The sequence below is a fragment of the Nuphar pumila genome, chromosome 3, assembly GCF_984573655.1.
Source record: "Nuphar pumila chromosome 3, dmNupPumi1.hap1.1, whole genome shotgun sequence".
Lineage (NCBI taxonomy): Eukaryota > Viridiplantae > Streptophyta > Magnoliopsida > Nymphaeales > Nymphaeaceae > Nuphar > Nuphar pumila.
Window position 1 is genome coordinate 74,074,736 of NC_143251.1, and position 144,179 is coordinate 74,218,914.

Genomic DNA, 144,179 nt, shown 5'->3' on the forward strand with positions numbered 1-144,179 from the left:
TACGAACGAAGGTGTACACCCGTGCACCTATGACGGTCGATGAGGCTTTAGAGACGGCCTCCTTGCTTGAGCTTGACTGGAGCGAATCGCAGAAGACTCCCGCACAGTGTCAACAGCAGCAGAATTATGGCCATAGGAGTTGGCCAAGGAAAAGGCATTTTCAGAAGAACCAGGGTGGAGGGAAGTTTCGTCCTCAGTCGAAGAAGCAGCGCAACAACAACAACAGTGACAGTCGCCAGATACAGTATCAGAACCATAGACCCAGTACCAGCAACGCCAACAGCCGTAGCAGAAGCAGCTTACCGCGGCCAGTTGTCCGAAGTGTACCACAGATCATCCGGGACGGCCGTGCCCACGGGACACAGGCGGATGTCTATATTGCGGAAAGATGGGTCACTATATCTGGGATTGCAGAAAGAAACAAGCGGACGACCAACGCAGGAATACGCCAAGCACTTCACAGCCGACGCCACAGCGACAGACTGCTACGCAGTAGCAGCCACCACCGAAGCCAGCAAACCAGAAAGTCATTGCCGGACGAGCATACGCGGCGATGGTTGACCAAGTAACCAAAGCAGAGTTGGTCCAAGGTACGATCTCGGTAGCCAAACATGAAGCATTTACTTTGTTTGATTGTGGAGCTACTCATTCATTTATAGCAGCTAGATTTGCTCGTACCTTGCCTTTGTCAGTCGAGTCTTTGAATTATCCATTGGAGGTTCACACTCCAACTGGAGAGCAGTCTTTTTGTGACTCGTATATCCCGAACATTGTGGTGTCAGTGGCAGGACAAAACCTGTCAGCTGACGTTATCCTGTTAAATATGACAGAGTATGGCATGATTTTGGGCATGGATTGGCTTTTCGAGTACCATGCTCAAGTCTTTTGTCGGGAAGGCAATATCGTTCTTTCTCAGCCTAATCGTCCTGTTCTGGAGATCAAGCTCCCTCAATCCTTACGCGAGAGCTGCATGATTTCTTCTTTCAAAGCTTAGAAGTATCTGCGGAACGGGGGTACTGCTTTCTTAGTCAGTATTTCCCCCGTGGAACCTGAGATGGTTCTGATCTACGACTTGGACGTGGTCTGAGAATTTGCTGATGTCTTTCCCGAAGAACTCCCTGGGTTACCACCGAGGTGAGAGATCGAATTTGGTATCGAGTTGATGCCAGGAATGACACCAATTTCCAAGGCACCATACCGTATGGCCCCAGCAGAACTGGAAGAGTTGAAGCGTCAGTTGGAAGAACTTCTCGATCAGGGTTTTATTCGACCTAGTGCTTCACCATGGGGAGCACCAGTGCTGTTTGTACGGAAAAAGGATGGATTCCTGAGGTTGTGCATCAATTATCGGATGCTCAACCAAGCGACAATTAAGAACAAGTACCCGTTGCCCAAGATCGAAGATCTCTTCGATCAGTTGCAGAGAGAGAAGGTTTTCTCGAAGATTGATCTTAGATCAGGCTACCATCAGCTTTGTATCCGAGAGGATGACATTGCGAAGATGGCTTTCAGGACGCGTTATGGGTTGTATGAGTTCGTGGTGATGCCTTTTGGCCTCACAAATGCTCAAGCAGCGTTCATGGATTTGATGAACCGGATCTTTCGTCCATTTGTAGACTCGTTCGTGATAGTATTTATCGACGACATCTTAGTCTATTCGGAAAGTCCGGAGCAGCATCGAGAGCATTTACGAATTGTTTTAAGTACTCTCCGTGAGCATCAGTTGTTCGCCAAGTTCTCTAAGTGTGAGTTTTGGCTCGAGCGTGTCATGTTTCTTGGCCACGTGATCTCGAAAGAGGGAGTATCAGTCGATCCAGCGAAAGTCGAAGCAGTTCTGGGCTGGAAGCAGCCTCAGAATGTGTCTGAAATTCGTAGTTTCCTTGGATTGGCCGGTTATTATTGATGTTTTATCCAAGACTTTTCGAGGATCGCATTACCTTTGACTAAGCTGTTACGTAAGGGTGTTAAGTTCGTGTGGAGCAGTGCCTGTGAGGACAGTTTCCGGATCCTAAAGACAAAGTTGACGACCTCGCCGGTGTTGGTTTTACCCTCTGGCAGAGGTGGCTTTGTTGTATACACAGACGCCTCTGGCACCGGTTTAGGTTGCGTGCTTATGCAGCATGGACGAGTGATTGCCTATGCTTCCAGACAGTTGAAGACTCACGAGCGGAATTATCTGATGCACGACCTAGAATTGGCAGCAGTTGTGTTCGCTTTGAAATCATGGCGACATTACCTGTATGGGGAATCATTTGAGGTCTTTTCAGACCACAAGAGCCTCAAGTATTTGTTCTCTCAGAAGGAGCTGAATATGAGGCAGCGACGATGGCTTGAGTTTATCAAAGACTACGATTTTACGTTGTCTTACCATCCTGGGAAGGCAAACGTCGTGGCGGATGCACTTAGCCGCAAATCGAGTAGTGTTCTGGCTAGTCTGGTGTGGAGACAAAAGCTTATTGAAGACTTTATAGTCTGGAAACCTTTTTCGGTTGGTGGTGGTTCGATCAGGTTGTCTGGTCTAACCATTCGATCCGAGTTTCTGCCGAAGATAGTAGAAGCTCAGAAGCTTGACGGTCAGTACACCAAGTTCCTAGCCTTGACAGAGCAAGCAGATTCTTCTTTTAGAGTATCTACAGATGACAGCATTCATATGAAAGATCGTCTTTGGGTACCTAGCGACCCTGAGCTGAAGAGAGATATTCTTGACGAAGCTCATATGTCGAAGTACACGATTCATCCGGGAGGAACGAAGATGTTCAAGGACTTACAGCGGAAGTATTGGTGGCAAGGTATGAAACGAGAGACAGAGGCTTACGTTGCAAAGTGTTTGACTTGTTAGCAAGTCAAAGCGGAACATCAACATCCTGGTGGTACCTTGCAGAAGATTGAGATTCCTCAATGGAAATGGGAGGATGTTACGATGGATTTTGTGGTAGGGTTACCACTGTCTAAGCGTAAACGCGATGTGATTTGGGTAGTTGTGGACAGACTCACCGAGTTTGCCCACTTCTTGCCAATCAGAATCAGCCAATCGCTTGAGAGCCTGGCCGATTTATACGTTAGAGAGATCGTTCAGTTGCATGGTGTGCCGAGATCTATCATTTCTGATCGTGATCCCCGATTTACTTCGCGACTATGGGGTCAGTTGCAATCTGCTCTAGGGACGAGATTGAAGTTTAGTACAACCTTTCATCCTCAGACAGATGGGCAGTTTGAGCGGACGATCCAAACATTGGAAGATATGTTGCGAGCCTGTATGCTTGATTGGAGAGGTGAATGGGATTCACACCTATGTTTGGTAGAGTTTGCGTATAACAACAGTTACCACACTAGTATCGGGATAGCCCCGTACGAAGCGTTGTATGGTAGACCTTGTCGATCGCCATCTTTTTGAGACGACATCAGTGATAGAGCAAGCGAAGCGTCGATTGTTCTTCAGCACTACACGCAGCAAGTGCAGAAGATTCGTGAACAATTGAAGGCAGCGCAAGATAGGCAGAAGAGCTATGTCGATAAGAGACGTCGCGAATTGTTTTTTGATGTTGGAGACATGGTTTTTGTCAGAGTTTCGCCGACGAAGAGCGTGTTTCGATTTGGAAAGAAAGGGAAGTTGAGTCCGAGGTATGTTGGACCGTTTAAGATCGCGACGAGGATTGGTGAAGTGGCATATCGTGTCGAGTTGCCCCCACAATATGCCCACATTCATAGTGTTTTCCACGTATCGATGCTCAGGAAGTATATTCCTGACCCATCACATGTCATTCGTTACGAAGATGTGGACGTGCAAGAAGATCTGACCTTGTCAGAAAGGCCCATAGAGATTGTTGATCGACGAGATCAAGTCTTACGTACCAAGACTATCCCGTTAGTCAAGGTACGGTGGCAGCACCATGGCATCGAAGAATGCACATGGGAACCAGAAGCGAGTATGAGAGAGACTTATCCAGAACTTTTTGTAACCTCCTAAGAGAGATTTCGCGGACGAAATCCTTTTTTTAGGAGGGGAGGATGTAAGATCCATGATTCTAATTTTCGATGATTATGGTGTAATTATATGGAAATCAATGAATTTTTATGTCTTGGTAATTTTTGAGGATTTGCTTATTTTGAGAATTGGGTAAATCGTGTAATATTATATAGATAAAGCAATTTTGGGAAATCTAGAACAGATCAACACCTGAATCCTTTATGATAAGTTTGGAATAGGATGGTGGTGATACACCCCGAAATTTAGATCCAAACAACAAGGAAACCTTGTCAGTGCATGTGAATTACGAGTATTGACTTAAGTTTGGACCCGAATCTTAGAACGCTTAATTTTAACGAACAAGTGGTGATTTCCTTAAAAGGCTTCGACCATTCTACATTAATTAGGGTTATTAAGAGAATGAAACGACTTGTTGGGATTAAACTATTATTTTGTTTCAGTAAAAATGCGTTTTCTTATGACCTACATTTTTGGCGGGTTTTGGGTTTTGACCCAGAACACTTAGTGGATCCAAGACCCATGGGCGACCCTATTAGTGGACATCCCTAGCCATGGTTGACCAGCTGGTCAAGGGTGGACCAGCTGGGTGGCATTTTTGCAAGAAGGTTGCATGGTTTAAAAAAAAAAAGGAGAAAAGAGGGCCTCTATTGGCCATGTATCTTTTCAAAAACCTCATGATGGAGCCCAAAGTCCATCATGAGGGGCGTCTTTTCAAAAAGAGAGCATGGGGCTGGCGCCCCATGGCAATTTTGAAACAAAAGTAAAAATTTTGAAATACACAAAACCGGTTGGGCCTAAGGAGCGGCTAGCCTTGGGCAGCCCATGTAATTTTTCAAAACATTAATGGCTTTTCAAAATGGTATTTTTGTAAGTCTTTCTAAAAAGTTTAGAAAGCTTGACATGCATTGGCTATGGGGGGCGTGGAGCACCCCAGCCTTCCATCTTGGAAGGGTAAATCCTAGCCGTCCAACCTAGAGAACATCCTATAAAAACTCTTAGAAAAAAACGGGTCTCTCTCTCTCTCTCTCTCTCTCTCTCTCTCTCTCTCTCTCTCTCTCTCTCTCTCTCTCTCACTTGTTCCCCCTCTCCAACCGTGGGAACCTCTTGACGTGTAGCTGCAACATCACCTTCCTCTTTTTCCACTAGCTAAGGTGAAGATTCACCCTTCTTGTTTACTATTTCGTATGAAAAGGAAGCCGGTGGGGCTTTGCATCTTTGCATGCAAGTCCATACGTGGATTAGCTCCAAGATTTGTAGTTGCTATCTTGTATCACCATGGATTTACATTATTATTTTGTAGCATGCATTTACGACCCTTGCTTTGTTCTTCCTCTCGATTTCAATTCAGTTTTAATCACCTTCTATGCTTGTTGTGGTCTTTCTTCTCAAAAAAAAAAGGGGAGAGGTTATTACATTTTCTTTCCCGTTGTATTCATGGTAGGGTCACAACTATAGCAATTTTTTTTCGGGTGGCTGGACCGAGCTGGGCTTGTCCAGCCCACCCCCATTTTTTTTGTTTGGTATGATCTCGGAATGCTGGAACGCCTGTTGGTGCATTTCGGCCATCAACATGCTTTTGTTTTCATTTGGATGTTTCTTGTAGTGGTGTTTGGGCTCAATCCAGTCCCCACGCGCTGGGACTGGTATTGCAGCAACGACCTGGGCTTGGGTCACGACGTGACCAGCCCTGCTTGAGCGTGGAACCCTATTTTTTTTTTAGCAGCAAGGTAATGCTTGCTTTGTTTTTTTTCTATTGTTTATTTCTTTATTTTCGACATGTTGGTTCTCGGGTTGGTGCACCCGGTTGGTGCACCAGGGCGTCGAGTGTTCTGACCGACCTGGGAGAAACCGGTCGTTCGATGCCATACCTCCTTGGGTTGGCTGCTCGACCGCCCCTTTTGAGTTCTTGCACATGCTGCTGGGAAGAGCGTCCGACTTGGTCCAGTGGACCAGACCTCTTGGCCATCCAGTTTTTGCCCTAGCTGGAGCTGGACGCCATGCGGGTAGTCCGCGCGCCCAGCATAAGCTCTCGATGAGCTTTCTTCTTCTTCTTTCGGGGGTAAGTGTTGTTGTATCATTTTCTTTTTTTTTCTTGTCTTGGACTGTTGCCGGTCTGAACCATGGGTTCAGACCAGCACTACAGTCCATCTTGGTTCGGTTGGGTGCAAGTTTGGGCCCAGCCCGAGTTACCCTCTTGGTTGGGGTTGGGTGCGCACCGTTTGGGTGTTGTGCACCCATGGCATTCGGTTAATCTTTGGGGGGGGGGGGGGATGCAGGTCTTAACCGAGATTTCAGACCTAAACCTCTTGTCACCCGGGGTTAGTTGAGGCTCACCCAGGTTGGAGCAGTGTGCCAGCTACTAGGTGTTGGGCACCCCGAGTTTCCCTTTTCGGCTGAGCCACTTTGGGCTCAGGTCTGAACGGAGAAGTCCAGACCCTGCCCTGTCTTAGCAGTCGTTTGGTCCTAAGGACCAGACATCCCCTTATTCAGCCTTAGTGCCTCTTTTCACTAGAATAGGCATTGACCTTTGTCGGGGTTGGATTTAGCCCCAACCAAAGCATATGGTCGATCTGGCCCGAACTATGGATCGGACCCGACCATGTTGGTAGGCGTGGCAGTTAGGCCCGGAAAGGCCAGACCATTATTCAGGACCAAAACTCTCTTTCCTTGACCGCAAGTGTGCAAACTTTTCGTTGGTACCCTGGCAAACCCAAAATCCAACTATTCTGGCTGTCAAACCCTTTTCTCTCAAACCAGCTTGTCTCCATTTCAAGATTGAACCATAGTAGACCAAATGTCGGATTTAGTTAGCCTACACTTTTTTTTCACACCTCGGTTAAGCTTTGGCATAGTGTACATGCTTTGGGTTGCATCGAGTTTGATATATATATATATATATATATATATATATATATATATATATATATATACATATATAAGTGCGAATGTGTATATACTTACGTGTATATAAGTATAGGTATGTGGAACCTTGAGTATCTTTGTAACGTGAATGTATGTATGTATATGCACACATGTTGGTTAACAACACTTAAACAGTTGTTTCGGTATATCCGGATGGACATGTGGCACTCTTGTGTTCCGTCCAAATATTTCTTATGATAATGTTACACTTCGAGTCAATTAGTGTTAATCTAATGTTCTTCTTGACAAACGGTTCATTTCGGGACCGCAGGCGCGGTTCCCCATACCGTGGAAATAGCCAATGTTATTCCCATTAGACAGGATGATTGGTTAAATTTGATTTCAAACTCTTGAGTATGAAAATGTAGATGAATGCAATCATAACACTGAAGTATGTAATATAGTGCAGTTTAATAGCATGTGATGCCTCTGTTGTTTATATTTGTGCAAAAGATAAAAACTTGAGGCATTGGGTAGTGCATTAGGCGCACTTACCTCTTGAGATAAAAAGATAGAAATTGAACACCATGGGGTATGAATGTTGAAATGATTCATTGCGGGCTCAGTTAGAGTCTTCGGGCAATGGCCCCTATGTGAAATGGACTCTTGTGTGTTATACCCAAAACCAAAAATGAGATAATATGGTGTTTTGACTATTTTCATGAGCAGTGTGCTCCGTTGGCCGTGTGAGGCTGAGCACGTGGATGGGCAGGCCAAGTCCTCATTTTGCGTACCCCGCGGGGACCACGAGGCAGATTCCTCGTAGTGAGGAATGATTGAACTTGAGCCTTAAGAAAGATAAACCTGCTTCTCCCCATTCACAAAATGGTTCACCTTGGGAGAGGGTGGATGGTACAACCCTGAGTGACTCGTTGTTACTACGACACGTGTTTGATAGGAACTGTAGCGTTCCTTTGGCCTCCAGTCACTCAGAGTCAGGGAGGTCGAGGTGCCTTCTTAGGGCCTCACTACTGCAGTAGTACGGATTGCAATCCTTTGCCTATGCGAGTGTTTTTTCCTAGCTGTGTGCTGCTCACATATGGTTGACTCGGTCTGTAGCTTCCCCGGTTACCACACCACAAGTTGAATAACAGAGGCCGGGTGCATGTCTCATAGAATGCGAGGTTCCTTCGCGTACCCGAAGGAGTAATTAGAAGAACTTAAAGACTAACCAATCAGCTGACATACTATAGTTGTTACTTTATGTGTTTTGTAGATGCTACTTCAGTTACTTTACTTGTTTCAGTTGTCACTTGGTTACCTTACTTACACGACTCTGGTTACAGTTAGTTACTGCGTGAGTACTTGCTCTGCTGTTTCCTTGGTGTTATTTAGTAGTTGACTAGTACTTGCCTCTTTACACTTACCACTTGTTAGCTTACTTTCAGTTCCTTGTGAGTTGATTATATATCTGCTTGTGGTTGCTTCTTCACCACCTCGCAAGAAGACTGACCCCGTTTTATGGGGATATAGGTGACGAACAGGCATAGTGCGGATGTGATGACACATGGTGGAGGCTCGAGGGACCCACACACTTGACCTGCAATTCCTATACCTGGTGGTCTCTTTTTCTTGGGGTTTTGGTTATATATTGGGATGTACTCCCTGTTTTGTACTTTTGTATTTACACTCTGTAAACTCTTTAGACCATTGGGATGTTTTTCCTTCTTGTTTACTTACAGCCACACTTTTTGTACACACCGTTGGTTACACTGTTTTCACTTGTTGCACCAATCTGTAGCGGTCGCCCAGACTTGCGGCTTTGTCGCTTTCCCCACAATTGCTTTCCGCTAATTCTCTACTTAAACCCTTGAAACTCTTCAAAAAAAAATTTACTGAAAATTCCAAGGTTTTCCAAGGTCGGGGTTTGGAGCATCACACTTTGACCCCCTTTAGGTCTCCTATTTATAGTTTTTTTTTTTATTTGTTTAGGAAGAGTTTTTATTTTTTTGAAGAATTCTAACCTAAATTGACTCTAATTAATCCCTAATTAACACCTAATTAAACCCTAGAAAGTCCAAAGGTGGCACCACCTAGTATGGACCCACATTTGGTTTTTAAAACTTGAATTTAAAACCTTTAAAAACCAATGGTTTAAAACTTAAATAAAATGGATTTTTAAAATTGATTTTGACTCACCTAGACATCTGACCTAGGTAAGACATTGACTAATCCTAGTCTAACCCTGACTTTTACAAATGTGGCGCCACCTTGAGTGGGCCCCACTTGAATTTTCAAAAACGATTTTAAAGCTTGAAATTGAGAGAATTTTCAAAAGATTTTTAAAAGTAAACTTGAAATCAAAAGTTTTGAAATGGCATAGAGTTCCAACTGGGTCAGAACTCTTCTGGATATGGAGCCAACTGAGTGGACCCCACATTAGAGTTTTGAAATTTTGAAATAAATACTGAAAATGGCTTTGAAAAGGGGTTAAAATCAATAATTGAAATTCAAAGTTTTGAATGTAGAGTCTTAAGCGAACTGGAACTTCGGGTTAGAGTCTTGGATTTTTAGGACTTTGTGAATTTGGTTTTAAAAGCCAAATAAAGGAATTTTTGAAAAGATTTCATCGAAAATGGTGAAACAAGTCAGAAAATACAGTCAGGGTTAGACTCCTAACTCGATCAGAACTCTGAAATAGAGTCTTGGATTAACTGGACTCTACAAAATGACCTAAATTTTGAAAATAAATAGAAATAAATGAAAAATGGAAATGACAACGGACTTCAAAACAGACTCCTGACTAGACTAGGACTTCGGAATAGAGTCCTGATCGGACTGAAACTCTAGATTTTTTTTGGTATTTTCTAAAAAATAGACGAAAGAACAATGTAAACAATGACAAGTATTGAAATAGAACAGAGTTCTGATTCAACTGAGACTCTGAGAACAAAGTCCTGATTGAACTAGGACTCTCATATTTTTTGATTTTCTGAGAAAACAAATGAGAGGATTTTGAAAAACAGTTAAAAACAGGATGAAATTGAAGTTTTGGTTCAGAGTCCTGATCAGGACTCTGATTAGGACTCTGAGAAAGAGTTCTGATTCGATCAGAACTCTAAGAATTTTGGTTTTTCTGGTAAGCAAATGATGAATTTTAAGCAAAGCTTTTGAAAATCAGTGAAAATGAAGTGACAAAATGAACTTTGGATAGAGTCCTATTTCGATCAGGACTGGGGTAGAATCCTGATTTGATCAGGACTCTGAGATAAAACCTCAGAATTTTGAAATTCTTTGATAAAAGTGTAATAGTTTTGGTAGATTGAAAGATTCTCTCAAAATTGAAATCAGGATCAGAGTCCTGATCCAACTAGGACTCTCTGAACAAAGTCTTGTTTTAACTGAAACTCTGAGTTTCTGACTCATTTTGAAAGATTTGATTAAAAATGAATAAAATTGCTCTAAAAGATTAGAGTCCCAATCCAATTGAAACTCTGAAGAAGAGTCCTGATCCGACTGGACTCTTGAAGAAGAGTCCTGATCCAACTAGGACTCTAAAATTTTGGCCAAAATAGAAGATTTTAAAAGGTTTTCTCCGAAAACAGGTAAAAAGGTAGTGAAAAGTAGAGTTTTGATCCGACTGGACTCTGGAAAAAGAGTTCTGATCCAACAAGGACTCTGAAATTTTTGGAGATTTTTGACAAGTAAAGGAATCCAAAAGTGACAACACCTAAATGGGTCTCATTTGAGAATTGAAATCAATTGAAATTGAGTTTGAAATGAATCCAGATTGTTTTCTGAGAAAATATTTCAAAATATAAAGTCCTGGGGTTGGAAAATGACAGAATATTGAATAAAAACCCAGGTTTTGAAATTGATTTTTGAAAGAAAAGCTTTAAAACTCAATTCTGGATTGAATATTTTGAAAACAAGAATGCTGGATCTCGAGAATGAGATATAATGACATGCAATGCTATGCAATGCACTACAATGGTATGTCGAATTCATGCAGTGATATGCAATGACACAGGAAATGTAGACACTGAATGAGGATGAAAATTTGGGGTGTTTACACTGGCGTTGCTGATGTTGAGGCCTACGGTTCTGGTACTGTATCTGGCGGGTGTTGTTGTTGTTGTTGTTGTTGTTGTTGTTGCGCTGCTTCTTTGCCTGAGGATGGAACTTCCTTCCACCCTGATTCTTTTGGAATTGTTTGTTCCTCGACCAACTCTTTTGGCCAGGATGCTGTTGCTGCTGACGTGGTGTGGGAGTCTTTTGCAATTCCATCCAGTCATGCTCCAATAAGGAGGTCGTCTCTAAAGCTTCGTCTACCGTCATTGGTGCACGGGTGTATACCTTTGTCCGTAAGACTGGCTTCAGATCCCGAGCAAATTTAAGTGCTCGCTCCTTTTTTGTCGTGTACAGGTTCAGACAAAACCTCTCCAAGCTGCGAAAACGTGTAATGTATTCCGCAAGAGAAGCGCTACCCTACTGAAGGTCAAGAAACTCCTGCATTTTCTGGCTCCTCTCGTGAGTTGGAAAGTAAGCCACGTAGAACGCTTCTACGAACTGCTCCCAATCCACTGGCTGGTTGTCAAATTTTATTTCCCAGGTGGTCGTCCACCACCTTTCTGCATCTTTTCTGAGACGGTAAGTCCCAAAATCAACTTTACGATCATCTCCGACTTGCAGTATACGGAATATACACTACATTTCATTGATCCAATCTTCAACAGCTTCATGCGACGCTTTCCCGTCAAACAAGGGCGGATTCAGACTCATAAATTGTTTGTATGACACTGCTGCAACGGGAACTTGAGCAGGTGCTCCCTATCCCTGGGCAGCCTGCTGGATTGTTCGCCCATGTTCCTCATGGTTTCTGCTTGTCGTCCTACAACCTCTGTAAGGTTGTTCAAAGTCTCCATAAGGTCATCACACCTTGCACGCCACGCCATCTAAATACGAAAAATCTAGACGTAAGCAACTGGCAAGTACATAGAGATAGGAAATTTCATTTTCATTAAAAAGAAATTGCAACATTACAGAAATACCCTTCATCAAGATAGGGTTAAAAAAGCACTGCGAACAACTCAATCAAGACAAAACCAAAAACGAAACACTGACTCAGTGTTTCTAACATCAATCATCACATCACAATACAACTTCACGACTTGCTGGTGTAGAAGTCCTTGTAGTCCTTCCGACTACCATAGTGCCTCGACCTAACACGTAGAGGAGAAACAGCATTCCTCAACGGCGTGTCAGATATCTCCTAAACTTCCATCTAGATCGGCGGCACGTACTCCGAGGAAACCGCATATGGATAAGACTCGAAGGAATATTGGGGAGAATCGATCGCTCCACGCCTTTCTCCATCCTGGCTATCCACTTCCACAACCAATGGTCCAGTGACCGAAGATACATCGTCGATGTCTTCCGCGTTGCTCCTCCAGAGCTCATCCCTCTGCTTCGTCTGGCATTCCTCTTCGACATGCCCACGAAGACTACAATAGAGGCACTCAGCCAACTCACGGGGACAGATTTGTCCCCCGTGATCTTCCAAACACCTGGCACAGGGAGGTGCCAAATGTCGCACAGCTCCACTCAAGGCATCTTCGCCTCGGGTCAGGTTTTGGAGATCTTCCAAAATCTTACCATAGCTTGGGTTCGCTGACATCTATTACATACACAGAACCACATGCACAAAACTATCTATAAACACCCCAAATTTTTACTCTTATCCAGTGCTTACATTTCATGTGTCATTGCATATCATTGCATGCATTCAGCATGCCATTTCATTGCATTGCATAGCATTGCATGTTATTGCATCTCATTTTCGAGATCCAGCACTTCTGTTTTTAAACTATTTAATCCAGATTCGAGTTTTAAAACTTTTCTTTCAAAATCAATTTTAAAACCTGGGTTTTTAATCAACATTCTGTCATTTGCCAACCCCCAGGACCTTATATTTTGAAATGTTTTTCTCATAAAACAATCTGGATTCGTTTTAAACTCAATTTTCAATTGATTTCAATTCTCAGATGAGACCCATTTAGGTGGTGCTGCTTCTGGATGCCTTCATTTATCAAATTTCTCAAAAATTTCAGAGTCCTAGTTGGATCAGGACTCTATCTTTTTATCTTTTTAAAACATTTTCAAAACATTTTCAAAACTCCAATTTGATTTTAAACCGGGTAGAGTCATATCCCTTGTCCATTTCCTCCATTTTGGCCAAAATCTTAGAGTCCTAGTTGGATCAGGACTCTTTTTTTAGAGTTCCAGTCGGATCAGAACTCTACTTTTTACTACCTTTTCTACCTGTTTTGGAAAAAACCTTTCAAAATCTTCCGTTTTGGCCAAAATCCCAGAGTCCTAGCTGGATTAGGATTCTTCTTCAAGAATCCCAGTCGAATTAGGACTCTTCTTCAGAGTTCCAGTCGGACTAGGACTCTGTCTTTTGTCACTATTTTTACCTGTTTTTAACCAAATCTTTCAAAATGAGTCAAAACTCAGAGTTTCAGTCAAAACAGGACTTTGTTCAGAGAGTCCTAGTTGGATCAGGACTCTGATCCTGATTTCAATTTTGAGAGAATCTTTCAAAAAATCTTTCCATCTATCAAAACTATTACACTTTTATCAAAGAATTTCAAAATTTTGGGATTTTATCCTAGAGTCCTGATAGAATCAGGACTCTGCCCCAGAGTCCTGATCAAATCAGGACTCTATCCAAAGTTTGTTTTCTCACTCCATTTTCACTGATTTTCAAAATTTCTGCTTAAATTTTATCATTTGCTTATCAGAAGACCAAAAATTCTTAGAGTTCTGATCGAATCAGGACTCTTTCTCAGAGTCCTAATCAGATCAGGACTCTGAACCAAAACTTTAATTTTATCCTGTTTTTAACTGTTTTTCAAAATTCTCTCATTTGTTTTCTCAAAAAATCCAAAAATCTGAGAGTCCTAGTTCAATTAGGACTATGTCCCCAGAGTCTCAGTTGAATTAGAACTCTGATTTATTTCAATGTTTGTTATTGTTTTCACTATTTTCACAAGTTCTTTCATCTGTTTTTCAGAAAATACCAAAAAAATCTAGAGTTTCAGTCCGATCAGGACTCTGTCCCAGAGTCCTAATCCAGTCAGAAGTCTGTTTTTACTTCAATTTTCATTTATTTTTATTTGTTTTTCAAAAATTAGGTCATTTTGTAGAGTCCAGTTAATTCAGAACTATTTCAGAGTTCTGATTGAGTTAGGAGTCTAACCCTGACTGTGTTTTCTAACTCATTTTTTTATCAGTTTTGATAAAATCTTTCAAAAACTTCTTCATTTGGATTTTAAAATCTAAAATGTCAGAGTCCTAAAATGTCAGGACTCTAGTCCAGAGTTCCAGTTCGCTTGGGACACAATAAAAGATAAGATTCGGAACAAGGAGATACTTAAGAAGGTAGGCGTTGCACCCATTGAAAATAAGATGAGAGAGAATCATTTATGATGGTTTGGACATATTCGACGAAGGCCTAATGATGCTCCAATTAGAAGGATGGAGAAATGGGAAAATATATTAGTTAAAAGAGGTCGGGGTAGGCCTAAGAAGACTGGATGGAGATGATAGGAAAGGATATGAATGCTTTGAACCTCACCGAGGACATGGCATTGGATAGAAATGATTGGAGGAGAAGGATTCATGTGGAAGATCCAGAATGATTTTCTTTTTTGGTTCATATCGCCGACTCCAATTGTTTTGGGATGAAGGCGTAGTTGTTGTTGCCCTCTGGAGAACAAATATTTGAGGTCCTTTTTCAATTCTTTTTCTTAATCTTCCATCGCTACAACAGCGGGCAAGGTTGCTCCAGTGACCTCTGGGCAGCTTCAACGCCCCTTCGGTATCAGGGCGCCATCGTCGGTTTTCTTTTTTTCAGTGAACGAACTGACAGCGATTGTTTTTTTTTCTTGCTGACTGAATAAAAACAAAAAAAGAAATAAGCAGAAGCTTCATTGAGAAGCGTCTGATTTTTTTCGAGAAAGATCGGGTTTTATACGATTTACCAGGTTAAAATATGTTTTAGCCAATGGTTTTTTTATCAAGTCTCTTTTAGGTAAAATTACTAATTTACCCCTATTTTTTCAGTATTGCCAGTCAAGTTCCTAACCGATTGAATTATGTTTTATCCTTGCACATTTACGTTAATGTCTATTCGGTCCTGTTGAAGTTTATTTGCAGTATTCTCCCTGCTTTTAATTTAATTGTAGATTATATCTCTCTGTTATAAAATTACAGTACCATACACTTTATTTTTTATTACTTTTGTGTACCTAAATTACAACAAAAGTCCTAGTTTTTGCTGGTAATTCCAGACTAAGACTCAAAAAAAAATTGAAATAGGGTCAGTTTTCTGATTTTTTGCAGAAAACCTCCTACTTCCTTTTAAGTCTAATTTTTTGGGGATTATTATTATAGTGTTGGCCTCTGACTTTTCTGAAATTACTATTAAAAGTGCTCAGAGTTTGCAAATTGGCACAATTTTAGTAAAAATCAAAGAACTTGATTGTAATACATTTTTTTTGTATTTGCATGATATAGTAAGATTGATATCATGAATTTTTTTATTATGTACATGATATTTTATGCATTCATGTCTAATATTCTCTTATCTATATACTTGTTGAATGTTACACTTATACTTATCATATTTTGTCAGCTTAAAATAACCAACAACAGAAAAATAACAAGTAGGGTTTGTGCCACTGAATTAGCCAAAACCGATAAGCTTAATGACATAAATTTTCAAATTTGGAAGAGGAGGATTTCTCTTGTTTTAACTTTGGAGGGCATCGAGAATTCCCTCACTACTGAAATGAGGGACCCTAATGATGAAGCTACCTAAGAGATCAAAGCAGCTTTCTTAAAATACAAAAGGGACATGTTGGCTATAACCATCATGTTAACTTATATGGACGATGATCTAATTAGGGTATTTGAAGATTACCCTATAGCAAAATCAATGTTTCAAGCCATCTCTAAGAAATATGATACAACCTTTGAAACTCATATTCAACTTCTATTAGAACAATACAATTCATGTTGTATGCAAGAAAATGACAATGGTGTTGACCATGTCAACAAAATGTTTGTTATGGCCAAGGACCTGACAATTGTCAGGAATGTGATTCCTGGCCGAATGCAGACATCCACCATTCTATATAGTTTATCATCCTCTTGGAAGATGGTACAAACAACACTTAGGTTGAATTCAAAAAACTAAACCTTAGAAGAACTTCCTACTCAATTGAAAATTGAGTAACAACACATGTAATAAGAACAAAAGAGCGAATTACACTTCACTAAAGATGGTCCTTTTTGAGGCTATAGCCCTTCTAGATGCCCACACTTTAAGAAGAAATACTTTAACAAAAATGACAAATTTGATAAGAAAGGTCCAACATTCTGCAAGCTGCAGGCAGCCACCTCACATGTGAAGTGCTTTAAGTGTGAAAAATCTGGACACTTTAAGAGAGATTGCAAGAGCCGATCAAACAACACTACTGGCAAAAACAACAAAATAGCCAGCAAAATGATAGGTGAGATATAATATATGTGATATCGGAATGCTCCTATATGGACCAAGCTTTTTCTGGTTGGTGGGTGGACTCTAGGGCAACACGACATATAGCCATGACCAAGGAAGGGATGGTGGAAATGATCGACTATAAACCTAGTAAACATCGAGTGTACATGGGCAACAATACATATTCTGATGTTATAGGTGTTGGGACTTACTAAATTGAAACCTCTAAAAACAATATTTTATTGTCCAATGTCTTGTTTGTACCGTCCATGACACATAATCTAGTGTCTATCCCAGCCTTGGTTGCCAACAGTTTTGAAGTTCGTTTTCTATCAAGGAGGTCACTATAAGAAAACATGGTCGAGTCTTGTTTGATGAGATCCTTGATCAAAATCAGGGTTTGTTCAAAATTTATGACTCAGATATAAATAAAATTCCTTCAACTTCTGCTTATATTGATATTGTCTTTAATGTGGATGTAAATTATGTAAATGTTTGGCACCAAAGACTCAGACACATTAACTTAAAAAAGATAAAAAAAACTTTCTGAATTAAAATTAATACCTGACTTTAATGAATCATCATTTCATAGATATGAACCTTGTAATTATGAAAAAATGACAAAGAAACCATTTTCATAAAATGTTATTAGAGCATCAAAACTATTAGAAATCATTCACACTGATATTTGTGATCCTTTCAGAACTAAAACTCATAAAGGAATGCAATATTTTATGTCATTTATTGATAATTTTCTAGATACAGTTATGTGTATCTTATAACTTATAAGTATAAAGCATTCAATAAATTTAAGGAATATCGTTAAGAAGTCGAAAATCAACTTGGTAGGAAGATTAAAGTTTTACGGTCTAATCGGAGAGGAGAATATACCTCCAATGAATTCTCTGAATATTACAAAGTCAATGGGATCAGACCGCAAACTACTAATTCAGGCACACTTCAACAAAATGGTGTGGCAGAAAGATTTAATAGGACTCTTCTTGATATGGTTAGATGTATGTTATCTAACACTTCATTACCCAAAGTATTTTGGAGAGAAGTAATACATACAACAACTTATGTTTTAAACAGGGTTCCATGTAAAGCCAACCCCTTATGAGTCATGAACAGGAAGAAAACCTAGTCTAAGTCACCTTCGTACATGGGGTTCTGTAACTCATATAAAAGTTATAGAGCGATCAAGGAATAAACTCAATACCAGATCTATAAGGTGTATCTTTATTGGATATTCCAAGGGATATAGATTCTACCACCCAATTAAGGGTGTAATCAAAAGTAGAGATACAATCTTCTTAGAAGATCAAAATATGGAAGAAGTTATTCCAAAAATAAATAGAGACGATCCTCTTGATCTATAGTATGATTCTGATGACATGCAAGAACCTATAAGTAATAGAGAACCTTCTGAAATCTCTCATTCTTCTTCTCAATAGTCTCAGGTTGGGCGCAAAAGGTTTAGAGTTCCTCCATCTTACTTAGATGACTATTATTTCTATCTATCAGAGAAACTATTTTATGTTTTAGACATGGATGACATAGAAGATAATATGTCATATGGTGAGGCAATAAACTTACTTGAGTTAACAGACTGGATAAAAGTCATGGACGAGAAAATTGAGTCTATTGAGAAAAACCAGGTCTGAAAATTGACTGATTTACCTAAGAAAAGAAAAGTCATTGGATGTAAATGAAATTTAAAGAAAAAATTCAAGTCTGATGGTAGAATTGATAAATTTAAAGCAAGAATAGTCACTAAGGGTTTTTCTTATAAACAAGGATTAAATTATGTTGACACATATTCACCTATTGCAAAATTTGCCTTGATAAGGATAATTCTTGTGATAGTAACTTAGTATAACCTAGATCTATATCAAATGGATGTCAAAACCGCTTTATTTAATGGTGAGCTTAAGAAAACCATTTTTATGGAGCAACCTGAAGGTTATATAATAAAAGGCAAAGAAGATAAAGTATATAGGTTAAAAATTTTCTTATACAAACTCAAGCAATCATCATGTCAGTGGTACTTAAAGTTTCATAAGACTATTATGTCATTAGAGCTTGTGGCAAATAAGTTTGACCACTATATCTAGAAAAGTATAAATAAATTTGTTATTCTCTTACTATAAGTAGATGATATTCTTCTGACTGAAAACGATAATGATATGATTGTCAAAACCAAGTCATGGTTAAATTCATAGTTCAAAATGAAAGACATGGGAGAAGCATCATATGTTCTTGGAATTAAAATCATTCGAGAAAGAAGTTCCAAACTTTTAAGCTTAAGTCAAGAAAGATATTTAAATCATATACTTAAAAAATTTAAAATGAGTGAATGTAAGACAGTTAGAATATCGCTGGTTAAAGGTGTCAAATAGAGTAAAAATGATAGTCCAAGTGATGGAGAAGAAAGATTAAATGTCTCTTATGCTCAAGCTATTGGAAGCTTGATATATGTTATGCTATGTACTAGGTCGGATATTAGCTTTGTTGTTGGCCTTGTTAGTTGCTATCAGAGTAATCCTGGTTGGCCACACTGGCAAGCGGTAAAAAGAATATTTTGATATTTAAAAGGGATTATAAACTTGAAATTATGTTTTCAATGTGATTCTTTATAATTAACTGGATATTCTGATGTTGACTTTGCAAGAAATAGGGATGATAGTAAATCCACCTCTGGATATGTTTTCCTCTTGGAAGGAGGAGCAACTTTCTAGTCTTGTAAAAAACAAGGCTACGTAACTCAACATACTCATGAAGCTGAATATATTGTATGTAATGCAACTGCAACTTTCATCATTTGAATAGACCACTCCATTAATGATTTGAAGTAGGAAATAACCAGCAGGTCAGTTCAGATTTATTATGATAATAAGGCTATCATCTCTCTTATAAAAAGTGGAGTTGATAATTAAAAAAGTAAACATATAATGGTAAAATATTATTACATTCATGATATGATTGAAAGAAATGAAATCAAAGTCAGTTACTTACCTACATCTGATATGATTGTTGATCATTTAACAAAGAGCATATCTGAGAAAATGTTCTCAAAACATGTATCTTGTATGGGATTAAGATATGTTTAATAAGGACATATGTCTGGATGAGAAACTTAAAATATAGCTCATTCCAGGAATATTGATGCAAGGAAAATACTCCAATAGAGGAAGGTTAAATCATGCATCTAGTTTTTGGTTCACATGGCCAAGTGGAAGATGTTGATGACCTTGGCCATGTTTCACGGAGAATCTCATCTGTTAAAGAGAGAGGAGGGCCCACTCTCTCCTTAACAGGTGAAACTGCCCTGGTTGAGGGCCTTATCCAGAATGATCTCTTTATTCTGTATAAGCTTCAAGTGAAACAACGTATCTAATGGCTGGGGTAAACGGCTACCCAAAGGAAGGTAAATTTTCAGCAGCTCTTCTTATATAAATAGGAGGAGGTCTTACTCACCTGGTGCATCGTGCGTGAGGTAAACCCCCTTTGAAGAAGGCCATATACAGTCAAACTCATCTCAAATCATCTATCAACTCTTTGATATCGATCCTTCAAAAAAGATGGGTTTTGCTTATTATTTGTGGGATTAGCTAATTAATAAAAAAAAGACAAGTTTACATGGTAGTAAGAGACATGGTGCATGTTAAAAAAGATGGATTATATTTGTTAAGGATAATGGCTTGACTTGATTGGTGAAGACTATTAACATTTTATGCTTTTTGTTTAGCCAAAGTGAAGCACAAAAATGGCCCAGTTTGAGAGGCAATGGCAATTAATTTTTTAATGTTAAATACTTTCACATTTCAAAAAATGGGGCATTCACACATCACATTTCAATGGTAATATGCCACATGTTACATGCTAGAAAATTAGATTTTTTTTATCATTTGTGGTATTAGCTAATTCATGCAAACAAGACACAATGTACATGGCAGTAAAACACATGGAAGAGATTGTATTTTTGAAAAATGATCATATTGTACAACAAACATGATGCGCTTTTTTCAAAAAACCCTACAATTCTTTAAAATTTGCCGATGTCCAAAATCACAAGTATTAAACTTCGCATGTGCAGACCTCTGAGAATATGTGGACTTCCTCTATGACAAACTTTACTACTCATTTTTTACCTAAAAATTGAAGGATGAAGAAATCCTCCTATATTTTATGATAAAAAAAAGTACTTATATTGCAAGTTCTTATGCTTATTATTGTAGTACTGCTATTAAGCACGACAAATTGCATATACTCACACTCAGTTATTCAATAAAATAATTCAGGTTAATCTACTAAAATAGGAAAATATGACATTAGTTGAAGCAAAAATATGTAGTTTTATAATAGAAGAGGCCAAAATAATGCAAACTTTAGCATATCCTTCAAAAAATGCGCTAAAAACAATTGTTAAAAAGCATATTAAAAAATTGAACTATAATAAAAATTGAAATAAAACAACACATAACATGAAAAAATAAAGAAAATATATACTCACAAAATTGCATACCATTCACATATAGAATAAATAAATATAAGGCAGAGGGACCGACTTTTTAGAAAAAATCGTAAAGACCAAGGGCTTCTTAAATATATTTGAGGGAGCTAAATTTCCATGGAAACCTAAAAGAAAGGACTATTTAGGCAAAGACCCATAGTTCTTATTGCCAGAAAACAAATTGAAAATTGTGTTTCAAAATCCTTTCGCAATTAATTTTTGGATTTTTTGTCCACACATGATCTGTTAAGATATTTGCTCAATAGTTGGTAGTGCACACTTTTATTTGTGTATCTAGCCATCGAATGTCATATAACCATGCAGATGCGTTTAGTGTGGTTTATATGTATTAGGTTAGAAGGTTTTGTCATGTCTAATACATCACAAGATTCCATTTTTTAGATTGTGGAAAATCAACAGTGATCTAAATTTTCATAAATATTGAAGCTTAAAATTTCATGCGTTTTTCATCAGAAAAATACAATTCAAGTGTCCTTTTTTAACATATCAACTATGTTAGAAACATCTGCAGGGCAAGATTTACGAAAAACACCCTAAAAACACTGTTCGCTCACAACATACCTACTCCTCAATATATATATATATATATATATATATATATATATATATATATATATATATATATATATATATATATATATATATATATATATAGAGAGAGAGAGAGAGAGAGAGAGAGAGAGAGAGAGAGAGAGAGAGAAATGAAAACCTACAAAATGCAAAACCTACTAAATGAAACATGATAGTGGATTTTTGGTTTTTTGGTTTTGAAATTCCGACCTCATAGATGTGTTCAGCACGATTGATTTACTATACATCAATACTTGGATCATACATTTTGGATGAAAAAATGGTATTTGGAACCTTAAAAAATTTATGAAAATTACAGGTTGTTGATTTTTAAAACCTTATAAAAACCTATCCATGCATCAAAATCAAATGTTCCAATAAGTGATTCCTATAAAACAAGCATATAAATCACATCTGCACAGTCAGAATTTTGACAAAATATATGAAGTTCATGAAAATCCAATAGCATGTTTTATTTAGTAAGTTTTCATTTTCCTATATATATACTCGCAAAATTTTTGTTCAATATTCATATTAAGCATTAATTATCACTAAGTTTTCTGATGGAGTTGAACCTTTTAGCCTGCTTTGAACTAAATCTGATTGGCAACCTGCCTATTTTGTTCCCAAATCAAACCAAATTTTACATGTTTATGCCCCAACTTATTTATACACCAACTTTTGCCCACCAATTAGTGATCAGACACATTCATACTGAACCCGAACCTGACTTAACCAAATTCACATCCATCATCCATGCAGAACACAAGTTGGCCTGTAAAATGTTTGAACCAATTATCTGCCCAGCTCAATAAATATCCAAACCCCATAGTTCATTTGAGTCTAAAATAAAAATGTATTCGGGTCTGAAGTCGAATCTAGTTCAAATCCAGGTTTGAGTCTAATATTCAGACCATAATGAAATTCTGTTCTGGCAAATCTTGAGTACTCCAGCCAACCCATGGAAAATGGAAATATGCTATTTTTGTGGTCTTTTTAGAATAGTTTGTTTTGGAGTGATTTCTGGTTTTCTACATAAATGGAATCTTGGCCATATATAGTGATGAGCGGGTGCAAGAAGAGACACCTGAGGGTGAGGTAAGTATTTTTTATATTTATAAAGGTAAAACCCTAGGTGGTGCGGCTTGGGAGAGGTTAACACTCTGTTGTATGGCTCATTGGAAGTGCTTAAAACCCCTTAACCTTGCTCGCCAAAGAGCCGATTGCTTTGGCCATAAGACAAAGAATGCATAACCTCGGGGGTGTCGAACTCGCATCCTTCATCCTGAATGCTTTGAGCCGACCCACCTAGCCAAATGTGCGGAACAAGTGTTTAAAAAGTGATTAAGCACATGAAGTATAGCATAAAAGGAAAATGAGAAAGAAATCATATCTAGGAAAATAAAAAGGGTAGTTTGGATGCAAGAAAAAATTTCATAGGAAAAGAAAAGTTTGCCTGAGAAATTTTGATATGATAAAAGTTTCAAATGAAAATTTTTTATTTGTTTGTGTGGGCATGAGAATAACAAAGTGAAAAAATGTGAAAAAAATGTGTGTAACAAACTCCAACGACCTAATTTCTCGACTCTCCCATGAACACCTTAAAAGATTGAGCGAAGCAACACAAAACTTCCACAGAAACTAAAGCACACACACATTCACTGGTGATGGAGCTACTTTGAGTTACTCTCGGGCCACCGTCTGCATGAGGCCTGGTTACAGGGATCTATGAAGCACGTTTACAGGGATGCCATGAGTGGGAATGAGGTTGTGCATCTCGAACATGAAATGGAAGGGAGAGAGAGAGAGGGAAAGGTATGTGGTTCGGCCAAGGAGAGGCCTAAGATCAAGAAACCTTTCATTTATGCTTACTGCGTACAACACTGCCCCTTTTATAGATGTGGGAAGGCAGGATAGGCCTTCCCTAGGTGATACACCCAATCCCCAAGAGATCACTACAGGAGAAGGAAGGTGAGATTTGTTTCCATCCTTGGAGTGAGTGAATAGAGGGAAGGATACAGATGAGATGGCGGTCAAGAGAGGTTCCCAAGCTGATGCCTTAATTTTTGGGATCTTAACACTGCCCCTCAAGTTGTATTTTTGGGATCTTAACACTCCCCCTCAAGTTGTTGCTGACATATTGTGGGAACCCAACTTGCCGAAAATTTCTTGAAGTCGAGGGAACTGACTTGATGAAGATGTCTGCGTGTTCATCCGAACTTTTTGTATGAGGTGTGCATATCTTTTTGTTTAGAATTTTTTTTTTTTGAAATTAATGACAATCAATTTCTATGTGTTTTGTTCTCTTATGAAAGACTGAGTTTGCAACTACTCTAATAGTTGTCTGACCTTAAAGCCCATTCTCAATATGAGAGCCCTTGTCCATGTTAGTTCACAAGATGTGGTGGTCATGGCTTGATACTCAGCCTTTGCGCTGGATCGTGATACGATGAGAGGGTGGTGTATGTTCGCCCCCGATGATTCACTGAATCCCACGCCTGTCTTCGGGGGGCGAATGAGTGTGCGTATTTATGCACATGGGGCTCGTATTCTCGTGTATGATGACATAACTTTGCATCGGACTCTGGTGCTGTTGCAAATACTTAATCACCCTTACTTGCTTTTCTTGCCCTGAAATGACGGTTCAAAGAAATGACAAAAATATCCTCCATTCAAAAGTTGTGAAACTACGGTTTGAGAAAAGGACAAAAAAGTCCTCCATCCAGAAAGTTTGATGTTAACTATTTAAGCTGTGGACGTTCTCTATTTATTAAACTCTTGCACCATCTGCTGTAACAGTAGCTCCCATTGTCAACGCAAGCTTTGCCTTCGTCTCCAGTCAAGGTTTCCGCCTTGTTTTGTATCATGTTTTACAACACATTGTCGCCTTCTCGTGCCTGCGTTGTGTTACAAAACATTCTTGTGTCTTCTCTTCATTTTCGTTGTCGTTAGGCATTATGAAATAAATCAATGATGCACAAACATTCCAACCAGTGTCATTAATGCGTCGTGAGTAGCTTTTCATCTCGTCATGCTATGATTAAGAACGTGTGTCGTCTTGTGTGCCATTAAGGCATTGTTTTGTTAGTGCAGGTAGATCTTGTTCTTACGATGGTTGAAAACTTATCGATATTTGTAAGACGCTGGGACCTGTTGACAAGAATGCTTGTTTGCAAATGCTAGGAAGGGCCTCCAACCCATCAGGTATCCTACATTTACTCATTATATGCTTTGTATCTCAAACCGTTGTATTAGTAACATACTACCGATTTGTGAGATATTGTTTTGTTAGTTAATATCGATTTGTTTGCTATTATGCCCAATTTCTTTTGTATCGATTTGTAATTTAGTGTGTGATATATTTATCGACCTTTTAGATATTATGGTTTTGTATTGTCGATTTGTAAGTTATTATGCTTAACTGCCGTATCGATTTTCAATATATTATTTGATATGTGTATCGATTTGTAAGATATTATATGTTTTGTAATATGTATTCATAAGATATTTGTACACAGACTTTGAAAACGTGTGCATGCAAAAACACATCGTTACACGCATTCAAATCGCTGCTTTGTCAGCGATTTGTATTGAACTCGTTTCACAGCCTCTTGGATCTACTGACAGCGTTATCGTCAACACACATGTATGACATTTCGTGTCTTTTATTGGCATGGTAAGTGACAAGTCGATGCTCAGTATAAGCAGATATCAAACCGCAGTTGCTTTTATGTTGTCATTCTTTAAATCGATTCTTTGACTTGCTAACCCTTATCGGTATCCGTTGTTATATGCATCCTGATTAAATCGTAGTAAACGTATGCTCTTGCTAACACAACATGATATATTGCTTACAAAACATTCCTGTGTTTTCTCTTCTTTTGCGTTGTCGTTAGGCATTACAGAAGAAAGCAATGATGCACAAACATTACTACCAGTGCCATTAAAGCGTCGTGAGTAGCTTTTCATCTCATCATGCTGTCGATGAAGGATGCATGTCGTCTTGTGTGTCATTAAGGCATTGTTTTGTTACTGCAGGTAGATCTTGTTCTTACGATGGTTGGAAACTTATCGATATTTGTAAGACGCTGGGACCTGTTGACAAGAATGCTTGTTTGCAAATACTAGGAAGGGCCTCCAACCCATCAGGTATCCTACAATCACTCATTATATGCTTTGTATCTCAAACCGTTGTATTAGTAACAAACTACTGATTTGTGAGATATTGTTTTGTTAGTTAATATCAATTTGTTTGCTATTTTGCTGGCAACACAAACTGATATATTGCTTATAACATTGTTGAGCTTATCATCAGGTTGTAATGAAGATGATGTAGCTCAAACAATTGAAAGTTATGGAGAATGGAACATCTATAGTAATGATGCAACTGAAGAATTGAACATCTGCACTAATGATGCACATGATAAGAAGAGTGCAGGCATTAGACCCACTCTTGACTTGAATGTTCCAGTAGAAGAAATGCAATTCAATAATGAGGTAGATTATCATGACAGTATACATAATAAAAGTGTAGGCACTGCGAATGAACATGGAAGTACACCTGACTATGTTCCGGTAGAAGGAATGCAGTTTAATAGTGAGGAAGCTACATATAAATTTTACAATGATTATGCCCTAAAAGTTGGCTTTAGTGTGAGAAGGTTTTTTTGGTCAAAAAATCCACAGGGTGTTGTGGTGAGAAAGACATATGTTTGTTCCAAGCAAGGTTGGAAGAAATCAATGGGAAATCCAATGAGGAGCATGCCAGAATCAAGATGTGAATGTCAAGCTAGAATGGTTTTGAGAAAACATCTGAATGAGAATTTTCTAGTTCGTACTTTAATCAGTGATCATAATCATGATTTATCTACATCATTTATGACTCCTATGTTAAGGTCACATCGTAAAGTAACTGTAGTGCATGCTGCAATGGCTGAAATAGCCGATAGCGCCGGCATTGCACCAAGGAAGACATACAATTTGTTTGCCCACATAGACGGTGGTCGCGATAATGTGTCATTCATACCTTTGGATCTAAGAAACCACTTGAGAAGGAAGAGGAATGATAACATGAAGAATGGAGAAATATGTTCTTTGGTTGATTACTTACAGAAGAAATCAAGCAATGACCCTGGTTTCTTTAGTGCAATTCAACTGGATGAAGATGGATATGTTGTGAATATGTTTTGGGCTGATTCAAAGTCAAGAGTAGATTATGAATGTTTCAATGATGTGCTTGTATTTGATACTACAGTAAAGATTAATACTGAACAATGGCCATTTAAGCAGTTTGTCGGAGTGAACCATCACTCACAGAGTTGTATATTAGGCGGCGCATTTTTGTATGACCAAACCAAGGAAAGCTTTGAGTGGTTGTTCAGAGTATTTACACAGGCAATGAACAAGAAGCAACCTGGAGTTGTACTTACAGATGGTGATCACGCAATTGCGGCTGCAATGCTTCTTGTGTGGCCAGATGCACATCATCGGCTATGTTTGTGGCATATCTTTCAAAATGCAGCAAAGAACATAGGACACATATTCAATCAGAAAATAGGGTTTGATAAAAAGTTTACTAGGTGTGTGCTTGAGAGTGTAGACGAGATCACCTTTATGTCTGATTGGGAGGAAATGATTCAGACATACGACCTTGAAGATTGTCTGTGGTTACAAAATTTATATGCAGAAAAAGAGAAGTGGGCATTGGCATATGGAAGACAATACTTTTGTGCTGGTATGATAAGCACACAGAGAGTTGAATCTATGCATGCCACTTTGAAGAAAACCTTGTATTCATGCTTAACAATGTTTCGCTTCATGGAACAATATGAATTATTTATAGACAGTCTAAGACAGAATGAGCTTGAACAAGACGTGAAATGCTTCAATACACAACCTCTAACTTTTGGCATGAAAATATTGATGCGACCTGCAGATCTATATACACTAATTGTATTTGAATGGATCAAGAAAGAGGTGTTTCATGTCATGAATTGCAATATTGAAGGACCCGTGCAAAGCGAGAATACGCGCAAATATTGTATTTTATGGGAGGGCAAAAAGCATCACAAAAGGCAAGAAACACATGTCACGTACAATGTGGACAATGGACGAGTTGAATGTTCGTGCAAAATGTATGAATTCAAAGGTATTTTATGTTGTCATGCATTAAAGGCACTTAATCAAGAGAAGATACAAGAAATACCGGAGTCTTATGTAATGCAAAGATGGAGAAGACAAGCAAAGATTGAAATGCTTGATATGGACAATGTGAGTAAATCTGGTGTCGACGAGAAGTGCCACATAGCCTTCTGTTACCAACAACTGTGTAGGTCATTTATGCATGTTGCTGATTTGGCATCGAGAAGTGAAGAAGGCTATGTATGCATGAGAAAAACGTCAAGGGAGTTACTTGAAAATGTGCAGTTAATTAACCTTCAGTCTGTTGCAGCGAATGAATACCAGTCGAAGATAATAGGATCGAACAACGTAGGTGAAAATCATGCTTCGCTCGACACTCCTGAGAAGTTGCGGCGTAGCCTAAACATCATCTTCAACAAGTCGGTAGTGAACGTTGTTGATTATGATGGACATATTCATGAAGCGAAGGGTATCAAAAGAAAATCTGCCTCTGATCGCAGTTGTCGGAGGAAAAATGGTGCACTAGAATTGGTTGGCAAGAAAAGGTCTAAGAAACAGCCAACCTCTAATCAAAAGCAACAAAACCCTTCTCATGAACAGGTATGTAAGACATTATATTGCTTCCCATTACGTGAAGCTTGTCAATATCTAACTCGTGTAATGTCCAACATGCAACAATACCCTAAAGACGTAATACCCAACGTGCTAACCTTCATTCCTCCCGACCAGATTTCCGGCAACGATAGCTTCAGTTTTACAAGTCTTTTGGTATGTAATCAATGTTGGGATGAGGTTTGCATTTCTTGTGAAACTTAAGGTAGTGTTTTATATTTTGTGTTTCATGACAGGCTCTGATGAATTCGCAAGAGAAAACTGGTACACAGGAATCTTGTTTGGGCTATTAATGAAGTGGTCATGCCTCTTTGCATGACCCGATTTCCACATTATCGTATTTGTTAAGAGTTTAGGGTTTCCAGCAGAGGTCGTTTACTGAGAAATTGTTGTGTTTCTCTTCTTATTCGGACCACAGCAGAACTCCTAGGACGTCCACTGATCTTGCCGAGGAAGTCTTTCGTAATCGCTGGATTTTGATTTGTCGGTGACGATTTGTGGTCTGTGGTTGGTGGTGCGTGAATCGATCTCGTATTCGCTGTATAGCGATTTGTGCAGTCATCCGGCTGTGATTTGTATGAGTAATCTATAACAGTCATTCATATATGGTTAATACATATTTACAATGATTCGTATTACAAATCATGTGCATCGATTTTATGAGAAATTTATAACAAAGTAACGATTTCAACACATAAATCGATTTACGTACAGCATAATACAGTACAAATGGAGATGAAAATTGAACATGAAGCCTATAACATAAACCCTATACCCTAAACTGAGTGAACAACGGAGAACACATTTGCGATTTATGCGGTCAACACAGGCATGTAATCGACGTTCGAAAATGATAAAAGTAAAGATCTATATGAAATGATTGACGTTCACAAATCACTGTAATTCTCTACCTCCTATACTGAAAATCGCAAAATAAGTTTGGGTTGTATGCTGTCAAAAAAAACATGGTAATGTTCCCCGTTGAATGATAATAGTCAGCAGCGATAAGGTAACTAAACCGTTTATAAATCACAATTTTCCTCGTCGTCATTGAAAGTAAATCGCAATACACATATGCGATTCCTACGGACAGCAAAGTGAAATTCCACTAGAGGGGGGTGAATAGTGAAATAGTATATAGATCGATAGATTAAAAATATAATGCAATAAAGGCACAACACATAAACACAAAATGTATACTGGTTCAGTCAAAACCCTGACCTACATCCAGTCCCCAAGCAAACCACTTGAGCTTTCCACTATAACATCTGAGTCACCGGATAAATAGTACAACACCCTCTTCCTCAGAGGTCTTCTTCTCTCAACAGAGAAGGGGCACACCCTCTTCCACAGAGGTCTTCTTCTCTCAACAGAGAAGGGCAACACCCTCTTTCACAGAGGTCTTCTTCTCTCAATAGAGAAGGGCAACACCCTCTTTCTCAGAGGTCTACTTCTTTCAATAAAGAAGGAATATAGTGAATAACAGAAAGTTACAATACTTCCTATAGAACCTTCAAAATGATATGAATGCACGAATGAAGGATTCTCAGAATGTTTTGTTATTTTCACTCAGAAGATACTCTTTGTCAAAGAGCTATTCTTGATTTTTTCTTTTTCTTTTCTCTTTCTTTTTCTAGGTTCTCTTTCAAATATTGAATAGGAATTTTTCTCGTTGTAAGCTCACATATCCATTCCCTGTCTGAATAGTTTATTTGAGTGTGTTTATATAGCTTTAAAAAAGTAGTCGTTACCTTTTTGAAATCATAGTCTTTTTGAGATGTGAAATGTCATGTCATTTCAAAAAACATCTTTAGAGAATTTCGAGAAAGTTTTCTTTCCATAAAAGTAAAATATGGGGTACAATAGTCGTTGTAATATTTTAGGTATTATATATTTTATGTAAAAAGTCTACTTCTTACAATAGTACATTGAACGTTGGATTGTAGGTTGTCATGTAGTTTTGTCTTTATCCTAATTAATGATTTGTGGTACATAAGTACTTCTTTACTTTAAATGAGTGTAAGTACAATAAATGCTTTGAAATATTTATTTGTACATAGTCATATCAAGAGTTTTCTTTATGATGTGTTTTTCAATGTCTACAGAGAGAATGAAGAATTTAAACAAGTTGACATTCTTGAGATGGATATTAACAAGGATTTCTTGCAGGAGGTATTTAATGTTATACAAAGAGAATGATGACTTCAAGTAAGTCGACATTCTATGGGTTTGTAAAAAGGTAACTAAAGTCTTTTCAACAAGTATTATATTTGTTTTTCTTTGTGTAGCCGATTTCCATGTTTTGTCTTTTTCCTACTTTTAAAATCATTACTTTTCAAGTTGTCTTGTATATGATAGAAGGTACAATTATTGCTTTTTGAAATCATGAATTATATCATGTCAAAATACATTTTCCATAAAGGTTTGTAAGAAGGTACAATTATTGGTTTTCAAAAAAGGTGCTTTTTGAAACTATCGTATACTTTTATGAAATAACTTTTATGAATGAGTATGTAATATGCAATATGCATGCTTCTGAAGGTTCTGTTACATATGACTCTAAAGAAGAAAAAAATCTTCAACTTGAGGTAGCCGATCTCTTTAGATGGTCTTTAGGAATGCATGGCTCATCAAGCTTTTTCTTCAAGGAGTATGATTGCACCATAGTTGTACTTGAACAGGAGGTCTCCATCCTTTTTGGGTGAGATATCCTTGCATCAAATACTCGTTAGATATATGGCAAAACATATCCAGTCATAATATAACATTTTTCAAGAAGACATATTATCATATCATATGAAATCAAATAAGACAGTGTATCATATTATGTGACATCAAAACAGAGTTTCTCAACACAAAGGATGTATTAAAAATTTTTTGATTGATCGTACATTATTCATTGATCACGGTGGTTGAGCAGTAGATCTTTTGGCTCATAAATAGTCGCACAAGTATTGGACGGTGTTATTATCTTCTACTTCGTGAACCAACAACAGTCAAACTGGCGGTTCCTTTATAGACCTGGAGTTTCTCCCTCGAACATGTAACCAACTATATAGCAAATTATGGTCGATAAGGCAGACGAAGACAGCTACACGACCAACAATGGTGAATCATGTGTATATTGTCTACACATCGTCTCCATTTTCATCAAAAACCGTCTCTTTCATGCCATTTTTGCGATTTGTGTTGTGTACTCTATAATGTAATTTTAATATCGTTCATTGCAAAGTCCTTATTCATTTCAGTAGAATATCCACCGACGAAGTTGGGCGAAAACTTAGTCAATCACTCTTGAAGGACATCAAACGAATGCACAATGAATTCGCACAATGCAACATGATCAGTAATTTTGTTTGTATGAAACTAGTAGGAGTTGTCTATATACGTAAGTCATGTGTACGTACGTTAACAACATCATATTTGCTGCAAACAGACTATATCTGATTTCGTCAGTTATATTAAAAGCAACGCACCAAGCAAAACTATAAGCATCGTCAGCTCGTATTTCATGGTATATCGGTTGTATTTTATGTTGCTTTTGGTTATTGATTTAGTCCAGTTGATTCGTATTTTAACATTGTTGTTAACAATGTTTTGGTTTGCAGACTATCTTACGTCGTTTTCCATACTCCAGTGGATTTAAAGACTGCCTACCTTACTGGGTTAATGGTAATCATTGCATAGACCTTTTGTCAAGAGAAAAAGTAAGTAAACAAACGTAGAGTGCAAGGTTACCACATAACAGTGCTAACAACGTTTTTACGATCCATTTGCAGATATTGATTCTTACACTCTGGCAATCTGAAAAGCATTGAGTCTTATACGTGATGGATTTACATGAAAAATAACTATGGTGTTATAATTCGTTGGAAGTTGACAGTGGTTTACGGCTTGACATTTCCCATCTCGTAAGATTTCATCTATATGAGTATTGTGTCGTGTACTGGGGTCATGAATTTACTTTCGGCCGCATTATTCTCAGATCGGTTTCGTCAAAGGCATTTTGGGAGTTGACGTTAGCGAGTGGATCTATCGCACGGCATACCATTCTCCTTTACAAAATAATGGCGTTGATTGCGGCGTATTTGTAATGAAGTACATTGAAGCGATATACAATGGTGCAGAACCCTGTTTCGACGTTGTATGCCATTTCTTGGCCTATGTTATTGGAGATTAAATGCATGTCTATTGGTTCCACATTACAATTTGTTTTTGCAGGTTGATATACCTGGATTCCGCAAAGAACTTTGCAAAAAATTGATGACCTTTCTAATTGCGGAGGAGAAACTAACGGAGCTGCCACGAGGATCTAAAAGGCAACGAACAACGGTGCCCACCACGCCAGAGTAATTTCATGTTCGTCTATTTCATGTAGATTTTGGAGACGGTAAAACCTACTTGTGTGTAATCTATCATATTTCGACTGAATATTAGAAGTCGTTGTTGACTGCATGAATCGCAATCCTTTTTCGCGGTTTGCATTTAAAGTGTCTCAGCAAAAGAGTGATTCTTGATCAGCAAACAAATCTTACCGCTATTCCCATCTAGTAAGATTTCATCTATATGAGTATTGTGTCGTGTATTGGGGTCATGAATTTACTTTCGGCCGCATTATTCTCATATCGGTTTCGTCAAAGTTATTTTGGGAGTTGACGTTAGCGAGTGGATCTATCGCACGGCATACCATGCTCCTTTACAAAATAATGGCGTTGATTGCGGCGTATTTGTAATGAAGTACATTGAAGCGATATACAATGGTGCAGAACCCTGTTTCGACGTTGTATGCCATTTCTTGGCCTATGTTATTGGAGATTAAATGCATGTCTATTGGTTCCATATTACAATTTGTTTTTGCAGGTTGATATACCTGGATTCCGCGAAGAACTTTGCAAAAAATTGATGACCTTTCTAATTGTAGAGGAGAAACTAACGAAGCTGTCACGAGGATCTAAAAGGCAACGAACAACGGTGCCCACCACGCCAGAGTAATTTCATGTTCGTCTATTTCATGTAGATTTTGGAGACGGTAAAACCTACTTGTGTGTAATCTATCATATTTCGACCGAATATTAGAAGTCGTTGTTGACTGCATGAATCGCAATCCTTTTTCGCGGTTTGCATTTAAAGTGTCTCAGCAAAAGAGTGATTCTTGATCAGCAAACAAATCTTACCGCTATTGACCTTTATCATGGGCGCATATCTTACAGCAAACATGATTTATGCATGCTCTAAAAAAACATGTATATGTTCGCCCAAAAATAATAATACTCAACAACGATAAGGAACGGTTGCTGTTCTGAAATCGTAATATTCTTCGTCGTCATTGAATGCAAATCGCAAGGAAAACATAGAATTTATACGATAAGCATGCACAAATAATGAAAGCTTATAATTGATAAAAGATGTGCGCTCAACCCGCATGATTGACAGTCGCAGAATTAGATTGTGATGTATGCAATCAACAAAGTCTTTTAATGTTCGAAATGATAATAGTCAACATCGATAGGAAATGTTTGATGTTTAAACATCGTTTTATTGCTGACACACACAAAATGAAAAACGCAGAAGAGATTCGCGATGAATGCGGTGAACAAGATCCATTAATGTCGCTTTCGTAATTAGAAATAGTACACAGCGATAAGACAGGTTTGATGTTCAGAAATGGTGGTCTAACGTCAGCTTCACTGCTACTACCATGAAATTTTGTGTAATAATTTGAAAATTTTTGGACTGTGAAACGACGTTTCCTTTAATTATGATATTGCAGACATATGAAAAAAGTCTAGATGGATACCTCAATTGCGTTGAAGCTGCCTATACACTCGATTCAAGAACAAGTCGTTTATGCAGGAATTGACGGTCTTATTCACGAAGCAAAGTGGAACACATCCTTAACCTGTGTGATGTGTCATTTATATATTAATGAAACGTCCTATCACCCTCCGTCAGTTTTCGAATAAATACGATAGTTTTAATAAACATAGAGCAAATCTTAAATAAAATACACTCTGCATTAATTAAATTGAACAATGTCATGTCAGAGAGTTATTACCAAAACTAATCAATGTGATTGGACATAGTAGTTCAAATCACGGTAGCACGTAGCGTGTGAGCTTGATTTTAGAAATATTTTTTTGTCTTATATAAATCTACAACTTTGTCCACCCGCGTCCCAACAAATCGCCTTAGGTGTAGATTATGGACTTACACCTCGACATTGGGTCGACCCGAGTCACTCTCATCTAGCTATGCACTATATTCGCTCACGATGGGGCATATATATTATGATTTTCATTCTCGTAAGTTCAGTAATACAGCGATTTCTGAGGAACAAATCTTTCTTATCGATAAATACTTCGTCATTTGTTCAGGGCGAACATTACGTGCCTTTGTGGACCATAAATCGTGGAAATCTATTTCCGCACTTTTCGGTCACGGAGTGCGAGTTATACAAAGATTTCGGAACAACAACAAAATATCTTTCACTGTGCAGTATTTTTAATTACTGAAGAGCAACATTACTAGCATTGGTTAAGCGCATACAACATAAAACTATTTCTCGATACGATTTAATTTTCATAGATGAAACAGTACAACGATTTACAAGCGTGTTTTGTAATGTTCAAATTATATTTCAACGAAGACAGATTTACAAAATTTGTAGTCTTACAAAATTTGCCTACCGGAAGTTCTTCTCCTACATATCTCTAGTCTCTCTCTCTCTCTCTCTCTCTGTCTCTGTCTCTCTTATTGTGTTGATACCAGAAACCAGACGATTCAGATTCCGACGAGATGAACCCCCGTCACTGGAACGATCGCTCCTCTGAAACCTACTCCTCGCGAGGGAGAGGAAGAGGATGCGGTGGATCTCCTGCTGGCCACTCTCAGCGCGCCGACCGCATCCTCGCCATGCAGTCCCGCCTCCTCCCTCCCAGCACCACCCCATCCCTCCGCCAACCCACGCTCCCTCGCCACCGCCGACGATCGCTCCTCACCAGCCCGCGACTGCACCGCCGGCAGCTCCACGTCAGCCAACTCCACCGCCGACCGCTCCTCACCATCCTGCGACTGCACCGCCGGAGTTGGTGTCGAGGAAAAGGGCGAGAACGGTGATGGCGGAGCTCGTTAGGTTGTACAGACAGAGCAATCGATAGGTTTCACATTATATATTTTGTCTGTCGACTTTTTAAACTCAATCAAATTTCGATATATTTCCTTGCGTACTTTCGGTATATCTTCCTGCAACAAAATATGTAATGTGAAACCAATATATAACAAGAATCCCCAATAACAACGGATACAAAACTAATACAGCGTCGAAACAAGGTTCTTCTCCATTGTATATTGCTTCAATATGCTTCATTATGAATATGCCACAATCGACCCCATTACTTTGTAAAGGAGCATCGTCAGCACAGAGCAACATCCACTCAGCAATGTCGACACCCACAAAGTCGTTTAGGAATCCCGCATGTGATAAAGGGATAATATAGTACAGTCTGGTCCACCTCAAATAGCTATGATTCACCTATGAACAGAAGCTTACCAAATGCATAGTGTCACGTTCTACACCACTGTGGCAGTCCAATGAGTTGTAGCACTATAGTTGTTTTTCCTGTAAATTCATCTCGTATAAGACCCAATGTTCGAGATTTTGCCAGAGTATAGGAAGTAAAATCTGCAAATCGATACAATAATTTATAAATCCATAGACATATCGTGATGGGGATGTTACGACTAAACCGTGGAGAAGAGGTTTGTTCACTTACCTTTTCAAAATTCGAAAAGTCTACGTACTCATCATCGCTATTCTAACAAGATAGTGCATCTATGAATCCACTGGTGTATGGCTTTCGTCGGACGTACATCTGTTGCACGAAATAGTAAGGTTTAACCACCAAGAAATGTGAGTAAGTCATAAAAGCAAATAAAACAATAGCAGACCAGACATACCATGAAATAAGGGGTGATGATGCGTATTGTATTGCTCGTTGTGTTGCTTTGAATATAATTGACAAAATCACACATTGTCTGGTTGCAAAAATTTACGAACTTCAAAACATACAAACCGATGACCTAGAAAATGATAGTGGTTACATACGTACAAAATTACTGATAGTGTTCCCGTCTGCAAATTCATCTTGCATCTGCTCGATGTCATATACGAACTCTTTAGGGCGTTGTCGCCCACCCTTGTCTGTGGATGTTGCATTGAGTGCACCATGAGCGTAGTATTAAGAATTCAACATTGAAATTATTTTTTACAGTAAACAACACAAATCGAAATATGATATGAAAAGGCAAATGTTGACTAAACCGGTCAGGAGGTTCAAAAAATATACGTCTTAAGCGTTAGTGCTGGTTCTGTGGATGTGGTTGTCTTCTTCTTCGGCGCCATGCCTGTTTGTATTGCTCCCATCGTCCTCTCTTTTGGCACCATGCCTGGTCGTATTGCTTCCATCGTCCTCTTCTTCGGCGCCATGCCTGGTCGTATTGCTCCCATCGTCCTCTTCTACGGCGTCATGCCTGGACGAAGATATCGATGTCACCTTTGCAACGCAGCTACGGAATCGACGTCGTCAGTCAAATATAAAGGAAACATCCTTTAACATGCCGCCATTTTTCGAAAACCACCCACAAATTAAATGATTGCGTTTTAAATAAATAAAAATACATCATTTTACATGCCGCCCTTTTTCAAAAACTGCCCGCAAATTAAATGATTGCGTTTTAAATAATTAAAAAACCATCGTTTCACATGCCTCCCTTTTTTGAAAACCACTCGCAAATTAAATGATTTCTTTTAAATAATTAAAAAATCGTCGTTTCGACTGCATATTATAACAATAGTTGAGTGAGAGATTGACCCGACCCGACCAAACCCGTTTTTCAACTATGTATAATCTTTGACGATTATTGTATTGATTATCATATATGGATACATCGATATATTCATGCCATATATTTTCCTTATCGAATTTTTTACAACAAACGTTCATTATCACTTTATACTAGTATCATTTAACACCGCAAATCGATGTTGACTTACATCGTTTACAAAGGCTGATTATTACAAGTCATTGGTGTTTGCGTTGTTGACCTCATGAATTGCAATCCTATTTCGCGCTTTGCATTAAAGGTGTCTCTGCAAATGAGCGATTTCTGACCGGGAACCATATCGTATCGATTTTGGCTGGCCGGCATCCTATTGCACGATTTCAATTTACTGATGATCATCAATAGCGATTTCTAAGCATCAAACTTTTCTTATCGCTGTTGACTGTTATCATTTACGACGTCAGAACTCGTTCAATTATTGTTCACGGCATACATCGCAAATCTTTTTTGCGATTTTCTATCAAGGCGGAGACAAATACAACGATTGCTGAGCAGAAATGCTCTATCATAACGATGGCAACCTTAATCATTTCCTAGCATCGATTACGGGACCATGTTGACCGCATAAATCGCATGTTTTCTGCGATTTTCATTAAAAAACGATGAGTTATATTGTGATTTGTGAACAATATTACTCGTGCCAATTAGACATCTATTGCGATTGTCATTCAAAAACGACGAGTTATATTGTGACTTATATTATGAATTTTCAATCAATCAAGGAGGTTAGGCAATGCCACGATTTTTGAACAACAGACATCTATTTTCGATTAAAGTTTATTTATTTACGAGATTCACAGACGAAACGTGTCTGTTAGATGTAATAATAAAGAATTAAATAATAAAAGAATGTCACGTTACGATAAATACTTATACAATTATAACAAATACCTATCGTGATAAAAAAGAATACCTAGGGTTTATTCCGTGGCACTTGAAAAATCAGATGAAATATGATAGACTCGTCTCTTTCTTTTTATTGGTGGACTGTCTATCCTGGGTGGCCTCTTAGTTGTGTCCATCTTATTAAAAAAACTGGTCATCATCTCTACCACTGAGTTCAATTGTATCCCCATATTTCTTACTTCTGTCCTTAATTTCTTATTCTTCCTCTCCATCACTTCGAACCTTGCGGCAGAGACAATGTTTTCTTTTGTTGCAAGTGTTCGCCCTTCATCGCGCTTTGTTACTGAGGGAATTGTTGTTATAACCGGAGAGAGATGACATTTTCGTTGTAGAGGCTCGATTGCAACATAAGAGGGGGCAGTTGGGAGGCATGGGTTCCCAATTTTCTGAATCTTCAGATTTCGCCGCATTGGTTCCCAATGCCTTTCGAAATAGAAGGGATCAAATTGACGTCCTTTATAATCATACGATACGGCACGGACACCACCTGAGTTCCAAATTAATAATTCGTCCCTGTAGTGATCGCGCCAATTCATGTTCCTACCCCCACCACTATTCATTTTCCTTCTCACTTTCAAAGGCTTATTTGGGATACACTGCCCCAAGCCAGATTGTAGGAGAACTCGACTACCATGCTGCAACTCAGCTTCATAATTGCAAAACAGCCACAAATCACGGTCAGACAATCTAGCAGCCTCTGCAACAACGTCTTGGTCATCGTCCTCCCCATCTCCATACGGTCTCCACAAAACCTGTACATTGGTAATTCTTTTTAATAACGAGTGACAAATATATTACAATTTACTTAAGCATGATATGGCGACAATGATATGTACTACGAAAGACAATCCTGCAGCGATGATTACTTAAGAATGCTAAACATTGCAACGATTTATAATACTCAATGATCAATGATGACACAATTGTAAACAATTTTAGAATGTTTACCTCATTTAGTTGCAGTCCATCTAAAATGGACTTAGCATTATGAACTGTGACGTTTATTCTAGCCCAGCGACCGATCTTTGGAAAACCACAAATCGTAGGGCAACAACGTGGACGCAATGGGATAATATGTTCTTATTCCCAAGCCTAAGAAAAATAATATATTAGTAACACTACAACCTTTAATGAGCTTAGTCTACAATTACTAAGTATGTAATAAACAAATACCTGAACAAATGGCCAAAATCCCCCAACTGTTTTTGTACCATTACTCGCACGGTAGAGTTGACTGTATAAGTGTGCGAGCATAGCGACACCCCAGGCATAGTTGTCGACTTCGTCTAAGTCTGCCAGGTACTGCAGCCACATGGAACTTATTTTTGAACCAGAACAATCGGAAAATAATGTAAGACCAAAAAAATAAAGAAGGAAGCCGCGTAACTCTTGGTCAGCTGTTTCAGATGCACAAGTAGCGGAGCAGCCTTTCCATTTATTACGAAAAAATGAGACTTTCATTGATGTGAATTGATTCCACCAGAAATACATTGACTTTATTCGTCCATCGACATTCCTAAAAGTGTCATGCATTTTTTCCTTGCGTTATAGTTTGAATGTCGTAATAGGACAACACTGCCATCACACTTAAGGCCAGTGATCCTCGCCACATCTTCTAAAGTCATGGTGATCTCAAAAGAATCAAACTGGAATGTGTTTGTCTTATCATTCCACTTATTTACTAGGTAGGTCATGGTATTCTAACAAGTTTCAAAATATTGCTGGTCCAAAAGGCCACCAAAGTGCATATTTCGGAATCGGTCCTTCTGATATGCACTCAGTTGACCATACCACGACAGAACTACAAGCCATTGACACCAACCTCTGAGCTTTTCACCTGGTGCTCTACTTCTTCTGTGACCTCTCTGTAACACAAAATAACATATTATTCCTACCAATTGTAAATTAGTATCATTTGTACTTATAAATAATATTCTACTAATCGCTATAAATAATATTGGTTGCACACAAACTATCACAGTAATCGCTATACATATTAATACCTAACGCAGTAATCACTATACCAAAATCGTTAAACAAATTATTAAATCTTCACAGATAGGATGAACTTATTTACCTTGGTCGCTCTTTTCTCATGTTCTCCCTTCAACCTAGGCCTTTCTGGTTAGTCCACTGCCTTTCTCTTTCCTTCTCTTCCGGCTCCACCTTCTTCTTCCTTTCTCTCTCCTTTTTCTCGCTCTTCTTCTCCTTCATTTCTCTCTCCTTTTTCTTGTCCTCCTTCTCCTTCCTTTCTCTCTCCTTTTTCTCGTCCTCCTTCTCCTTTCTTTCTCTCTCCTTTTTCTCGTCCTCTTCCTTCCGCCGCATTTCTTTCTCTTCCAAATCTTGTTTTCTTCTTTCCTGCACTTCCTCTTCCTGCTTCTTCCTTTCTCTTTACTTTTGTTCCTCCTCCTCCTTTTATTGCCTTTCCTTCTTTTCCTCATCCTTCTTCTTCTGCCTTTGCATTTCCTTACCTTCCTCAAACTCCTTCTCTCGCCTTCGCCTTTCCTTTTCTTCCTCATCCTGAGGCTTATTCTGTTCCTTCTCTTCTTCCTCCTTATTCATTTGTCTTCGCCTCTCCTTTGCCTCCTTCAGTAGCTTTACCCTGTTTCGCATTGCTTTAAGCTCCAGGTACATCTTCTCTGTTTCCGCCTTAGCATCCTTCATTAGATTGTTAAATTCCCTTTCCCTCTCCTCCTCATTCTTTTTTTGCCTTTCCCTCTGCTCTGCCTTCTTCCTTTTCCTTTCTTTTCATTCTCCTTCTTATTTATTTGCTTTGCCTTCTCTTAGTCATCCTTCTTCTGCATCTTTAGTTCTTCAGCATTCTTCCTTTAGTCTGCAGCCTCGATATCTAATGGATAATTCTCTGAATAATACAATTCCAAGGTTTTTTCCCTATCTTTATCGTTCTCAATCTTAAGTATATTTTGGTACCTTTCAAAAACCTTAGATAGATGAGACTGGCGAATGACTTCTCTAATACACAATCCATAGAACGACGGAGTATCTCTTCTCTGATGAGACGCATACATTGCTAACCTGCACAACACATTAAACGATCATCATGATTACAAATCATCGCAAGATTTGGGTTCATAAGTACACATTGTTGTAAGATTTATCAAACTTACAAATCGTTGTATAAGAAGCAACCTTCAGATTGAATAACAAAACCTTACACGAAACTCACCGAAACGATAGGATTTTGGATATTCCAACTGTGGAGTAAGAAACAGTAACAACGTACATGCAATAGACGGTGGCAACAATGTTGCGACTGTGCGTAAGACGAAAACGAATGCTCTGGTGGTAGCAGAACAAAGGAAAGCATGCTCTGGTGACAACAGATGAAAGCAAAGTATGATCTGGTAGAGTTTTCTGCTTAGGGCGAGAATGGATTATTTTGAATTGTTTAAATCCTATAACATTCAGCTTGCTACATACGCAAACTTTGCTGAACATTTTGGCGTGATAACGATGGAGGGCAGTTTTGTCCTTTTTACGAACCATCGACTCAGTTTTCGAGATGGAGGGCATTTATGTTCGTTCGAGGAAGAGGAAGAGAATGGCGGTAAAGGGTACTTAAGTTTTTGCGACGACACCAAATTACGATGCAATGTGATGCGGACACACATGGGGATACATGCCGGTCTGCATCTTATACGTGACGCTCTTTGGGAACACCCGAACATGAGATGGAGCTACCAGCCCTGTTCAGGGGGGGGGGGGCATATAACCTGCTTCGTGATAAGATGCTTTGTTTTTTGCTTTTTCAAGGGGCCAAATTACCTCCTAGGAATACATAAAATCCAGTGGTGGGTTTTCTATTAGATGAACTGCCTCCCCAGTCGGCGTCTGGGTACCTAATTATGTCCACATGTCTGTTCCTCTTCATCCATATGCCTTGCCCAAGAGAGTTTTTTATGCATTATAGAATTTTGTTTACCGCATTCTAGTGGTCTTGTTTTGGTGAGTGCATGAATTGGCTGACCATACTTACAATATATGCTATGTCTGGCCAGGTGGTCGTTAGGTATATTAGTTTCCCTACAAGACATTGATACCTATCCATGTCTCACGTCTGTATTCGGGGCTTTGAATGAGCACCACGTATACAAGCACATGGGGCTCGTATTCCCGTGTATGTTGACATAACTTTGCATCGGACTCTGGTGTTGTTGCAAAGATTTAAGTACCCTTTCTTGCTATTCTTCTCATAAAGTGATGGTTTGAGAAAATGACAAAAATGTCCTTCATTCAAAAAAGAAAAAACAAACAGACAGTCCTACATTGCTCAATCGCCATTTTTGAATGGAGAAAGTCTTCTTCTTCTTTCTCCGTTCAAGAAAAGGACAAACATGTCCTCCATCCAGAAAGTCGAGGATGATGTTGACTCTTCAAAGTCTTCTTCTTCCTTCTCCGTAAAACACTGTAAAACCTTCTCTCTCTACTTCTGTGCACATCCAACAGACGATCCTACATTGCTCCATCGCCATCTTCTTCTTCTTCCTTTTCCATAAAACATTGTAAAACCCTCTCTCTCTCTAGAGAAGAAATCAAGGGAGGTAAAGAGTTCCCCCTGGAGAAGGCCATGAACATCAACCCTTTCACACTCTCTTCCTTCTCTCTCTACTTCTGTGCCTGATTTAGAGTTTTTGCCCTTACAGAAGGGGGGTCTGGGGGCTCCCCCCCCCGGCGCGGATCTCCCTCCGGACCAAATTTTTTTTGGGCCTTCCAACAACGATTTGTAGTATTATCGAGCTTTCCTACAACAATTTATAGTATTTTCGGGTCTCCAACGAAACGCTATAGTGATTTGTAGATTATTCCGCAAATTGTTATAGCGATTTGTAGTGTCTTTCGCAAATCACTATAGCGATTTGTAGTGTTATTCAGTAAGCAAATCGCTGTAAATTGCTATCTGAATTAGGACAAACTTGTCAGGGCCATATCTCCTGTTATCATCGCGAAATTTTTCCCCCGTCTTCCCTTCCTTGCGGAAGAGAAAAAGAGAGAAACGCTTTCGCGCTTCAAACTTTGACCGGATTTTGGAAATTGTTTTGAAATACTCGCCTCCGTTTTTGAAAATTGCGGGAAAATCCATGGGATGGGGCTCGACCTGTCGGTACGAGGTTCGACCGTTCCTGCCGCCTTTAACAGGGGTAATCGAACCAAGGACCAAAACTATGCTTGACTTAGTTAAATTATCGAAGTTATGTTCTATCCTAAATGCACAGAGAATTCAGGCATGTGCTATGAGATTTTGGAAAACATGGTGTATGCTTAGAAAAACATTTGGAGTTGGAAAGAATCTATCAGGAAAAAGGTCAATTTCTCAGGAAACTCAGATAAAAAAGGGGTTTTTGAAAACATGAGAAAGCTTATAAAGATGTGGAAAATTCAGAAATAGTTGAAAATCTTGGGAAAATGGAAGTGATTCTTGAGAAAAGATGGACTTTTTGAAAAGGGAAGCACTTCTTAGGTAAACTTGGACTTTGAGAGTTTTCTTAGGAAAATGATGGAAATTCATGGGAAAGCTCATTGGAGAAGGGAATTCAAAACTTGGGGAATCGAAATCCTGGGAATTTTACCTTTTTGAAATACTCGGAAATCGATTTTGGATCTTGAAGAAAGATTGGAAAACTCTTTTGAATATCTTAAGAAAATATCATTTTCCTGGGAAAACTGTGGAAAAGCTTGTCTTTGGAAAACCGATTTTTGAAAAATCCTTAGAATTTCTTGAGAAATCGATTTCTTGAGAATGAAGTTTTCTTGAGAAAATCTTGAGAAAATCAATGATTCTATGATGCAAATGACATAAGTGAATGAATGCACTTTGAAAAGATTTTCTAAGAGATTTGTTGGAAAAATATGCATTAAGTCAAGATAAATCCTTCACATATCCTGACTGTGGCCATGAATATGTTCAGAATTTAGTTGATTTGATGCATATGATTTTGAAAACTTTGGAAATATGATGTGCATTTTAAGATAGCCTAAGAGTGTAGGCTCAATGTGACTAGTAGAAAGATGACGGATCTGGGTCTCGTCCATATTCCGACTAGGGCCGTAAATATGGATCCCACCGAGTCCATCAACTCCCTAAGAGTTGGTGCACGTGCCATTCGTGAACATCCATAGTGCTTTTGAAATAAAATGCATGAATCATATAAGCAGGATATTGCATAAGTTCAAACTATATGATATGCATCCTAGTCTAAGCAGGAAATTAAATCTCTTATTCCAAAATTTACATTATTACATCACTAATCAAATGAAATAAATGGAAATTGCAGACTTCAGCCCCTTCTTTGGAATGTCCCTGCCAAACTTGAAATAAGGTTAGCTCAAATATGTGGGTTTTTTCAAGATTTTCCAATAATATTGTGAAATTATTGGATTTAATTGGATATAAACCCTAACCTCATGCTTCCTTGATATTTTGAAATGATGAAAATGTAAGAAATTCAGTAGAAAACGATTTGAAATTCGGAATTGGGGTCAAAATGACCAAAATACCCCTAAAATTAAAGTTACACCTTTAAAATCAGGGTTTTTTGAAGGAAAACATGGTAAAATTGATATTTTGAAATTCAAATTGAATCAAATGATGATAAAATGCAGTAAGAGATATGATGACATGCTGCTAGACACATTAAGACTGTAAAATCAGAATTTGGTATTTTGCAATTTATCCAAAATAACGAATTTCGCTTGTTTTTCGCTTGGATCTGGGTCCTGCGGGACCCTGTTTTGGTATTATGGATGATCCGAACCTCAAATGGATTCCAAATTGCACCAAATTCGGTATGAAGCATCTAAACACTTTGATAAACAACCTAGAATGCTAAAAGTCACGAAATGATATGATTTGAATGCTAAAATTTAAAGAAAATCCTAAAATGGTGGATTTTGCCTATGGATCCGAACCAAATGCAATGCCTAATATGATAATGCAAGATTTACACCATGGAAACTTCTGATATTTTGCAGACTGCTAAAAGACCCGAAATGGAACATTTTTGGTTTTTACAGCCTCGGGATTTGAGCCATGGTGAGTTCAATAACAGGGATTTAGTTCAGACAGAGGTAAAAATCACACTAATCTGATGTAAAATGCTAAAAAAATATAAAACGGACATGGAAATTTATGAAATTAATCAGAGTTATGCAAGACACCTACATGAACAACTTTCATGTTTATGACTTTGGCATTTGATCAACAGAAACACAGATAAAAATATAACTATTTCTGCCTAAACTAACAGAACAGACAGATGTAGCAAAACAGGGGGCTGACAAAAAAAATCCGAAGCAGGGGTCAACACTGTTCTAAAAATTACAGTCTTTTAGATGCAAACAGAAGACACCACGGACATAACTTTCACTTTTTACAGTTTCGGATTTGGAGCAACACACAAAGAGAAACCATAGCCCTAAGTCGATCCAAGATCTCAAGGGCCCAAATTAGGCTCTGACACGTGTACCGACATCTCGGATTTTTGTCAGACATTAAAAAAAATCAAAAAAATCTGATAAAATCATATTAAAAACTAGACATTTTCCCGAGTTCAAAACATCTTTCGGATCGGAAATCGGATCTCCCATGAGGGATATCTCGATTTTACAAGTCGGAAAATGATTTTCAAAACGTATCCCGGGTAAAAAAACCCGACTTGCCATTTTGAATGTTTACCGCAGTAAACAAATTCAAATGCCTCCGAATTTTTGGCAAAATTTCAGGGACACATAAGGGCGCATTCCGTGATTTTTTTGGGATTTTTAATAAAAAACAAATGCATGAAATGACGTGTGGACTGACTGACAAAAACAGAGACCTACTGAAAATAAGCAGAATTGAAATAAAGGCTAAATTAATCCTAATTAATTCATGAAATGTACTAAAATGCAAATTAAACCTAGCTAACTATATGAATGTTAAAAATCATCAAGGGAGCATAATGAAACATTTTTATGTATGTCGTTTTATGAGAATAGCTCAATCCATCCCTCGGATGAGCTCTTTCTTCAAACGACTCCCGATTCGGATTATAGAATCACATCAAGGGGAAAAGAAGTGCACCTTGTTTCGTTACGCAGCGTAGGAGCTCTTGAAATGGGCAGCTATCACGAGCTTCCTTCGTCCTTCGCTCCAAGCTTCGGATGGTTCACAAAAATCGACCTCTGTTGGAATCGAATTCGCCACAACACGAGCTCTACTCCTCTTTTCTTCAATGAGCCAAAGGGGGCACGATTTCCAAAGTTCAAAATCGGATTTTAGGAAGGCTAGGTCGGATTTTGCAGATTCACAAGAGCTAAAAAAAATCCTCTCTTAGGCTGGGCGTGAACCCTTGTTTTTATAACTTTTCTGAAAAATTTTGAAATTCAAACAGGTTCAATCTGAGCCCTCCATGTGGCGCCATCTCAGGGGTGCCATCTGGGGGTTTGAAATTCGAATTTGGCTTTTGCAGGGAGCCCTCAGGTGGCGCCACCTCAAAAGGCTATTTTGATTTTTTTGAGAAAATAAAAAAAATGGAAATTTTGTGGGTGAGACACCTCAGCAGGGGGAATTTGGAAATTTTCAAAAGTTAGCTTGATTCTCTCTGCAGGGAGCTCCCAGAAGGCGCCACCTCAGAGGGTGCTCTCTTGGAATTTGAAATTCAAACTCACCTTTTGTAGGGAGTCCTCAGGTGGCGCCACCTCATGGTGGGCTACCTTTATTAAAAATAAAATAAAAAATAAAAATGGAGCCAAGTGGAGTCCTGGAATGGTGCCACCTCAAAAGGTGTTCTGAGGTGTAAAGTTGGAACAGTAGGGGCATGCCATGTGGCGCCACCTCTGGGGAGTTCAAATGTTTGAAATTTTGCTTTTCTACAGGAAAGGAGGGGCTGACATGTGGCATTTCCTCAGAGTGGCTCCTACGATACCATGTGGCAGGAGAACATGAAAGGGGGAAAAGGAGGGAAAGGGACACATGGCACCATCTCAGACAAAATAGAAAAGGTGAAGTTCAGGATTTGCGCCACCTCAGTCTGGAGTTTGAATATTTGAATTCTAGCTTTCTCTAAAGGAGGCAGAAAGTGACATGTGTCACTTGCTTTTTCTGAAGAAAGCAGAGAATGACACGTGTCCCTTGCTTTTTCTGAGAAGAGCAGAGGGTGACATGTGTCACTTGCTTTTTCTGAGAAAAGCAGGGAGTGACATGTGTCTTCTACTTTTTCTAAAGGAAGCTGGAGATGACATGTGTCATCTATTTTTCTGAAAGAAGTAGGGAGAAGACATGTGTCCTCTACTTTTTCTGAAGGAGGTAGAAGGGGACATGTGTCACCTGCTTTTTCTAAAAGAAGCAGAGAATGACACGTGGCAGAGGGGAGAGAAGGAGGGCCAAGCCATGTGGCGCCATCTCAGACAACATGAAAAAGGTAGAAGTTCAGGATCTGCGCCACCTATGAGGAGATTTGAATATTTGAATTCTAGTTTTTCTGAAGAGGGCAGGAGATGACACATGGCACTTGCTTTTTTTTGAGGAAATGAGAGCTTGACATGTGTCCCCTGCAGGAGACACACCCCAAATGGCGCCACCTCAGAGGAGACAAGCCTACCTTTTTTGTAGGAATTTAGGAGTGACACATGTTTCCTACTTTTCTGAAAAAAATAGGGAGAGGACATGTGTCAGGCTACTTTTCTAGAAGGAAGGAGGGGTTGCCACGTGTCCCCTGCAGGAGACACACTTCAAGTGGCGCCACCTTAGAGGAGACAAACTCCACTTTTTCTAGACAGGACAACCTATGACACTTGGCATCTTCTGGTAGTCTTTGAAATGACACATGGCGCAGGATGGATACTGACACATGGCAGACATGTGGCGGCTTCTTAAGGTAGCCCCACACTGACACTTGGCAGAAGAGGGAGGGTGACATGTGGCACCGACTCTAGGTGAACCCTATGCTGACACATGGCATGTAAATGGGAGGAGAGAGAAAAGACAAGTGGCACCAATCCAGGGGACAAGGCTCCTATATTTTTGGGTTTTTCAAAATTCAAATTTTCAAAAGGAAAGCTTGTGTGACACCACCTCAGTGTGGGTCCCACATTGCTTCTTTATTGAAATAAGGATAAAACCACAACTTCTTTTTGGAATTTTCATAAAATCTGGACTAATGGGCAAAACAGGAATTTTGGAAAGAGTTGGCCCTTGTAGGGCGATTTTGTAAAAGAAAGATATTTGAAATTGTCAAAAAGGGCAAAATCTGAGGTGAAGTGACTGAAATCCATATTGAAAACTATCCAGATCGTTTTCCTGAGAAAATATTTTGAAATTCAGAGCCCTAGGGGTAAAATGGGAAGAATTGATAATTTTGAAGACCCAGGGTTTTGAAATCAATTTTGAAAAGAGTTGAAATTCTAATCTGGATTGAAAATTTTGAAATCAAGAGTTCTGGACCTCGAAATGACATGCTGTGCAGTGCAGTGATTTGAAATGCTCATGCAATGATATGCAATGTCATGTCTTATGAAATGCAATCTTGAATCAAGACTTGGAGATGTCTGTCTCCTGTCAGGAGTAAAATTTTGAACATCTGAGCTAAAATTAGAGAAATTTTGAGAGTTGCAGATGAAATTTGGACTTTTGCAAGGTCCGGCTCAGAAAATGACCATTTTGCCCTCCAGCGATTTCAAAGGCTGGATGTTGATGCTTGGTGGAAATGTTGGGGAGGTGAGTGAAAATTTGGGGTGTTTACATCTCCCTAACCAAAGGTCATATTCCAAATCCGTAAAAAGTGGTGTCTTTGTTATTGAGTCTAGTTTATTTCTGTAAATTTTCAGTGATTTCTATTGTTATTTCATTCCTCATTTTAACTAAAAACTAGACCCCTATTATTTTGTGTTATTTGAGTTGCACAACACCATTCTCGCTTGACATCCACATCTTGATTCTGGCATGCTCCTTGTTGGATTTTCCATTGATTTCTTCTAATCAGGCTCCACAACAGTCAATGTGCAGGTCAGCCGGTGCTTGATGGAGCAATGTAAGATCTTCTGTTGGATGTGCATAGAAGCAGAAAGAGAAGGGAGAGAGAGAGAGAGTGAGAGGGTTGATGTTCATGGCCTCCTCCAGGGGAGATTTCTTTCTCAGATAATCCTGCAGTGCAGAGGCTGGGTCTTAAATAATCATCTTTGGGGCACTTAAGTCTTTACAACCACTCATTTTCAAGAATCGTCATTTTTTTTTTGCACCAATGGAGGAGAGGGTACTTAAGTATTTGCAATCGCATCAAACTCCAATGCCAATTAATGCTGACAAACATGGGGATACGAGACGCACATGCTTACATATGTGGTGCTCTTTGGGACCTCCGAACATGAGATGTAGCTAACTGCCCTGTTCGGGGGGGAACATATAACCTGCTTTGGTCTGAGTGGGTTTCTCCCATGGCTTCATTGAGTATATATGTGATTGACTTCAGTAGGAGTGTTTGCGAGCTTGGACCCCAGCTTTCCGGTTTCCTTTAATAAATTTAAGGCATGCTTCTTTTATGATAAAAAGATAACTTTCTTAGACTGGGCAATCCCAATGCCAAAGAAGTACCTTAGTTTTCCAAGATTCTTCGTGTCAATGACCTTTCCAAGGTATTTTTTGATGTTTGAGATTTCTTGGGCATTGTTGCCTATGATAACAATATCTTCTATGTAGATGAGTACCATAGTTTGGTTGTGCCATCTTTATTGATGAATTGAGCTGTCAAAGACAATCCGTTGAAAATGTTTCTTGGTGAGTGTTGAACTCAATTTGGAGTACCATGCTCTTGGGGATTTTTAACCTGTATATAGCCTTTTTAAGCATGCAAACTAGCTTTTTGTTTTTCGTTAGGGTGTCCCGAGAGAAGGTGCATATAGACTTCTTCCTCTAGATCACCTTGAAGGGAGGTATTCTTTACGTCTAGTTGAGAAAAGTTCTCAGTTAAAGTTACATGCAATGGAAAGTAATGCCCATAGAGTGTTCATTTTCGCAATGGGAGCAAAGGTCTCCTTCTAGTTGATGCCTTCAGTTTGAGTGTATTCTTTGATGACAAGGCGAGCTTTGTATCTCTCAATAGTACCATCACTTTTGTATTTGATCTTATATGTTCATTTGCATCTGACTATTTGCTTTCCTCTTGAGTGTTGGATGATCCTAGAGTGTGCTTTTCTTGAGGGTGACGAGATATACACTGAATGATCAAGAATGAGGTGGGAGGGAATGAGAAAAAAAAATCAGGAAACCCACCTCGTTCTCCGCCCCCTCCTTATTTGCTTATGCATAGTGGAACATGGAGAGCATGATGGGATGGAGCTCGTGGAAGGCCGGCAATGGCAGTGGCGGTGATGAGAAGGGGGTGGTGGCAACTGTGGGGAGGAGAGGCCTGAGAGAGAAAGAACTTTTGATAAGAAAAGTTCCTCCACCAGCGGAGGAATTTTTTTTTATAAAAAATTGTACTTTAGAAAAAAAAATTGAAAAATTTTCTCATTTAAAATGGTTAAAAAAAATTTATAAAATGGATGGTGATCAGAATTCACATCTATCAAAGATTTTGGATACAGAATTGCTCTAGGTTTAATGATAGTTAATTTCAACATTTTCCAGTTTTTTTGACATGAAATAGCTTTTTTCAAATAATTAAATCAATGACTTTGAACAACCAAGAGACTGACCCACTATTTCAGTAATTTAACATGTCAACATAGCCCACAAGGGCTCTAAAGACTTGGTTCGATAGGTCAGCTTTAATTCATATATCTTCCAATGCACTTGATAAGCTTCACCTAAAGATTAAGGGTCTGATTGGGAGGTACTATTCGAAATGACTTGGAGAGAACCACGACCAACAAGGCTCAACTAGAACCTACTAGGACTAATGTTATTAGTATCAGTGTAAATTGGCATGAATCGAACGATTTGTATCGTATCGGTCAGAAATTGATGCAGTACAAGACTGATTCAGCTTGTTTTTTTTTTATTTTCAAAAAATAGTGAAAAAATATTTTAATTAATTTTCTAATACTATTTCAATATATTTGTTGCACGTGTCATTTTCTGGTTAAAAGTTGGCTGATTCAGTTCGATTCAGCTCCAAATCGAAATCATTCACCTGAATCATTTTCAAGACGATTCAGGGTCTGATACAACTAGGGCCCATTACAAAATCACAACTCGCGCTCACTTGAAACTGCATCATCCCCCTTTAGGATCTGATTTACACTGATTTGAAATAGCTGGATTAAGGGAATGCTAAACACAGAACCAAATATATTTAGGATTAATTCTTTTCATTGGAATTTCTTCTTGTCCTCCTATCTTACAAAAACAGAAACTTAGACAAGTGCTTTATAAAACAAGAACTTATCTCATTTCTTTCATGCTTACTAAAGCTAGTTATTTACCCAGTTTTCTGACAGGAGCAGTTAGTGCACGTTACCTTGTGTTGGGACGTTGCAAGAACCCCAAAATGGTATGGTTGTATAACTGGTAGAGGTCTGCCTAACCCCGGCTTTCTTTGTCAAAAAAAAAGATACCTCTTTACCAACTGTGCTCCGCTTGTCTGGCAGGATCTGTTAGTGCACGTCACCTTGTGTTGGGACGTTGCAAGTTTGAATCCCAATGGTATGGTTGTATAACTGGTAAAGGTCCGCCTTACCCCAGCTTTATGTGTTGAAAAGATAAAAAAAGATACTTGCTTGAAATTGATCGATGATACAAGAGAATACTAAACAACAAGACTAAGTGCTGAGATACTGCCCCAAAGGGGTTTGGCATAGTGGGGTGGGGGCTTGGCTGATAGACGGGCAGTCAAGGTTCTATTTTCATGGGCATGGTCCCTCTGCGCAAGCCTATGCGTAACATAAAGCCCCAGGGGCAGGGGTCCTAGTCTTGGGGTTTTACGCTGTCATATCGATGACCGTGTCTTCGTGCCAGGGGTGGTTTTTTGGGTTATAAATCCAAAAAAAAAAAATGCTTACTTTGGATTGTGTTATAAATGTCTCAGCCAAACCTATTGATCAGTTAGCCTAATTTGGAGAAAGAACCACATTTTCTTTTGCATGTGGCAGCATTACGTGTTTGGGTCTTATTTTTAAACTAAATATCAATCTTGAACTCGTTGCCTTTGTAAGAGTTGATAAACAAGGAAAAATGATTGCAAGGCCATTAAATGGTGGGTCTAGTACCAGCACATCAATCCATCCCATTGATGCCCCTGGGATAGAAAACTGCACACAGCTGAGGGACAGCTATTCAATAGAAAGATACCATGCCTATCCCGGAAGTAGGGCTGGTAAATTATGTTATTTATACATAGAATATATAGTTTTACACTTATATATACATAGAAACACTCAGTGTTGAGGCTCAGCTCGTCAGCTATAGAACTGATGATTAAACCGCGCCAAGTCAAGAGTTGCTCAGTTCCTTTCCCAGACCTACATGGAAGGAATCCAAAGTTCACTCGTTTAAGGAAAATGATTGCAAGGCCACATTGTTGCTTTTTTTAGATCACGCCCTCTCAGTTTGACACCATGCGTAAATGTGACACAACGCTTGCCCTTTTTTTCGTTAAATTCCAAAAAAAAAAAAAAAACTGGACTTTTTATTCTGTTTGCAGGATCGATGGCCGATGGCTTGTTCTTTAAGTTCAATTCATAGTCACTTATATACTGAACCAGAAATTGAACTGTAAATTGCAGAACCATAACTGGACTGGTGACCAAACTGGTTTGGATGTCAGAATTTTCCAATTTGAAATAATGAGATCATATTTAACTTGGATAAGAAGAGAACTTACCAGATACAGGTATGCTTAATTAGCATTTAAATCATAATCATATCTGACTTTATATGTAAAAAGATTTTGATCTTAATCAGACCCAGATCCCGATTTTTAGCAGGATCCAGGCCAGTCGAAAGAAGACTTTCCTCTACGATATGAAATCCCCAAACAGATACAGCCATTAAGCTGATCAGAACTAGGTTAGACCATACCTTTACTTTATCTGATCAGGATAAACACTTAGCCATACCTAGTGAGTTAGATCTAACTGGATTCAGATCCAAAGCAAGATTAGGCTAGAATCATCCACCCAAACCCGGTATGACCCACAATCGCCTAACTTCGATAACAAGTGCATGTAGAATGAAAAGGTCTTTCGTGGTGCATGGGCCCTGTATATTCAGAACAAACCCGGTATAAAGAGATGGGTCCAGTTGGATCCAGGCCCAAGAAACAGGTTAAATTTAGTAATTAGTTGACTGTGTATGTGTCTTCACAGGTTTAAGATGGATCTAACCCTATAAGTGGGGCCCAATTTCATATCCCTTTAGAGGCATGATGTGAGGTCTTGATTGGCTGGGTGCAGAAATTTTCCTCAAAATTGACCCACATGCTAGTCTGCTTTCATGTGGCCCATTTGCCATCCACAGCTCAAACCTACTCCTTCAGTTTGGGGGAAATGGTGTGTCCTCTGACCCCAATTAGCCCATCATCTGGGTCACCACTTTCTCACAAACAAAGACAGCAGAGTTGTCACTTGATACCCCATACGAGCATAGCAAGATTGTGGGCCTCACCTATAGGAAAACCTGTATCTTCGAAAGGGTTTTCTTTCGAATACAGTTCGGACGTACGACGTAATGCCGCACATTTCTTTTTTTCAAAAAATGGAGGATTTAGCTGCGGTTTTGAACCGCCGCTAAAAGCTCTGAGCATGAAAAAAATGGCAAAGTTTCGCGGTTGATCTGCGATCAACGGTGACGCTTGTGCTTAACTGTGGCATTTTTTCTTTTTTGGGGCAGAACAAGGGAAAAGACTCACCCCCCCTCCCCCCCAAATACTGAACCACACATTAGAAGGCTAGTGATTGGTAAAGCCCTTGAGGTTTTCTCTCTATCCACTAGGGGTACACCCAGCTTCTGTCTTGTAGCATGGGATGCCCCCTTGGGTTTCGAACTGTCGTTGTCCAATGTAGTGATAAACCACAGTTGCTTCTAATGAGAATGACAGAGTCCTCATGAGCCATTGTAACATCTATGATTTTTTAAAATTATTAGATAATAAAAAATATTTTTTTAATATTTAATTCACTACAAGAAAACACGTTGTTAGCGACGGACAGTAGCAACGGAAATATTCTGTCGCTAGTTAGCGACGGATTAACGAGCGACAAACATCCGTCGCTATAATCCATGAAGCATACGAAACCAGCGACGGAATATAGTTCGTCGCTATTTAGCGACGAATTTTGCGACATACTATTTTGTCGTTACGGTCGCACGATTTACCGACGACTCTTGCGACAAACTCTAGTCCGTCGCTACTTAGCGACGGACTTGGCGACGGCGTATAGTCCGTTGCTGGTTTCATAAATTTGATTTACGTGGGCTTAGCGACGGATTAAATCCGTCGCTAAGTTTCGAATAACCCTAATCCCAGACAACTTTTTCTTTTCTTCTTCCGCTGCTCCCGCCGTTTGTCGGTCCCACTTCCGCCGTTCGCCGGCCCCACCGTCCGCAGGCCCCGCCGCCCAGAGAAAGGTAAAGGACGCCCCCCCCCCCCCCCCCCCTGCCGAAAAGGCAGGGGGTTAACCCCCTGCCCGAAAACGCGGGGGTTAACCCCCTGCATTTTCCGGCAGGGGGTTTAACCCCCGCCTGTTACAGCAGGGGGTCGACCCCGGCAGGGGGTTAACCCCCTGCCTTTCCGGCAGAGGGTTTAACCACCTGCCGGAAGATGCAGGGGGTCAACCCTCTGCCTGCACAGGCTGGGGGGCGACCCCCTGCTGTTCCCGTAGGGGGTCGATTCACTCGCGGAAAGGCTGAGGGTTGACCCCCTACCCGAATAGGGGGTCAGTTAACTCCCTACGTTCCGTAAGGGGGTTAACCCCCTATGTTCCGTAAGGGGGTCGACCCCCTGCCGGAATAGCAGGGGAGTCGACCCCTTGCCAGAACAGCTTTTTTTTTTTCGTGGTAACTTCATTTTAAAACAGTGTTTTTTTGTGCAGATTTTTCAACGGAACCAGCTCGTGCTCAGCCACATGTGGTAAGTAAGTGTCAAAAACAATGCAAATCGGGTAAATACCCGTGGTGAGTAAGTGATGCAAGCGTATCACATGTTATTTAATTTATTAGATATAACACTTTATTGTTCACACACTCACTTAGTTGTTGATATTTAGGGTTGCTTTGTTGGAGTTTGGAGATCATGCTGAGCATGATTTTAATGTATGAATATTGAAGTGTTCTTATTTTTGGAGTATGGAGTCCATGCTAGGCATGGTAGTAGTTAGTGAGATATTGAAGTGTGTTTGTTGCAGGTACATGTTTGCCATTTGTTTGATATGAATGATTACGATATATTGCAATGTTTGATGTAATTGTATCCATGCTTGCATGTAGTTACTTTCAATTTGATTATGACTTCAATGTGAAATTGTATAATGAATGCATGTTTAAAATGATTGTATCGTGTCATTAATAGTTTGCACATGAAAATATTAAGTTATCAATGCATGCATCAAAATTCTTGTTATTGTATAACATCATATATTGCATGATAAATTTGATATGTTCTTCATCGTAGCATTCTGATTGTTCTCTTTTAATTCGTTAGGCTATTATTCGTAACATCATAAGAAAATGACTGCAAACCGTGAATGGATGTATCGTAGGATAGTGGACAATGAGTTATCGCATGAATATTTGGATGGTGTTGACAGTTTTATTGAATTTACAACGGCAAGTGTCAGTACAGTGGATCCCACAGGTCAGATTAGATGTCCCTATAAGATTTGTAAGATTAATCGATTTGTAGAACCTCATAGCGTTAGACATCACCTATACAAGAAGGGTTTTATGAGTGATTATCAGAATTGGATATTTCATGGAGAAGAATTTAGAAACGATTTTGATGCATGGGTGAATGTGGTGCACGATAATCCATATACGGATTTGATATTTGATGTCACAGGAACAAAACTAGGTTCTGCTATGAGTTCTAGTGATGTAAGAACTGCCATAGATGAAGAATCACCAAACGATGCAGCTAGTAGATTTTATGATTTACTTAGAGATGCTGATGAGCCACTTTGAAACGGTTGTGAGAGTCACACTATCTTGTCTGCAGTTCTTCAACTAATGAATTTGAAGTCCGAGTATAATTTGAGTCAATCATGTTTTGACCATTTGTGCATGATTGTAAAGAGTATGTTGCCCAAAGATGAGAAATTGCCACAAAATTTCTATCGTGCGAAAGTTATGGTCAACGCTCTAGGTATGGGTTACAAAAAGATTGATGCTTGTCCAAATCACTGCATGTTGTATTTCAAGGAGCAGGAAAACAACATATCATGCATGTCATGTGGGCATCCTCGGTTCAAGCCAAAGACAAGAGGCAATGGTAGCACGAGATCAAAGGAAGTTTCATACAAGTCGCTCCGCTACTTTCCTATCACTCCTAGATTGTAGCGATTGTATATGTCTTCAAAGACAGCTAAACACATGAGATGGCATACAAATAAAGTTCGACACAATGAAAACAAGATCACGCATCTTGTTGACGCTGAAGCTTGGAAGCACTTTGATCGTACTCATCAGAACTTCGCGATGGAAGTGCGAAATGTTAGACTCGGTCTATGTACAGATGAATTTAATCCATTTGGGGGTAGATCAACTCCATACTCATGTTGGTCAGTATTTGTAACTCCATACAACCTTCCACCAAGCTTGTGTATGAAACGTCCAAATCTTTTCTTGTCTCTGTTGATCCCTGATCCGACCTCACCTAGCCAAAATATTGATGTATATTTAAGGTCATTGATTGATGAACTAAAAGTATTGTGGGATGACGGTGTTACCACGTATGATGCCCATAAAAAACAAAATTTCAACATGAGAGTCGTTTTTCTATGGACAATCAGTGACTTCCCTGCATATGATATGCTATCTGGTTGGAGCACACATGGGAGGTTGGCTTGTCCGTACTGCATGGAGGATTCCAAAACTTTTAGATTGAGACATGGAAGGAAGTCTTGCTGGTTTGAGTGTCATCGTCGATTTCTACCCAGCGACCATCCATTCCGACGACAAAAGAATGCGTTTAAAGCAGGCACAACTGAAACGGAAGGTTCATCCTCAAGATTGTCTGGCATAGAGATTCTAAGAAGATTACGCTACTTTCTAGATGTATTAACAGATGCACGCAGTCCTACACCCTTTCGTGGATTTGGGAAGAATCACATTTGGACGAAGAAATCTATTTTTTGGGAACTATCGTATTGGCCGACCCTATTGATACGACATAATTTGGATGTGATGCATATGGAGAAAAATGTGTTTGATAATGTGTTCAATACAGTAATAAATGTTAAAGGAAAAACGAAGGATAATCCGAAGGCCCGTATGGATTTAAAATTAATATGTAAAAGACTAGAATTGGAACTCAAAGAGTATAATGGCAAAGTACTGAAACCAAAGGCAAAGTACGTGCTCGGACCTGATCAAATAAAACATGTATGTCAATGGTTGAGACAACTGAGATTTCCAGATGGATATGTCTCTAACATTGCTCGGGCTATGAAGATTGACGATGGACAGTTATATGGGTTGAAGAGCCATGATTGTCATATCTTTATGCAACGATTGATACCCCTAGCATTCCATGATATGTTAGACAAACCTATATGGGGGGTATTGTCTGAGTTGAGCAGATTTTCCAGAACATTGTGCGCATCGGAGGTCGTAGTATCAGATGTAAAGAATCTCGAGGACTCTGTCATCACCACTGTTTGTCTGCTAGAAAAGATATTTCCGCCAGCATTTTTCGATGTTATGGAACATTTGATCATACATCTGCCATATGAACTAAGGGTTGGTGGCCCTGTGCAATATCTATGGATGTACCCATTTGAAAGGTATATGTTTTTTTATATTTGTCTCTTTAATGACAGATATTTAAAATTTGAAATGTATATTCTTGTCAGATGCATGTTCTACCTAAAAAAAAAGTTCGTAATAAAGCAAGAGTAGAAGGCTCTATTTGTGAGGCGTACACTTTAGAAGAGATTTCAAATTTCTCATCTATGTACTTCGAACCTCATATTCCAACACGTTACACATGTCTGCCCTGTAACGATGATGGAGAACAAGTAATTGTAGTTGACAAGTTGTCGATATTTCAACCACTTGGGCATGCATTTGGTAGTTGTCGATCAAGGCTATTGACAGATTGAGAGCAAGACACAACACACATCTATATTCTTTTTAATTGCTCAGCGATCGACCCATACATCGAGTAAGTATATGTAGATACAACATAATTATAAATCCGTTTATGTTCTATATGTGGATACATGGCTCGGCAATATAAGTATTTGTGGTTTGCAAACGATTTGATCTAGAGTTGCAAAGAGAAGTTTCACATCTCACTGATGCAGAAGTACAAAAAGAACATGAAACTAAGTTTGTGGAGTGGTTAAAACAGTTGGTAAAAAAGCTAACATAAATTTTGTACTTATAAACAACACTAAGTTACTTAATTGATCGTGATCACAATCATTGTTTATGTCTGTGCGTAGGTCCGCCATGGTGATGTTAAAGATCAAGGAATATGTGATTTAGAAAATGGTCCGACCAAAGTTGTGCAATGCTACAACGGGTACATCGTAAATGGTTATCGATTTCATACAAAAGATTACGGTATAAACAAATCAACAATAAATAGTGGCGTGTGTGTCAAGGGTAGCAGCTACGGTGAAAATGAACATGATTACTACGGTGTTATAGAAGAAATAATGGAGTTGACTTACTTAGGCATAAATAACAAGGTAACTTTATTCAAGTGTCATTGGTTTGATCCAACTGCAACAAGACTCGACAAAGCTTCAGGCATTGTGGAAGTGAATCATAAATCCAGGTTTGGAACATATGAACCATTCATATTAGCCTCGCAAGCTCAACAAGTTTATTATACTTCATATCCTAGTATAAAAAAGTCAGATAGAAATGAATGGTAGGCAGTTTGCAAGGTGAAGTCCAAACTATACCCTGAGTATGATCAGTTACAGGAAGATGAGTTAGCTGAAGACAGTGATTACTATCAATCAGATGATGTCTATGACTTCGCTTATGGTCACGATGTTGCGCATGATATGCATGTCATATCTCTATTGGACGATAAAACATTTATAGAGGAATGTGATCCAAATGATGTACCAAGTGGATGGGCAAACAATGAAGAAGAAGAAGAAAGTCAAACTAGTAGCGAGGAAGAATTCTCAAGCTAGTGAGCAAAATCTTGTACTACAAACCTCTATTTAAATGCATTGCAGTACTTGATGTGAATGATTTGAATTATTTGAATGTATTGTAATACTTGATGCGAATGAATGAGTTGTATTGCAATACTTGGTGTGAATGATTAAAAATTTTATTTGAATGTATTGTAATACTTGATACAAATTATTCGAATGCATTGCAATACTTGATGTGAATGATTTGAATTATTTGAATGTATTGTAATACTTGATGCGAATACATGAGTTGTATTGCAACACTTGATGTGAATGATTAAAAATTTTATTTGAATGTATTGTAATACTTGATACAAATTATTTGAATGCATTGTAATACTTGATGTGAATGATTTGAATTATTTGAATGTATTGTAATACTTGATACGAATGATTCGAATGCATTGCAATACTTGATGTGAATGATTTGAATTATTTGAATGTATTGTAATACTTGATGTGAATGCATGAGTTGTATTGCAACACTTGATGTGAATGATTAAAATTTTATTTGAATGTATTGTAATACTTGATACGAATTATTTGAATGCATTGTAATACTTGATGTGAATGATTTGAATTATTTGAATGTATTGTAATACTTGATACGAATGATTTGAATGCATTGCAATACTTGATGTGAATGATTTAAATTATTTGAATGTATTGTAATTTATGCAACGAATGATTTGAATTATTGCAATACTTGATGTGAATGATTTGAATTATTTGAATGCATTGTAATACTTGATGCGAATGATTTGAATGCATTGCAATGCTTGATGTGAATGACTTGAATGCATTGCAGTACTTGATATGAATGATTTGAATTATTGTAATACTTGATGATTTTGGGTTTTTTTATTGTGTAGGCTGCTAGCGATAATCAGCGTAGCGGAGCTGAATGGATAGATAAAGGCAATGAACAAGAAGACGCACAAAATCTTGGCGATGATTAGAGAACTGTGTTGATGAAGTTCTATTTTTTTATGTTTCCTAATTGTAATTGTTGAATTGTAAATAATTAAACTTGTTAATTTTAAGGTGGAACGATTAATTGTTGTAGATTTCTTTTATATGGAATTTTTTAGTGTAGTTTGTTTTTTATTTACAGGAAATATAAATTGTACAGAAAATATAAATTGTATCGTTCTCGGTATTTAATTTTCAAATAAAATTTTTTTTTTTCGTGTTTGCGACGGATTAGCGACGGAAACATCCGGCGGTATGTATATAAATCTAGCAATGTCTTAGCGACGGACGTAAATCCGTCGCCAAGCCGAGGTCGCCGTTTAGTACCGGCGGATTGGCGACGGAATACAGTGCTTGTTAGTCCATCGCAATTAGCGACGGACCTGGCGACGAATTTATTCCGTCGTCAGTTAGCGTTGAAAAATCCGCGACGTAAGCATATCGTCGCCTCGTCGTCGCTACACCTGTTAGCGACGGATTAGCGACGAAATGTGGTCGTCGCTAATCTACTGCTTTGTTGTGGTGATTTGAGTGAAATTGAGATTTTATTTAATGTCAACTTGAAATTGAATTTACATGTTAAATTAAATCACAAGAAGTAGGATTTGAAATTTGATTTAGATTAGAATTTAATTTGGGCTTAATTCAGATTTAGAATTTTAAATGCAATTTAATGTTAATTTAGATTTGGGTTTTGGTAATTCAGTTCGGATATATTCATAAGTTGATTCGGGTTTCTTAAATGGGTTTGAATCCTAACTGGATTTGAAATCCAAAAGATGAACCTATATTAGAAAATAATTGATGTTAATTAATTTTTATAGAATAAAATTAAAGATTTAACCAAAATTGATAGGATTGTAGGAGTCCATCCCCCTATGTCTGACTAACCCAAGGTGTCTCCTACCTTTCTAAATATATATATATATATATAGAGAGAGAGAGAGAGAGAGAACTAAGATATGAAAATTTTTGTTAAAGAGATTTTTCTTAAACCTAAGCTTATAAAATTCAAAAGTTTCTCATTTGACAACTAGGAAAAACTTATCTTTTAGTTAGACTTCGATTTTTTCTAAGTCAAGGTTTTAGGCATGAAACCACCGTAGGGTGGGACGTCCCACCCTAGTAGGACTCATTTACATAGCTAAAACCTCTTTAAGAGTCAAGCCACTATAAAAAAGATATTTAATGATATACCCAATAATATATAGATATATATATATATATATATATATATATATATATATATATTAAATAAAATTTAAAAGCTAGATAAATAATATGTATCTTAATAGAAAACTAAGAACGATAATTGAAATAACTTTGGAAGGTTTAGATTGAAAAAAAAATAGCAAAAGAAACGTTCTCAAATCATGTTTTCAGAAAAAAAACTATATAGGTAGAGAAGGGGTTCACCCCTCCCTCTCTTTCCCTTTATTATTTCTCTCTCCTATTCTCTCTCTTTCTCTTTTCTTTCTCTCTTCCTTCACACAATTTTTGATGGATCGGTTTGAAGGAGGTGACATCATGGTCGACATACGTAGCAGTGTTCATGGTTTTCGGTTTCAGCTTATTCTTTTCGGCATATTCAAGATAGGGGTTCTAACCAGATACCCATAGGCTAAGGCTTGTATGTGTGAGCATATTTCAGGTGCATACAAATTTAAACCTAAATACCAATCCCAATTTATAACGAGATCCATATTGGTTCAGATCCACTAAACACCTGAATCAGTCATGCATATATGCATGTCAAACCACTCAGATCAGTCCCTGGTCGTGCTGGGCCTGATCAATGAACTGTGATATAAAAAAAAAAGTTGAGTCTTCGCATACAGGGTACGTGAGTTCATTTTTCTCCATCCTAGGTTAATGCAAACTAATTAACAAATTGGATAGCTAGGTACTGTACTCGTGTATTGTGAATGAATCCTTACAATAATCAATTTTTGCTCAATGGAAGAAGGTTCTGATATCTTTTTTGGACTTCTGATCATATTTGAAGGTTTTAAGGTGGTGAAGGCTATCATAGCCGCTATCATGAACCTTTTGAACTTATTTTTATAATTCTGAGATCCATCGTATCTCTGGCTCTATATGTGAAGGTGTATGTTAGATGCATTTTCAGGTACATGCACTTATTTCAGCATGTACATGATGCTGAAGTTTGGGTAATCAACTTATGAGAGGATGACAAGATTTTTAGATGATCACTTCAAGCATGCTTTTTGTGAGTTTGATGATATTGTGTTTCTAGAATGGTGGAAGTTGATGGCCATCAGAAGTTTGTTGTTATCAAAGCATTTTGAGACCTTCCATTAATTAATCATGGATCTCATAATATATATAGAGAGAGATGGCAGTGGGGCGGGGGACAAGGTTTCCACCCCCGCCCCACCTCAAGATTTTATCCTCCACCCCCGCCTTCATCCCCGTTTCATGTCCTCCATCCCCGGTTCAACCGGGGATGAGGTGGGGCGGGGATATTGCGGGGAAAAGTAGTTGGGGCGGGGATGAGGCAGGGATCGTGGCGGGGCGGGTAAAAGTGCACGTCCATCCCCGCCTCCACCCCCAGACGGGGATGGATTTTAACCTTCGTCCCCGCCTCCATCCCTGTTTCATACCCTTCATCCCCGGTCCAAACGGGGTGGGGCCCCACTTTCCCCCGGTCCACTGCCATCCCTATATATATATATATATATATATATATATATATATATATATATATATATATATATATATATATATATATATATATATATATATATATATTCCCATTAGGTAAATGCCTAGGATAGAGTTTGTCATTTTCATTCTTCTTGCATTTGCACATCTCTGTAATTTCTCAAAATATCTATTTTGTTTTGTCTCTTAGAGATGCAGATGCATTAGTCATTTGCTTTGTGACAGCGTGAGAAATATTCCTATGCCTTAGTTCAGACAACTCTTTTAAGTACATGTATTTGTTCTTTAGGAAATATGGCTGTGATGCTGAATATGGATGACTGAATGGAGTTTGTAACTGCATTCGAGTCTTTGCATCTGGGAGGACGTGGGCTTATTTATTTTTTAAAACTAAGTAGCATGGTGGTTCAACAAACTGATCCTAATAGGGATCAGTTCCAAATTCTTTTTGAAACAGGTCAGGCCAGCTCTTACAAGGGTTGGGCCTGTTTGGTTTCAAGTAGAAAGAACTGATCCACAAGTCAAGCTCTGTTTAAGCCTGACTTGTGTGCGTCGGGTATCCAAAAGAGATGAGCATGTACGAGAGGCACAGGCTCAGGTATCCACCTTCTCGGTCTATTTAAGTTTGCCTAGGTTCGAGCTCGTATGAGCTTGCTCGAACCGGGCTGAACCCGGATTTACCTGTTGAACCCAGATCCGGTAAAACCTGGCACTGCTGAACTGTTGATCTCATAAAGATTAATGGTTCAGAAAATTTTAAAAAAAAGGGAAAAGGTTTCGTAAAATCTTTGTAACTTCATTTGAATTTTGTAATGCCTATGTGATCAAGCGGTGAGCACGGCCGATGACTTTCCGTGTGGAAGTAAATAGGCAGTCTTGTTACATGTTTAAGCAAGCCATGTTTTGTGATTCAACTAAGTGGCTTATATAAAATGAAGTCTCAATCCAAGTGCAGACCTGATTAGTTATGTATAGTATGAATCTCGGATGATCATTCATTCTTTTGAATGAAAATTGTGCATGTGATTATAACTTGAAGTATGGTGTAAATGCATATTTTAAGTTTTTGAATAGGCATGACATCGGGTGAATTGACTTTTCATGCCACTGAACGAATGTTTGTACTGAATTTTAAATGTATGTACACTAGAGTGTGTGACATATAATGATGTACAGACATTTAATATAAATAGTATTTGATGCCACCAAATAATGCTCCACATGTAGTGCGATGCACTAACAACGATACTTGCCTACCTTGTTGCAGGCTACCACCGCACGTCAGCGATCAAGCCAACGCATACCGCATGCTCCTACACTTTATGCATTTTTTACTTAGCAGAAGTTCACACTGCACGTGCCCTATTCTGAATGCTCGATCTGAAAAAATTTTACGCACTCAAATCATTGTCGTCCTCGATAATGCCGATGCAGGTAAGAATACAGTCTTAGTGCTAGTTTTTCTTTGTACTTATCTTTGGTCTATATGGGGCACGTGCAGTGCAAACTTTTACTGAGTAGAAAATGCATTGATTGTAGGAATGTGTGGTATGCATTGGCATGATCGATGACGTGCAGTGGTAGCATGACATACGATAAACAATGGTATCATTGTTTTGGTATAAAGTGGCTAAAAGGATAAAGAAGTGGACGAACAAGTATTATCGTCCTATTGGGTTCCATGTTGGAGACCAGGTGTTGGTGAAACTCTACCTGAGCCATACAAGCATCTTCCACAGATGGCACCGCGGACTGATCAGGAAGTACGAGGGACCATTCATCATCACCAAAAAAGTGGACAACTTAGCATACAAGCTGGACCTGCCCCCAAACTTCAAAGTGTACCCTGTGTTCCACTTGTGCAACCTGAAATCATTACATGCAGACGAGGGAGATCCGGAGCATAGCGTGCTACAATGCGTTTCTATCCTGCTGAGGGCCCCGGCAACACAACGGGTCGAGAAGTGTCTCAACAAAATCCTTCGCAATAAAGTCAATTACTTGAGCGAAGAGAAAAAAATTTTGGTGCAGTGGGAGGAGACAGTGAATCCAATGTGGGAGCCAGCATTCTGGATGAAGAGCCACTATCCAGCCGAAGTCAGGACCTACCACAAAACAAATGATGTTGAGGGTGGCGCATGATTTGAAGGGAGAATCTTGTTTTCCTACGACCTATAGTTATGTCTAGAGTTTGTTTTGCTTTGGTTATCGAGTCACTTATAACTTTCTCAGGGCCGCCCATGTACTTTAGTTAAGGTTAATAAATACCCTGAAGGGTCAGTCCGTAGTTCTAAACTGTAATGCACCCTTGAGCAAAAATTTGAATGAATGCAAATAAGAAGAGCTCTTTTTTATACACCCTCGTTGTAATTGCTTTCGAGTGATTGTGATTTCTCTCTTTTATTTTCTTGCTCTCTTGTACTTTCAGTTATCAAATCTTTTGCATTGGCAAGCGAGCGATCGAAAGACTTGCGACAGACCGTCATGCCGCACTGGCCTATTAAAGAAGTAGGCGCGTGACCGTTGCAAACAACACAACAATGCCAACCAAATCAACCTTCAAGCTCATTTTGTGGGCTACGATTGCAGTGGCTTCACTGATCATCCAAGGTCTGGAGAACTCTCCATCTCTGTGTAAATTCTTTCTGTATACTCATTTGCTGAACATCCAAGGTCTGTGGTGTAGTTCTTTCACTGATAATTGAGGTGGATGTGTTCCTTTTCTTTGACCAACCATGTTGTCTGCTCTCTCTTTGCTTCTATAGCAGTAACCATCCATGTTTTAAGCCGATCATGGCATGGGTTACCCGTTGCACCAACTTGACCAGAATGGTTGCAAGGGTTTGCATGTGACTCATAAACCTAATGCAAACCAGAGAGGGCTGCCTTAGTGTATGCTGACCCAGTTACACCAAAAGCAGGCACCAGACCCCACATAGCAGAAAAAGCCCAGGCAAGCATATACCTCCCTCTCATGGTCTTCCCAATCGAACCACCCAAAAGTCCCAACGGCAATGAATGGTTTTTTATGCCTTGTCAAATAAAGAAAACCCATCTCTTATGCCTTCAGATATAGATATCGCTTGCAAGGGTAACTGAAATATGTAAACCAGAAAAATATGTAACCTAGTATTTTTCATAGGTTTTTTATTTTGTTTTTTCTAAAATTTTAAAGTACCTATGCGATCTAGATGTTTGGCTTTATAAAAACAGACTCTCTTAGTTCATCTGATTACGATGTATAAGATATTAAGGTTTTTCAAGGCTTGAAAATCAAAGGTTCAGAATTTTAATAAATATTCAAGCATACAAAATCATATTTCTTGATCCTATTACATGATTCAATAATCGATTTCATGCAAATGGGCCATGCCAATTACATCTGCGGGGTTAAATTTATAAAAACACCTATGAAAATTTTTGTTCATACTAGTTTTCCTTGCTTGCAATGTTTTTTAGGCTCTGTTTAGGAGCTACAAATGTTCTCATGCTCTGTGCTGCTTGGGAGCAGTGGTGTTGCCAAAACACGTTATTGAGAAGGTAGTTGACAGTCTCAACACCATTAGGAAGAGACCAAATATTGGCAAAACCATACTTTGGCAATACAGCACATCTGGTACTCAGCCAAGTAGGTACTTGGCCCAATGAACAGATGCCACCCATTTTCATGGGACCCACCTCCCCAATGAATGGATGCATGGCCTCCCGTAATTAGAGAGAGTACCTTGCATGTACTCGGTCCGATCACTGGATCTAATATCCATGAAAATGGTGCTTCCAAGTTCCATCCCAATTCAAGACTCCTAACCGGAGCCTTAAAAGCAGTGGGCATTTTGAATTTTGTATCTTTTATCATCACTTTTCTGCCACCTTCCTCCCTCATTCATAAACACTGTACACGCAGAGACACACACACAACTGCAATATTTACCTTTTCCTTGTGAGGATAAACGAGTATTTTTTAATTTTAAAGGATAACAGAGGCAACAAAAAAATCATGTTTTTCAAGATGGTGGATTTTCACTAGTCCTTATTTGACAGTTTTCAAGCAACCTATACCCCATTTCAAGAATTTCATAAAAAGTAAAGCCCAGTTTTTAAATTAAGGGCAGGAGGTTGTCCCCTAAAAGGAATTTTCCCAAAAAACATATACATCCTCTTATTATAAAAGGAAAAATATGTGATTTTTTCCGTACCATGATACCATACGGTGGTAAGTACTCTTGTCTAGATACATCTAGCCATCAAATGGTGGATCTAACGGTACAGACATATTTAACATGGTTTATTAAATACGTTGGAAGGTTTATCATGTCTAACATATCACAAGATTTTATTTTTGAGACAATAAAGAACCAACGACTCACAATTCATGTAAATAAGAGTGGTTTAAAAATGATATAACAATGTAAACTTTGAGCCAATTTTAACACATGAAAATAGTAAATACAACATGCTAAACATGATCGACCGGAGCTTAGACCTATGTAAATCAAGGGTGTACCATAAGTTACGGTAGTATAGTACCACCATAGAAGAAGCACCCCCATACATGATAGCTTCTTGTGAACATATTAGTAGGTAACGTACCGGCAGGGTGACTAAAATACAGGAGATACTTCGAGCATCTTAAATTTTTACTTTTTGAAGAGCGAGTATTTTTAAAATTTCAAAGGTTACATTGGAACCCACCTACATTTTTCATAGTGTTTTAAGTGATATTTTTACTCACAATTGTCAAAAAACATTACTTCATTATATGAGAAGTGAAATGTTATTTGCAAGTAATCGGATATAAGTGCGCGGCCAACAGTCCTTCAGTTTGTCAGGTTCAGCTGGGCTTCGGGAACCCACCACAGTTCATGGTGGAAATAAAGAACAACTGACCCATGTATCCTGTTACAGACGTTCATGTAAAGTGTGGAAGCTTCACACCGAATTTAGTTGATGGCTGTGCTGTCAATGGAGGACTACCTCTAGCAGCAAGGAAGACGCTATCCTTTAACTACTCTCATCCAAGGTTCCAGATTACGCCGAAGTAGTGGTATTTTTAGTGAGTGATGATCTCTCAGTTCAGAAGCCATATAAAACCCAGTTTCTTCAGAATATCTGTAATGATAGTCCCAACATGAATGCTTGGACATAGTCCTCCATAAAATCCTGATAATTTGCAAACTTTTTTTGCACTAAAATGTATCCTGGAATTGATGGATGAATAAGATAAGTGGTTGTGCAGTGCATGGCGTTTCTGCAGATTTTCGTTTTGTCAAGACAGTTGAGCATGGACACAAATTACTACACATTTTTATTCAACAGATAAATTAACAAAATGAATCAAGCTGCAGAAACCAGCCAAATTTAACGAATCAAATTAAGAAGAATGATGATTAGAAATAGTATTAAGGAGAATGTTGGTGAATATAGGTTACAGGCTAAAGAAATGTTATGGGCCCCCACAGAATAAACGGCTCCAGTCTTAGAATCCTTGACTTTGATGCTTGATGAACCTGAAAAAGAGAAAAAAAAAACTCTGAAAACCATAAAACGATTAAAAGTAATTTGTGACAAATATAAAATAATAGCATAGCCAGAAACGACTAAACAAATTACTCCTTGTTATGCCAACAAAATTAACACCTTTACAAGAGGTGTACTGTTTCCCCTCTGTAGCCATTCCAAAATGTACAAGGGTGATATCCAAATGCCACGCACCATAGAATAATGCAAGGGTTTTGAGAGGGAGAACAAGTTCAACTAAACGAAGGGATGGTGACAAAAAGATTTGTGTCTATTAGTGCTTTTGCATGTTTTTCAAATTACAATTTTTTTTTGGCATAGAAAGCTGGGGTTAGGCAGATCCCTACCAGTTATACAACCATACCATTTGGGGTTTGAACTTGCACGTCCCAACACAAGATGACGTGCACTAACTGCTCCTGCCAGACATGCGGAGCCCCCCGTTGGTTCAAATTACAAATTTGCAAGTAGTTAAAATTAGCCCTTCCAAAGCAAGTTTCCTACAGGAAAACACTGCATTCTAATTTAGATGAGGATCACCCTGTATACATCACCAAATATTCTGATAGAGTACAGGTATGTTCATAGTTCCGGCTTATTTAAGATATGGAAAGGGGGGGAGTTGTGAGTGCTTCTAAGGGGGGGAGAGGCAAGGCGTCAGATGAGATATACTACAAACTACAGAAGCTGCTTTGCATGTTTCAAGATAAGCGATACCCAGCAATATGTTGAAAAATCATATGACAGAATTGCTAGTGCACATGTGAAATTGAACAATAGTAATGGCATCTAACTGTCTAAGTGTTGAAATGGAGTTCTTTTCTATTCAAACATCTAAAAGGATGAGGGGGGAAGAAAGGAGGGAGCTTGTTCAACATCATGCAAGTCTTCACATACAAACTGGAGATGATAAGAACCGTAAGACCAAGTGACGAAGACCAGATGTCAATATTATGGTCAGCTAAGCTGTTGAAAAACAGAAATCTAGAACGGCCTACAAGCAACAAGAGAAAGCACCAGATGTTCCATTACAACTGGATATGATGTATATAGTCATATTTTTAAAGAATAAAAAACAGGATTCAAGCATTAATGATTCAAAATTGGAAGACGAACAACAAAATGTACATGTGGGATATAAAAAACCTAAAACTAAATATAATGAGTATTTATCAACTCAAGATTAAACAAGATCCAATATAAGAAATAAAAAAAGGCACAAGCAAATGTGACACACACACATATGTACTCATAAATTGCAGTAACCAATAATTCTAAAAATTAAAGTAATTAAAATTAGAGGAATTCACATAAACACAATTTTTGGCATATTTACAAAACAGGCCCAAGTTTTCAAATATTACATTTAACCATCCAGAACAACCAACTTATTCTCAAACAGACTCTCAGACGATGGGAAAAGTTATGATGCGTGTAATGGTACCATTATACCCTTGCTAAATGACATACTGTGGTTGGTTCTGGAATCTTTCCAGCAGGACAACTGTTGCACCACCAGAAATCCAATGGACGGATGGCAGTGAGCTCTCTCTTGTTGCCCACAGACTGGGAAAGTCTGTATATGCTTAAATCACTTGAACACTGATAACCATTCCAATCAGAGAGTAGTTGCCTACACTTTATCGAGCAAACACGAAAGGGCACACAGGTGTGCGCCCGTGCATCTGTCAAGACACCATTTAGCAGCGGTCATCAATGTTGTTAAGTACCTACGCTTCGAGGCATGAAGCTCGCGCCTCAGGTGCAAGGCAAGCCTTCATGCCTCGAGGCGTTGTTGTTTATGAGGTGTGCGCCTTAGTGTTTGAGGTGCACGCATTGCTCAAGGTATATGCATTGAGGAGCGCACGCCTCATATTCTAAAAAGGTATTCACGTAAAAAGGTAATGTTTCACGTATTCACGTAACGTGAATTACATTGGCAAGTGTGTGTATTAAGGGCAACACGCTTTTTCATTTTTCTAAAAGTTGTTTAGTCTCTCTCTCTCTCTCTCTCTCTCTCTCTCTCTCTCTCTCTCTCTCTCTCTCTCTCTCTCTATATATATATATATATATATATATATATATATATATATATATATATATATATATATATATATATATATATATATCGATTCTCAGAATTTTGTGAGTTTGGAAGATTCTTTTTTCGAGCAAACGAACCCTAATTCCTAGTTGTTTGGTTCAAACGTCCCTCGTTGTTAATTAAAAGGTCTGATTTGGGGTCTTTCTTCTCGTGTTGCATATCTTTCTCTTTCAATTTGAGGTCCGAATGGATGTTATTTCTCTTGTTTCATTGTTTTGGGCTTTTTTTTGCATTGTTTGGCCAACAAGGCATTGCATTCCAAATGGTGATTGTGAATCTACTACGTGCATAACTTTCTCTAATATTACAATAACTTGACTAAATATATATGCAAAAGTGAAACACAAAACACTATAACCCAAACCATGACATGTTCATCTACTTCATGTGATTTTTTTTCTCGACCAGTTCTTTGAAAGATCAACATGAGTCACGCATATTTTCAATTTACTTATGAATTGAGATTTGAATAAAAACTCATGATACTATTTTAATTAGGTGAGATATGTTATGTTAGTTTTTTCTTAATCTTACTTTAAAATTGTAAAAACTATAAATTTTTAAGGGAAAATAAATAAAGAAATTGTCTTCTTTTGAGTTAAAAATTTGTGTTTTTATCTTTTATTGTAAATTTTGTGTGTTTACATGCTCAATTTTATTTTCCTGACATAGAAGGGTAAAATGGTCATTTGACTCATTTACGTAAATAAAATACTATTAAAATATTCAATTTAATCATTTTAAGGAGTCACAAAACCATTTAGGCATGTTTGAGCTGTTTCAAACTTAACAAGATACATTTTAATGGTTCTCGAAATATTTTCGTAAAAAGGGTATTTTAGTCATAAGATTAATCTTGAAAAATATTTTAATTGAATAAAGTATTATCTTTAAAAACCAAATTTTTGTCTAAAATAGGAATATTAGCCACCAAATAGTTTAATTCTAGTGTTATTTTATTTTATTTTATTTTTATTTACTTTTCCCATTTCATTATAGAAATTCTTAATTTTATTCTTTTCAAATCGTTTTTTTTTTGTTTTCCTTTTTTTTACTTACCTATTTATCTTCCTTGGTTCGGGCCCGAACCGGACCTGAACTGGGTCCGGTCCGGACTCGATAACACCCCCGTAAAACCCTAAACCCCCTTCTCTCATTCCCTCTTCTCCATTTTTCCAAAATCGTCGTTGACCCCTCTCCCCTCACCTTCTCCTTCTCCCCTTCCCCGTCCGAATGTCGGCCTACAGCCGACCTCCCCGCGCTGTCGTTGTGACCACCACTGCCTCCTCCTCCTTTTCTTCTTCCCCTTCCTTTTTTTTTCCCTCTTTCCTTTTTCTCTTGCATTTCCCCGCGCTGTCGTTGTGACCACCATTGGAAATCGTGTCGAGACGCTGCCGGCACTGCTGTCAGCCAGGGCAGCAAGTGTGTTCTTTGCATCGCTAGCTTTCTTTACATGCTTTTCTATTTGGTGTCGTTTAGCAAATATATATATATATATATATATATATATATATATATATATATATATATATATATATATATATATATATTCTTCTTTTCTCTTGACAACGGGTACCTCGATTTCCATGCCATCACATGGAGTGATGCTCTAGATTGTGTGCCGCCGTGGGGCTACTCAACACGACTATCCAATTTTGTTTGGACTTGTTAGCGCATTACTTCTTGATTTTCACAAATCGGGTTACCGAATGTCGTGTGGATTTTTATCGCTCGTAAGCGAAAGCATATTTAGAATTTATCATTTGTGTGTGCAGCAATAGCGCTCTCTCTCTCTGAGAGGGACGAGTAGATCGTGTTGTGTGACGGTTGCACTGGACTTTCATGACCCCGAGTTTCGTTTTACCTTTCGTCGCATCCAAAAGGTAGGGTTCCTAAACTAAAATTTTAGAATGTTATTCATATTGTATGATAGAAATCTAAAAGTTAACTTTTACGTACACCAGCAGAATCACATTGCTAGAAATAGTTTAGAATTTTATTGCATTGTATATAGAATTATGCGTTACAGGTCCGTAGTTGAGCAAATTGTGTGATACTTAATGTTAAGCGCTGCATGCGGCTAAAAATGTCATGCAAAAAGAAATAAGAAAAATACAAAAGCAAAAGCATGCAAATCAAGTAAATACCCGTGGCAAGTAAGTGATGCAAGCGCACTACAGGTTAATTACTTCCTTGAATGCAACTCTCATGCTCACACACTCACTTAGTTGTAGATATTTAGGATTGTTGACAATTGTAGTTCGGAGACCATGCTGAACATGGTTGTAGTTAGTGAGATATTTGAGTATGTTTGATATTATTGTAAAATGAATGGTTGATTGTAGTGTTGTACTTGAATTGGCTGCATCAAATGCTTGCATGATATTATTTTTTTATTGAGCTCACCATGCATGTGAAATTTGTATCATGAAAATATGCCTAAATGAATGTATTATGCTCGTGACAATGATTACATTTTTTGTATATCATGTTAATGTGTGCAAATATGATGTGATGTGTTTTGCGCATGAAATAGTAGAATTATTTATGCATGCAAAATAGCTGAATCATGACATAATAGGAGCATGCATGAAAGTGAATACAAATTTGTTATGAACATGCATGAAACCATATAAATTTGAATTATGCAAGTGACATAGATTTTTATATCATACATGAGTGCATGTAAATTTAAATTATGCAAGTGGCATAGATTTTTATATCAGGCATGAGAGCATATAAATTTAAGTTATGCAAGTGGCATAGACTTGTGAATTCATGCTTGAGGGCATGAGAAGGTTATCTTGTGAGAATATAATGTTTGGCTCTAACCTATAACTTAATAATAAAGATAACCCTGGACCATAGGTCTAATTGAGGTGTCGGTAAGGTCGGGCTCTCTGAGATGGCTGGATCCGTTCCGATCCCGTGTCCTCCCGAGAGAGGAAAGGGCGTTACAAGCCTCGTGGGACATGTGTTTCGAGGGCTGAAAGCCTCTTGTCCTCATCCCACGGAAGTTAGGGGACAGGTCTACCAATAAGTCCTAGGTGGTAGGACCACAACTCTGTAAAGTTAGGGATGCATGCCCGATTTTTCGCAAGCAATTTTGGTTTGACGTAGGCCAAGACCTGGGACCATGAGTTTGTTCTTCCAACTGTTGCACTACAGGATTGAATCGCTCAAGAAAGAATCAATTAAGCCATAGAAGGGCAATAAAAAATACATAGAATAATGAATACTCCTATGGTTGTTTCTGGATGTTTATACCCTCTTTTATACCAGATGGGTTTGAATAAGCAAGAAAAACAATTAATTAGATTTTTAGGATAACTGCTTCCATATGCATAATAAGTATTGTGAGCATGTACAGACTTATAAGGTTTTGCATGATTATTGCATATGAATTATTACATGTGAATAAAAAAAACATGTTTATGATTGGTCATGTGATTTTGACATGTTGTTACAAGCCAAGGGGCTGGTTGATGCACGTGAGGTGTGTGTGGGGGGGGGAGAGGGGGGGGGTATACAGGAAGGGTCGAGATAGGATATGTTTCATTATTATATTTGAATGCAAAGTGCATAAATATTCTGATAAATGACATGTGAATTTATAATTGAAATAATGCATGCCTTAGTCATAAGTTGGACATGAGCATGTTTTCGCTTGAGCATAAAGAAAGTGAATGATGGCATTACATGATAGATTACATTTTTGCTTCACTTTGGAATATGCTATAAATTTTTAGTTTCATACATTTATGCAAATGATCATTTTGTATATGAATGGTTATGAAATTGAATTCCGTGAATTAACATGATAATGATTTTGAGTTTTCATGCATACAAGTGATGTAATTATGAATGCCATGAAATGAATGATGTTTTATGTGATTGAATATCATGTTCTTATTATGATGTGGATTCCCTTGACTCTCATTTCTAAAATGATGAAAATTACACTTGATTGCATCATTTCAACTTGAATTGCATTCTTCAAGTTTAGTTTTGGTTTCCTATAGGCATGTGGTTGATGCCCTACAATATTTAAAGATAACCTAAAGGAGGATTAAAGCGAAGCGCGGGTTGCTGCGTGGTTGAAGGCCTCACTCTTACCTACTACGATTCCTGGAGAGATCAGTTAAAAGTTTTGAGATAGTTAAAAACTTGTGTACATTTTACTTTTTGTTTGAATCTTTACATTTAAAGAAGTGTAATATTTTGGAATAAGAACATTTTTTAAATTCTGTCATTTCATTCCTATTATGTTCTTGCATATGGTTTAGAACTTTAAATTTTTATGTAACTCCTTAATTATCTTAAATTTTGATACATTTTATCTTCTGCATTTCCTTTTTTACATGTGAGAACCCCTTAGAGTAATAGTCTCAATCAAGTTTTGTCTATGAATGATTTTATACTGGATCTGATACTGGGAGGCTAATATACACTCGCGCTTGCGCTCATGTGGGTCGTCTAGTAATTAAAACGGTTGGAATGTGGCCATAGATGAACTTGTTGGCATATTACTTTCGAGAACCATGCAAATTGTTTATATAAATAAAAAGTTTTAAATTTTTCTCAAAATTTGGGGTTTAGAAAAGTTTTAAAATGGTTGAATTTTTTAGGGACATTACAAAAACAAAGTTAGATCCCTTTAGTTCTTAATCTTTCCATATACATACGTGTTTAAGGCACACACCTCGCTCAAGGTATGTGCATTGAGGAGGAGTGCATGCCTCATATTCTAAAAAGGTATTCACGTAAAAAGGTAATATTTCATGTATTCACGTAACGTGAATTACGTTGGCAAGTGTGTGTATTAAGGGCAACATGCCCTTTCATTTTTTCTAAAAGTGGTTTAGTCTCTCTCTCTCTCTCTCTCTCTCTCTCTCTCTCTCTCTCTCTCTCTCTCTCTCTCTATATATATATATATATATATATATATATCGATTCTCAAAATTTTGTGAGTTTGGGAGATTCTTTTTTCGAGCAAACGAACCCTAATTTCTTGTTGTTTGGTTCAAACATCCCTCGTTGTTCATTAAAAGGAAGTTTGATTTCGGGTTTTTCTTCTCGTGTTGCATATCTTACTCTTTCAATTTGAGGTACGAATGGATGTTATTTCTCTTGTTTCTTATTAAAGTTGTAGATGGCTATCAGATTGAGCTTTTTTTTTTCATTGTTTGGCCTATAAGGCATTGCATTCCAAATGGTGATTGCAAATCTACTACGTGCTTAAGTTTCTCTAATATTACAATAACTTGACCAAATATATATCACAAGTGAAATACAAAACAATATAACCCAAACCATGACATATTCATCTACTTCATGTGTGATTTTTTTCCTCAACCAGATCTTTGAAAGCTCAACATGAGTCATGCATATTTTCAATTTACTTATGAATTGAGATTTGAATAAAAACTTATGATACTATTTTAATTAGGTGAGATATGTTATGTTAGTTTTGTTCTTAATCTTACTTTAAAACTAAGCTGGATCCTTTTAGTTCTTAATCTTTCAATATGCCTATGTGTTTGAATGTACTTTTTGTGTGCGTAAGAATGTGATCCTTTTTTATATGAAAATTTATATGTTCTTACGGGTTATTGTTAGTAAAATACATAATTATTTATTTTTTTTATTATATAGTTTCATGTTTTCTTATCTTGTGCTACTCATTGTTGTGATATTTGTGATTTAACGCTTTGATACTTACACCTCGCTTCGTTGAGGCTGTTACGCTTTGCCTCACCTCAACGCTTTTAACAACTTTGGCGGTCACTGACCGCTGCTAAAAACTCAAAATTCTTAAGTGGTGGTCATGAACACCGCTAAAGTCGGCTTTAGCATTCACTTTGCACAAGCATCCATTGGTTGTTCATCAGTTCGGATATAGGCAGCCACACCCCCACTCCCATTCAAAATACCCAAAAGGGCATAAAAATGTTACCAAGAAGGCTGTAAAAATTTGGTTTAGGCAGATCCTTCAGTGACTGCAATACCTTCATGTGCATAGCTCATTCATTATTCATAGATATTAGAATATGATGGTACATTCATTGACGGTAACCATGCCAAGTAAAGATGGAGATCTTGGATTGGGCCTATTGGCAACTATTATGCAGAAGGCGAGTGCCTTCATAAAATTGGTGACGAATCGCTTGAAATGTTTATGGGTAGATGCCATGATTTAGGATATGGGCTTTATCAATCTCTATCTTTCCAATAGGGATTCCCGAGTTCATGATTCCAGAGCTTCAAAAGGAAAGCTTCGTCTAATCCATCTCATTTTCAGGAAATCAAACCAGTCTGGTAGATGGTAAACCTCATCCAATTTGTAGGTGAGATATGCTGGAAGATGAAAACCAACTGAAAAGAGGACTTACACACGACAATGATCCCAAGGGTAGGAAGTTCCTTTTCCAACATTAACCAACGTTAAACTTTATAATCTTTGCAGAAGAGAAGAAGAAGATGAGCCTGACAAGTGACAAGTTGATATCAAACCCAATTAATCCCGAATGAACCAAGTTGATACATGCTCAATACAGGTTCAAAATATAGACCAATTTACTTTTTCCGGGTTAAGTTTGATCTAGGTAAGATGGTCTCAAAACCGACCCAAATCTGACCCAAGCATGAAACCAAACCAGCACGACCGAGTAGCTAATATGTGAAGATATATTATTTTTTAACTATGCCATATATAAAAAACAAATGAAATATAAGGCCACTAGGTTAAACTTCATTATGTATTAGGATGAGAAAAAATATGTTGGTCAAACCAAGGTTGTAAGTATCGTATTGTTACCCATATCGGTCGGGCCCAAAGTAGCACCGTATTGTATCGTATCATAAAATATCATAAATTTTTAATTAAAAAATTCAAAAATCAAAAAAAAAATAAAATTATCAGAAAAAATAAAAAAAAAATAATCCAAAAAAACATATCACATGAAACAATGATAAATTGCATAAAATACAACCATAAAATCACATATAAAGCATGTATGTCTCTATGAGCTGCATAAGACATCATCAAACATCAACTATCTCAAAAGAATAATGCAAAATATTAAATATATTTCAATTAAGAACATGCCACAAGACTCATACTTTAATATTACATAAATAAAAATATTTTCAATTGGTTTCTACTCATTACTTGAGTGCCCCATTGCCATGCTGAATCATCTTATGTCATCTTTGTTGGAGGAGTGTGGAGCCTGATTTCTACCTTGATATAAATCTTTAATTTTCGGTAAGTTGGTGGGGTGTTGTAGGAGGTAGCCCCCTCCCCCCCCCTCCCCCCCCCCCCGAATTTCTTTTGGAGAGTAACTTTGTAATTTTTCTCATAATAAAGATTTTTTACCTTAACCCTTGAGTGAAAAAATGGTGAAAATGTTTTTTTTTACCTTGACTCACTTCTTTGGGTAAAAAAACTGGTGAAAATGCACTTCTAATGGCCTCTAGACAAATGAAGAAGTCGGCTCTCAAAAGGTATTTAAAACCAAAAATGAAAAAAATAACTTTTGGCCTTTTTTAAAGTGTGTTGAAGGTGTATATACACCCCATACGGGTAGGATACACACTTGTATCAGTATCGCAAAACCCAAAAGTAACAATATGTACTGTATGATATGGTACAATATGTAAACACTAGGTCAAACTATACAAATTCAATAACAAATTAAATGCTATGCATTTATTTAACTATTTAAATTATGTAAATGAAAGGTTTTTATACTTATCAGCGGCAAAAATAACAAGACTTAACCCCAAGACACTATGGGCTAACAACTGAAACCGAAACCAGGTTCAACCCTAGCCAACTTGTACCCAGCTGTACCACTTATGGGTGTAGCTTTTAGAAGCCTGTTAAAAAGCCAACCTGGCCCAAAGCATGTTGGGCTAACCTCAAACCAGCATGAACCCAACATAACAGTTGTAGTGTATTAACTCCCTCTCCTAGCTACTTGATAGAACCCATTCACATAGGCAAAATTTGTTGCATTTAACGAAAACAAACAATTAACAAGACGACCAAAGCACTAGGTTGACTTATTCACGTCTTGAATAAGAAACAAATAAACCACTAGTCATTGGGTTCTTAAACAATGTTGCTAACAATCTAAGGGGAATTAGAAAGGCCATATTTAGCAAGATGAGTCATGGTTGGCATTCTCTGAACACGGTATTGGATCGGCCAAACCTAACTCGGTGACTTGGGAGTCACAGTTTTTTATTTAATTTAATAAAAAATTAATAACAAAACCATTTTTTAAAGAGTATATTCATTTGAAATATGAAATTCACACACACACACACACACACACACACACACACACACACATATATATATATATATATATATATATATATTATATTTAGCACGCCTATAATATGTATATATATATATATATATATTAAAAAATCTTTACAAATATTTTAGTATCTTATATGATTTTTAGATACTTTTCTTTTTCTTAAATATAATCAAAATATTGAATATCTCCTTAAATATAAACAAACATTTGATCATTTCAATATCATAATAGTTTTTGGTTGATGGTTCTATGTTTTTTCAAGTTAAATATCTTGTTGTGGTTATATTATACTTAATATAAGTTTTTCAATATTCTTTTTACTAGTTAGAAGAAGCTAGCATTGTTGCCTAGTGCACCGCCCCTTGGTGATAACACTCTTGTCATGTGTATGTGCAAAAAAATAGTCCCATATCAATGGGAAGGGGCGGAAGGCCCATTTAACATGTATTATAAATAGGCCTTCCATCCACCCAATTCTACACATCCTACTTTCAGTAAGGGCCTTCAGTGTAGCATTGAAGGCTATGCCCTCAATTTACCATTTTTACCATTCAAAAGTAAATAGTGCTTTAATTTAAACTTTTGAGTTTTTTTTGCTATGACTTGGCCAAGTCAATGCTAAAACTCGTTGACTCAACTGAATTTGTTTTAAACCGAGTTCACCTAGTTTCTTGACTCGGTTTGTTGCCAATACGAGTTAACTCGGCCGAGTCATGAGTTGAAATGCCGAGTTTTCCAACTATGAGATGAGTGATCACTATTTGAAAATTTTCACAAACGAAACAATGCAACAACTTCATGAGCACCAAAGGTGCCATTAGATACGGCATGTGAGAATCTCATTAATGTCTCACCAAACCCACAATTTTCTTGTTTGGATAAAGTGAGAAGGGAAATGCACTAAAGTCAAGTGTCCTACTTTTTCCCAAAATGAGGACAATCATGACTTACATCACATAGCGGTAAAGGTGGATAATATTTTCTACCCTCGTGGGTAAGGAACCCCCTTGTGAAAAAATGTAACATTTTCATTTTTTTTATTTTTTTTGCACATCTGACCCTCCAGATGTGATCTACATATTAAGTTTAGTAGAAATTGACCTTTGGATCATGTTTTTCTGTCGTATATATCAGATTTTATGGGCATTGAAAAATCAATGGCCTACAATATAACAAATGATCCAAGGGTCAATTCCCAATATTTTGACCACGCCGAACATGTCCATGAGGTCAGATTTGGTCAAAACAATCTCCCCCTATGAGTTCCAATTAGGGGGTTCCTTACCCACAAAAGTAACAAATGCTATATATATATGTGGTTAATATTTGGTGATTCAAGGCACCAAATTATATGGAACTATTGAGCTGAAAATCATAGGCTATATTTTTTTTTGTAATTAAATCTTATGGATGTGATCTACGATGTTTGCTTAGTGGGAAATGAGTTTTAATTCTTTGAATCATATGATTGTGACACATAAGCATATTTTTTAAGGGCTTAAAAAATGAAAAGTCTACAATGCACCAAAACTTCATGACTCAAAAATTATATTTTTGGATCGAAATAACACAATCCAAGGATTGATCCTTAGCAAACAAACCTTTCTGAACACATCTATGTAGTCAGATTGAGTTGATAAAGCATGAACCTATGATTTTTAGCTCAATAGTTACATATAATTTGGTGTCTTCAAAGGCACCAAATACTAACCCATATATATATATATATGGTACTAATGAAGGTAAGGAACTATTGAGCTAGAAATCATAGATGCAAGGTGTATCGGCTCAATCTGACCACATAGATGCATTCAACATGGTTTGTTTACTAAGAATTGGACCTTGGATCGTGTTTTCGATGTGAAGATGTGATTTCTTGAGTTGTGAAATTTTGGCACAATCACATGATTCAAAACCCATTTCCTACTAAACAAATATGGTAGATGATCTATACCAAAAAAATACAAAAAAGTTTGAAATAAAAGTGATTTCTACTCAATAGTTCCTTACCTTCATTAGGACCAAATATTTACCATATATATATAATCTAAAACTAAAGATAAAACCACAAACCACTACACGAGACAATTTTTTTTATAAGCACTACACGAGGAAATAATTATATAAAACATAATTGATTACAATACCACAAGACGACAAGAGAAAAGCTTAAAAAAGAAAAGAGACTTGTACTTGTGAATCCAACAAGCAAATGATAAAGAATACAATAGAAAGTTCAAGACATAATTTTTTTGGTTGACAAGTAAAACAAAAGGATTGACAAGCTAAAGTAATAGTCCATATTTAACAAGATAAAGAATAATTGTCTAAAAAATAAAAAATTTGTAATGTTGATATATAAAGCATGTTACTCACAATCATAATCAGTCCATCCAATGGTATGGTTCTTAAGATCATAAAACACCAACTTATTGGCCAAAACCAAATCTGCATAAACAACAAAGTAAAATAATCAGAGGCTATGTCACATGGGTACGGGTGCAGGTATGCAGGGTACGACACCGGCGATTTCAAAATTTGCGGATATGGGGAGACGGCTATATATATATATATATATATATATATATATATATATATATATATATATATATATATATATATATATATATATATATATATATATATATATATATATATATATATATAAAAGAAGATGATATTTAGGAAAGATTGGGGGGTGGAGGAAATTTTTTTAAAAGGGAGGGGGCAGTTTGATATATTTTTTTATAAAAAGAAAAGCAAAAGGGGTCTCTCTCTCTCTCTCTCTCTCTCTCTCTCTCTCTCTCTCTCTCTCTCTCTCTCTGATTTTCATGAAAACAAAAAACCAACTATGATTAAAAAAAACCTATGGCCTAAGAGATAGGTTCTACCTAGGTCAGGTTCAATGTAAACTAAATTTATTAGAAATTTTGACACTTTATAAAAATATCATAAATACATTTACCATGGCTAGGAAGTCATCAAGATCAAGAAATCAAACAGCAGCAGTCAACAAATATTGGCATGCAATTTAAAACTAAGAATTATCTCATTTTTATGCAAGGGAAAAAGGTTATCAAATCATACCCCCCAATACAGTCCAACCTTTGGACTCCCTGCTTTGACTGCCGCTATTTTGAAAACCAATGCACCAGTCCAAATCCTGCAAAAGCATATTAATAAACAATCCAAAACATGTTATTCAAAATTGCAAGAAAGAGAGCAAAATACCAGTGGGTAATAACATCAACTTAAAGCTTCAGCAGGTTTTAACCATATAACCATAACTTAACATGGATTATTACCACCATGATTTACAATATACAAATGGATGCTAGAAGATTGTTACAAAACTTGAGTAGAATTTCAGTCCCTACCAGATTCATGACAATTAAGGTTATTTTTATATCAAATTTGAAACTTTTGAACAATCCTAAAAGGACAGCCCTTATGCAAATCGTAGGTATCACATACATGCATAGGCACGCAAACAAAAGCAATGGTTCTGCATCTTATTCACGAACCTAGGCATTTGTGTCAACTTTAGCACCTTGGTTTTCTCACAAGTTCATCAAAAGTAATAGCATACCATATGTTATAATACACATATACTTTAGTCATAGATGAAGTAACATCCTCTATTACAGATGAGGCCTTTTGGTATATGCTATTTGCAGCTGATATAATGCAGGTTTAGTTAAAACAGAGAAGCTCAACAAAAAGAAACTAAAACTTTGGAAGAGTACATTAAAAAAAAATGGTTTGACAGTTAGTAGAACAAAAACATCATGGATGAAGCACAGTCTTATGAGAAAGCTAGTGAGGAAAATGTTATAATTAAGATACAACTACACAAGGATGCCAGAATAGAACAAAACACCATGCATGAATTGCAGAAAGCTAGTGAGGAAAATGTTATAATTAAGACACAACTACACAACAATGACCAGAATATTCAATATTAAGGCTCTATTAGATAACAAGATAGCAGGTTTGAGAAAGGTGCTACTAGTAGGATTGTACTAGTTAAGTAGCACGTTGAGTATCATGTGATAAAAGATGCCATTACAATTAAAAGAAGATTTCTATATGACTATTATAAAACCAACACTCTCTATGGTCTTAATCAATTAAAAGAGCAAAAGGAAAAAATAGTGCATGTCTAAAAGGTGTATATGATGAGATGAAGGTATAAAATAACAGAAAAAAATTCTTACAAATAAATATACTAAAAACTATTTACAAGTTTTTGCAGACAAAATAAGACAAGTGTCATATGAGATGGAGACCTGTGAGAAAGGTTGATGCAATACAAGTGAAAGTAATCAAGAAAAGAGGAAAACCAATCAAGACTTGGAGGAAGGTTGGAAAAGAAGTCATGAAAAGTTGTAGGGTGATTGAGGTTGTAATTCTAAATAAGAAAAAATGGAGAACAAGACTTCCACTTATATTAATGAGAAATTAGAAAAGGTAAAAATAATCTTAAATGTTCCATAAGAATCCTTGCACAAATATGTCCTCAATGGCAAAACCTGCACCAGGCATAAAACACAACTATGCTTGCAGTTTGTTACTAGATTCAAACTATGGGCAGTGAAATTATTAGAAATATAGTGCTCAAATATGTTTCAAAACTAATATAAGCATTGGATCAAAAGAGAGAAGCCCTAACCCTAACCTCAACCCTTTTCTCTATGGTTTTCCTTCTCCTCCATGTGAGTTGAACCAGAGGAGAATCTTTAACCCTTTCCCTTCATTTGCATTGAGAGACAAGTTAAGCCCTTATTCCTATCTATAAGGAGGAGGAGGAGAGATAGCTCTGGCTTTTGACGAGTTCGGGAGGCCGTTCCTGATAATCAAAGTCCAGGATCGGAAGAACCGGTTGAGGGGCCTCAAGGCTGAGAAGGCAAACATTGTTGCAGACAAGGTGGTCGCCCGCATCCTCCGGACGTCGCTCGGCCCCAAGGGGATGGACAAAATGCTCCAGTCCCCCGACGGAGACGTTACCATCAGTAATGCTTCCCTCCCTCTTCCATGTCTCCTTTAAAAAAAATCCAAAAAAATGGACCGAAATGACCCTGGGTGCGGTCAACGCACCCAGGGTCGGGTTGACCGCACCCGCGTCAAGTCGTGTCAACGCAGGTGCGGCACCCTGCTAGCCGAATCCCTGTGACATAGCTTTTCTTTATTTATATTATCTGATCTATATGTTTTTTATAACATAGATCGATATATTTTCTCACCTACATCTTCACTGAGTTGGAGCCTATGCTATTTAGAAGTTGAGGAACAACTAATGATAGGTATTCAGTTTTCGCAATTGTCACACAAATGTATACAAATAAATAATTGAATGACTAGCAATATAGAGACACAGTGACAGATATTAGTGGAGAGGCTATGGAGTGTTGAAGAGAATGAACCCAAGTATAATAAATGAAAAGTGAGAAAGAATAATACTTACGTCTATTTGATAAAGATACTGATGAGGATAAACCTTTATGGTAACAGAATTTTCAAAATAGAAAGTCACATAAGGAAAGGCATCATCCACACTGCCAATAAGAATAAAGAAGGTATGCATTAGGATATAAATTCATGCCTAAGCCACGCATCTTTCAAATGGAAAAGATCACTCAAAGCTTCACCCATACAAGAAAAGAAAAAATACAATAACAAAACATCCAGCAACAAGTGGAACAAAATAAATCTACAGTACCATATGCTCAAATTCTTTCATGCTAGCTTGGTATGGTTCTTTGAAAGGTAAACAACATGCAACTATAAACATGTAACATAATCTCGAATACAGGAGCAAATAGTTATAGAGTTCAATGCAGTGCAGCCCCTTAAGAACATTCCTGAACCTTATCATCTCAGTTGGGAAACTGATATTCTTGTACTGAAGAACAACCAATAGAACCTCTGAGTCATTCTATTGAAATTGGTGATGTCACTAACGATATCTACAATAAAGTTAATACTACAAAAATGATACTGGAGCAATTTGAAGAACAAGAATAATCAACATGAATAACCTGCAGTAATCAAATAAAGGACAATAAACCACTGCATGTAAAAAGTTATCTGAAAGCACCATCTTACGAATGATAATACACTCTGACAAACTGACCCGACAAAATAGATTAAAGAGGAAATTCCCTTCAAACTACAAGAAGCAAACTTATTACATATAACTTTGAAAATTTATAGATTAGGATCAAGATAGGCCAAATTTCTTCCATAGATCATAATTAGCTAATCCAATCAAATCTATTGTAATACCCATGAATTTTATCATATAAATAAACTTGAAATTTATGTTCTTAAGTTGGTACAAGGATATTTTTTATTGTTCTATGTGTTTATTCATATTGGATCTTGGATGTACTGGTTGGATCTTTAATGACGGATCCGTAATATCCTATTCGAATCTTCAATATTTCATTCGGATCTTAGATGTTCGGATCCAAAATATCGCATTTGGACCTTGGACATCGGAGATTTAAATATGGCAATGATCCAATTAAATTTGTTGTGTTTGGATCCATAATAGTGGTCTAGACTCTAGATCCATGTATGTTAATTCGAATCCATAGTGAGAAGAAAACTTCGGATCCTTAGATGCGTATTTCTTAAAGGGGTTTTATGAGCACGATAGATCTTGGACCCATAATAAGTTGTTGAGATCCATAATAATGTACTTGGGACCAAAGAAATCTAGTTGGGTTTATATTCCAAAATTTAAATATTATACTTCAAAAAAAAATTTAAATAAGATCCGGATCCGTGGATGAATCCGAATTAGCTCAAAAATTTGGAACGCAAAAAAAAAAAAGGGTCGCGGGTCACGACCAATCCAAATTCACACGTACTGGTGTGTTAAAAGAAAAGTAAATATACATATATATATATGGTTCACGTTAAAAACAATGTAGTTAAGGTTAAGAGGTGAAGTGGGAAAAAAAATGTTAAAGTTGAGGAGAACACGCAAACCCTAAAAAGGGTTTACGTTTGAGATAAGAAAGAGTGGGGTTGCGTGTTTTCATGCAGCCGGAAATGGATGAGGAAGAGTGGGTAACCGACCCCAACGATCTCCTCTGATTCTCTCTCCCTCGTCTCTTCAAAACCTTCTCTCTTTCCCTCCCGTTACTTCTCTCTCTCCCTCTCTCTTTTACACAGTCCAACGTGAAGGTTTCTTGGATTCACTGTGGCTGAAAGAGGAAAATCGAAAAAAAAATTGAGGATCTGCAATTTCTGAGGTGGGGTCTTATGATCTTGCTGTGTACTTTGTTCAAGGATTTGCAATGGCACATTGCATTCTTTCTCCGTATGTTGCGGTTGAGCTATAGATCGATTAATGATTCTAATTTTTTTTCCTCTATTCAACTGTATGCGAATAGTACATACCCTCATGTATGTGCATTAACCCTAATAGGAGCATCAGGAAATTGTTCAGGTAGCTAATGAGGATTGGGACTTCCTTTTCTAAATATTGATTCAGATCCATTTCGATATTCATTTTTAGCATGTCTTCTTTGTTGCAGCGTAGAACTTGAGTATTGCTATATTATATACCCGTTCCGATTTAGCCTGTCGTGATATGCTTTGAATTATTTGAATAATTATGTTATTCAATCGCTGGATATTAACTGAGCATCTGAATTTTTGGTTGGATATTCGACTTATTAGCCTGGATAAGGTAAGTCTCTGAAAAAAAATTGATGGTCTCCGTTATGAAACAACATTTATCTATTTGATCGATCTTTGGTTGGGGTCTGGTTCATCACTAGCAAAATTGATTCTTTCATTTATATCTTTTCATTCCTGTTACTGCTAAATTTTATTAAATCAGCCTTCATTTGCTTTGTCGAGCCTTGTCAAGATTTTTTTTTTTTACCTTGGTAATTGCAGGTTACACTAGATTCCTGTTTCTAAATTTCTTGCATTGCAATGTTTTGAGGACTCAGTAACATGAAAAAAAAATGAATGAAACCTATGCTACATTTGGTCACAGAGGGACCTGGTATGTGAGTGAATATACATATGATTTGGGGCATTGGTTCTTACTCAAGTTATTTAAGTAAAGTTAGATATACAACTTGATATTTACATTGGTTAATCATCACAACTGTTGTGTGATAAAATCCAAGCACACTGATATTGGGTAAGAGGTTACTGTGTGCTGAATCCAGGCATACAGGGACTTGTGAAAATTTGTATGGTGTGCTGAATGCACACAGGGATTTGTTTAGAATTCGTCGAGTGGACACTGTTTCACGTATAAAAAAAATGTTTTACTATATATGTGTGGGCTGAATCTAAAGTACGGTAAAATCATGTAAGTCTTGCGTCTAGGCTGGATTCCAGTACACGGCAACCACAAAAAAAAAAGTTAAATTATATGTATATAAATATAAATATCTATACCCTTTTTATGCCTATGATAGTGCTGGATGTGGTGTGAAATAAATTTGTTTCAAGTACTTGCATATGAATGATCGATGCATGTTAATATTAAGTGTGTGACACAGGTGTGACCTACAGTTTCTAACATGTTCTGAAAGTTGTTATGTTCCCTGTTTGTGAGTAATAACTACAATACATAGGTGACCTGCGGTTTTAACTTTTTGTGTTTCCTGCATATCAAAATCATCATCGTATGCAGGGTCTTATAGTTTTGATGTGATTTGTAAACTTCAAACTCATGCAATGAATGCCATGATTTTAAAATGATATCCTTTTTTCTGCGTATCCATATAAACTTCTCGAGTTTGGATTCGGCATTTTAATATACTTCATTTTCATACCAAAGTCATGTTATTACCATTGGTGCTTATGTACGCATACGTGTGTATGGCTATGGAGGGTTGTGACCTCTGAAGGTTTCCTGATTAATACAAGCATTCACTGAGCGCCTGCATACGTCCTTCATCTCCTGACAGTATTATGTATAATTCTGAAGATTTTAACATGTACTGGTCTGATAAATTTTAAGAATAGTAGTGTACAAGGTTGCCCAGATTTTGGCTCGGTGTTGAATTACAACAACAAGGTGCCGCAAGTACACCTAAACTAAGAAAGTTAAAGTACATGCACAAATAAAGCCGAACTGGTTTAATGGTACTGGGGCAACTGTGCTTATCCGGTTTAAAGGTACCAAAGCATTCTGGGTGGGATTGCACAATTAAAGGGATAAAATTGGTAACATACATATTTAAAGTATGAATGATTGAAAAAATATTACTATTGTGGTATGATTCATAATTTTTGTGAATCCCAGTGTCTATGAGTTACTGAGTTCATATCAGGGAAAAACTTGAAAAGTCAGGTAACGAAATTATTAAGATAAGCAACCCACTCAGACTCGGGCTTACCTTTGAGAGGGTAGGTGGTACACAACTTCGGGGACAAGTATTTTTATGCTTCGAGTGGCAATGGCTCGATGGTTCCTAGTCATCGGAGTTAGGAGACCCAGACTACCAACTTGTCCTAGGCGGTAACACCAAGTTTTTCTGCAGAAATTAGGGATGCATCCTGTTGTTTGGGCCTTTAGGAGGTTTTTTCGGTTATTCAACCGCTCGCTTAAGATTTCAGTTTCAATTAGACGTTCAGGTTAATAAAACACCAAGCATAATAAACCCCTAAATGTTCTCTTCTGTTACGGATGCCTTGACCTACAAGTATTCACGAGATAATTCAAGAAAAACTTAATTTAAATATTTGGTGTGTATTACTTAGACAAAATATTGTGAAATTTCGTAACTGCACATGTGATTAGTTATTTAACCATGTTATTAGTTACTTGAGCATGTTATTGCTACTTGGGCAGGTGATTAGTGATTTAAACATGTGATTATTTATCTGATTAAGTGATGATTCATGATATGTTTTTTCGTAAGTTAAAATTGTGGTAGGCAATAAATTAGATTTCTGTTACTTATTCCTTCATGCCATGCTGAGTATCATACTTTACTGTCCATCGTTATTCATTTTCATTGCATACTTGTTACACAGTACCTTTGCAAAATCATAGTATTCTCCTACGCAGACTGGTTGTAGTCTGACATAAATTATTTTATTATTTTTTAGAAGAAGAGTAAAAGATAAACAGCGGTTGCGGGATGGTATGCAGATCAGGATATATGATCTATTGTGTTCCCGAGATGTTAAACATTAAGTTGGTTATTGTAATTATGTCTTTCAGTTCTTTTGAACCCTGATCTTATGTTTTAAACTTTTATTAGAAATGAAATGAATGTTAGTTGCTTTGACGATTCCTGTAATGTGCCTAAAATGTTTAACCCGATTAATTTGAATATTTTCGTTGTCATAAAAAAAACTCAAAAAAAATTGAGTTAAATTTTGGAGTGTTACATCTATAATCCACTTCAGACCATTAAACCTGGGTTGTCAGAATTTGGGCAGATCCTGGTTGATGTACACAGAAGTAGTGCATTGGAGGGTAAGGAACAGTATAGGCATAGCTACATAAGGATGTGGTCAGGTAGTTCCAGTTTGACATTGAACCTCCTGAAAGAAATACAACAGACTGCAGATGATTGAGCACAAAATAAAACAATCTTGCTTGTGCTTGAATATATAAACTAAAAAACTGTGAAGATAAAAGAACATCAGATAAAATTATTCAAGAAATGAACACAACCAATGATCTGGGATAAACTAATAGGTAAAATGAAACCATTACATCAAGTAACACTAATGTTTTAGATTTCATAATTTTCAGAATCACAATTAGCATCAAACAATAATAACTTAACCAAATATCAAGGCAACTGCTACTTGCAGGTCACATCAATAACTTTGATTGGCAGAAAAAAAAAACATCACATTAACAATATCATCTGTACAACTAATATATGAACACAATATCATATTTAATGGCCATATGAATTCAGACTCATGTCCAGAAAATTCGGAAAAAGCTAAAAATTGCTAAATTATGATTTTCTCTTTTGTTAACATTATACATTAAAAAATAATATTTATAATTGGTGTCTATGAGCCTAATGTAATGAAATACGCAGAAAAACAAATACAAAATGCACAAAGCACTATTACAAGTCCAATAAAAAACAAAAACACTAAGGCACTACACAAGCACAAAATGCACATACAAGACTTCAAAGCATAGTCTAAGATATCGCCGATATTTTGAAAACATCGTGATATTAACACTGTAAATTGGAAAAATGATATTAAAGGTAAAATATTGCGATATTTTCAATATATATATATATATATATATAATTGTGATATCATCACAAACACAGCACAACAATGGTGTTTTCTTAAACAGTTGGTGTAAGGGTATTTTAGGATTTTTTTTAAAAAGGGGATACGTATGTCTTTACTAATTTTTTAATAGGTTAGTTTGGGTATAAAGTTTATACCTTTTTAACTTTTGTTAGGGATTACGTGTCACCTTTTAAAAAAAGAAAGAAAAAGAAGTTGCTTTGTCTCCTCAAGTTCCAGTCAACGTGAGCAGGGAAAGAAAGAAAGAAGAGAAAGAGGAAGGGAAGGAAGGAAGAAAGAGGAAGGGAAGGAAGAAAAAAAGAAAGAAAAGGGAAGAAAGAAAGAAAAAAAGATGAAGAGAGAAAGGAGGCTTTACATTTATTTTTTTCTTATTTTTTCCTATTTTTTTATTTATTTTTTATTTTATTTTTTAAATTCTGAGATTTTCCCGAGATTTATTAGAAAACCGATAATATCCCGATATTATACCTCGCTGAGATATAGCCGATACCAATATTTGTGACTATGCTTCAAAGAGTCAAAACATAAAAAATATCATCTTTATTGAGTAGAATGCTTAGGAAAAACTTTAGAAACAAATGGGGTTTTTTACCCTTATTTATACACAATAGGTAGTCTTAAAAGAACTGTTAGAGCATTCCAACAGCTAGAAATAGATGTTGGACTGTTCCAACAGCTCTATTGACTAGTCAACTCTAATGTTGACTAGTCCAAAAAGAACCTAACTAAAAGAGCCCCTCAAAGCCAAGGCAATTACAAAAAATATAAAAAAACAAAAATAAATACAAAACTGTCCCCATAGGACAAACCTATATGCAAAAAGTAAAAAAGACTAAAATACCCCTGATGGGCATTACTTATTATAACAAAAATTATATATATATATATATATATATATATATATATATATATATATATATATATATATATATATATATATATATATATATATATATTAACACCTACCTAGAACAAACAGTTTGTTGGCTAGGCGTTCCGAGTGCTAAATTTGTGTAGGTCACTTAGTAAGTGCCTAGGCAACTTAACTACATAGCAACAGAATCAAGGAAGCCAATAGTTCTTTATAAATAGTTACCTTCCGCTGAACCGAAAGCAATTTGAACCTTCCATTGTATAATATTTTACACGTGGCCCATAAGACAAAATCTAGAAAACCAGATAGAAACAAGTGAGCAATTATCCAATAAAAGACAGCAGCTACATGAACGGTCTTAACTAGTTCTCCTCACCGCCTTCATCAAAGGATTAAAAGCTTCTTCTGCAATATAAGTCAATGTTGTTCCACTGTCAATGATTGTTCCTAGCCTGTCTTGAGCCGTATCTCCAGAATCGAACACATTTGAAGGAAGTTGCAGCATCACCCCACCAACATCAATTGCCTTCATGTATACATTGTAATGAGACCTATCAGAAAAACAGAAAAGTCACAACCAACCAGATTAAAGCCTTAAAGGATGATAAGGTTTAATTTTTATGATGAATAAAAGTTTTACTGGAGTATGTGTGAACATACAATGCCCCATAAGTACCTCACAAATACATAAAAATACGAGCATCTCACATGGAAGAAACTTTGTGACTGCTAAGAGAGCCACACAAGGCAGTCAAGAGCGTGAGATATGTATTCCTTTGCTAAGGCCCAAGATCATATCAAATTATTTAGATTTCAAAAACTGGAACAAGTACCTAATTTGACATCAAGGAATTAACCAGATTGTCATAATATTTGTTCCAAACAAGTAAGCAGTGTATCTATAATTTATTGTGTGAATGCATGTTAAATCTAGTTTTTTTTAAGTATGCTTAGATTTTAGGATTTTGTATTTTAATCCATATTTTTATAATTTTTTGAGTGAGCGCATGCTAAATCTGATTTTTTTTTTGGTATGCTTAAATTTTAGGGGTTTTGTTTTTAATTCATATTTTTGAAATTTTTTAATTGAATGCATAAATACAAAAAAAATTTAAGTATATTTAGATTTTAGGGGTTTTGTATTTTAATCCATATTTTTACAATTTTTTGAGTCAATGCATGCCAAATCTGAAATTTTTTTTGGGTATCCTTAGATTTTAAGGGTTTTATATTTTAATCCCTATTTTTTCAATATTTTGAGTGAATGCATGCAAATCCAATTTTTTCGGGAATGCTTTAGATTTTAAGGGTTTTGTATTTTAATCCCTATTTTTGCAATTTATTGATGAATGCATGATAAATCCGAATGTTTTTTTTTGGTATGCTTAAATTTTAGGAGTTTTGTATTTTAAACCATATTTTTGCAATTTTTTGAGTGAATGCATGCTAAATCCATCTTTTTTCCCGGCTATGCTTAGATTTTAGAGGCTTTGTATTTTAATCCCTATTTTTAAAATTTATTGAGTGTATTCATGTTAAATTATATATGTGTCCAAGTTGTCCATGATGATGAATCAAACGCAAGATACATGGACAGTAGCATTCTAACATGGCTGACACAAATGCTAGACAAGGACACCTTGTAATGTCCTGGACTGCGTAAGGACAGGACTGAACAGAACATGGTGTCCTTGTCCAGCGTTGTCCGTGAATCAAGCACCTCCTTTTAGTGCACCATGGAACACCATGCCTCTTCGTCTTCTACTAGGCATTGATGCATTAGGTCTGCTCTTCCCCTAAGGAGGTCTCAAGAAACATCCAGGTGACCATATTCAACTTGTGTTATGTTGTTTGAAGCCTGTCATACTTATGCTATTCATGTAGATGGTGCAATCACCTGAATCCTGGCAGTTGTAATTGGCCCAGATTCAGATTGCACTGTAAACCTACAAACTGAAAAACAACAGTCTGAAAAAAGTAAAAAGAACACAGAAAAACAGGAAAAACAAAAAACAAAAAGAAAGAAGCTTGGCTTAAAAAATATATGGATATGCATAGATCAATTTTCAGAGTTCAAATTATATAACCTTAATATAAGGGTGCACATAGGCAAGCTCCGACCAAGACAGGTTATATCCAAATTAAAGCTTGTTGTAAACAAACATGAAAACCCAGTGAAAGCAGCTTCTTGGACAAGAAAGGCATGTTCTAAGCAGAGACTTGAGATACTTTTCATTTGACTGGGCATGATAGTACATCAGGTTAAACTCAAATTTGAAACACCCTTAATTCCCAGTACTGCTCCAAGGTGTCACCAATTCAGTAAACAGCTCCACGGATTGCCCAAACCAATGGATCAAAATGTCAAGGCCAAACTCCACTCTATGAAGGGCCTAACTTTCTTGCTCATCATGCTGGTTTGAAACATTTGGCATTTTACATTTTCATTGTTACCCATTAAAGAAAATAAGATGTAAATACACTTGAAAAAACTGCATAAAATAATAAAATGTACAAAACAAGTTCTACAAGGCATAACTGCTAACAAAAAATCTGAAATTTCAAGTCTTTATCATTATCCTGTATCAGACTGACTGGTTTTGATATGCACAGGCACAGAATTCCGAAATTCACCAGACAAAGATACGACCACATTTCACAACAAACATTTTTTTTTATAAACCACTCACCGACAGTTTATAACTACTTCACTGCCACCATCTAGTTTAAGAGTAGCATGCTTAGAATTTGAACAAGGACAGAAACCATAAGAAGGTAGACAATATTATACATCAACATCATGATAGACAATCATAGAAAAGTATTGTAAATATTCAGTAACTACAAGACTCAATTTCCATTAATTCCCTCAAAATGGTTCTACTATAAAATCCAATATAAAATAGTTAAATACCTTACTTTAGATGATTATCAATTATTACCAAACAAATAGTATTATCAATTATAACCAAAATAATAGTCTAGTATTTCCATGTTTCACACACAATTAGCAACAAGTAACATACTGATTAGCTATCAAAGGGGTTGTCAGTGTCAATTATAACCAAAATAAGTCTAGTATTTCCATGTTTCTCACACAATTGGCAAAAAATAGCATACTGGTTAGCTACCAAAGGGATCGCCATTGTCGATTATAACCAAAATAAGTCCAGTATTTCCATGTTTCTCACACAATTAGCAACAAGTAACATACTGGTTAGCTACCAAAGGGGTTGTCTTTACACGAGGTTCCACCACATGTCCGATAGTGAATATTCCACCACCTTTTGTCCCATCCAAACAATGAGCAAACATCTTATCAACTTTCCCTGCTGAAGCTAACTGAGAAATTACAGAAGTACTTGATTGTCCAAAACCCATGATCCCATCTACTGCCTGGCTACTGGTACCAAGTTGCCCAGTTTCATGAATAGAACACCTGATATAAATATCAAAGAAATCTATTAATGAACATGCATAAAATATGCTATTATAGAATTTTGTGAAAACAAAAGAACAAGTAGTATCAAGTAAATGAGAAGAAAAATAGGAACCTTGACCAACAGGAATGAATAGCAACATCATAATATATTCCATGATACACAAAAAACAGAATGGATACTTATCTATGCTTCCAATAATAAATCAATTGAAAACAACTCACCACAATTCATTATAACCATTAATTCCAATCTTGTATTGTAGTCATTCTATAGCTGGCAACATAGGAGTGCTATGGCATCCAAAAGCAGTAAGATACAACAACCATAGTTGCCACGATGGGAAGCTAATGCATGAAGCAATATGAGAAGCAAACCCAGAAAGCTCCAAAGAAGAAATGTTGAAGGGCACCAAAATCTTCAGGAATCTAGGACGACAAGGAACACATAGTAATCATCACAAGAACAAGGAAACAAAAAAACAACAAACCAAAAAATCAAACGCATACTGAAGGTGCTATGAGTATGAGAGATATATAAGTTTTCCATGCGGGAAACATCTTTTTGGGACCTAGGAAGCCTGTATATTATCACATCAATTCTTAAGCAACAAAGGACAAGTCATCAATAGATACAGTACACAGCAGGAGGCTTGCCAAGTTAATGTCTGTTAGAGCACCTAAAAATTGTGCCTACACTAGTCTAGCCAATGCAGTCATTAGACTGATTGGTCCCACTAGTTGAAATAGTGATCCTGTGAAACACTTTTTAATTTGAAATTGTTATGGTTGATGCAAGCACTAAGCAACTACTAAAATTTCTAACAATGTCCGACCATCTCAGAGTTTTCCGAGATTTTCAACATAAGCATTGGTCAGTCATGTTATAATTGGTTATATTTTTCTAATGATGCATTTAGATGGTATGATTCAACACCATATCATAAGATCAGATAAAGCATCAAGACAACAACTTAAAATGCCAAAAACAAAATAAACTGCCTTGTTTTGTTCAACTGCCATAGTCGGCCGGAATCTTAAGAAACTATATTCCCACCACAGATCACTACTTTTATAGCTGCTTGTATCATTGACCACTAAAGAAGCCTATGGGAAGAAAAACTTACCCAAACACCACACTCGCATTGACAGGGCTGGTTTGGAAATTGCCAGTTATTTTGTTATACTGCATGAGATCTTTCACAAAGTTGCCCGTACTTGTGCTGCCATCGCCGTATTGCAAATAAAATTGGCAGGGGAGTTTAGGAGTGCAGCCTGAAACTCGGCCCCTATAAAGCATTGAACAAAAATCATCCTTACACGAAACCGAAGACCCACTGCTGGAACCGCTTGGATCATAAAGAGTCAACTCCAGCTGTACCAAAAGCATGTCTAGCAAACTTTAAAACCCAATAGTCTCAGTAAATCATCAAGTAGCTACCATAAACTTTAAATTGAAAGAAAAGAAAAGAAAAAGAAAATGGAGCATCACTCTGCAAACGTTTCAATGGGTAAAAGAATTCGGGGTTACAATTACCAAAAAAGATGAATTATACTAACTACTATGTTATAACTGAACCACCATCCAAACATTTTCATAGTGGAAATAAAATTCCAGAAGCAAACAATGGAGCTCAAAATTGCTCCCTATTCGACCGAGGTGAAAAAAGCAAAATCTCATATCCGCGAAAGCGAGATAAATTACCCCAAGATCGCTCTTCTTCGGACAATCCTGGCACTGAATACAATTCACCCAAAGCTGATCGCTCCCCGTATCGACTTGCACAAAGTAACGCCTCGGTGGGTTCCCGATCCAAAGTTCAGTAAAGTACAGTCTATCAAACAACCAGACAAAAAAACCACTAAAATCAACAAAAGGAAACTCACTCTGCAACGAAAACGTACCAAATTGCCGCACCTGGCTCAGAAAAGTAAGAAAAAAGAAACATAATGCAGCAAAAATGCATCCGCAGAAAAGAATTCCTCAGGAACAAAAACGAATCAGAAACCAAATCCCGCCGTGCAAGGGCCAACAGACTCACCCGGCCACGGTAGCGCTGCTGCTGCCGCCGAGGGGCAGATCGATGGCGTTTCCGAGCATCCGGCCTTGCCGGCAGACGTCGTGGGCCTTCATCCGGCCAATCTCGCTCCGGAGACCGGCGAATTTGCTCCTGACTCTCAGAATTCCAGTCGCAGAGGCCTCAGGAAGCGAAGAAACAACGAGGAAGAGCCCAAGCGCAAGGAGGAACGCCCTCTGATTCAAATCCATGAGAGCAAGACTCCCCCACTCGCCCGCTGCTCAGCGAGCGAGCGAGAGAGAGAGAGAGAGAGAGACGCAGCCCCCGGCAGGAGGAAGCGAGAAGCGGCCAAGAAGGAGGGAGCCGAGAAGGAGGAAGGGCGGTCTTTGGGGTTTTCGTAAATTTATAACAAAGGGGGTAAAAGGGCGCGTGCGTTTTGCTTTGCCGTCTCTTTTCTTTTTCTCGGTTAACGGAAAACCGGGAAAGGAGGAGGCCGACAGCTGTTGTCCGAAGGTACCACAATTACCATTTTGCACTTTGGTTTTTTTATATTGACTTTTTATTTATCGCACCACTGGAGTTGAGAAACGATACGAGCAGCTCGATGGTCGGCTTAGCTCCGAAATTTGAGCTAGTCGAGCCGAGCTACGAACCAGCTCGTTTAGGTAAATGAGCGGAGCACGAACGACTCGTATAGGCTAAATACTTATATATTATGTATATATTATATATATTAAATATATTATCAAGCTTAAAAAACACTTATAAATAAATTTTTAAATAAAACGAGCCAGCTTGAGCTCGGTTCATAAAAAGCTCACAAGTCAATACGCTTAACAAGCTGAGCCGAGCAGCCCAAGCTCGGCTCATTTACCAGTCCAACTAGTCACGCTTGCTTAGCATGTCGCAGTTACGATCACCGTCTTGGTAGCACCAAACTTCGTGGGCGCACCTCTCGTTTGCAGAGAGCCCCCCTTGCATTGACTTGTGGAAGAAAGTGAACTTCGTGGGATTCGTTTTCTTTTTTTTTAAGAGTTTTTATTTTTTTATGGCACCAAGAAAAGATTGGAGACCTACTTATGATTGTCGTCCTGGTAGCGTAAAATTTCGTGGGTTCACCCTTGGCCCTTAGAGAGTCGCCTTGTTTCGTGACACTCAGGATTTGAACCTTGATTGCTTGTCTAGAAACTTAGGTCCTTCCACCATGCCAAATTTCTTGTTAATAACAGGAAGAAATCATCATTATGATTTAAAGTTGAAGCACCTTACGAGGGGTCAAGAGGTGTCACCTTCACGGTCATCTTGTTTACAGTGTATCTTGGCCCTGCCCATGGACTATAGTATTTTTTTTTCATAAGCAAGCTAGAGTTAGGCATACCCCTCCAGTTACACAACCTACCATTGAGTTTTGAACTTGCAACGTTCCAACACATGATGACGTGCACTACTAACAGGATCCTTCCAAACAACCGGAGTTGTTCCCTTGCACCTTCCAGCATGGGACACACTCCAATTATCAAACTCGTGACATCTATCAAATTGAAGGCAACAAACATGGACACAAGCGCATATGATAAGCGTTCACCTTGCAAGCTTGAAACTTTTTCGAAAAACAAAACATGCGAGCATGATTTTTTTTTTAGTTTATTACTTAATAAAATTTTATATTTAATATTTTAATAATTTGAAAACATATTAAAAAAAATAATTAAACATGCCACCAAGGATACAAATCCAAAGTGATGTATTCATGTGGCATATTTTAGCACTTTAAATCGACCCACTTAATAGCCCCGAGGGGTTTGGTGCAATTGATAGGGACTTTACCACTAAACCGTTGGTCAGGGTTTCATTCTCATAAGTGTGAAACCACTTTCATTAATGAGCCCATTTGAATGCAAGGGTTGCACCATTGGAAAGCCATCCTAAGTACGACATATTTAACCAGCACGATTAGGTCTATGATCCTAAGGGTCGCTTTTTCCTTCGTTCATGAAAAAAAAAAATCAACCCATTTAACCATATCTCTAACTAGGATTTCAATAGAGCCCACACCTCTTTTGAGTGTGAAACAAGTCACCCTTGATGTCGCAATGAACGACATCCAAGATAGAATGGTTGAACTCTCCATCACCTAGATGAGTCTCATTCTTTTTAGAGCAGTTGATGTCTTATATGAACAGCATGTAGAAGTCGATCGCTCAGACCAGATCACACTCACTTGTTTTGGGCGAAAACACTGAAAAGTGTGGAACGGTTCTAAGAGTTCTTTTATTTTTTTAAAAGAGTAACATTGTCACGAGCATAGCTCGAGTAAGGCAACCAACATTTTTTCGTACTTGACATGCCTCATAATCTCGTGATTTCATTAAGAAACTGAACCTAGCATCAATGTGTTTTCTCAAACACGTGTGAACACAACGGATACCTTCTTTTGCCAAGACTTTCTTTCGAGGATTCTTGAACCTTGCCGTCACATAGCCGATCATCACTTATATGTATCTTTGTCTCATACCTATGAGCATCTTTAAACAAAGAGCAAAACATGCATTGTCACTCCCACATGCATCACCAAAGCCAAATCATGCCTTTGTGAAGGGAACAAATCATACCTTTTTTTTTGAAGCGGAAGCTGAAAACCGGATCGTTGATGCACGTTTTTGCTCAACGGATGCATGCCCTCACTTGGAGAGAACGACGAATCCACAGTCCAAGTGCCTCACGATGTTCAATCACTGTGAAGACGCCTTACCGTCTTCTTTTCTTTCTTTTTTTTCTATGCGACTGTGCACGCCCTTTATCTCTTTTCAGCAACTGCACAGTCACTCTCAATATGTGTACATTCCTCACTCTGTCTCTCACGCTATTGAGAGGGTTCTGAGAAGATGGGGAGGTGGGCGGTTTCCAAACCGCCCCCTCCTCAAATGGTGGGCCGGGTCCGGATCTCGCCCATCATGGACGGACCCGGTACCCAACCCAACATTCTTCCACTCGCACATGATGGGAAGAGATCTTAGAAGAAAGAACCCTAAACTTGTTCAGATGGTGAATAACATCGGGTATTCATACTGGCAAATGAACCGTGTGACCCGTGAGCTTAGGGAGTGGAGGCATATTATGTACCGGTTAGTGTAACATAATAGCCTAAACCTGAAAACAATAAGATAACACAAGGTATACCTGCACAAGCCAGATAAAAAGCCCATTGTGTCCTAGATCAAATACATTTTTTATATTCTAGCATACTGAATCCCTCTGCATATATCATAGTGCTAAGCTATGCTAGACAAGGCCTTCCATTATGTCACATGTTTTATCATAAACTCAAACATCCCGAGGATGTAGAAAAATAAGCTAGCTTTTAACATGTGCATAATCTGAAAATGTCAAATGATCTTACTTTCCAACTCTTATTCTTTGAATCAAGATAAGTTATTTTCCCAGACATGTTCTTTTAAACCGAATCATACATGGCCTTAAGCAACATGCTAAAGTAGCAACACTCATCTTTCTCCTTAAAATAAGGTCAAAAGTCAATAAGGACACCAATATATATATATATATATATATATATATATATATATATATATATATCAAGGACTCACACAATGAAGAAGCAGGGATCATTCTTCATTTCCTTTTGTAGTCAACTTGAAGTTATGGTGTGACATACGTGGTATGACTCACGTATTACGGCAAGACTTTCTCACTCCAGTGAGTGTATGCATACACCATTGACTCTCTATCGTACAGATCTATACTAGTTCTGTTTCTCCCCGAGAAACTAAGTTGAGTCCTTCAGGATGCACATTCTCATGCATTGTCTATCCAAGTCCTCAGATCTGGTCAACCAGGTTACTCTTGACATTTAGATAGCAAAGTCGGTCTCTCTATATAGTTAAATATACACGAGACCTCATCCTAACCTAGTTAGGGTGATGTATCCCATATACGTATATATGGTGAATATCATAACTCATTGTACTCCCACTCTTTTGAGTTATTATCACATGATATCCCCAAAATCTGACATGCTTATTAATTCAGCAACCCTGGATTTTGTTACATCCCATCTCAGCCCGCCCACAAGCAGCGTCTGAGGCGATAAATCCGTGTGAGAAGATTTATCTCAAACCTTGTAGCATACTTATATAGATGTGCAATATGCTATATAATGATCATAGAAAGAAATAGGAATAACATTAGCATATCAAATCTTACAAATACTCATAGATTGTATATGTTTAACATAAGAATCCCTATTGATTGGCTTAGTAAAGGGATCTGTCACCATATCTTGGGTATTAACATATGTCAAGACAACCTTGCCTTTAGATATAATATCGCGCATATACTTGCATCTCGTATCAATATGTTTGGTTCTATTATAAAACTTGGGATCCTTAACAAACGCAATTGCCGCTTGATTATCACAGAATAAAGTCACTGGCAGTTTTGCTTCAAAAGAGAGTTTCAAATGTTTGATGAATACCAAACACATTCTTGAACTGCGAACGAGCCTGCAACAAATTCAGCTTCCATTGTGGATAAAGCTACACATGTCTCCTTCTTGCTACACCAAGATATAGCACCATTGTTCATCAAGAACACATAGCCAGACGTAGACTTACGCTCATCAGGGTCTCCGCCCCAATCTGCGTCAGTATAGCCTACCACACACATGTTACCACTATGGTAACAAAGAACTGAATTTGATGTGCCTTTAAGATATCTCATAATCCTCTTGACAGTCTTCCAATGGGCTTGTCCTAGATTAGCTTGATATCTACTCACCAACCCTACTGCATAACATATGTCAGGTCGGATGCACATCATAAGGTACATAAGGCTACCTACTGCACTGGAGTAAGGGACTTTGGACATAGCTTCTATTTCTTTAGATTCCTTTGGACGCATCTTAAGACTTAAATCATTCCCTTTTGCAACAGGAGTACCTATGGGTTTACAATCTTACATATGAAATCGTTCTAAGACCTTCTTTATATATGACTCTTGTGAAAGAGAAAAAAGTCTTCTTGAACGATCTCTTTTGATCTCTATGCCCAGCATAAAGCATGTTTCACCCATGTTTTTTATTTCAAAATGAATAGGCAATCATTCTTTAATGATTTTTAGAAACTCCAAATGATTACTAGCCAATAAAATATCATCCACATATAGAGTTAGAATCATAAATTTTGGACATTGCCGCTTAAGATAAACACAGTAGTCCTCATCAATCATAGCAAAGTCATTGCTCATGAAGGTCTCATGAAACCTTAAATACCAATGTTTGGACGACTGCTTTAATCCATAAATGGATCGTTTGAGCTTGCACACTTTGCGCTCAAAGCCAGCAGTAACAAACCCCTCGGATTGTTCCATATATATTTCTTCATCCAGTTTTCCATTAAGGAATGCAGTCTTAACGTCCATCTGATGTAATTCTAAATCCATATGTGACACTATGGCTAACAAAAGTCGAATAGAGGTCAATTTGAACACAGGTGAGAATGTTTCATCATAGTCTATCCCTGCCATCTGTGTGTATCCTTTAGCAACCAAACGAGTTTTATATTGCTCGATAGATCCATTGGCATTCCTTTTAATATTGAGAACCCATTTGCTCCCAATAGGTTTCCTTCCTTTTGGAAGATTAACAAGATCCCATACCTCGTTGGATGTAAAACCCGTGAAATTTATGGAATTCTAAACGAATAAAAGTGAAGCATTTATGTGAAATAGTAAGATTTTATGCTATGCAATACAATTTTGATAACTTGAGGTTTCTAGAACGAAACTGGTAACAAACTCTCAAAAGTGGTATTTGGATCTGGATCTTAGCAAGATCCAATGTTCCGACTCGGCTCACGGGGCCCAATGGGAAACTCGATGGTTTCGGGATGATAGCGTGAGATCCGAAGCACATTTAAGGTAAGAGAGTGCAAGTTTAGAACAAACGAGAGAAAAATCCACGTGAAAACGGGAGAAAATCTATCAACAAGAAAAAATGTCTCAATATGACATTAAAAGTATTTTCTTGCAAAAGTAAACACCAAGTGATGGTGTGGTGTAGTAGTAGGACGCACGGTTGTATAGAGCCACAACCCAAGTTCAAAACCCCGGAGCGCCCACGTAGAAATGAAAAACATTGTTTTTTCATGAAACCCAAAACAAGACTAAAAGAGTTAAATACAATTTAATCCACACACTTTGCAACAAAAAACAATGTAGCACAAGTGGTGGGGTTCGTTGCCCATTTAGTGGAAGATTCTGATTCAAAAACCCCTATGCACAAATTGTCTTTTTGCATAGAAAAGTGATGATTTTACTTAAGTGAAAATATATATATATATATATGAGTGGTAAAAACGTGGGAGTTGGGTTAAGCCTATATTTTTTGCTACTTTTTTCCCTTTTCCAAAAAGTAAGGGAGATCCCATGTGACATGGAAGAGGAGTACCCATAAAGCAAATAGTGAGGGAAGTTAGAGAAAATCATGACAAAGAGAGGAGGGGGCATTTTTGGAAATAGACATCACCCACCAAAAACGTGTGATGAGGGTAAAGATTTAATGTTTCAAAAATTTAATAACTTTCTCTAAGTAAGAGGAGTTAATGAAGATTTTTTTTGGTGGGGAGTTACACTAGACGTCTCTCTCTCTCTCTCTCTCTCTCTCTCTCTCTCTCTCTCTCTCTCTCTCTCTCTCTCTCTTGACGTTTTGGCCAGCCACCCTTTCCTTCCCTGCTGCTCGTGGGGACTCCATTATTGAAGTTGTGTGGGTTGCTCTAACGAAGGAACGAGAGTGCAGTTGTGCCATCGCAAGACTTCAAATAGGTAAGGGGCACTATACTTATACGTTGTAAACGTTGTCTTGTAGTACCTATGGGGCTTGATGCTGCCCAGAAATCTGTACTAAACCATGTCAGCCATGGATGGGTATATAGGGGTCCAAGCTCTGGACTTGGATGATAAAAAAAAACTTTGGGTTTTGGATGGCCCGAGTGATGGAGGGCTGAATGTGAACTCATTCCAAACGTTTGATGGGCATTTGTAACACACGGTTAGAGTGGATGACTCTACAGGTGAGAGTATGTATATTAGAGATGAGACGATCATTCCACTTCCAGTAGCTATCACAAATTTTAAGTTATATGCTCAGCACTATACACAGACCACGTCACATGAAAAAAAATATATGTATAGGTTGTTCCCAAATCTATTGTCCAAGGGTTTCATTAGAGATAACTCAAATCTGATTGTTTATAAGGTTGTGGTCGATACCCACGTCTGTTCGTTCCCTGTAGATTTAAGCCTTTGCCTTAACCTAATGATTTTTGCTTAAATCATCTACAAAATGTTGTTTTGATAGTCTGTTAAACATGGGCCAGATAAGCTTCTAATTTATGCTCTGCCCCACCATGTATCGGCTGGGATTAGTGGTGGAATGTGAATGGCTGGACATAACATCTGATTTTTTTATTTTTATGATACTAGTTTGGGTTATTACTTAATGAGCTGTAAACTTTTGCAATGTATGCATAGTGGTCGATGGCCTGTAGCGCAACCAAGTTGCAGACGACGTCAATATGCTATTATATTCATGAAATTATATGATTGCTATGAGGAACTATGAGTTAATGGTATGGGAAGTGTTGCTAGACTGACATGAATATCATTGATTTAACGGGAACTAAAATGTTAACCACTTAAGTCATTGTTTGTTCCTTTCATTCTCCACAATTACTATCCTTATGTTTATGTTGTTGTTTAATGTATTTTTTTTTATACCACCATGGGCATATTTGCTGGGAAATTGACCATGGTTATAGTATTACTCAACCGTGTTTTATTGATTATTCTTATGTACTATTTACTTTGTACATACCCTGTCCATAAAATGTGAATATCTAATTTTCTTCATTTTTGTCATGTTTAGCCATGTCTTTTATCATAGTCTTTTCCATGTTGGGACCGAAGGGGTCCAGCGTTTTAGACATTTTTGCTTGAAGAGAGTGTATGGTTGTTTGTCCATTTAAACCCATGCTACCTGGATAATGTAGGGGTGTTAGCAACAGACAAATATGTATACACATAGACACACATATGAGGTGGCATACAGTGCGAGCAATACATCTTTGTTGCTCTCTTTGCATTTGTGCTTATTAACTTGGTCAATTTTCCGTTTGATGTACAATAAAATAAGGAAAACTAAAAATATATAAGGGGAGCAACATTGCCAAAATAGTACATAATGAAATAAAACTTCGCCATTGCTGGGAAAAAAAATAGAGGCAGCACGTGTTGTCTCTGCTAGTATGCTCGATCTGCCTATACCGAGGCCATGCAAGACATGTTGGGCTCCTCAAGGAGAGACACCAATGGTTAGCACCTTTCGTTGATGACTGTCACTTGAGGGTGGCAGCCATAAGGCAATGACAAGAGTCGGCCCATGACAGTCCGGCTTATTGCGACAAGTCTCTGTGACCTTAGTAAGGATATATATATATATATATATATATATATATATCAAGCAAACCATGCCACATGGATGGCATGGTTACTGGGTACTAATGTGTACGCTGTAGTTCAGAAAAAAAAAATGAATGCTCAAATATGGGCTCCGAGTCGAGCCATGAAGGAAAAAAAATGCTACCTTGATGGTGCTTAGCATACCCTAACTCAAATACATACTTTGTGTGCGAACTCTAAGTCATGTTCAGGATTTGGGAATCTCTTGTGGTGCGATGACTCGCACACGAACACAATTGATAAATATAAATGTATGCATCACCAAACAGGTGGCAAGGTTCTGGGTATACCGAGAAGACGGTATATGTTACTAGACTCCCTCAGGGTGCGATAGCTCGCACGAAATGATGAAGAAAAGGTTAAATGAAATTATAAATATAAAACCTCTGAGATTTTGAGTACACCTGAAAGACAGTGTATGTTACCGGATTCTTCGGGCTCTGGGTACACCTGAAAGACGGTGTATGTTACTGGACTTATGGTCTACCTGGGAGAGGGTAGGTGGTACGAGCTTCATGGACGTTCTGGTTTTTTGTGAGAGCTAGGCATCTCACCGGGTCCCCAGTCCACGAAGTTAGAAGACCAGGACTACTAATGTATCCTAGGTGGTAGATTCAAGTCTTCTGCAGAAGTGTCAAGGGTGCATCCTAATTCTTGTTCTAGTCACTGGAGAGTTTTCTCTCGGTCACTGACCGTTCTCTTTGGACATCCGTACGGCTAGTCATACGGGTTATTAATTAATAGACCCCTGTATGGTCTTGGTCCGCTATGAGGTCTATGCCTGTGCGTACCCACAGGGTAAGAGTAAAATAAACATTAAATAATTTAAGTTGAATGAAAAACTTATTGTTGAAGAATTGTGAATTATTGATATTACATTCGTAAAACTTATGGAATTTACAACTTATACTAATGTGAATCAATGTACCTTTAATTCAGTTATCTTTTACACTGTATCATGAATTAGAAAGCATAATCATTTTCTTAGAATGATGCAAATTTCCATGCTAGTTATATCTGCAAATGTTGCATATATTTGTACACAGGACACTGAGCACCACATATAAATATAATGCTTCTTACGCAGACAGAGGAGTCTGACCCTTCTGCTTTAAATGTTTTTCAGGTAGCAACTAAATCAGAGCATCGGAGTGTCGTTATGGATATAACCAAGAGATCTCATTTATTTCAGTATTTTATATTTGAACTCTGATTAGTAGATTTACATTTCTGTTATGAGATGTAGTTAATGACATTAATAATTTAATTAATGAATGGTATGCTTTTTTGTACTTCTTTGTTTTACCCTGTAATGCACCCGACTTGTGTTTTTGCACTTTCGCTATTTCAATAAAAAAAATTATTCCAAATTTTTTACTATAAAAAGTTGGGGTGTTACAGCTTTGGTATCAGAGCAGGACTGAATAATTTGAGATCTTGGCTCTTCCAGCGACCACAATGACTCTTTAAGTATGTAGGAATGTTGTTTTTGTAATGTAGAGATAAAAACCATATGAGGATGTACAATTATTTCACAAACTTATAACTAAAATTATAATGAATTTTAATTGCTCAAATAGATGGCTTGGGCAAACCGCTGCAACGATATTATGAAAACACTACATAACCTGGCCGAAGTAGTAGGTCAGCAAGCTACGACAATGCAGCAGATGGGCAACAATTTACACCAGGTGGCCCACGAGAAGAGTACAAACAGTGTGACTATGTCTTACAAGAAATTCATAGACATGGATCCTCCTGCTTTCTCTAGAAAGATGGATCTGGAGGCTGCTGAGAGTTGGATACGGAAGATCGAACGTATCTTCCGTGTACTGGAGGTGCCCGAGTAGCGTCGGGTGGACTTTGAGACTTATCGTCTAAAGGATCATGCTAAAAAATGGTGGAAAACCACCAGGGCAGTCAAGTTCCGGGATGGCCCAGTATCTTGGACTGAATTCATAGAAGTCTTCAATACCACCTATTTTACCAAGCACGAGAGGGCAAAGAAGATGCAGGAGTTCTTGGATCTGCAACAGAGCAAAATGTCCCTAGCCGATTACATCACTAAGTTCCACAGTTTGGAACGATATTGTCTGAACGTGTACACATTGGACGAGGATCGGGCAATGAAGTTTGCTCGAAGCTTGAAGACGGGCCCAAAAACCTCGATGAGGCTATTCAGGTAAAAGATCATTTTTTATCGTGGTATTAGTGGCATAAAAGTTTATAATGTATGATTAACCATTAAATTGTAATGAATTGTTCCTATCTATCCCGGACACACAGGTGGCGACTCTCCTTGATGACGACTGGAAGGAGGGACAAAGGTCTCAGAAGAATAAAATTGGGGTTCAAAAACCTGAATTCAAGAAAAAGTTTGGTGGGAGGCAATTCCAACCTCAGAACAAGAAGCCACGACACGAGAATGGCACCAAACCTAAGCCAAGACATAATCAAAGGTGTCAGAAGTGCAATTGCTTTCACTCCGAACAACAGTGTCCCTGTGAGATAAGAGGGTGTCTCTACTACGAAAAAATAAGATATTATATCAAAGAGTGTCAGAAGAAGCATGTCGATGATGCACTGCGCGACACTGGAGGACAACAGCCTCAACAACACCGTGCACCGCCACCACAGCCACAGGCGACCCCACAACGCGTAGCAGGACGTGTGTATGCCACTACAACTGACCAACTGGAGAAGGGGGACCTTGTGTAAGGTACCGTGCTTGTTTCGGGCCAAGCCGCCCTTGTCTTATTTGATTGTGGAGCTTCACATCCCTTCATATCTGTTAATTTTGCAAAACAACTTAGTAATCCCACAGAATCACTGAACCATGAATTTGTAGTATACAACCCCATAGGGCTCAATGAAATCTGTGTGAACTATATGCCAGAAGTAAAGATCATATTAGGGAATCACAACCTACCTGCTAATTTAGTATTACTCAATATGACTGAGTATGACATCATATTAGGCATGGATTGGCTGTTTGAACATTATGCCAGGATCCTCTGTAGAGAATAAAAGGTTATTCTATCTCGACCAAGTATGCCAGAGGTTTTATTTCGTCTGGCAAGACCAGATATTCAAAAAAGGGTTGTTTCGACCCTCAAGGCCCAGAAGTATCTCCGTCGGGGAGACATGGCTTTTCTGGTTAGTATGATTGGAGGTGAAACAAAACTAACTCCACTTGAGGATTTGAAAATTGTCCGCGATTTTGCCGACGTATTTCCAGAGAAACTTCATGGACTTCCTCCTCAGCGGGAAGTCGAGTTCGGGATAGAACTGATGCCAGGTACGAAGCCAATATCAAGAGTACCCTATTGGATGGCACCAGCAGAGTTGAAAGAATTAAAGAAGCAGTTGCAGGAGCGGATGGAGCATGGTTTTATACGATCGAGCACGTCTCCATGGGGAGCACCGGTCTTATTCGTGAAAAAGGATGGGTCTATGAGACTATGCATAGACTATAAAATGTTGAACCAAACAACTGTGAAGAACAAATATCCCCTACCCCGTATTGAGGACCTATTTGATCAACTGAAAAGAGCAAAAGTCTTTTCTAAGATTGATTTGAGGTCAGGTTATAACCAATTGAGAATAAAAGATGAAGATATCCCAAAATCAACATTTCAAACCAGATATGGGCATTTCGAGTTTGTGGTGATGCCATTTGGACTCACTAATGCTCTTGCGGCATTCATGGACCTGATGAATCGGGTATTTAGGTCATACTTGGACTCTTTTGTCATCATCTTCATTGATGATATACTGATATACTCGGAAAATACAGAGGAACACAAAGAACATCTGAAAATCGTTTTGAAAACCCTCTGTACACATCAGCTATATGTCAAGTTCTCGAAATACGAATTTTGGCTTGAAGAAGTCATGTTCCTTGGGCATGTGATCTCGAAGGATGGAGTTTCAGTAGATCCTGCCAAGGTTGAAGCTGTGATGAATTGGTCACAACCAAAGAATGTCAGCGAAATTCGAAGCTTCCTAGGATTAGCTGGCTACTAGAGGTGATTCATTCAAGATTTCTCTCGAATCGCTATGCCAATGACCAAGCTTCTACGAAAATGGGTAAAGTTCGAATGTAATGAGAAGTGTGAAGAAAGTTTTCAAACTCTTAAAGCTAAACTTACCACAGCTCCAGTGTTAGCCTTACCGTCTGGAAGCAGAGGATTCGTGGTGTACACAAACGCTTCTGGTACTGAACTGGGGTGTGTACTGATGCACCATGGCAAGGTCATTGCCTATGCATCTCGACAACTAAAGACTCATGAGAGAAATTACCCCACTCACGACCTAGAGTTGGCGGTTATGGTTTTCGCTTTGAAGGTTTGGAGACATTATCTATATGGGGAGCAGTTCAAAGTCTTCACTGATCACAAGAGCTTGAAGTATATGTTTTCTCAGAAGGAACTCAATATGCGACAAAGAAGGTGGCTTGAGTTCATCAAGGACTACGAATTTACAATCTCGTACCATCCCAAGAAAGCAAATGTTGTAGTTGATGCCCTTAGTCGCAAGGTAGGGGGAAATCTTTCTAGCCTGGTAAGTCTTGGATGGAAGATGATTTCTGAGTTCACAGAATGGAGGCATTTCTCCGATAATCAAGGCATACTTAGGTTGTCTAGCCTGACGATACGATCAGAACTACGAGAGCGGATCATGATTAAGCAAAAAGAAGACTCGCAATACAGAAAGATGGAGGCATTGGCGTTGCAAGAAGATACCGCTTTTCAGCGCAAAGAGGATGGAAGTATATGGTTTAAGGATCGACTATGGGTGTTGAGCGACCCAGAGACTAGAGAAGAGTTATTAACAGAGGCATATAAGAGCAAGTATACCATTCACCCGGGCAGTACCAAGATGTTTAAAGATCTACAACTCAAGTATTGGTGGAATGGAATAAAGCGTGATGTTGAGAGATACGTTGCGAAGTGCTTGACATGTCAACAAATCAAAATTGAGCATCAAAGGCCGGGAGGAACAATGCAGTTGATGGAAATTTTTCAATGGAAATAGGAGCATATCAGAATGGATTTCGTGATAGGGTTACCACGAACCCGAAAGAACCATGACGTTATTTGGGTAGTAGTTGACCGACTCACTAAATTGGCACACTTTCTACCGATGAGGAAGGGTCAATCATTAGAGAGCTTGACCGAATTATACGTCCAGGAGATAGTACGACTACACGGAGTACTAGTCTCGATCATATCCGACAGAGACCCTCGGTTTACCTCACGACTATGGGGGCAGTTACAAAAGGCATTGGGAACTAAGTTGAAGTTCAACACTGCCTTCTATCCACAAACCGATGGACAGTCAGAAAGGACCATACAGACACTGGAAGACATGTTACAGGCCTGTATGCTGGATTGGAAAGGAGAATGGGATGCTCACGTGGTACTAACAAAGTTCGCTTATAACAATAGCTACCACGCGAGTATCGGTATGGCGCCTTTTGAAGCATTATATGGGCGACCTTGCAGATCTCCGGTACATTGGGACGAAGTTGGCGAAAGAGCAGTTGAGTTACGAATGGTACTTCAGCATTACACAAAGCAAATACAGAAGATACGAGATCGACTTAAAGCAACACAGAGTCGACAGAAAAGCTATGCGGATCAGCGATGCAGAGAGCTTAGTTTCGAAGTGGGAGATGCAGTGTTTGTCAAGGTATCGCCAACCAAGAGTGTTTTCAGATTCGGAAAGAATGGAAAGTTGAGTCTTAGATACGTCGGATCTTTCTCAATATTAGAGCAGATCGACAAAACTGTTTATCGAGTTGAGCTACCATCTCAACTTGCCAAGATTCATAATGTATTTCATATATCGATGTTGAGGAAATACATTCAAGATCCGTCACACGTGATTCAGTTTGAGGACATCAGTGTGCAAGAAGATCTGACCGTAGAAGAGAGACCAGTCGAAATCGTAGATCGCAGTGAGCGGGTGATGCGAAATAAGATCATCCCATTAGTCAAAGTGAGATGGAGACATCATGGCTTAGAAGAATGCACGTAGAAACCAGAAGCAGCAATGAAGGACAAGTACCCTCAATTGTTTGATTGATAGGTAATACAAATTTCGAGGATGAAATTTCTTTTTAGAGGGGAAGGATGTAAAACCCGCAAAATTTATGGAATTCTAAACGAATAAAAGTGAAGCATTTATGTGAAATAGTAAGATTTTATGCTATGCAATACAATTTTGATGACTTGAGGTTTCTAGAACGAAACTGGTAACAAACTCTCAAAAGTGGTATTTGGATCCGGATCTTAACAAGATCCAATGATCTGACTCGGCTCACGGGGCCCAATGGGAAACCTGATGGTTTCGGGATGATAGCGTGAGATCCGAAGCACATTTAAGGTAAGAGAGTGCAAGTTTAGAACAAACGAGAGAAAAATCCATGTGAAAACGGGAGAAAATCTATCAATAACGAAAAATGTCCCAATATGACATAAAAAGAATTTTCTTGCAAAAGTAAACACCAAGTGATGGTGTGGTGTAGTAGTAGGACGCACGGTTGTATAGAGCCACAACCCAAGTTCAAAACCCTGGAGCGCCCACGTAGAAATGAAAAACATTGCTTTTTCATGAAATCCGGAACAAGACTAAAAGAGTTAAATACAATTTAATTCACACACTTTGTAACGAAAAACAATGTAGCACAAGTGGTGGGGTTTGTTGCCCCTTTAGTGGAAGACCCTCATTCAAAAACCCCTATGCACAAATTGTCTTTTTGCATAGAAAAGTGATGATTTTATTTAAGTAAAAAAAAAAAAAAATATATATATATATATATATATATATATATATATATATATATATATATATATATGAATGGTAAAAATGTGGGAGTTAGGTTAAGCATACATTTTTTGCTACTTTTTTCCATTTTCCAAAAAGTAAGGGAGATCCCACGTGACATGGAAGAGGGGTACCCATAAAGCAAATAGTGAGGAAAGTTAGTGAAAATCATGCCAAAGAGAGGATGAGACATTTTTGGAAATAGACATCACCCACCAAAAATGTGTGATGAGGGTGAAGATTTAATGTTTTGAAAATTTAATAACTTCCCCTAAGTAAGAGCAGTTAAATGAGGGGTTTTTTTGGTGGAGAGTTACACTAGACGTCTCTCTCTCTCTCTCTCTCTCTCTCTCTCTCTCTCTCTCTCTCTCTCTCTCTCTCTCTCTCTCTCTCTCTTTCTCTCTCTTGACGTTTTGGCCAGCCACCCTTTCCTTCCCCGCTGATCGTGGGGACTCCATTATTGAAGTTGTGTGGGTTGCTTCAACGAAGGAACGAGAGTGAAGTTGTGTCATCGCAAGACTTCAAATAGGTAAGGGGCACTATACTTATACGTTGTACTCACTGTCTTGTAATACGTATGGGGCTTGATGCTGCCCAGAAATCTGCACTAAACCATGCCAGCCATGGATGGGTATATAGGGGTCCAAGTTCTCGACTGGGATGATAAAAAAAAACTTTGGGTTTTGGATGGCCCGAGTGATGGAGGGCTGGATGTGAACTCATCCCAAATGTTTGATGGGCATTTGTAACACACGGTTAGAGTGGATGACTCTACATGTGAGAGAGTATGTATATTAGAGATGAGACGATCATTCCACTTCCAGTAGCTATCAGAAATTTTAAGTTATATGCTCAGCACTATACACAGACCATGTCACATGAAAAAATATATATGTATAGGTTGTTCCCAGATCTACTGTCCAAGGGTTTCATTAGCGATAACTCAAATCTGATTGTTTATAAGGTTGTGGTCGAGACCCACGTATGTTCGTTCCCTGTAGATTTAAGCCTTTGCATTAACCTAATGATTTTTGCTTAAATCATCTACAAAATGTTGTTTTGATAGTCTGTTAAACATGGGCCAGATAAGCTTCTAATTTATGCTCTGCCCCACCATGTATCGGCTGGGATTAGTGGTGGAATGTGAATGGCTGGACATAACGTCTGATTTTTTTATTTTTATGATGCTAGTTTGAGTTATTACTTAATGAGCCGTAAACTTTTGCAATGTATGCATAGTGGTCGATGGCCTGTAGCGCAACTAAGTTGCAGACGACGTCAATATGCTATTATATTCATGAAATTATATGATTGCTATGAGGAACTATGAGTTAATGGTATGGGAAGTGTTGGTAGACTGACATGAATATCATTGATTTAACGGGAACTAAAATGTTAACCACTTAAGTCATTGTTCGTTCCTTTCATTCTCCACAATTACTATCCTTATGTTTATGTTGTTGTTTAATGTATTTTTTTTATACCACCATGGGCATATTTGCTGGGAAATTGACCATGGTTATAGTATTACTCAAACGTGTTTTATTGATTATTCTAATATGCTATTTACTTTGTACATACCCTGTCCATAAAATGTGAATATCTAATTTTCTTCATTTTTGTCATGTTTAGCCATGTCTTTTATCATAGTCTTTTCCATGCTGGGACCGAAGGGGTCCAGCGTTTTAGACATTTTTGCTTGAAGAGAGTGTATGGTTGTTTGTCCATTTAAACCCATGCTACCTGGATAATGTAGGGGTGTTAGCAACAGACAAATATGTATACACATAGACACACACATGAGGTGGCATACAATGCGAGCAATACATCTTTGTTGCTCTCTTTGCATTTGTGCTTATTAACTTGGTCAATTTTCCCTCTGATGTACAATAAAATAAGGTAAAGTAAAAAATATATAAGGGGAGCAACATTGCCAAAATGGTACATAATGAAATAAAAGTTCGCCATTGCAGGAAAAAAAAATGGGGGCAGCACGTGTTGTCCCTGCAAGTATGCTCGATCTGCCTATATCGGGGCCATGCAAGACATGTTGGGCTCCTCAAGGAGAGACACCAACGGTTAGCACCTTTCGTTGATGACTGTCACCTGAGGGTGGCAGCCATAAGGCCATGACAAGAGTCGACCCATGACAGTCCGGCTTGTTGCGACAAGTCTCTGTGACCTTAGTAAGGGTACTTTCGAATATATATATATATATATATATATATATATATATATATATATATATATATATATATATATATATATATATATATCAAGCAAACCATGCCACATGGATGGCATGGTTAGTGGGTACTAATGTGTATGTCGTAGTTCAGAAAAAAAACGATTTCTCAAATATGGGCTCCGAGTTGAGCCGTGCAGGAAAAAAAATGCTACCTTGATGGTGCTTAGCGTACCCTAACTCAAATGCATACTTTCTGTGCGAACTCTAAGTCGGGTTCAGGATTTGGGAATCCCTTGTGGTGCGATGACTCGCACAATAACATAATTGATAAATATAAATATATGCATCACCAAATAGGTGGCGAGGTTCTGGGTATACCGGAAAGACGGTATATGTTACTAGACCCCCCTCAGGGTGCGATAACTCGCACGAAATGATAAGGAAAAGGTTAAATGAAATTATAAACATAAAACCTTTGATATTCTGGGTACACCTGAAAGACGGTATATGTTATCGGATTCTCCGGGCTCTGGGTACACCTTAAAGACGGTGTATGTTACTGGACTTATGGTTTACCTTGAAGAGGGTAGGTGGTACGAGCTTCGTGAACGTTCTGATTTTTCGTGAGAGCTAGGCGTCTCACCGGGTCCCCAATCCACGAAGTTAGGGGACCAGGATTACCAATGTATCCTAGGTGGTAGATCCAAGTCTTCTGAAGAAGTGTCAAGGGTGCATCCTAATTCTTGTTCTAGCCACCGGAGAGTTCTCTCTCGGTCACTGATCGTTCCCTTTGGACATCCGTATGGCTAGTCATACGGGTTATTAATTAATAGACCCCCGTATGGTCTCGGTTCGCTACAATGTCTATGCTTGTGCGTACCCACAGGGTAAGAGTAAAATAAACATTAAATCATTTAAGTTGAGTGAAAAACTTATCATTGAAGAATTGTGAATTGTTGATATTACATTCGTAAAACTTATGGAATCTACAACTTATATGAATGTGAATGAATGTACCTTCAGTTCAATTATCTTTTGCACTGTATCATGAATTTGAAAGCATAATTATTTGCTTAGAATGATGCAAATTTCCATGCTAGTTATATCTACAGATGTTGCACATATTTGTACACAGGACACTGAGCACCATATATAAATATAATGCTTCTTACGCAGACAGGGGAGTCTGACCCTTCTGTTTAAATGTTTTTCAGGTAGCAACTAAATCAGAGCATCGGGGTGTCGTTATGTATATAGCCAAGAGATCTCATTTACTTCAGTATTTTATGTCTGAACTCTGATTAGTAGATTTACATTTTTGTTATGAGATATAGTTAATGACATTAATGTTTTAATTAATGAGTGGTATGCTTTTTGGTACTTCTTTGTTTTACCATGTAATGCACCCGACTTGTGTTTTCGCACTTCCGCTATTTCAATAAATTGTTTTTTTACTCCAAAATTTTTACTATAAAAAGTTGGGCCATTACATTGGATGCATGGATTTTATTTCATCTTTCATTGCCTTGTGCCATTCATCCCTTTTAGAACAAGATAGAGCATCTCTAACACTCTTAGGTATCTCATCATCTTGGGGCAAAACCACAATAGCTTACCCTTTGATTTGGAATCTTCGAGGAGAAATTCTCTTGCTCAAACTCTTTCGAGTTGTCAGATCTTCATCAAAATCAATATCCACTTGAGTGTTACTCCCACTATCCAATAGTGGTATAGACACATCATCTTGTGTCCCTATAACATAATGATCAATCTCTTTAGATTGATCTTCATCATCCAATTTATAGAACTCGAAGTGACGCTCTATCTCTCCTCTTTTAGGAAAGTCACTTTCAATAAATGTGGCATCTCTAGATTCTATTTCAGAAACACACCCATCGGTATTCTCTCCTTGGAACACATATTCTTTTGAATGTTCACGGTATATTATAAAGATACACTTCTTTCCCCTAGGACCCAATTTTCCATATGGATGAGAAAGATTATGGACATATGCAGCAGACCCCCAGGGTCTGAGATAAGCCAAATCTGGCTTTCTGTCTTTCCACAATTCATATGGAGTTGAAGAAATAGATTTAAATGGTACACGATTTAATACATGAGCGACAGTCAACAAGCAATCACCCCAAAAGAAAATGGGTAAATTTGCCTGCGCCATTATGGACCTGACCATCTTTAAGAGGATCCTATTCTTCCTTTCTGCAACACCATTTGTTATGGAGTTCGATGAGTAGTTAATTGTCTATCTATCCCTTTATCATCACACAATTTTTTGAATTGTTCGGATAGATATTCACATCTACAATATGTTCTCAAAGCCTTGATCCTATGACCAAGTTGATTCTTCACCATGTTCATAAAGGATCTAAAGCAATCCAATGCTTCTGATTTATGGGAAATTAAATACATATGGCTAAATCGTGTATAATCATCAATAAAAGTGATGAAATAAGAAGCTCCATGCCTCGTTGACACATTCATTGGCCCACATATATCTGAATAAATTAATTGAAGAGGATAGGTTGCTCTAATTGTCTTTTCAAAAGGCAATCGAGTTGCTTTCCCAGCAAGACAATGCTCACATATAGGCATTTCAATCTTCGCAAGGGATCCCAAAAGACCCTCTCGTGCGAGCCTGTCCATTCTCTTTTTCCCTATATGTCCAAGTCGAGCATGCCATACAGATACATCCACATCCATATTATTAGCAGTTGAAACAAGAGAAAAACATTCATCACTAACATTCAAACTTATAAGTTCAGTGTCCAACACATAGAAACCATTCATCAAGAAACCAGAAGCAACTAAAGTATGTCCACAAAAAATGTCAACATTGACATCTCCGAACACAAGTTTATAGTTTAACATAGACAAAGCAGAAACTGAAATCAAATTTCATCGAATCTCTGGAACGTGCAGAACATCATATAATAATAAAGATCGCCCTTCTCGCAAATTCAATTTGCAAGTCTTGATCTCTTTGACTTCTGCTTTAGTGTTGTTCCCCAGGAACAACCACTTCGAACCAGATGACATCTTCCTGTATTCGACGAAGTTTGTGCGGTCTTTGGTCACATGGTCGGTGGCTTCTGAGTCTACAATCCACATAGGATTAGATTCAATAATTAGTGCACAACTACAAACATTTGCACATAACATAAGAGTTTTAAGAGAATATACCTTCTCTTGCTCATGACATTCACGAGTATAATGACCAAAATTGCCACACTTAAAGCATTTTGCATTTGCCTTATTTTTTTTGCTTCCACGCTTCCCAGAGCACTGATAAGCCTTTTTTTCTTTCTCTTTGTCTTGTCTGTTCTTGTCACCCTTCTTGAACCTCCTTGGTCCATAAAATTTCTTCTTAAAAGAATTTGGTCTTTTAGAGCTTTCTACCATATATGCTCTCATGCTAGATGATTGAGTCGCCTCAAGGCGATCATTTTTCAGCTTTACATGATAGGTGATATCATCGAAAGTCTTAATACTTTCGTTATGAGTCATATTAATTTTCATATGCTCCCAACTGTATGCTAGAGAGCAAATCACAACCTGGACCTGTTGTTCATCTGTAAGGGTATGCACTGTACTATTGAGCTCTCTAATCATGTTTGTCATCTCCCTGAGATGTTGGCTCATAGTGTGCTGAGGGGACTTTCTGTATGAATCGAACCCGATGGCCAGCCTCCTTAGTTTTGTGGTTGATGCTCCCCCAAACTTATATTTAAGGGACATCCACATCTGTTGAACAAACTTATAATGCTCAAATTGGCACATTATGTCATCCTGCATAGAACATAGCATGGTGACACGCGCAACAATATTCATGCGCTTCCATTTCTCATAGGTCTCCATGTTTCTACGAGATTGTGCCCCATTTCCAATTTCAGGTCGATCCATAGTATGGTTGAGAGCCTCCAAGGTTTCAGCCTCCTCCAGTGTAAACTGAATCTTTCTATGCCATATATCATAGTTATCACCATTCAATTTTTCAATTCGTGCCAAGTCCATTATTGATTTACTTGGTGCAGCCATGTCCTTATAAAAATAAGAGTAAAGCAATGCGCAAAAATGTTATTCAAGCATGTTATGATTTAATCATTAGCACATCTATATGCAGTCATAATCACACGATTAGATAACATATAATTTTTCATAGGGCGTGGAATCGAAAGATCACTATGTTCACAATCATCTCCCACTTTCCCTAAGATGATTATATTTACCTAAACTCTATTATGACTATTTGAATCAGATATCAACCTATGGAATAACTACTTCCAAAGTACTTAAAAAAATCCATCGTATAATTAATATGATTATATCATATTCATACACATTTATGAATAAAATATATAATAAAATGGATTCATGAATGCCCAGCTCATCCGTGGCTCCAACCATTAGCTAAAATGCCTCGACCCACATGGACCCTGGCCCTTCCAGGGTTCAATGTTTTTTAGCCCGCGTCACAGTTCCAAGAACGCGGCTTGCGGCCTCTGCCGCAAGGCGGGACTAGACATGCGGCCTATGCTGCAAGGCCAGGAGCAAACAAGCCTGCGGCTCAAGCTGAAGAACCGGGTCAGGCCGGATGAGAAAGCATGCGGCCTATGCCGCTAGGCTAGAAGCATAAGAGCCCGCGGCTTGTGCCGCAGGGCCGGGTCAGGTCGGATTGAGCCTGCGGCCTATGCCGCAGGCTGGGAGCAAAAAAAAAATTTACGGCCAGTGCCACCGCAGAACTTGAGCAGGCCTGCGGTCTGTGCCGCAGGGTCTGGCCCATGGTCGGGCCTGCTCTGCATCAGGGCTTGCTGCAGCCCAGGTCTGCGACCTAGTCGCAGAACCTGCGGCTATAGCAGATCGCCTGGTCGGAGGCCAAACCAACGTCCTAGCCACAGGGCCGGCAACAAAATCAAGCCCGTCGACCAGGCCAGCGGTCTGGCTACAGCAGGGTCGACAAACAAAAATAAAAATGGATTTGGCCCGGACATTAGAGCCGGACGATCCCATGCCCACACAGTCAAATTTTTTTTTATCGTATGATGCCCTGCCGCAAGTGTCCACCATGAACGCATATAGTCTCGGCCTTGAACAATGAAGGGGATATTTTCGCAAGCAAAAACATCATAAAAAAAAAACCTATGCTCTGATACCAACGAAGGGAACGAATCATACCTTTTCTTTGAAGCGGAAGCGAAAAACCGGATCGTTGATGCACATTTTTGCTCAACGGATGCGTGCCCTCACTTGGAGAGAACGACGAATCCACAGTCCAAGTGCCTCACGATGTTCAATCACTGTGAAGACGCCTTACCGTCTTCTTTTCTTTCTTTCTTTTTTTCTGTGCACACCCTTTTATCTCTTTTCAACAACTACACAATCCCTCTCACTCTGTGTACATTCCTCACTCTGTCTCTCACGCTATTGAGAGGGTTCTGAGAAGATGGGGAGGTGGACGGTTTCCAAACTGCCCCTTCTTCAAATGGTGGGTCGGGTCCGGATCTCGCCCATCATGGGCGGACCCGGTACCCAACCCAACACTTTGCATCAGTACAAATATTTCAACATTTAATACGGGTCATAGAGAGCATAATGCATCACTTAAGGGTTGTCAATGCACACACTGCTTCCGAGTTTCATGAGTTTCATTCTGAGTAACAGTTTCAAAGATATGGTTATTCGAAGGCAAAATGCACACAACATAGTCTCGCATGTCATAGAGCGTATAGCGACTCCATGAGTACTCCCCTCACATAACCTCGCCCACCAGAGAAAGGTGTTTCGACTCTTAGTCCAAAGACCAGTTGCCAGCTAATATGTTATAGAAAGCAACGGTATCGAGATTGTTCATCAACGCTTAGGCATTCACTCACCTAGTCCTGAGTCACCATACTCAGTTGAAACCACCTAATGTGATTTATGAGAGAATTAGTTATAACTCACATGCACTCCTGTGCAATCAACGCTATGCGTGAGATATTAATCCAAGTCAAAAGGTCCTTAACCAAGTCTTCAAAAGTAATATCCTTTGGCATACTGCTTAATCAAATTGTTGTACGTTTGTACCATCATACACCATCGCATCAATAGCGATATTGTTGTCTATCGCATGCCTTGCTATCATCCTACACTCGATGCATTACTCCAATCCAAAGGCTTGGTATAAGACAAACACATTGTGCCCTATAACAAAAAAAAAACTAACTAAATGTGAATTCAAGGCATTGCATTATTAAAGCGAAAGAGCAACGGGCCCAAATAGCTTTAAGATTATGAGTGTTACCTTTATCCATGGTAATTTAAATTAAAAGTAGATACTTGTATTTATTAACAGAATTTAAGTGACATTTATGGAAGGATATTACCGTGAAACAAGCACAACATAAATTAATTGAGTCAATGAGTGTCATAGTGACAATTCAATGGGTCGGGTTTGGTTCTGACTTAGGTGAGAAGAAACCTATATCTGATTTGAGAAGCTCATAAGATACTGGTATTGGTCTGAACTCAAGTCCAATCGGACTTATCATAAAGAAAACCATACCCATATACTATAAGAGTTACATGAACCGTACTTGATAAAATAGTACTTTTTTATCATTTTTCACATTGAAAATTTGTGAATCTTAATCGGAACTCAGGTCGGGTCTGGATCTGGTATGAAATTTCACAAACCATAGCTGGCTTTATATGTTAATCAGACTCATTGAGTCTGACCTGTATTCTAATCGTGCATCCTTGTTTATCACCAGACCCTACAGGGTTTGGTATGGATCGGGTCTGAATCAAACCCAAACCATTGACACCCCCTTATTCAGGAGCAACCCCACTCTGACATCTAAACGTATTCTTAGACTTTTCAATAGAATTTGGAATTGCCAACTGCAGATGTGATAACTTGATTTCTAACCCATGATTTAGATTTCTGGGAACCATCACTGATGGAAATTCTTACTGCCACCAATGTGGTTGGATTTGGTTCATATTTGTGCTAGAATTAGATATACTACACCATGCACTTTGTATAACTGGGTCTGGTCAGGGCTTATTGAATCCAAATTAAGCCCATAGATCCCGCATCCCAATCACCCACTTCACCTTAAATCCAATTTTCACAAGGATTCGTAGGCACATAAGGGTGTGTTTGACTGCTTGTTCAGGCTTGGACAGAACACACTGTCCAGCACAAACAAAACAATGTTCTTGTCCAGGATGTCCAGGACACATTTTTTTAAACCTTTATTTACACCATTGGAGAGGCGGCACATGCATAGACAGGACAGGGTTTTGAGATTCAGGGGTGGGAGTGGATTTGTTGCTTGGAGTTTAATGGGTCAAATCTGGATCAAGATCCAATCAGGTATGAACTGGTTTTGGAACCATGGCTGAACATGGTTAATTTGGTGGAGCCAAAATGCAACATGGGTTGGGTCGAACATCAGCCAACCCAAACCCATTGGGTTACCTTATTTGTGGAAGGGTGGCTTTTTTTTTGTAAGGCTATGTGTGGGAACTAATAGATGAGATTAGGGGTGGGCAACGGGCTGGGCGTTCCCATGGGAAAGGTTTGGGCCAAGGTTTTGAGCCCAGGTCCCTTAGGTGCCGGCCCGTTATAGACGTGGGCCCGGGCAGCCCGACGAGATATTTAGTAATTTTTTAATAATATAAAAACAAAAAATTAACTATTGCATATTAACTTGGTAACTATTAATATTTATGTAATTAGTTACATTAAATTTATAAAAAAATTAGAAAGATAATAAATTGGGTACATGGAAGGGAAGTTGAAAACTTGTTAATTAATACTATTTATAAATAGATTTGGGCCGTGCCGAACTAGACCCAGCCCGCTTCAAATTGGCCAGTTGGGCCAATGGGCTGCTCTTCAAACCCCAGCCCATTAAGAATCACGCAAAAACCCGTCCCATTAGTAAATGGGTAGGGCCATCTCGGGACCCTACATAAAGCCCAACCGGCCAAGCCATGCCCAACCCTAGATGGGATGGGTGTTTATGCACTTGGTAGAAACGTGATCAAATTGCCTTAGTTGTGACTGCTTAGAAACTAGCTGGAGATTGAAATCTATTTATTTGGGAAAGGAAGTGAGACGGTGGTGTTTGCATCAAATCCAGAATTTGACAGCTACCACTTTTTCAAATGCATGAACTCCCTCTAACTATTAGTTTTCAAACAAAGCGTAAGGCCTTGATTGGAATCTTTCAGTCGTCGGTGGTAGCTAAATTATTATGTCAATAATAACATGACATGTGTTGAAACCATTAAAATAATATTTAAAATTTATTTTTTGAATTTAATAAAAAATAACTGATAAATTCTGCCATGTGTATCGTCCGATACGCACCAATCGTAATTACATTTAGCCTTCGCGGTTGGACCAAGATGTGAGGATCTTTAATAATTCAAACGCACCCTAAAGGTTTTGCCAATCAATGGCGTACCAATTTGTAGTCAATGATGAAGGATTTTCCCTTCAAATTGTAAAAAAAAAAAACCGAGAATGACTGACACTCACTTTTGTCCCTATTCATAGTTTTTGCAGATACTAGATAAATTATGTCAAACAGACAAATTACTGTTCAAAATATGCCAAAACATGACCATTTGATTTTTTGTTGACAGTTTTACCCTTTTGTGGTCCAACAAATTAGGTGCCTTCGTAATGTAATTTTATCGAACTCTGACAAAACTCCAGTTCCAAACTAGATTGGGTCAAGACCAGACCCATCCATATTTTGAATATGAATCTAGATTAAATCAGACTTATTCCGGCCCCTCAAGTCTCCATCTAGTATCTGACCCAACCCATTTTGGGTTTGATGAATCAATATGTTCCCGATCCGATCGCAATTCAACCAGATCTTCATCAAACCCTTCATCTTGGCTACTCAAACCTGAATCCGATGCATGAACCAAACCTCACCCAAACCCAAAACCAACTTATTCAACACCAAAACTACCTACAACCAACCTATGTCAAAAACGTATCCTATTCATAACCAAGATCCAACCAAGCATACTTAGATCAGTTTAAGGTATATTTGAGTTCAATTGATTCTAAAATGGATCTATATGCCTCTTAAGTTTGTTCATCATACTTTGTTTCATATGAAGATTTGTTTGTTTCTCTGTGGCATCAACCACTCGCTGATTGGATCATCATTTTATCACTTTTTTGCGTATTCTTTAGATCTAATTTTATTAGTGTTCATGAACCTGCAATCTTCAAAAGTTGCAATAGTCAGTCGTTTCCTACAAGTTGAGCAAAATTGGAGAAAGTGGAAGAGAGATCGAGACTCGAGGACAAATCTTCTCCAACTTGGAGAGAATGATGCAGAAATGCATATCTCGATTCACTTTTTTCATTGGATCATTTAAGATTCATTTTGTTTTAGTTTGAACATTTTCTTATTTTTTAGATTATTGTGTTGAATATTTGATTCTTATGCTTGATCTATATCTTAATTAAGATAAATTTTAACGTTTTAAGAGTTTATCAAATTAAGTATTTTACTTAAATTGAAATTTGAGAGACCTCATCTATAAAAGAATGAGAGCCCAATGTAGAATGGACAATTATTTTCAATTTTTGTTAAATTCTTATATTTTTTTATTATTTTCAATATTTTCTTGATTTTTTTGTCCTTTATAGATAATTTGTAGTTTAGGTAGTTTTCTCGTAAATGAAAACCTACTCGATTTATTAACTTGGAGCAGTTTCTCAATGTAAATATAAAAAAATATTGATACTGGGTAACAGCCGTCTCTCTCATGTTATCACAAAAGTTAAGAAATAAGAAACTGCTGACGTGTCCAGTAGTGATCCGGATGCTACAAGTAACCAAAGAAAAGTATTCAGCACAATGATACCTTGCTCCCTAGTGACATACACCTAAAACAACAAAATATTTGCATGTAAATCTTGGTGAACAATTGACAATTATCATATTCTTTGCGTTTTTATCAGCAAGAATAAATAAATTAAACAATAAAAATATCTGTAAGAAAAAATTATATAAATTGAACCATTTTTCATGACTAAAAGTCATGACAAAATCGTGATTTTGATACTTCATTAAAATATCATGACATTGTGAAAATATACTGATATTCTGGTCAATTAAAAGGGCAACCTAAAGTATGATGTTTTCTTCAACCTTTTAAACATACAATTTTTTTAGGACGAGGAACCCTAGTCAAGAACCGCGTCACTTAATGGGCCCGTCTCTTTGCGAGGAAAAACATTGAGTGAGGTCACCGATACCTAAGCTCTTATGGAGCCTACTAGTTAAAGAAACCTCCATGCCCGGTGACAGTCGAACTTGAGACGAAGGGGTCATCACCTTCTCCCCAGGCCCGCAACCACGGTGACCCGCCTCTGAAAGCCACAGACACACCCGTGTGCCAGTGAAGTTTGATCCGGTGCCTTCATCTCAGCACCCTCACTGCCACTGGCCATGCGGGTAGAATGAAAGTGGCGTTCTGATATTAAAAAGAAAGATGAAAGTAGCGATTAGGGGGGAAAAAAACCACGTGGCATTATATCACTAGGAGAGTTCTTTTTCCCGTTTTTCTTGTTTGAGCAGGCATTCATGAGACTCATTTTCCACAATAATTTTCATATGGAAAGAGCAAGTACCCAGGGGCCGCAACAAAAAATAAGTAAATTTTAGAAATTTACAAAGAAAATAGAATTTGGCAGAAAAATGACTGACTGCTCTCGCTATTAGGAAGTAGTTTCATTTTTCAAGCAGCTTGGCCACCAGACCGTTTTCCTCTTGGAGTGCATGATTAGTGTTTGATTCGAAATGCAACCAACGAGTCATGTTTATGGCACAAAGATGCACGGATACGAGGATGAGTGATGCGGGTTTGACTCGCAAGTTCCAATTGTTATGAAAAGTAAGACACGAGGATATGGAAAATTTTAACTAATAAATAATTGTCGTTTGATATTTGAACAGTACAAAGTACATTTGTATTAACATAATATTAAAATTTATTTAAAAAATTTACAATAAAATAGTTGTACTTATCACTTGTCAGCATTCATATCAATGTGACCGATCGTGTCACCAGGGACATGTGATATGAGTACGTAAGTTGTCTATGGTGTCTTAAACTGGAGTCATGTTACAAGAACACTGTTTAGGCCCCAATGTCTAGTGGTACAACATGGGCCCTAGGGCTGGTAAATAGGGATGCAAATGGGTGGGATCCAGGATGAAAGTTTAGCAAATTTTTACTGTTCGGATCTGATTCCGTATTTAACTGTTCCGAATCCCAACTGTTTGCATCCCTACTGGTAAATGAGCCTAACACTCCAAGCATGAAGTGTTCAAGCTTCAAACTCAGCTCGTTTTTATGGCAAGCCAAACCAAGATTGAGTTCACAACGAACTCAAGCTAAATGAGCTAAGTTCAAGCTGGCACATTTACTAAAAAAAATTATATTGTTTAAGAGCTGAAAGTTGTAGGATTTGAACTCTAAACCTATTCAGCCAAGATCAAACTAACTAGTTTAGATAAAAAAAAATGCATGGCTTCATTGTCAGAACTCTAGACCTGTTGCTTGAAAGCGAAATACCTAGATTATTTATTTTTCACTACCTTATTTGATATACAATATATGAATATATTTATTACTACTTAGCGAGCCTGTACAAGCCGAGCCTAACACTTATTCATGTTTGTGGCTTGCCAAGCCTATTTTACGGGTTTGAACCGGCTCTTTACAAGTAGAGCACAAGCCGAATCAAAACTGGCTCGCTCATTTCCCAGGGCTAAACATGGCCCTGTTGGCGAATTCGCCATGGACACGTGTAGGGAATTCAGCGTTCTCCTCAGTCGGTCGACGCCCACAATGAACCCAGGCCTTAGGTCGACGGTGAGCAGGACCATATTCCACGATATCAGAATGTGGAATTGTTTTGGCAGGATAAATGCTGCGAATCACTCATCATCTTCACAACCCCTAACCCCTTATATAATGGGAGAATAAGGCAGTTACGTGAATGTGGTCTCTCCACATTCACGTAACTCCCACCCACTAACCCCATTACGTGGCCACTAATGTAACCCACTAATGGGTGTCAAACCGGGTCACACTGTGGGTTGGACCCATAACCCATAATGTCCAACATTCTCCTACTTGACCCATTGACACCAAAAGTGTGCTAAATCGAGGTGTATACCGTTATCTCGATTTAATTCTTCATGTGGGTTCACATGCCACCCTTTATCACAAGGATGAATCGTATGAGTCATGGATATAAACACTCATTTATGAAATGTCATATTCCCATGTACTACACTATAATTCACCTTCAATGCTTAGGTATATAGAAAATTACCTTTATGAATAGGTTGGTCTCTCACGTATTCTATTGGTCCTTTAATATTGTTATTATGCTATTCTTTCTAACCCATATGAGAGATTCTTTATGCAAAATCAACAATAACACAAAACCTTAGAGAATAAAAAACATAAACACAAATGTGATCACATAATGTATTGTCATACATCAGAAGGAATAAAAAACACTCATCCCCTTTACATGTTGGGAATACAATCCCGGTGCTAGCCCTTTAATAAGGGGATCCACAGTCATTTCCTTCGTCTCAATTGTATCAATACATACCAGATGATTCTCAGTCCTTTCTTTAACAATAAAATATTTTAACTTCATATGTCGACACGATGTTGAGCTCTTGTTGTTATTTGAAAAGGACACGGCTGCTTCATTATCACAAAAGATCTTTAATGGTCTCTCAATAGAGTCCACAATATCAAGACCCATAATGAAGTTTCTTATCCAAATGGTCTGTGACGAAGTTTCATATAGAGCAATAAATTCTACCTCCATAGTATGAACAACAGTGGTAGACCGTTTTTCACTTCTCCATGAGACAACACCACCCGCTAAAAGAAAAATGTATCCAGTAGTAGATTTTCTACTGTCAATACACACTCCTAAGTCCGCATCAGAGTATCCAACGACCTCTAGGTGGTCAGCTTTTCTGTAGGTCAACATATAGTCTTTTGTTCATTGTAAATAGCGCATAACCTTCTTAGCTGCTTTCTAGTGCGCAATGTATGAATTTGACTGATATCTAAGCATTCCCACAACAAATGCTATATCAGGTCGAGTGCAGGTCTGCGCGTACTACAAACTCCCAACTGTTGAAGCATATGGGACAACATTCATCTGAGCCTTCGCAATATCATCCTGAGGACAGTCCTTTAAGCTCAATTTATCCCCTTTCACTATAGGTGTCGAACAAGGAGAACAATTCTCCATCCCATATCTTTTAAGAACCTTAAGGATATAAGATTTCTGAGAGAGACCAATGACACCCTTAGTTCTGTTACGACGGATTTCGATTCCAAGGACATAAGTGGCATCACCCATGTCTTTCATATCGAAATGAGAGGAAAGAAAATCTTTTGTTTCATGTAATAGACTCAAATCATTAGTTGCAAGAAGAATATCGTTAACATATAAAACCAAAATTATGTACTTACTCCCACTAGTCTTAATGTAAATACACTAATCAACAACGTTTTCAGTGAATTCAAAGTTCATTATTACCTGATTGAACTTCTTATACCACTGACGGGCCTGTTTAAGTCCATAAATTGACTTATTCAATTTGCAAACTAAGTTATTCGAGTCATCTGTATTGAAACCAGGAGGTTGTTGCATGTATACCTCCTCATCCAGATCCCCATTCAGGAACGCAGTTTTCACATCCATCTGATGTAGCTCTAAATCGAAATGAGCTACGAGGGCCATGATTATCCTCAATAATTCTTTAGTTGAGACATGAAAAAAAGTCTCATTATAATCAATGCCCTCTATTTGTGTGAAACCTTTTGCAACAAGCCTAGCCTTATATCTCTCCACATGACCTTTAGAGTCTGTTTTGGTTTTATAAACCCATTTACAATCAACAGGTCTAACTCCATCCGGTCGAGGTATAAGATCCCACACTTGGTTCTTTGCCATAGAGTCGAGCTCTTCTTTCATGGCATTAATCTAATGTATTGATCTTTCACTTTTAATGGCTTCTGCAAATGTGAAGGGATCTTCATCAATGTCTATGAAATCATTTGACTCTTGTAAATACACCACATAGTTCGAATGAATAGCAGATTTTCTGATTCTGATGGATCTCCATACAGGTACTATAGGTGGTTCAAAATGAGCCTCTGTATTCTGTTGTTATTGTATATCCTCATCAACAACCAGATCTAGTTGGGATTGATATTCATTGACTGGACTTTCTCTTACATTACTTGAAGGAACAATGATAGAGAAAATTGGGTCTTTATCCTTAGCAGGTGTGAAACCTGAATCCTGTATTTCCTCAAAAATCAATATTTTGAGACGCATCTATTCCATCAGAACCATTTTCAAGAAACCTTGCTATATCTATTTCCACTATCTGTGGTGTATGAGATGAACAATAAAACCTAAAACTTTTCGATCTTTCTGGATAACCAATGAAGAAACCACTAGTTGTCCTAGGATCAAAAGCTTTTATATGTAGGTTATACAATTTAGCTTCTGTTGGACATCCCCATATGTGCATATATGACAAAAAAAGTTTTCTACCTATCCATAACTCGTAAGGAGTCTTTTGAACAACCTTCGTAGAAACCTTATTCAGAATATGCACAACAGTCCTAAGAGATTCACCCCACAAGGTCAAAGTGATTCAACATCGCTTGAACCATTTCTTTAAGCATACAGTTTCTTCTTTCAGTTACACCATTATGGTAAGCACTACCAGGCATGGTATACTGAGGCACAATGCCTTCCTCTTTTAGAAACTGCGCTAATGAACCTTCCTTTTGTCTCATCTCAGTGAAACGACCATAATATTCGCCACCTCTATCAGACCTAGCAACCTTAATAACTTCACTAGTTTATTTCTCTACTTCTTTCTTAAAGTCCTTAAAAACCTGAAAGACCTCTGATTTTTCAGATAATAAGTAGAGATACATATACCGTGAGTAATCATCTATAAATATGACAAAATATTTTTCACCTGTATAACACGGTGAAAAAGGGTTGCACACATCCGTATGCACTATTTCTAACTTTTCATTGTTGTGTTTGTCATCTTTCTTATATGTGTTAGATTGCTTAGCCTTTATGCAGTCAACACATGACTTTATTTTCGTAAAATCAAGGGATCCGAGGATTCTCTCTTTCACGAGTCTTTGGACTATTTCTTTCAAGATATGTCCTAACCTCCGATGCCAAAGCAAATATGATTAATCATCCTTTAGGCCACGTTTATTGCCAATCATTGTGTTCTCAATGGAGTGAGATTTCTGAATTTGGAATTCGGTTCTTAATCGATACAAACCATCACACATATATGCAGAACCTATATTCATTGAATTTTTCATAATAATAAGTTCAAATTTTTCAAATTTAAAAGCAAAACCAAATTTGTCAAGTTTTGAAATTGAAATTAGGTTCCGACTATAAGATAGAACATAAAATGTATCGACCAAATCCAATATAAATCCTGACTCTAACACAATTCTGCAAGTCTCAACGCTCTTGACATGCGAACGCATCTTATTTCCTGAGAAGATGCTTTTTTCATGCTCTGTTGGTTCCCTTTTGTTCAGAAATGCCTGCAAAGAGTTGACAATATGCACGGTGGCACCAGAATCAATCCACCGACTATGTAATGGAACATAAATTAGATTGCACTCATGAGAAATGAATGACTTATTACCTTTATTTTTTAGTCACTTCTTGTACTTCAAACAGTCCACCTTCTTATGCCTGATCATGCATAATATTTGCATTTTAATAATCATTATTTATGCATGATCCATGTTAAAATTACTATAAAAAACCATTTTTATTGTTAGTTTTGTGAAACCGCATTGAATTGAATTTTATCAGAAAATCAGGTTTTTCAAAGCTTTCCCTGCAGTTTTAGTGTTTTTATTAGATTTAGATTTTCTTAATTGTAGTTCAATTAGTTTAGGCTTGTATTAGCTAAATTTTAATTAGTTTAATAAGTTTTGATTTTTAGAAAAACATGTTTTTCATAAGAGACCTTGTTTTAGAAATTAGCAAAAATCTTCGGACTCTTTTTGAAAAACCTGTTTTAACCTAATTAGATCATTATAAACTCATTTTTTTCTGCCATGGAGGTTGTTTTTCCAGCAGCCTTCACACCCTCTCCATCTTGCCTCTCTCTTCTCTCTCTCCCTTACTCTCTCTCCCTCTATTGTCGATTTCTCCTCCTCTCTTCTTCTCCCCTTCTTCTTTTTCCTCCTCCATTTCATCAAGCCTCAAACCCCTTCTTCATCGGCAGCCTCTTCATCTTCGTCGGGATCACGTGCAGGCAGCTGGAATCTCCATCTTCCTCTTCTTAATCCCTTCTTGGAAAACAAATATCGGTTTGCTTCTTTTCTTGTCTCATTTAGCTTCACGTAGTTTATTGCATTGCATTCCATAATTTTATTTCATTTTGTACATCTCTGCATCGTGCATATAGATCTATCATCAGCTGGAAAAAAAAACCAAAAATCAGAAAAAAAAACATATACTATTTCTTTTATAGCTTTAGCGTGTTATTATTTTATTCAGTCAACGTTTTATTTTATTTAGGTTCAACGTCTTCTTGTGTTATTTAGTTTCAGCGTTTTCTTTTTCACATTCTGTGTGATGCTGTCAAAGAACCAGCGTGAAGAGGTTTTAGTCAACGTTTTGATAAAGGTAGTTAAGCTATTTCATATAGGTTAGGTACAAAATTCGTTTTTTTTTTATGCATGCATTAGCTTAAATAGATTACATGTTTTGATTTCTTTTTAGTATTCAGCAAGTGTTAATTTCCATTAGGTTCAGTCTATAGTTAAGTTAACATAGGTTCTGCAATTTTGTTTGATTAGTTAATATAGGCATCAAGCAATTGATGTTAGTTTAGTAAGGATTCTTAGCCATTGACTTTAATTGATGTTATAAGTTAGGTTTTGATGCTGATTTATTTTGGTTAGGATAAGGTATATTTGTCATATTGCATTGCATTAATAGTTATTTTATTTCATCTTCCTTTACGTATTTCATTAGTTGATAGCATATTGCATTAGCTGATTAATTCACATGTGTCATAATCGTTTAGTCCATGCATTATTTCTGTACTAACATTTTTAGTTTTGATAACATACCTTGCTGCACTTTATTAGTGATTTATTTTATTAAGTGTTCAACTTATTAGACGTTTATTCATTGTTATTAACTAGATCCATTAGTTGTAGTTAGGCTGCATTGTTATTTTTAGTTTACCATTAGTGAAATTATTAGGATTACATACAATACGTTGTCATGTGTTAGCCATTAGAATAGTTGTTAGTTCAATATCTGAAATTCTTGAAAATCATGTAGGCATTGTCTTTATTCGTAAGTTAGTTTATCATTATTACATGGTGTTTGGTAGATTAACTTAGTTTGAAATAATGTACATCAAATGGTTTTTGTTAGTTAGCTCATCCTTCTTTGAATTTAGTTTAGTATTCATAAGTTTTTACATTAGTTGGTTTCTTGTTTACATATAGTTTGTTAGAAGTTACTTTTGCTATTTCGTCTTGTAGGGTTAGTCTATTGCTTCTTATTTCAACCTTTGTTTTGCTGAATTTTGTTTAATGAACTAACCTATAGTTTCTGTGTAGATTTGTTCATTCTTGTTTGTTTTGCATTTTTTTTTATTTTCGCAGGTAAGCGTTGGAATGTGCGGTAGAGATCTTTTCGTGCCCCCGAAGTGCCCTTTAAGGTCCCCTCGGACTCTCAGAAAGGTCCTCAGGGAGCCCTCAGAAAAGCAAAAGTTCAAGAAAACATACATTACCTCAAAAAGGGACAAGAAGACTCGAAGCACTGAAGCCTTTTTTTTTTAGATTATGGTTTTATTTTATTTTATTAATTGGTTCTGTAATAAAACCATTTATTTATTTTGTTTAAGCCCTCTACGTAGGGCCGTACTCTCTTAATTAGTTAATTATTTAATTAATTCTTTTTATTTTGGCAATAAAGAGTAGCATAGTTGTGTGTTTGAATACGAGTATATCCTGTTCCCTGAAATCGACCCGGACTCCACCACTTGTGCGAGCCGGTTTTTATTATTTGGTGTCTGGCTTTCACATTGCTTTCATATAAAATACTGTTTTCAAAACCGTTTTCATAAAACTCACACCAAATTTTTGGCGTCGTTGCCGGGGAACGGCGAAATACGAGTATTCACTTTATTGCCTAGTGTTTGTTTTGCATTTAGTTTTTAGAACTATGTATGTGCATACCGTAGAGACAAGCTTACTTTTTTGCACAGCCCACCCACTAGGGTCCCCTTAGAGGTGACTGTGGACTGTAACGCCCCAAATTTCAAACTTGCGAACCTTTTCAGAAAAACAGGCAAGAGGCTACAAATATCTCTTTCCTTCAGAGTTGTTTTATAAAATCAGCGGAAGATTTTGCTTTTGATAAATCATAAGGCAAGTTGACAACTTTGGGCACGTTAGCTAAAAGAACCAAAACTCACAAGATTCGGATATCCCAAGGAAAATCCGATACAAACCCATAGCATCCAGGACACGAGCTAAGAGCAGGAAGAAGAAGTCTTGAAGCCACCTTGCAATCGCGCCATCGCCTGTACCCATAGAATGGGTTAGTTTCGCGAAAAACTAGTAGGTGCACAAGAGAGACTACAAGGAACTGAATTAAGTACATTTAATTCAATAGGCTACACAGTTTAATGCAGATATGCAGTTAAACAGGTAAGCAATGCAAGCAGGTGAATAGTGCAAGAACGTAAGTAGTACTAGCGAATCATCAATGTGAGTGAGTAAGTAGTGCAAACGAGCCAGCAGTGCAAGCGCATAAGCAGTGCAACGCGTAAGTAGTGCAAACAGTAAGCAGTTCAAAGCAAGTAAGCAATTCAAAGCAAGTAAGCAGTGCAACTGACCAACGCAGCATACGATCCATTTGATCGTAAGCAGTGAACTACTATGCAACAAGCTTGTCCTCTAATCACCATCAGGACATCGTTTGTCACTCACTACTTCTAACCAACACTTTGTCCTGAACGATCTTAACCTATCATCATCTCTCAAAGTCTTACGCGGCTAACCGTCACCGGTTATGATGCACTAAGGCGTCATACTTCCTCAGAAAAGCCCACCTTTCCGTAGAAGGTCCAAAACATGATCACTAACTCAAATCACTAACGATCTGATTCTCACATCTGAGTCATGCACGTAATCATGCTAAAACAGAAAGCTGAAACTATGAATTCATAGTTGGCTATCACAAAAAATCTCAGAAGATGGTCACAGCTCACCATAACTTTTTATGGTAAGCGAAAACACAAGATCCACGTCGGATCGTTCGGTCTGAGAGATATACGACCGGACAAGGAATTACCGCCCTAGAGGGTATACCTAATCTTGGACCCTACACTTCCTCACAGGAGTTCACCGTCTTTGCAGCTACCCGTTCGTGGACAGTGTACATCCTCACAGAGAATCTCTCCGTCTGGCCGGGTCACCCGATCTGGGAAAATTATAACCTCACAGCGAAACCTTTGGGAAACTGGTCCCCAACAGATGCCATATCCAATGAAAATCATTGCGATACACGCATCAACATAAATGACCCCTCTCGGGGTCGATAGCCACTAATACGAACAACAAGATCAACGCCCGGGTCACTTGGTCTGGGACATGTATAACCTCACAAGGAATTTCGCCCTAGATGGTATACCTGGTCTTGGACCATACACTTCCTCATAGGAGTTCACCGTCTTTGCGGCTACCCGTTCGTGGACAATGTACATCCTCACAGAGAATCTACCACTCTAGTCGGGTACCTGGTCTTGATTATACACGCCCTCGCAGATAATCCTTTGGAGATCAGGTGCTCGACAAACACCCTACTCGGTAATACACGCATCTATACAATCGACTGCTCCGAACAGTTTACTACTCTCGATGTCAGTAGCCACAATATGGGCACAAGCATGTATATCAACAATATGCATCGTACCACTCCACGCAGAAGCATATAATCCTACGCATCGTATGATTGCCACAAGGAATATTGCAATCCTCAAATAGGCCCTCAAAGCATGTGTAAACGACACATGAGAACGCGCAGATATGGCAATTCAGTTGATTCTATGGGCGAAGGGTAACTAACTCTACCCGTCAGCCAAACAAAACAAATAAATAAGACAAGCACTCATAACAATGCTCATAAAACATATAATTACCATAAAATCGCTCAATCCATCAACAAGTAATTAAATTAATCGTAAGGCATAAACCATTACATCACAAGCCATTCATAAGCAATCATACGACAACAGTTATATCACACTATGTAAGCAGCTTATAAGACAAGCGGCCACATCAATCCTAGTTGCCACCAGTTCGTAGATTACGAGCTGTATGCAATCACATCAATCATAAGAGATGCAAGCCAACAAGTGCTACGCTACAATAAGCACCAAACAGTTCGACCAAGGGATAAAGCAAGTCACATGCTAATATGTAGCAACTGGTATAATGCTATTATTATAAGCATTTAACTAGCATGAGAAACTCCTTATTACTCCGCAAAGAACTGCGTAAGCAGTTTAACCAACTAGAGTAACGCCTTGACAGGCGTGCACAGTTCAACGAGTAGCATACTGAACTATCGAGCAAGCAAGCAAATTAGTAGTGCAAGCGAAGCAGTAGTGCAAGTGAAGCAGTAGTGCAAGTGAATCAGTAGTGCAAGCGAATCAGTAGTGCAAGTGAATCTCACGACCCGTGACCAGTGTGAACAAACCTTATGTTTTGATAATTACTGGTCTACGGGTACGCGTAGGCAAAACATAGAAACAACTGAGACTAGTTCGGGCGTCTGTTATTCTATGTATTTTCGATAACCCGAATAGCTAGTTGAGTCCGCTCCAAAGGGGACGGCATTAGCCGAGAGAGCATTTCCCAGAGGCTGAAAAGCAGTGCCACGGATGCATCCAACTTCTGCAGAAGTGTTGAGCTAACTTGTGTAGCCCCTATCCCCTAACTCCAATGGCTGGGGAGGCCGGATCTTTGCCCGTGGGGTGGTTGTTAACAACCTGTCCATTGGAGTTTTTGTACCGATCTGTCCTCTCCCTTGACAGACAACCAGAAGCGAACGGGTGCGTTAGGGGTTGCTTAACTAACGACCCATTCTATGCTGTGGTATTTAAACCACTCGAGCATCTTGCCTGTGAAGGCGAATGTGAGGCCATTTATGTGATTACAACATTTTGCATTTAGCGTTGTTCGAGGTCGCACGACTGTCTCATCCGATCATCGCAGTACTAGACGTGTCATGCACGACTACAAGTACTCTAGGATGAAGGGGGTATAGCTCCTTAATAGAAGCCCCAACAGGAGTGTTTCACAAAGATGTAAAGTTTATCAACTTTACTCTATCTTTTGAAACAACAGTACCTTGTGCCAACATTATGCATGTGATTATCTCGAATCACATCCGCTATCGGGGTATCTACATGTCTCGCATGACTCGATACCGGTCTCGATAGACGGGATACGGGTTTTTCAACAGAACACCCGCTAAGAAGTTTGCTCGAACCCCCAATTCGGGATCACCCGAGATATGCCAAAAAGGCGAGCAGAACCAGCTAGTCACATCCTTCCAAATGCTTCAATTTGGAGCAGTCTTTGATGCTTTTGCGCAGCTCCCTGAAATCTCAAGTCGACTCTGCAGGACTGCGCACACGAAGAGCCAGGATCCTTGCGAGGTATCCCTCTCCTTAAACGGAGGTGTATCGCCAGCTCCCAACTGAACTCTTGTCGCAAGAGTGAGTGATAGATGTCTCTTGTATCCTCCACGAGGATGCCTTTAAGGCATACGCAAAGAGCAAGAACTTGCCCGTCATCTGCAAAAGCAAGGCAATACCAACACATATGCAAAAGCAAGAGCCTAGGCGCAACGACAAAGTAAAGGCGGTAAGCAGAAGTGCAACGCAAACCCTCGCACAACGCGCGACGGCAAGTAAAAACTGTAAGCAGGAGTGCAACACAGAACCTTTGCACGATGCGCAACGGCAAGGTAAAGGAACTGTAAACAGGAGTGCAACACAAAACCTGTGCGCGATGCGCAACGGCAAAGTAAAGGACAAGGATCGCGAAACTGCGTCCTTGAGTTAAATGTGTACTCGTATAAATATATATGATATATATATATATATGCATATATATTTATTTAATTGTCCTTTTTAGTTAATTGAACTCAATTCAATTGTCCAAGTCTTCTGTGCAATCTTCCCCTACCTTTGAGAGTTGCAAGCTTGCTGTCGTCCGCGGATGTACGCGATTGGCGGCTCGGGTCGCGGAGTGCGAGCAGGATCCGTCGTACGAGCTGCAAAAGTAACGATCTTAGCAAGCTAATACCAAAATAGAAAGTCAGGGGCACTATCGTCGTCCTGACGTACAGGAAAGGAGAGGCAGGGGCATCGTGCACATGCGCACCTGCTATAAGTGCAAGAAACAGGGGCAGGGCCACGAGCCCCTGCTGACATGCTGTCAGCAAACAACGGAGAGGCAGGGGGGTTGCTCCCCTGCCCTCCGAAAGCAAGGGTAGGCAGGGTTGCGCCCCTGCCTTACGAAGGCGACGAGGGAGGCCGAAGCGTCGCCCTGCTTGTCAGAAGAGCAAAGAGACAGGGGGTCAAGCCCCCCCCCCCCCCCCACCCGTTAGCACAAAGGAGGAGGCAGGAGGCTTTGCCCCTGCCTGCCGAATACACAAAGAGGCAGGGGCTTGGTCCCTGCCGGTCGAACACGCAAACAAGCAGGGGGCAAAGCCTCTGCCTGACGCCCAAGAAGAGGAACAGGGAGGGGCTCGGCCCCCTTCCCTGCCGTAACAAGTAGCAGGGAGGGGGCTCAACACCTCCCCTGTCGAACAAAAGGGTAGGGAGGGGGGCTCAACCCCTCCCCTGCCTAATAGGGAGCAGGGAGGGGAGCTCAGCCCCTCCCCTGCCTAACAAAAGGGCAGGGAAGTGGCTCAGCCCCTCCCCTGCCTAATAGGGAGCAGGGAGGGGAGCTCAGCCCCTTCCCTGCCTAATAGGGAGTAGGGAGGGGAACTCAGCCCCTTCCCTGCCTAATAGGGAGCAGGGAGGGGAGCTCAGCCCCTCCCCTGCCGTGACAGAAGGAACAGAGAGGAGGGGGTCGAGGCCCTCCTCTGTCGTAACAGGAGGCAGGGAGGAAGGGCTCGGCCCCTCCCCTGCCTGGACAGAGGGCACAGAGAGGAGGGGGCCGAGCCCCTCCTCTATCGTGACAGGAGGCAGGAGGAGGGGCTCGGCCCCTCCCCTGCCGTAACGGTGAGCAGCAGAGAGGAGGGGGCCGAACCCCTCCTCTGCCGTAACGAAGAGCAGGGAGGGGTGTCGTGCCCCTCCCCTGCTAAAAGGGGGCACAGGGAGGGGATTTGACCCCTCCCGTGGCCACAGAGAGAGGTGAGGGAGAGAGAAGAGATTGCGAGGAAAAGAGGGCGTACCTGGGGTCGCCGGAGCCTTCGCAGCATAGAGAGGGAAGGAGATGGCCGGCAACAATGATGCCGGAGGGAGGTCGAAGGTGGCGGCGGCGTCGAAGAGAGAAGGGAAGGGGAGAACGAGAGACAGTGAGGGAGAGAGAGTCGGGAGGTAGACAGCGAGCGGGGGGTTTCGTGATCCTCCCTTGCCTCGACCTCAAAAAGCACGGGAGAGGCGGTCGGGGTGCCCGACCGCCTGTCCCCTCCTTTGGATCCGGGTTGGGTCCAGATCTGGATCCGACCCGATCCAAACAATTTTTTTTTGTTATTACATGTACGATTGGTACCGTACACATAGATTTTATTTTCTTTGCATAATCTCTGTTGTGTGCAACTGCGTGGTGTTTGTTTAGTTCTTGTTTTTTTTTTAGTTTGCTCTCTTTGTGGTTTGCATGGTTTGGCCGCTAGCGCGTTAGTTAGGTAGAAAACCTCATATTAGGACATGTGCTACATCGGTCTACTTCGAGGTGTATGCAAGGGCGACGCTCGCTTGACTCCGAGCTGGTAGAGCTGATTGAGGACCCAAAGTCCCTTATTAGGATAGCCCAAAGATTTGCAACTATGGTTGAAAATCAGCAGATGACTCATCCCCTTAAGAAGTACTTCATGGCTAACACTTATACTTCTGCCTCCTACATCACAAGACCTGATATAGGAGCGAACCACTTTGAGATCAAGGCCAACGTTATCCAAATGCTACCTTTGTTTTATGACGTTAGCAACGAAGACCCCTACCGTCATCTCGATGAATTCCTTGAGATTTTCTCGACTGTGCAAATCAACAACTTTGGAGATGATGCGTTAAGGTTAACACTGTTTCCATTCTCCCTTAAAGATAAAGCCAAGCATTGGCTAAAGGCTCTTGAGACGGTTCGGATTGCCACTTGGGAAGGAATGCAACACGAATTCCTTAAAAAGTACTTGCCAATTGGTAAAACGAATCAGTTTCGCAAAGCCATCACCAGTTTTTCACAAATTGAGGGAGAACAATTTCATGAAACTTGGGAGAGGGTGAGAGATCTTCTCCGCAAGTGTCCCTACCACCAGGTGCTCCGTTGGCAACTGGTGCAGTATTTCTATGACGGTCTTACTAAGAAGAACCGTCAAATGGTTGTTTCGTCTTGTGGGGGAACTTTTATGCTCAAGAGTGAGGATAAGGCGTGGTCTCTATTTGAGACCTTGAGTGAAAACACAATGCATCATGCTTTGTCTTCACGACTTGATAGGATTACACAATTGTCTAGTGGTCCTAGGAAAATTGGGATTTCCGAAGTTAGGTTTGAGTTAGATTTGCGTACCAAGGTTGACCAGTTGAATAGGAAGTTAGATCAATTCCTAGCAAACTCTTCGAGAAGTCTAGTAGAAAGAGTGTGCGAGCTTTGTGCTAGCCCTGCACACTATGTTTTTTATTGTCCGACAACGTCGCTATATCTTGAATTTGTTCAAGAGCAGGCGAATGCTGCCTAAGGTTTTGCTAGACTCATGTCTGATTCATTTACACCATCATATAACCCAGGTTGGCGAAACCATTCAATTTCCTCATCCATCAGCCCTCTCAAACACAATATAGACACAATAACCCTTCACAAGGTTACTCGCATCCCATTTTTCCACAGGTTCATCCCCAGTCTAGTCTACATTCTCCTCAAGAGCCCACTTCGAGTCCATCATTCTAGGAGAAGATGTTAGAGGCTTTTGCTGATATCAAGGCCACTCTTTACTCTCATACACAGTCAATAGCCAAGCTAGAGACTCAAATGGGACAGTTAGCTCAGACACTGAGTAGACAAAGCTAGGGGAACCTTCATAGTCAGTCTGTTGTCTCATCCAAGGGAGAGGATTCTATTTTATTTGACTTTCATTCCACTGATTCATGCCATGCGTAAGTCAAAGCTGTTACATCCCTTCAGCATGGGAAGGCGTGTCCCCCCACTCAAGAATCGACTCATGAGCCCCATATCATTTCCACTGACGAGTCGATCTCCATTATACCTCAGCAGAAGGGGCAAGGCTCTCAGTTGTTACATTCTTCACATATTCATAAAGCCCCATTTTCTCAGCCTTTAGAATCACCGATTGCTTTCAGTAAGCAAGAGGTACAGATGCAGAAGGTGCTTGACAAAGTCAAGCCAGATCATATTCACCACTTGGCTGAAATTGCATTCATTTGCAGAAGAAACACTTTATAGAAGAGCCTCTGAACTGAGATTTAGCTTTGGCCTGAGAGTTTGAACTCTTCCCAGTGGCTCTCTTCTGATTCTTCTTTTTGATTGAGTTTTTCTTTGACCTCGACCTCTGTTTATCCTTATGAGAGGTCATATGTGCACTTGACACCCTCTCACTCTTCAATCTCTCCTCTTCTTCAACACACTTGGCCAAGAGGTCATTAAAAAACCACTCATCATTATGTGTGTTGTAGGAGATTTTAAAGGGTCCATACTTAGTAGGTAACGAGGTTAAGATTAGATGGACTAAGGAGTCAGAGATGGCGAACTTCATGTCATTCAGTTGAGTCACAATATTTTTCATTTCAAAAATGTGTTGTCGGATGTGACTGTCACCAACATATTTCATATACACTAATTTGGACATGAACGTATTGGCCCTTGCCTTATTAGAAGTGACAAATTGGGCCTCAATGGCTTCCAGAAATTCTTTCACTGTTTCGCAGTAAGGAATGACACCTTGAATATTCTTAGCCACCCAAGATTGCAAAAGCAACAGGCTAAGTCTGTTCGAGCGCTCTCACTTCTTAGAGGCAGCCTTCTGATCGGTTGTACTCTGCTCTGTAAGAGCGGGAGCTTCGTCAATTCTAAGGGTCAGATCTAAACCAATATATAGCCCAAAGTGAATAATACAATTTTTTTTCAATCAGAAAAATTTGATCCGTCTAAAATGAGGATATTATTAGAACCATTGATAAGGAAAGAACCTGATAAAACAAGAAACAAAAACGAAAAGACATTACTATTATTGCTCAGAAGAGACTCGTGTTGAAAAGGTAAAAGTGAGACCCTTTATTTTCACCTTTTCTGAGACAAGCATAGTTGAGCCATTATCGTTCCACTTTGGTGAAAACGATAATACTCATAGTTGCTCCGTGTCTTCAATTCTCAAGGAATTGACTTTAGTTTGTGAAACTATGTAACCAGAGGCTATTCAACACTGTACCTTTGGGTACGAACATGCTTCATGGACTGGAATACACATCTACTATCAACCCTGTGTAAATTTGGAACACAATGACCTACCTTTGGGTAGAATCGATGTTTCATAAATTCACACACAATCATAATAACGAATCTTAATACGGTCCAAAGAATCCTTAATTTACATAACTCAGATCACTTTGGTGATTACAAAAATCAGTCAATCAAGATCTTTTACCGAAAATCATGTTCGTATTATAGAGCACGCCCATGCACACATCTTAATGCATGTATATTCATGACATAATATAAGTTCATGCTTTAACTAATATACATAAACTAATTGTCATGAATTTAGTTACAATTCATGCTCAAAACCATTATGCACAACTTAACCAACACAAAATACATGAATTAAGATGTATAAGTCATGCATTATTTAAAATAAATACTTTACAAAGCATGAAAAATAACAAAAGCATGCTCATATAGGTAAAACCCAGGGTCCTCAAGTAGGAACCGGTCTAAAAATACTCTGAACCGGTCTGAAACGGCCATGAATCGATCATCTTGGGTCCAAACCGATTCTAAACCTTATGAACCGATACTAAATATGAACAAAAGTTCATTAAAAACCTATAACTGTATGCCAAAATCCCTTTATCTTCATAGATCCATGAGAACAGGGTCTTAGCATCTCGGAACCGGTGAAAATCTGAATGAAACCGGTCAAAAATGGCGTCGAACCGGTCCCGAAAAGGGCCGGATCAGGTTCCTGATCCGGTTCAGTCTAAATAGTGTTTGGATCCTGCTTAACATGGATCCGATCCGGTTCAAATGGGATCCGGGTCTGACCCGACCCATATTTGATATGGGTCGGACCCGGTCTAAACAAGACCCGGGTTAGACCCGGTCCGAAACAGACACAGGTTAGACCCGGTCCAAAACGGTCCCGGATCGGACCCGACTCATAATGGATCTGGATCAGACCCAATCCTAAATGGACCCAGGTCTAACCTGATCCGAGAGAGAGACCCGATTCTTTCCGGATCAGACCTAGACCCAGAACCATTATGGGTCTGGGTTAGATCCAAGAATAAACGACAAACCCGATCCACCTAAAACGGGTTCGGATCAGGTCTGTCATCGGGTCACCGCGCCGGACCCGATCTGATACCCCTGTTAAAATGAAATAGAAACTCGAGGGTTTCTGTTTGCATTTTCAGGGAAATCGAAAGGGTTTCCACCCTTTTCAGCTCCACGGTGACCCACGTCGCCAGACGGCGACCGACGCCGCCTGCCGGTGACCGACGCCACCTGCCGGCGACCTGCATCACCCCACCGATGACTAACGTCGCCCCATGGCGACGATGTGATTCCTCTGCAATCTGATGGTTGAAGGGGCAGAGGAAGAAAGGGCATGGCACCAACAGCAGCGCCGACAAGGTCGTCGGCGACCGACGACCGATCCAGTCGACACATCGCCCCATGGCGATCGTCTGATCCGGCGACAGCCCCGACACCGACAGATCCTTATGGCGACGACAGCCATTTTCGGATGCTCTGATATCCTTTGACGACCCACATCGCCCGCCCATTGGTGACCGACATCACCCCATGACGACGTGCGATTGTCGGCACCGACTGGAATCGCCCGCAGAAGCCCTGGCGACAGTGACTCCACTGGCAGCCCGATGGATGAAGGATCAGGGTAGAGAAAATGGGTTTTCAAACCCCAGACGTCGGCCATCCGGCGTTCTCAATCCCGACAACATCTCTGGTGGTGGACTCGATTCAAACAACAGTCGCCTGCGATGGAGACCCATAAGGGCAAAAGCCCCTTCGGTGTCCGAGATGCAGGAAAAGTTGCCAGTGAATCAGCGATGACGTCAGGCATTCAGCGGTGACAGCAAGGCCACCGTCTCGCCTCTTCGGCGAAAAGCCATCAGTCGAAACCTCTGCATAGGTGATGCATCCAGCGGCAATCCTGGCGCTGGCAGAACCTCTCTGTAGCCCGACGGCCATAGGTATACAACGATCCTCCCATTTTTTTTTTTAAGGATCTGACCTGCCACGGGGATGTTTGTCGCCCCACAATGACAGTTGCCATCCTCCGGCGACCAAATGTCTACCCATAGCGACTGGCGGTCACAGACTAGTATGGTTGTGTCGTCGGTGAAGGCTGTCGCCCCACAACGACAGTCTGCAGGAAACATTGATCGTTATCTTCTATCGCAAACATCACTGTTTGCGACAGTTTGCCAGAATGTCACCACACGGTAACATGCTGACAGAATCCAAAAATCAGACAACGTCGGGGCGAAACGCCGAAAGGGTCTTACACGCCGAAAGGGGCAAAAATAAGTGGATGTGGGCCCATAACCCAATGTTGGCAAATCTTGTAAAACAAAACGCAGAAAGCGTACCTAAATTCGCCATGGACGCATGTAGGGAATTCGGCGTTCTCCTCAGTCGGTCGACGCCCACAATGAGCCCAGGCCTTAGGTCGACGGTGAGCAGGACCCTGTTCCACGATATCAGAATGTGGAATTGCTTTGGCATGATAAATACTACGAATAACTCATCATCTTCATAGCCCCTAACCCCTTATATAATGGGAGAATAAGGCAGTTATGTGAATGTGGTCTCTCCACATTCACGTAACTCCCACCCACTAACCCCATTACGTGGCCACTAATGGGTGTCAAATCGGGTCACTCCGTGGGTTGGACCCATAACCCATAATGTCCAACAGGCCTGTCTTAATCTGATTTTAATATTTTTAATAAAAAATATATTGAAATATCAAGAACATAATTTCATGTTCAGTTGGTGATGGGGTGTTTTTTCCTTGGACCATCAAAAAAGAAAAAAAGGCATAATGCTATTTTTATATAAACGTATAGGAGCATGACATCACAAAGCACACAATATGACAAGGATAATGGTACGTAGTTTGATAGCTCAACCCAGAAGAGACTCACGAAAACCAAATTATAGTGCCAGCAAGAATTCAATTGTTCCAGAAGAGAGTAGAAGTCCAGCCGATATTAGCAGACCACACAAACCGAATTCTAGTGTAAATAAGAGTTCAGTTCTGGAAGATAGTAAGAGTTCAACAATTTCAAGAAGTTCTGAACCAAGCATAATGTAGAAGAGTTCCAACATTAAAATAGTTCTGCACCGAGTTTTTGATAAAACGATAACCCTTAAGTTATCATTTTATCATTATCATTTTTCTGT

General features: G+C 38.5%; 2 protein-coding genes across 2 annotated transcripts; one reads left to right on the forward strand and one right to left on the reverse strand.

Annotated features, from left to right (window-relative positions):
* The first annotated feature begins 64,647 nt into the window (after nt 1-64,647).
* LOC149843022 (uncharacterized) lies at nt 64,648-65,187 on the forward strand. The gene has a single exon (XM_090000812.1). It carries the CDS (start codon nt 64,648-64,650, stop codon nt 65,185-65,187), a length of 540 nt encoding a protein of 179 aa, XP_089856938.1.
* A 3,140-nt stretch (nt 65,188-68,327) lies between these two features.
* Nucleotides 68,328-96,974, reverse strand: LOC149843023 (aspartic proteinase 39-like). The gene is made up of 10 exons (XM_090001668.1): nt 96,632-96,974; nt 96,295-96,424; nt 95,717-95,964; nt 94,365-94,589; nt 91,527-91,701; nt 91,373-91,443; nt 84,464-84,554; nt 82,087-82,162; nt 81,376-81,447; nt 68,328-68,552 (listed from the first exon to the last, which is right to left on the reverse strand). Exons 1-10 carry the CDS (start codon nt 96,856-96,858, stop codon nt 68,404-68,406), a joined length of 1,464 nt encoding a protein of 487 aa, XP_089857794.1. The 5' UTR covers nt 96,859-96,974; the 3' UTR covers nt 68,328-68,403.
* Between the last annotated feature and the right edge of the window lie 47,205 nt (nt 96,975-144,179).

What these genes read in the sequence shown, in the direction of transcription:
- LOC149843022 (XM_090000812.1), top strand. Translation starts at nt 64,648, where the DNA reads ATGGTATCATTGTTTTGGTATAAAGTGGCTAAAAGGATAAAGAAGTGG.
- LOC149843023 (XM_090001668.1), bottom strand. Translation starts at nt 96,858, where the DNA reads ATGGATTTGAATCAGAGGGCGTTCCTCCTTGCGCTTGGGCTCTTCCTC. An exon ending in TTAATCCTTTGATGAAGGCG is followed by an intron (nt 91,444 to 91,526) that starts GTGAGGAGAACT and finishes CTGGTTTTCTAG; the next exon opens with ATTTTGTCTTATGGGCCACG. An exon ending in AGTATCTTTATCAAATAGAC is followed by an intron (nt 82,163 to 84,463) that starts GTAAGTATTATT and finishes ATGCTTTTGCAG; the next exon opens with GATTTGGACTGGTGCATTGG.